This window comes from Equus quagga, chromosome 4, assembly GCF_021613505.1.
Source record: "Equus quagga isolate Etosha38 chromosome 4, UCLA_HA_Equagga_1.0, whole genome shotgun sequence".
Taxonomy (NCBI): Eukaryota; Metazoa; Chordata; class Mammalia; order Perissodactyla; family Equidae; genus Equus; species Equus quagga.
The window spans coordinates 41,349,301-41,493,479 of NC_060270.1; the positions used below are offsets into that span (position 1 = coordinate 41,349,301).

The following is a 144,179-nucleotide window of genomic DNA, read 5'->3' on the forward strand; positions in this document are numbered from 1 at the left end:
TCCTTGGCTTGGAGGTGGCCATCTTCTCCCTGTGTCTTCACATGGTCTTCCCTCTGTACAAGTCTGGTCCTAATCACTCCTTCTTAAAAGACCAGTCATATTGAATTGGGGCCCCCCCAGTGCCTCATTTTAGGTTAGTCACCTCTTTAAAGACCCTGTCTCCAAATGCAGTCATATTCTGAGGTACTGGGGGTTAGGACTTAAATATGTGAATTTTGGAGTGACACAATTCCACCCATAACATACATGTATACATACGGATATAAATATATATCAAGAGAGAGATACACACATATATACATATACACACATGTATGTGAATGTATAGACACACCTATATGTATCTGCACACACATCTATGCATATAAATGATATTTTTTCTGAACCATTTGACAGTAAGTCACTAACATCATATCACATACATCACCTTTACCCCTAAATATCTCTTTCTCCCCTAAATATGTCTGTCTCCTAAAGATAGGGATATTCTCTTGCATAACCACAGTGCATTATGGACTTCTTCCATTCACGCTGATATAATACTGATCCACCTTCCGTACTCCAGTTTTGTCAGTCCATCTACTATCGTGCTTTATAACATCCCCCCTCCTCTTCAGTGCAGTGTCAGGTACTGCACTTAGTTGCATGTGTCTTTATCCTCTTTTTATATGGAAGATTTCCACAGCCTGTCTTTGCCTTTTACGATATTCACATTTTTAATAAATACAGTTCAGCTGTTTTTTTAAATGAAATGTTTACCATTTTTCGTTCTTCTGGTGGTTCCTTGTGACTGGATTGAATTAGACTGGGGTTATGCATTCTTGGTTGGCATACCGCAAAGGTCATGTTCTTCTCAAAGTATATCCATATGTCCCTCGTATATGGTGTTAACTTTCGTGTGTGATGTTAATTTTGATCACCAAGTCAAGTCAGTTGCTTGACTTCTCCACTGTACAATTACTGTTTAGTGTACCTTTATTTTTGTATGCTGCTATTTTCACTTAGCATTATAGAAGACCAGCAGAGACGGCTGGTTTTCCCTCAATATTCGTTCTCCAAAATTTTTGCTGGATACATTTCTTGAAGGTGGGTATGGTCATGTGACTACATCCTGTCCAGTGATGCAGGAACAGAAGTGACATGTGATTTCCAGGCCTATGTTTTAGAGGGAACGAGCATGCCTCCCTTTTCTGTTTCCCTCTCTGCACTGGCTGGAATTTAGTCATGATAGCAAGAGCTAGGTCAGCCATCTTGGACCATGCAGTGGAAGCTACATGTAGAGAATGGCAGTGGTAAGACAGAAGGAGCCTAGGATCCTGAGAATTTCCTGGAGTAGAGCCCCCATACCAGCTGAGACTTTTACCAAGAGGGAGAAATAAACTTCCCACTTGTGATATATTTTGCATTTCTGCAATAACGTCCTTACCTCTATCTTAAATAACATAGGCATTTCCCCTCTTTGCTACATAGTTTTCATAATTATTTTTAATGGCTACGTAATATTCTATCAAGTGATATGCTAATAATTAACAAACGATTCTCCTGTTAAGTACATATTGTTTCTGTTTTTTCATTATTATATATGATGTTATGATCAAGAGTTTAATGTATACAGCTTTTTCATTTTTTGTGGATTGTTTCCTTAAGATAAATTCCTAGATATGTGATTATTAGGTTAAAAATAGAAAAGAGATCATGACTCTAGGGAGGTTCTCCTCAAACGTTCTCCAAAAAAGAACTTCTCTGTGGTTGGATTCTGAGGGGAAATGCTGAGTAACCTATGCTTTTAGATAATTAACTAAATATCAAGCTAAGTAATATGCTTTAGCAATTAATAGATAATATGAAAAACAAATAAAAATGTGATTTAAGGGCCAGCCCGGTGGCACAGCAGTTAAGTTCGCATGTTCTGCTTCCACGGCCTGGCTTTCGCCAGTTCAGATCCCGGGTGTGGACATGGCACCACTTGGCAAGCCATGCTGTGGCAAGCATCCCACATATAAAGTAGAAGAAGATGGGCACAGATGTTAGCACAGGGCCAGGCTTCCTCAGCAAAAAGAGGAGGATTGGGGCAGATCTTAGCTCAGGGCTAATCTTCCTCAAAAAAAAAATGTGATTTAAGGCAAATTACAATTGATACTTTAGAGGATGTTTATTTCCATGTTTTCCAATGTCAAGAGTATTGCCATCTTAATGAAATATACAAAAACTTTCCAAAATGTGGGCATGCACTTGGAGGATATGAGATAATACATCACATCATGACAAAATTATTGCATTTTCAATTCTCCATTTGATTATATGAAAGACTGTCTCCATTTGGTAGTATGTTTTTAACACCACTAATCTCTTTAAATTCTCCCTTTTTAACAAAGAGAGAGCCAGGCCTTAGGCTCTGAGCCTTGGGAAGGCAACGGAATGGAGGTAGAATAAAATACACAGTTATATTTGTGATTACATTTTCATTATGACAAGGGACTAATTTTCTATTTATAGTTATGATGTAACACTTCTTTTTAAAAATTTAAAGAAAATATTAAGAATATATCATATGTGGAGGCAAAAATAGAGACAGTTGAAATCGAGAAGGACTGAAATTTGAGAAACGGTGACATAAGGAAAGAGACTGAGCCCAGGGAACTTACTGCTAACTCCTCGTTATCTCCAGCAAAATGTACTTTCTAGGAAGAACAGTACAGTTAATTTCTATTGTAAGAATTTCTTACTTTTGACTTTTTCCATGATTTGGAAGTGGTTTAACAAACATTGCCCATGGCTGTAGTCTACCCATAATTCCATTACTCTATGAGTCAACAGGCCTGAAGCAGAGGTATTATAGAATATTTAAGAATTTTCTTGAAAAAGGAGGGGATCAGTTTAATCTTTAGCTAACAAAAAGAAGTCTTCATTTACCACCTATTATTTACCAGTGTAGCAGGCACTTTACATAATTTTCCCAGTAATCTTCACAACAGTACTGTCAGATGAAGAGCATAATCTCCATTTTAGAGATATGGCTTAAAGAAGTGAAGGAACTTCTCAATATGAGATAGAAGGGAAGATTAAACACAAAGTTCCTAGAGTAACATCTGGCACATGTAGCAGGTACTAAATAGATGGTAGTCATTATTATTGTCAAAGTGGTTGGCAAGCTCAGAATTTAGCCTGAGGTCTGCTCAATTCAAACCCATACCTTTTTATAACACCTGCTGGGCCCTGTACAACTTCAGAAAAATAAAACAGATAATTTAGAGATAATTCAAAACAGTGTTAAATCCATGTGCAATTCACTCAACAGATCTTTCCTATTATGTCCCAGATGCCGTGAAATGAGCCTACAGTCAATGTACCTTTAGGCAGCTTGGAATCTCACAGGTTGCTACAGTGCTGTTATTCCATCAAACCCAATGCATCATAATTTCCGATTTAATGTCTGTTGTCCGTGCTAAAGAGTAAACTCTTTGGAGGAAACACGTCTACTGTGATGACCACTGTATCCCAGTATGTATCATCACCATCAATATAAAAGCTTAAGTATTTGAATTAGAAAAAGTTTACATGAAAATCAGTATAAACATATATGTTAACTTTATTAACATTTCCCTCCAAGAAACACTTCCAGACTTTAAAAAAAAAAAAAAACTCTCCATTTTATATACATGATCCCAGTTATTTTAAAAAAGAAAAAAAGCCTGCAGGAAATTTCTCAAATTTCTTTATGGGTAGGTGGGATTATCAGTACTTCTTGTAACATTTTCTATGTTGGTTTTTTTTACATTTATAATAGTAGGAGAAAATAAAGTAACATCTACTAATGCCAAAAACAACCTGTAAAGTCCAAAAAAAGTGAACATAAATGTACAAAGATAGAGCATCATTTATTATCACCACTCACAAGACATGGATGCTTCCATTCTCCTTATCCGTCTCCTACAAACTGAATGGTTGGTGTAAGCAGGGGCTTGAAGGACAGCACGCCCTTCTCCCAAATTCTTGGGCAGAATTACAAGGTAATTAGATGGCATACGGAATCCCCAGAACAAAATCTGGGAGTAGCTGGGCGAGGCCGCCCTCTTGAGGGGATGTAAGAAAATGCAACCACCTCAAACAATCTTGGGGCCCGTAAGGCAAAAGGTCACTCAGAAGGTATCCGCTGAATGAGTGGCCTCTGATTTTTAGCTTCGTTTGTTTGTTTAGATGGCAAAAACAGTTTCTCTATTTGGCCTTGAGTTTAGTAAACTGGAGAGCCACTAACCTAAGTCTTAGGAGACCTGGGTTCATTTTTACTTTCATGAAGAACATAAGAACACACTTCTTAAAGCAGTAATGCACTGATGAGCTGGTAGAGGTTTGAGAATAATGAATTTTTGAAGCTGAAGGCCATTTTTGAAGTTGAAGCATAAACGTTTATTTTTGCAAATATTGAATATGTGTTTAAAATCTCTGAGCCTCAATTTCTCATCTGCAAAACAGAGTAATAGTACCTCAGAAGGTCATTTTGAAAAGAATCTGAAAAAACGCAGTTATTTAACACAGTGCTCAGCGACAGTAAATGCTTTCATAAATGAGAGCCATCATTTTAGCTTTTACTCACATTTCATAATCTTTGCACTAATCGTTTTACTCTGTTGAACACCTCCTCCAGTGTTTCCAAAAAAGAACTCTAAGGAATCTTAGAGATTCCATCTAAGAAAAACGCACATGTGTGCGTGTGTCTAAAAAGAACAATATATGGTTAAGACACAAAACTATAAAGTGAGATATGTTCACTGAAAAATTGCTTATTAAGCTGTTAATGTTTTATATAGTTGGTTCAGTATTTGTGTAATTTAAAATCCTGAGTTGCCCGTGGTCAATCCAGATCCAATACAGGTAAGTGTAAAAACTACCATACTCTCTGAGACTTCACATAATTAGACTTCTCTAACTTCATTTGTCAGATAAATAAAACATGAACCCTTCAAAGTTACCCCTTTAGGAGTTCACAAATTCCTATTTTTCAAATTATATTTTAAATCTGTTTAAAAAGAGGACGCTGAAACCTCCAAATAAAAAGGCTTAATCCACCTTTCACGATGTCTGTCAAATCATCATGACGTATACCTCAAACATCTTACAACTGTGTCAACTGTACCTCAATGAAGCTGAAGAAAACCCACCGAAATCACACACACACACAAAGCCTAAATTTGAACTAACATTGAGAAACAGAGCAATGGAAGAGATTTATTCATCACACAGACCAAAACTACAGAATATATTTATTAATTTATTTTCCCCTAAAGAGAATATACTTTGAATTTGGAGAAATAAAAGATTAGTTGTCGGGAGCTGCTTTTGGAGAATGATCGATAAGCGCCTTATCAATGGTCGGATACTGATACCAGGGACCATCACCTCTTGCACGCATTAATTTTCGTACTTCCAGCTCCTTTAACCTGTAACAAATGGAATAGCAATATTGTGATTCCAGCATTTCCAATTATAAGTTTAATGAATTATCTCCATAAAGAATAATGACTAGAGAGTCTTTTGCTTTTATGTAAACTATAATGTCCCTCCACAGATCCATGTGTACACATATATTGGATATACTCCTATAAGCAAAATTTGGTTTTTACTTTTATTATCTTGCTTATGTAGTTAGCCATCAAATATCATTTTTAATCGCTAAAACATCACTTGAACTGATGATCGATTGTCTCCTTCTGTCTCTACCCTTTATCTGGACAGATCACTTTCACCTGAATAGTGGTAACGCCCTTCTGTCTTCCTGCCTTTTAGATGTTAGGACAGTGTTATTTACAGAACACCTACCATTAGGACTATAGTGCTAGGAATTAAAAAATGAACAGGGCTTCTTGGAAGAGCTCACATTCCCTGTCTATACTGCCCATCACCATTAGGACAGAAAACCTGCCGAGAGCAGGAATGACACCTTCCTCACCTGCCACCAGCATCACACGGTGCCTGGTCAACATCACAAAGACAGTCAATATTTGTAAAGAAAAATCAGGATTAAGAAAACCATTCTGCAACTCTACGATCTACTTACTTCTCCTCATCCTTCTTCACAAACTGAAGAATCTTTATTCTATATTTTTCCTTCTTCCACATCCAAGCCTTTGCGCAAACTACCACACATTCCTAAAATAGTCCCTCTCCATCAAACTTTTCATTTTCCATTTTTATAGACTACATATTAACTTGTTCATATGACTGGAGATTTACCACAGTTAAAGAATTCACTTACTAACCTAAACCAGTTCACTACCCCTATCTATGAGAGATTACATACCTTTGTGATTGTGTATCTAACATTATATACTTTTGTGAGTGTGCATTTTTTTTGAGAATTAAATGCCATCCTTTCTCTTTTCTACCCTTTAGAACGTATTTATCTAAAATGCAACTAATTAATGTATTCATCAAAGGGGACTGGTTAAATAAATTAGGGTTCACCCATATAATGGACTACTATGCACTTGTTAAAAAGAATGAGGAAAATCTATGTATAATAACATGGAAGGAGAGGATAAGATACACTGGTAGGTTAAAAAAGCAAGGGATAAAGTGAGTATGTGTAGCATCTTCCTGTTTCATTTAAAAACAGAAAGTGATCATTTGCGACTATGTCTATGCATATAAGTAGAGTGTTAAAACATCTGGATGACCAAAAAGAGTAGTTATCTCTGGGGCAGTCACTTATGAGAGATAATTCCTTTCTATTTTATATCTTTCTTTTATGCTTCAGTTTTCCAAATACCTAAACATACACTTTTTTAAAACTGTAGGGGCTGGCCCCGTGGCCGAGTGGTTAAGTTTGCACACTCCACTTTGGAGGCCCAGGCTTTCATTGGTTCAGATTGTGGGCGCAGACATGGCACCACTTGTCAGGCCGCATTGAGGCGGCGTCCCATATGCCACAACTGGAGGGACCTACAACTAAGATACACAACCATGTATGGGGGGATTTGGGGAGATGAAAGCAGGAAAAAAAAAAAAGAAAAAAAGAAGATCAGCAACAGTTGTTAGCTCAGGTGCCACTCTTTAAAAAAAATAATGAAAACTGTAGGCACTCCCCATTCCATGCTCACACTGGCATCTTTCCTTTGTGGGTAGCAGTCAGGGTTTTGTTAGGGGTTTTACTCTGTTTTGTTTTGAAACTGTTTAGGATCTCTATGTCTAAGGAATTCTGGGATCTGGTCTCTTAATTGGAGCTCAAAAGCATGTGTCCAAAGTTGAAAACAGTCCAAAGTTACTAAGTACGAGCCGTGTCGCTGTCCCAGGCTCTGAAATACTTAGTGATGGCTCTGGATGGTGACTCTACATACATGTCATTACACATCCAGAAAACAAGCCAACCAAACATTCTTTAATCATTTAAATATTGTTCAATATCATAGCAATTTTTATTAAACTACAAAGTTTAAAACAGAATGAACTGTTTTGTGGTAGTCTGGGGCCAAGAGTAAAGGATGGGAATTGATGGGAAGGGACAGGAAAGAGGCTCAGGAGGTGACCGAAATGACCTTGACTGTGCCGGTTACACAGAGAGATAGTTTTGTCAAAAACCCACTGAACTTAATGAGTACATTGACTGTATGTAAACCTCACTCCAAACACCAAAATAAATCTCAGAATCAAATTTAAAAGTAGAAAAAGAAACAGGAGGGAACAATTTAAAAAGGTAATTTTGGACTTAGATATTTACTTCTTTAATTACTATCAGAGACCTATGCACGACACAAAATCTCCGAGGCTAAAGAAAAGGACTGACAAACCTGACAATAATGAAATGAGTAAACACATACAAAGCAACCAAAGTACGGTGCACAGCAAGTGCTCACAAACATACAAGCTACTACTACACATCTGTCATCTGAAACATGAGAACACCTGTGTTAGGAAAAATTCTGCAACACAACAAATGACAAGCTGAGAAAACATATCTGCGACAAAACCAAAAAGGGCTATTTTAATTAATGTACAAATTAGTAGAAAAATGGGCAATTCACAGAAAAAGAAATATAACCAATAGATATATAAAAAAAATTCAACTTTACAAAAAAATACAAAGTTGAAATGAGGTAACATATTTCAACTATCTTATCAGCAAAAATGTTTAAGTTTGATAAATTCCATTACTGGGAAAGCTATGGAGAAATTCTGATGTTTTGGTGACAGAAAAGACAACTGGTACACCTTTTTGGAGAAGAGTTTGGCAATATCTATCTTTTAATTTTTTTTTTAATTTAAAGTCATTCTATTTATTTATTTAAATTTTGTGTGTCTGACTTGGTACAAGTTTTATTGGTTACAAATGGGCAATAGCACACGGTTATTTTTTTTTTTAACTGAAGTAACCTTGGTTTATAACATTATATAAATTGTTCGCAATATCTATCTAAAATGTAAAATATATAACATTTGGCTTATCAGTGCCACTGCTAAGAATTTAGACTCCAGATATGTTGAATAAACAAGCAAAAATATTTGTATGAGGCTATTCACCACAGCACTATGTATAATATCAAAAAACTTGGAAACAACCTAAGTACCAACAACAGGAGACTGATTAAAAAATTAAGCCACATCCATCCAGGGAAATCTATGATGCAGACATTAAAAAGAATGAGTTACATCCTATTATAGAAAGGTCACCAAGATATCTTTAAGTGAAATGAAGACAAGGCGCAGAGCAGCATTTCTAAAAGTACTCCATTTGCGGTAATATATTTTTTAAATGATAGATAAAACATATTTTTTAATGCATAAAATCTTTTCTAGGGACAAATATAAGAAATCCTTAAATAGTGGTCTAAGGATGAGACCTCTAAGGATGAGACTGGGTGTAGGAGGAAGAGAAATTGGGGAGGGAGGAGAAAGGAGAGGGCTGCCTTGCACTTGAAAGACTAGGATGTTTTTAAAAAGAATTCCTTTCAATCTGACAGTTATTATCTCCTAATAGTGTCCTAGTCTCCAGCTCATAATCTCCACTCTACACAGGCTAATTCTCTCCCCATCTTCATCCTTTTACATAGAGCATCCTATAGTGTTGAAATAGTTTATTTTTCTTGTGGTTTGCAACCACAGTAAAGGATTTTCTTCCCTGCCCTCCCCCTCTGTTTTTTTACCGTAAGTCAGCCTTTTCAGCTTCAATCTGAAGGATAGCCAATGTTTTTTCATAATTCTTTTCAGGACTATCAAAGAAAGTTCGGGCAATCCACCTTGATATAGGATGCTACAAGAGAAAATTTGTTTAAAATTAGTTTCTGAACAGTACTTTGCTATTCCAGTTTACTATTCTTTAACATGACCATCTCAGGTAAACCAATAATACTTACAATGTGCCAACTTCTTTATATATATTTTAAATAATTTTAATCCATTAGGTGGATGCTATTTTTGTCCCCGTTTTATAGATGAGCAAATTGCACAGCTACATGATTACTATGTGGCAGCATCTGGACTCAAACCAGGTCTGTGTGAGTTGAAAATCTGTGCTCTTTCCCATTACACTACACTGAGTATCTTTAGTGGCAGATTTAGGAGCCAAACTCAGGGTTTGGTGATCCAAAAATGGAGCTCTTTCTACTGGTTAGCAAAGATAAACTAATTGTATGGCATACCTTAAGATTTAATAATGAAGTATTTCTTTCCTAAAATACAATTCATTTAGATAAGAAAACATGACAGGACACACTCTAATCCAGGTCCTCTCACTACAGCGCTTGTAAAGACAAGGAACAGAATTAACTTTGGGCTTTAGTAGCAGAGACAGTGTGGTAAAATGACTTAACAGTTCAGGCTCTGGAGTCGAGACTGCCCAGTTCAAATACCGGCCCTGCCTCTTGGACAGGTCACTTAACCTCTTTTAAGCCTCAGTTTCCTCATCTCTAAAGTGGGAATAATAATAGTACCTTTTACTGAAATGAGATAATATTTGCAAAACTTATCATAGTGCCTGCTACGCAGTAGGTGCTCAACAAATGATAGCCGCCATCAGTCCTGGTAGAATCTTTCCTATGGCATTGAACTTATGATAAATTCTGACTGTTATTCTGCTAGCTTGGGGACACATCGCAGAATCTTTCCTTAAAAAACCATAAAGCTTAAAGTCATAAAACTATGAAGAAAATTACCAAAAGAAGTTGCTTGTAAAAAGTGAGCACAAAGTGTAACATCTACTTGATATCAAAAATTGAATATAAAACTATATCATAATTGCTAAATTAAGACATTAACCAGTGCATTGACAAGACACTTAACAGAGAGTAACTTTCAATGACCTATACCAACCTTGAAATATTCCCAGTGTTCTGGGATATAGCCTTCTGGAATTTCTGCTAACTCAGCTTCACCTAATAAGAGAAAATAGTGATGTTCAACTTTAGTATCAGGAGTTTCTAAGATTAATCCTTCACTATTTAGGTAAGAAATCAACCTCATGTGGTTTTTAAAGGACCTTTTGTTTGTACCAATGAAGTTATCTAATATTCTAAATTCACTTCAATCTGGTTGAAAATCAATTAATTCATTAGATATCTGTTAGATGTTTTCTTTGTGTAAGGCATTGTCTATAGGCATTATATGCGTTTCCAATTTTATTTTTATGTATCAAGGTATAATAAAGAACATATGAAAAAAAGACATTATTCCTTCTGGCTTTCCCTATACCTACTAGACAAAACATTTTAATATTCAAGCTATGAGAAATATTTTGAGCAGAACTTCCCATGAAAATCTAATGTTTACTGTCAATCCCAATTCTATTCTTTTTTAGAAGATTATAATTCTAAATGTTCCAGGATGGATAAAAAAATTCTTCCATCCCTTAGGCTCTCTTCCACTTCTATCTCTTTCTAGTTTCCTTATTAAGACTCGTCAAGCTGGTTTTGGCAAATGAGGAGGAGGAAAACAAGGCTTTCTGAAGCCTTTGATGTGGCCTCTATAGAGTTGGTGACCAAAAAGGTTTTTGGAGGAAAAAAAGATGTTAAAAAAACCCCACAACATTGCAGATTAAGATTTGGTTATTTTAAAATAAATTCCCATGCTTATGTTTATTTTATTATTTAAAGAACTTTTCCTTATAATATCCATAATTTTTTTTTAATTAATGTGCACAGGTTTTAAAAATTTACCAATTTGGTTGGTGGGGGAGGTACTTACCAATGAATACATTTATCAGAGTTATGCCAATTGCTACTGGAATCCCAGTCAACAAAATGTAAAATCTCTGTTAAGATTAGAAAAAACAAGTTTCATATAACCATTTTCTAACTCTTTCCACACTGTCAAATTGTCCTTATTACATGATTTCCTTACATTTCTTGTAAAATAAACTTGCCAAATTAGAGATGCAGTATCAAATTATTTCTGTGATTTTTCTTTTGCTCTTGTTTTTAGATGCCTATATTTAGCACCAGAAATGAAAGAAAAAAGTAAGGATTAATTGTACAGTACAATACAATATATATTTAAGTGATTCTCCATTTTTTGGTTAAAGCAATGTAATAAAAGTTAGAACTTTGTGTATTAAGAAGAAAAGTATAAAAAGAAATTAGGATGATTTCAACCACTGTATAGAGTTTGAGTAGGTCATGACAAGAAAAGTGGGAGCTCAAGCCAGGGGATGAAGGGGGCAGTAACCCCAAGGGTGGGCAAGAAAAGGTCTAGAGGGCAGCCAGTGCTCAAATGGTGGGTGAGAGCTTTAGGCGCAGCGGCAGACAGTCCAGACAATCTTCCCCCCTCCAAGCCTCTACTTTTCCTCATAGAGCCTTAAGATACAAATACATGGTCAGTACCCTGCTTCAGTCTCTGAAATCAATGTTCCTGAACTACATAGAAATAAAAAAATCACATCCCAAATAATCGAGTTCCTTAAAGAAATCTTTCAATGAGTTCTCTGGTAATTTAAGGAATATTTTAGTAATGCAAATAAGTATCCCCAAATGAATCCGTTTTCCAAGTTTTATAATTTATTTATTTTTTTGCTGGGAACACAGATTATATTTCAAAACTCCATAATCTTGAGAAGAAAGAAATGACTCAATTTTTATCTCCAATACACATGAATCCTTTTGTTGAAGAAGGAGAGGTTCACTAATTTAAAAAGAAATTCGGTAACAAATCAGACCTTACTACACAAACTCAGCATCTTTTCAGAAAAGAAATATGAGTTTACAAAATAAAATCTTTTATAAAAGATGTTTTCTAAATAGGCAAAAAAAAAAAAAATCCTATTGGTATGTAAAGAGTTTAGTTCTACCAAATTTTTAACTCACCATTAAATTCAAAAAACGCCTGTCATAGAATCCAGAAGGTTTGATGATAAACAGTCTTTTCCCATGGCCTCCACTGTGTCGCACAGGAGCTGGAAATATTAAATTACCCTATTATATATAAGGTTCATATGGGTATACTGTTATATTCTGAGATAAAATCAGATTATAAGAAAACATACAGGCATAAATATTTAATATGAATTAAGATAAAAAATGCATGCTTCTCTGAGTTCTAACAGCAGGGCAGATAAGGCATCTTTAAACGGATTGATGTACTGTTCTAAACTGTAGCTCCCGTCATCAATATTCATTGCTAAAGAAATATCTAAGTAATTGTTTGAAGTTGTTTCAGCAGCAGGCAGGAAGGTCAGATACTCTGGGTCGGCTACTTATCTTTGTGTACCTCTATCATAAATATTTGCTAATGCTGCAAAAGAAATTTAATTTAAATTATGCCATTTCATATGAGGCAATATACATTAGGGACTTGCTGCAAAATGGCTGGAAAGATATTTATTCAACATTATCTGCAGCAAGAATTTGAACCTGTTCAAAAGTAAACACTAACACATGTAGGCAAAATCCCCTTGTGAGCCATTTCTGATTGTGAACGTCCTCCTCTTCAAACCCTCCCCCAGACAGTATTTAGCCAAGCTTCGATGGAGACAAACTGAGGCAAAATTTCACTCCTGGATCTTCTTTCTACACGAGTTCCCTCTCTTGGAAGTCTGGAAGGATCGCTACAGGCACTCCAAGCCCTTTCTGCTGGAAGCAGGAAAGGATCTAACAGATACTGATAAACTGAGGGTCACTATGTTCCTGCTGTGTAATGGCATTCAAGGAAATTTTTGCATGTGAGTCACTGCAATTTAAAAAACTACTTTACCATTAAAGGAATTTCAGTCAAAACACACATCAGGAAGATTTGTGTCCTTTATTCAAATCAAGCTTAAATGTCTGGAATGCTCTCCCCTCTCCTGAAATCTGTTCTTGAGGCCCAGATGACATGTTATCTTCCAAGAAACCAACATTCTTCCCAGCCAGATAAGATCTCTCCTACCTTTGAATTGCTGTACAGTAGTCCCCCTTTACCAGCGATTTTACTTTCCGAGGTTTCAGTTACCCAAGGTCAACTGCAGCCCAAAAATATTAAATGGAAAGTTCCAGAAATGAACAATTCACAAGTTTTAAATTGCATGCCATTCTGAGTAGTGGGATGAAATCTTGCATCTTCCCTCTGCGTCCCAGGGTGAATCATCCTTTTGTCCAAAGGATCCACGCTGTATACACTACCCACCCATTAGTCACTTAGTAGCCATCTCAGTTATCAGATCGACTGTCACAGTATCACAGTGCTTGTGTTCAAGTCACCCTTAGTTTACTTAATGATGGCCCCAAAGCGCAAGAGTACTGATGCTGGTAATTCCGATATGCCAAAGAGAAGCAGTAAAGTGCTTCCTTTAAGTGAAAAGGTGCAAGTTCTCGACTTAACAAGGGAAGAAAAAAATCACATGCTGAGGTGGCTAAGATCTATCGTAACTTTTATTAAAATATATGGTTCTATTAAAATAAATATAATTGTATAATATAAAATATAATTGTTCTATTTTATTATTAGTTATTGCTATTAATCTCTCACTGTGCCTAATTTGTAAATTAAACTTTATCATAGGTATGTATGTATAGGAAAAAATATGGTATATATAGGGTTTGGCCGTATCCGTGGTTTCAGGCATCCACTGGGGGTCTTGGAATCCCCTCAGATAAGGGGGAACTACTGTACCCTATTGTTAAACAACAATTACTCATGTCATTAAATGTGCTAGATAACTGTTATTACTAGTAACTGTTCCAAAGCCTCTTTCACAGCACTGAACTGTTTTCACATATTCTGAGCCTTCATGATTTGTTGCTGACATAGTAGGGTCATCTGCTTATAATCTAAAAATATTAGGGGGAACATTAGGTGAACACCAGGTGACTGCCAGGCTTTCTGGAACTCAGATCCTCCTGCCACCAAAATAGGCATCTTTTACCACTCTCTAAAGCCTGGAATTTCTCAATTAGATATTCATTAATTATGTGGAACTAAGGTTTCAATAACCAATTTTTTTAAATGCAAATAACCTCAGGAAAGTTGTTTTTGAAAATTGTGATATTTGTGAGGATCAAATAATGCAGATTGTTTTGCGTCTCCAAGACAACAATCGAAAATTGGTCATTTTCTTTCCCTCATTCTCAGACTATTCCCAGTCAATGGCACCACCAACTCAATTACCCAGGCTAAAAATCTGTCATCTTCCTTGCACCTAAACCCCATTCATCAGCTGTCAAGGCCTCTTGATTCTAAGATTCAAACTTTGCATTTCTGTCCATGTCCTCTTTATCTCACTGGCATAAGTAATCGACATCCCCTATAAGCCATCCAACATTCAGAAGCATCTTCCTAAAACACAACTGATGTCATTCTTCTGCCAAGACACTCTGCTGCCTACAAAATAGTTAAGATACTTTGGCTTTGTATTCAGTCCCTCCCCCCCCGCAATTTGGTCCCAAGTTCCCTCTTTTTAGCCTTCTTTCTCAACACCCACCTATCCCAAGAGCCTCATCTTCAGATGCATCAGAAAACACATCCTTTACTTATCTGCCAATTCCACCTGTTAAAACTATCCCCAGGATCCAGTTAAAATACCCCACCTTCCATGTCTGAATTAACTCCACACTCCTTTGTTTACATAATCATTTTAATAGTCTCCTCAGTTTTTTAAAATCATAATATGCACGTATCAGTCTTCAACATTAAAGTTCCCGGCAGCTGAGGGGAGAACTTAAGCTCATTCTGGAATCACTTGATACTTGACATTTAATAAGTAATTTAATTAAATAGAATACTTTTATCAGCTTATTTTCTGAGAAAGGTTTCAGTGAGGGTGAATGAAAATAACAGGACAGTACTAGATGTTCAAGAAAGGTGTGGCCACAGGGCCCCGTAGAAGACTAATGCGAGGGGCTGTAGATTTTTTCCACTCACTTTTCACGACTACCTTATGAGGTAAATTAAAATTATCATCCTCTTTCTCTCCCTTTTTTTTTCAGTTCTTATGGTAAGAGACAAGTTCATTTCAAAATGACATTTCCAGACAGATGCAAAATTATCCAGAAATACATTTCAGGGTTATAAATACTTATCAATAGGAAAGAGATTAATTTTATTTTATGGCCCTGTCAAGTCAACAGAATATAAGCACACTTGTAATAAACACCCTCTTCTTTAAAGATGAAGAAGTGCAGGTTCTGAGTAATTAAGAGCTTTCCACTTAGCTTCCAAGACGTGATGACCCGAGGTCACACAGCTACTAAACTCTGGAGCCAGGATTTGAACCTGGGCAGTCGAGCTGCAGAGGAAACAAACAAGACAAGGTTCTCCACTCTGCTGGATCTTACATTCTTGGAGGGGCAGACATAAACAATAACAGATTAAAACCTTTCATTCCACAGTGACAGATAAGGCTTCACGCGCAAACTACCCTTGAAAGCAGGTACACAGCTGAAACTCAGTAACCCTCATTATAGCTATTAGATTCTTTCCTACTCCCAGTGGAAAGGGCGTAGATGATCTGTAATGATCCTTCGGGAATTCCAAGAATGGAGAACAGTGTATAAAGAGGATCTGGGGGTGAAATTTTACCTCAGTTTATCTCCAGCTAGGCATGATTAAATACTATCCAGGGGAATATTTGAAGAGGAGGATATTTGTAATCATAAATGGCCTACAAAGGGATTTTATGAAGGAATGTTAGCACATGTAGCTTTGATACAGGTTCAAATGCCTGCTGGAAATTTGTTGACTATCACTGGCCTTTTCCATCATTTTTCCAACAAGTCCCTATTTATAATGCTTCATCATGTGAAGTGACATAATTCAAATTAAATTGGGAGAAGAGAAGAGGAGTAAACAGAACAAGATATTTTTAGGTTGGAGAAGATCTTTCTGGCTTTGTAGTAAATCTTACTTCCTCTCTACCTACTTGTACTGCATAGGGCCAAGAGCTTAAAGTATATCTTTGATCAAGAGGATTAAACAATTACTACCTTTAAAATCCTAGACTACTGCCTAGCACATAAGTCCTCAATAAATGTAAGCTGCCACTATAATAATAATAAGATATTATTATAATTACTATTAGTACAGTAGCGCACTATTTTTGTAACACTTAAGTCACAGTTTCCTCATCTGTAAAATGGGAACAATCACAGTGTTAGCACTTTGCAGAGTCTTTGAAAGAATAAGATAGACTGAATACAAAGCATTTGATGCTTTGCTATTATGATTATTTATTTCCCTAGAATTCAACCTACAGTCTCCAAGGGGCTCCAAATAGCCCTCCCATGACTGCATTATGACTTTCCTAGGATGTTAAGACTTTTCTTTCATGGGTCCTTTCCACTCTAAGAAGATATTTAAAATTATTATTTTATGACTGGGTTGACATAAGACGAACACAATCCAGGCTAGATCCATTATCACATATTTATTAACATTATAGGGTTTTTTTCTGATTTTAAAAGAAATTCAAATTAAAACATTTTCGCGGAGCCCTATAAGTGTCATGTAGGCCACATCAACAAACTGAGGAATAAAAACCACATGATCATCTCAATAGATGCAAAGAAAGCATTTGACAAGATCCAACAGCCATTTATGATAAAAACTCTGAAGAAAATGGGCATAGAAGGGAACTACCTCAACATAATAAAGGCCATATATGACAAACTCACAGCCAACATCATACTCAATGGGCAAAAACTGAGCACCATCCCTCCCCTGAAAACAGGAACGAGACAAGGATGCCCTCTATCACCACTCTTATTTAACATAGTACTGGAGGTCCTGGCCAGAGCAATCAGGCAAGAAAAAGGAATAAAAGGAATCCAAATAGGGAGGGAAGAAGTGAAACTCTCGCTGTTTGCAGACGACATGATCTTATATATAGAAAACCCCAAAGAATCCATTGGAAAACTCTTAGAAGTAATCAACAACTACAGCAAAGTTGCAGGGTATAAAATCAATTTGCATAAATCAGTAGCATTTCTATATTCTAATAACAAACTAACAGAAAAAGAACTCAAGAACACAATACCATTCAAACTCGCAACAAAAAGAATAAAATACCTCGGGGTAAATTTAACTAAGGAAGTGAAGGACCTATATAATGAAAATTACAAGGCCTTTCTGAGAGAATTGGATGACGACATAAGGAGATGGAAAGACATTCCATGTGCATGGATTGGAAGAATAAACATAGTTAAAATGTCCATTCTACCTAAAGCAATCTACAGATTCAACGCCATCCCAATCAGAATCCCAATGACATTCTTTACAGAATTAGAACAAAGAATCCTAAAATTCATATGGGGCAACAAAAGACCCTGAATTGCTAAAGCAATCCTGAGAAAAAAGAACAAAACGGGAGGCATCACAATCCCTGACTTCAAAACATACTACAAAGCTACAGTAATCAAAACAGCATGGTACTGGTACAAAAACAGGTGCACAGATCAATGGAACAGAATTGAAAGTCCAGAAATAAAACCACACATCTATGGACAGCTTATCTTCGACAAAGGAACTGAGAGCATACAGTGGAGAAAAGAAAGTCTTTTCAACAAATGGTGCTGGGAAAACTGGAAAGCCATATGTAAAAGAATGAAAATTAACCATTCTTTTTCACCATTCTCCAAAATAAACTCAAAATGGATCAAAGACCTAAAGGTGAGACCTGAAACCATAAGGCTTCTAGAAGAAAACGTAGGCAGTACACTCTCTGACATCAGTATTAAAAGGACTTTTTCGGACACCATGTCTTCTCAGAGAAGGGAAACAATAGAAAGAATAAACAAATGGGACTTCATCAGACTAAAGAGCTTCTTCAAGGCAAATGAAAACAGGATTGAAACAAAAAAAACAACCCACTAACTGGGAAAAAATATTTGCAAGTCATATATCTGACAAAGGCTTAATATCCTTAATATATAAAGAACTCTCACAACTCAACAACAAAAAATCAAACAACCCGATCAAAAAATGGGCTGGAGACATGAACAGACATTTCTCCAAAGAAGACATACGGATGGCCAATAGGCACATGAAAAGATGCTCATCATCGCTGATCATCAGGGAAATGCAAATCAAAACTACACTAAGATATCACCTTACACCAATTAGAATGACAAAAATATCTAAAACTAATAGTAACAAATGTTGGAGAGGTTGTGGAGAAAAAGGAACCCTCATACACTGCTGGTGGGAATGCAAACTGGTGCAGCCACTATGGAAAACAGTATGGAGAGTCCTCAAAAAATTAAAAACAGAACTACCATACGATCCAGCCATTCCACTAGTGGGTATCTATCCAAAGAGCTTCAAGTCAGCAATTCCAAAAGTCCCATGCACCCCAATGTTTATTGCAGCATTATTTACAATAGCCAAGACGTGGAAGCAACCTAAGTGCCCATCAACAGACGAATGGATAAAGATGTGGTATATAGATACAATGGAATACTACTCAGCTGCAAAACAGAACAAAATCATTCCATTTGCAATAACATGGATGGACCTTGAGGGAATTATGTTAAGTGAATAAGCCAGTTAGAGAAGGATAATCTCTGTATGACTCCACTCATATGAGGAATTTAAAAATGTGGACAAAGAGAACAGATTAGTGGCTACCAGGGGAAAGGTGGGGAGGGGGGTGGGCACAAAGGGTGAAGTGGTGCACCTACAACACGAATGACAAACATTAATGTACAACTGAAATTTCACAAGACTGCAACCTATCATTAACTCAATAAACAAAACAAAAGTGTCATGTAGGCACTGTGCCTACTGGATGAGTTAACCCTGAGCCTCTCCACCTGTCTGCATATTACTTAGCATCAGTGGGCTGCTCAGCAACATGACTTCCCACTTCGCGGGATTAGAACCTAGTGCAGGTGGAACGTACAAGAATCTGGTGCCTGAGAAACATGGGGCTCAGCTCTATGCCCAGCTAACCTCAGCTTCATCCGCAAATTAGCACCAGTTGGGATGAAAGAATGGCAAAGTGTTTCACAAATGCTAATTAATAATTTAAACGCGATCGATTTGATTACTTTAGGAAAACCCTCAATCTCCTCACATAGTCCATGCTCTGTCTCTCTGAAGCCCCAAGCCCGCAATTTCTCCCGGCTCCCTCCGGATCCCATCAAGGTCACCCAGGAAGAGTCCTCCATCTTTCACCCCGCATCCCCAGAGTGCACTTTCTCCCAAAGCCAGCACCCACCGACAGTCTTCGGAAAGCCACGGGTGAGGAAGCCCCCGAATGCATGTCGAGGGCCAAGGCGGCGGCCACACAGAGAGGCCGCAGCGACCGAAGCTCGCTGCAACAAACTCATGGCCGCCATGGCTACTGCGGGCAGGAGAAGAACCGGGGAGAGCAACGGGAGCCGACAGAGCCCATTCACCAACGAGCGCGAAGCCAGAAAGTGGCCATGTTGAGTGGGGGCAAAGCGTAGTCCCTGCATCCGGTGGGCGTGAGATACCGGAAGTGGCGTCATTGTGGTCGGAAGCATGGTTTATTTACTTATACGGAAAGATGGCTGCGGCCAGTTTGACTGGTCTTTGCAGAAAAGTCTCAGGCTTCCTGAAGGCTTCCAGGTCGTTAATAAGTCCTCAGACCCCTGCTAGCACAGGGTAAGTGATGCGAGGAGTGGGTTTGTCCACCTTTCCAACTTTGGATCTTGTTTGGTTGCTGAGATGCTGAGAACGCCTCAGGGATGGAAAGGCCGCCGGGATGGCTGAGCCGGAACCCACCTCTGTGAGGAGTGGGTGACCTTGGAGAAGTCGCCCACCTCCGACATTTGCGTTCCTTCCACAAACATTTTGTTGCCACCTACTGTGGACCGGGCAGTACATGGCGTCTGTAATGCACAGTATTTGTTGAATTAACCCTACAGGTACAGAAGCATCCTGTTTGGCTGAGTGGGTTGGGAAAAACTTCACTGAACAGCTTAGGCGGGAAACTGAAAGCTGTGTCAGATTTAGATGGATAAGAAAGAAGGGGCCTTTGTACTTCCAGAATCTATCACAAAGAGATTGATAAAATGTTGTAAATGTTGAGAAAATAAATGAAAGTAGCCAAGTGAACGGAAAGTCGCACTGCAGGTGTGAGAAAGGAACACGCTACTCAGGGTGTTCATTATTTCTGGAAAGACAGCTTGTCTTCTGGACAGACCGATCATTTTTGACTTTAGGGTATATGGTTTCCTCCCTTTTACTGGGTTTTGTCTATAAGTAGTTGAATTTTATAAATAGTTGGATATGTCAGATTTTTTTTAAGTAAAAATGTATATGCTCTTGAATCCAGCACAGTTACTGAGCATGTCATATGCTCCAATGTTATTGCTTACAGTAACCTCAGAGATGAGCAATATTTTTTTGCATTTTGCAGAAGCCCAGAGGTGTAACTTGATCAAGGTGGCAAACTTGGATCAATTGTCTCTTCCATCTCATCATTTCCTTAAAAAATTAATTTTAGACTTTTATTATTATTATAAAATGAATATCTGCTCACTTGCAGAGACTTTGGAAAGTAGGATAAAGTATTTTGAAGATCAAAGTAAAAATCAACTATAGTTCTACAACTCAGAGATAAACAGATTTTCTCCCATTCTTTTTAACTTTCCATATATACACATACATTTAATTCTAAAATAAAATCGGGATCATATTTACATGTATGCATTTTCATTTTCTACCCTTGGTTCCCCAAATTTTATTTTTAAAGATTTCAAAGCAACAGAAAAGCTGTAAGAGTAGTACCAAGAATAACCATATACTCTTCATCTATATTAACCAATCCTTAGCAATTTGTCACATTTTCTATATCTCTTTATATCTATGCCTTTTTTTTCTGAACTATTTGAGGCATGTCAGAATTATAAACATCAAGACACTTCAGCATATGTCTCCTAAGAATGAGAATACTGTCTTAATAACCGCAGTACTATAGTGATCACACAGAGGAATTTAATATTGATACACTACTATTATTGTGCTACTATCATCTAGCATACAGTCCAAATTCAAATGTCCTCATTGTCCTGGTAATTTCTTCTTTTCTTCCTTAATGTTTTATTCAGGATCCTATCAATAATCATTTATTTATTTCATGAATTGTCATGTTACTTTCATTTTCTTTAACCCAGAACAGTTCCTTTTTCCTCTTTCATGACATTGACATTTTTAATAAGATCAGCCTTTTCAGAATATCACTCCATTTGAATTTGTCTGACTGTTTCCTCATGATTAGATTCAGATAAAAAAAATTTTTTTTCTTTTGCAGGGAAGATTTGCCCTTCTCTAACATCCATTGCCAAATTTTCTCCTTTTTTCTCCCCCTCCAAAACCCCAGTATGTAGTTGTGTATAGTTGTAAGTTTTTGTAGGTCTTCTGTGTGAGCCGTCACCACAGCACAGCTACTGACAGACAAGTGGTCATGTTCCATGCCCGGGAACTGAACCCAGTGTGCTGAAGTGGAGCACGCCTAACTTTAACCACTAGGACAGCCAGGCTGGCTCTAAAGTTTTTTGATAGGAATACAACGTTTATGCTACATTTCACTATTGTGTTTTAAATTATTTCTCCAAGTCATTAAATAGTCTTTAAAAGCATGATTTTTAAATTACTGCATAATAGATTATCATATGGATGCACAGTAATTTTTTTAACCATTCTCCAGTTACGCTTTATGTTATCAACTTTTTGATGTCATATTTAATGCTTTAGTAGATATTTTAAAATCACCTCCTATCCATGATAATTTCTTTAGTTGAAACTTCTAGATGTGGAATTCCTGGGTTAAAGGAGGAGGCATTGGGACCTCTGATACATGTTGCAAAATTAACCTTCAGAATGTTTTTATCTGTTCGTATACCCACTAGCAGTATATGAAGGACCTAAATATGTTACCTTAAAATATAATTATGTCAATATATTACCTCTGAAATTATGTGAATATATTAACCTCTGAAATTATAAGATAGCAACATCTACAATGCAATATCAAAAGTAATTTCTGAAGCATTTTATAAGTTTATTGCTTCTTGTGCAGAAACCCTGAGTAGGTTTTTTAACATTTTAGATGAGGAAATTGTTCCATTTATTGCTTATCAAATCAAGATGTTGTCAAACTTTAATCACTTGTTTACGTCTGTTCAGTTGCAGGTTTTCTCTTAGTCTGTTGCCTAAGAATACACCAAATGTCACATCTTTTCACCAGTGTAGATTACTTCATATCACGTTGTCAAGGAAAGGACTGGAAGAATTTTTTGATGACCCAAAGAATTGGGGGGAAGAAAAAGTAAAATCTGGTGAGATATTTAGGTTGATGGATATTAAATACATTTATTGAACCCTCTATCATTTTGGATTATTTATCCAGTTTGGGAACTATTTAGATGTTTGTTTGTTTGTTTTTAATTTCCCTTGGGAATGTCTATTAGAGAAAATTAAAGGACGATGCAATAGTAGAGTTAATTGTTCCTTGGCAGGTTGGCAAAGGGTTTAGAAGAAGAGTAGCTTGAAATTATTAACTGGAGTGAGGTTTTGGGTCTGTTTTAGATTTCATTTTTTAGAGATAATTGAAAATTAATTTATAGTGATATAAAGTATTTTGACGTTAGACTGTGAAAATACATTCTATGCTAATACTAACATTTTTTGAATGCTATTGCCAGTCACGTTACTATTATTTTCATATGTGTTATCTAATTTAATCCCAATAATCCTAATTATATATCATACTATAATATAAGCTATTACACATTTTATTGATAAGGAAACAACAGGTTTAGAGAGATGATTTGATAAAGGGGTTTAGAGAGGTAATTTGATAATTTGCCAAAGGACACATAGCTAGAATATTATTTCTTGTTATGAATTTATCATTTTAATAGGAGCTGCATGGACCTGTCAGCAGTTAAGGAACAAGAGTAATGAAGATTTACATAAACTTTGGTAAGTATATTGAGTACATTGACATCTGGGTGTTTGAAGCAGTTACAGTATAATAACCATGAGGTATAGACTTTACATCTATCTGATAGAAGAAATTGAGTAAAGTGATTTGTCTTACAGTAGTGTGGATGATACATAAGCTCATTAAAGATTTTATAATATGACAAGTTAAATTACATTAAGGCAAATGTATCAGAGTTCTCGAGTAGTTAGGAGTTCAGAAATTTTGCTGTAGCTGCTACCAGTCAAACCAACACCTTTATACTAACAATTCTGAGCAAACTAATAAAATGAAATGGCAAAGAGTTGATCCATGTAGGCCCTCCTCCTTTTTATTACCTTTCGCATAGTCTGGAATCTTTAGCTTATTTGCTTTGGGAAAGTGTGTTGGAGGGTGCATTTAATTGGCAATTTAGGTAGATTTTTCTGGCAAAGTTCTCCTGAAGAATTAGAGGGGTTGAAAGGATTTAAGACAGGGTTGTATTTTTACATATATATATGTGTGTGTGTGTGTGTGTATTTTATTGAGGTATAATTGACATAACATTATATTAGTGTCAGGCATACAACATAATGATTTCATATTTGTATATATTGCAAAATGATCACCGCAGTAATTCCAGTTAACATCTGTCACCATTCATGGTTACACAATTTTTTTTCCTTGTGATGAGAACTTTCAAGATCCACTCTCCTGGCAACTTTCAAACGTGCAATACAGTATTATTAACTATAGTCACCAGGCTGTACATTACATCCCCATGACGTACTCATTTTATAACTGGAAATTTGTACCTTTTAACCCCCTTTCACCCATTCCCCCCCTCACTGTCTACATTAATTGACTATATTTAGCCCAAAGATATGTTTTGTTTGGACTGTACTGTTTTTACAATTGGGAAATCTCACACAAAAAATAAGGATTTCTGGCTCCTCTTGAATAATCAGACCTGTGATCTGGTCACACTGGATCTGCATTCCTATGTAGTAATAACTGGCTGGTCGGTAGCAGCTGCCGCATCTAGACAGAGCAGTGCACACCACTTCTTACCCATCCTGTTCTTCCTCCAAGCCCACATCACTCTTAATTATCCGTCTAGTCACTGTAGGCATTTAAAGTTTTATCCCCTGATTTAGAGGGTTATTTATCTTTCGTGGTAGATTAAAGAATTATAAACTGCTTATAAAAACCACTAATATAGACTTATTCATGTGATTCAATAAGAAATATACATTTGGTCTTTGTCCGTAGTTCCTTGGCTCACAGCTCCTAAATCCCTTGGAATTTCCTGAGTGATAGGAGTATCTTTTGTCCTAATTAGGCAATTCTTGGTGGCCCCTAGATAGCTTCAGAATAGAGGCTCGTCCAGAAAAACCAATTCGATTCGAGGGTGGAGCTTTCAGCCTCACCACCACCCCCACCTCTAGGGAGGGGAGAGGGGCTGGAGATTGTTCAATCACCAGTGGCCAATGATTAATCAATCATGTCTCTGTAATGAAACCTCCATAAAAGACCTTCAACAACTGGGTTTGGAGAGCTTCCAAGCTGGTGAACCCATGGAGGTGCTGGGAGGGCGGTGCGTGGATGGTGTGGAAGCTCTGCACCCCCTCCCGTGTGCCTTGCCCTTTGCATCTTCCGTCTGGCTATTCCTGAGTTGTATCCTTTGTAATAAACCAGTAATAGTAAGTAAAGCACTTTCCCAAGTTCTGTGAGCCCTTCTATCAAATTGTCAAACCTGAGGAGGGGGTCATAGGAACCTCCAATTTATAGCTGGCCAGTCACATGTGTGGGAGGCCTGGAGCTTGCTATTGCCGTCTGAAGTGGGGGGCAGTCTTGTGGGACTGAACCCTTAAATCTGTGGACTTTGGCACTAACTCCAGGTGCTTAGTGTCAGAGAGTTGGAAATGGGGTGTTGGAAAAAATACGTATTTGGTGTCAGAAGTATTATGTGTAAAACAGCACAGATTCATTATAGATAAATAAGTTGTATTAAAGCACCATTGCAGTGGGTTATTGGTAAAGGGATAGTTAGGGCTGTTGCAGTATTCATCGTGGCTAAAACCAAACACGTTGTCTTCTGCCACTCCTTCCCCCAGAATTGTCTTCTTCCATGGCAGAAAGTACCCCAATCCCTTTGTCTCATTTGCAGTGCCCTCCACATTTCTTTCCTTTCCTTTCTTTCAGCTCTGATTCTCAAACAAATTTATTCACAAAACCTGCCCCTTCTTCAGCTTTTCCACTTCAGTATCTTTAGTTATGTTTGCTTTGGTTTCCGAACCAGCCTAACAATTCCCACCTCTATGAAGCTTTCCGTGATCATCTTGGCTAGAAGAAATGTCTCGTCTCTCCCACGTCATTCTTTGGTACTTGTCTGTACCACTCAGTACACCAGACCACATTACAGTTTCGGAGGCAGCATAGTGGAGTAAAAAGAGGATGGGTTTTACACCCAGGGTATCCAGAATTTGAATCTGGAGTTAGGGGCCGGCCCCATGGCCGAGTGGTTAAGTTCGCGTGCTCCGCTGCAGCGGCCCAGGGTTTCACCAATTTGGATCCTGGGCATGGACATGGCACCGCTCGTCAGGCCACGTTGAGGCGGCATCCCACATGCTGCAACTAGAAGGACCCACAACTAAAAATACACAACTATGTACCGGGGCGCTATGGGGAGATATAGCAGAAAAAAAAAAAAAGGTTGGCAACAGTTGTTAGCTCAGGTGCAAGTCTTAGAAAAAAAAAAAAGAATCTTGAGTTAGGTATGTACTCCAGAATACTTCTCTCAGCTTTACTGTCATTGTTTAGAAAGTGAAAATAGTACCAACCTCAAAGGGTTCTTCAGAGAATAAAATAAAATAGTGTATATAAGATGCTTAGCACATTGCCTGGCATGTCATAGGCACTGAATAAATGTTATTTATCTTCCATCTTCTCTCTCTGCTTGGAATGTAGGCACTGTATTTTATTGCTTTTTGTAACTCTACTGGCACTTAACACAATATGGGCACATGGAACATTTATTGAACAAATGAATAAGAACAGATATAGCTCTGTTTAAAGTATTATCCTTTGTAGTGATATTCTATATATCAAGATTTTTAAAGGACTTTTGAGTACAGATCATTGATTTTGATGTCAAAAATCACAACTTTATTAATATAACCACAGAATAGCATCACGAGCTTCATGTTCTTTGATGTAGGTATGTCCTACTGAAAGAAAGAAACATGCTTCTAACTCTAGAGCAGGAGGCCAAGCGGCAGCGACTGCCCATGCCGAGTCCGGAGCGGTTAGAAAAGGTAAGATGTGTGGGAGGTGGGAGACCATCGTGTGGGACGAAAGCTAAAAGATGCGAGTGTATGGTTCCTATGTTTCTTGTCATGTAGACTTTTTTTTCTATCTCTGCTTGATTTTTAGTAAATTTACTGGCTTGAGCAACCGTTACTATTATCTAATTTTAAAACATTTTCGTCACCCCAACAAGCAGCCTCATGCCCATCTGCGGTCACTCCCCATTCCTACCTGCAGCCCCCAACATATGTGTGGACGTACGTTTTATTTCTCTCAGGTAGAGATACCTAGGAGTGAAATTGCTGGGTCCTCTAGTAAATCTATGTTTAACATTTTAGGAAACAACACAACTGTCTTCTAAAGTAGCTGCACTAGTTTACATTTCTAGTTCCAGTTTAGCCACTTCCTCACCAACTGGGTCAAATTGTTTTTATGGATTATTTTTTATTGTGGTAAAAAACACATAACAAATTTACCATCTTAACCATTTTAAGTGTATAGTTCAGTAATGTGAAGTATATTCACATTGTTGTGAAAAGGTCAACCATTTTTTAAATTAGGTTTCCTTCATCATTAAAGAAAAATCCCTTGGGTTCCTTATTTCCACTCCTAGAGGTAATTAATCATACATGTTTCTTTTTCTTCATCACAGTTTTTCTCTGTGTGTAGAAGTGTGCCTAATTCTTTTTATTTACACAAAGAGTACATCTGTACTCTTCTGAAACTTGCATTTTCCACTTACCTGCTAATCCTGGATGTTTTTCCATATCAGTATATGGAGATCTGCCTTTTTTTTCCATGACTGTACATGTTTAAGATACTTCTTCTACAGAATTTTTATATTTTATTTAGTTAGATTTATCAGATTTTTTCCTAGATTCCTTTTGAGGTCTCCTCTTTATTGATTTTTCTGTGCCGTAGTAAGTAGTCAGAACAGAATTCAGCTTTTTGTGGTAGCTTTAGTCTTGCTGCCTGACCTCAGCTGCTTCAGTTTTCTTTCCTCACACTACTCACAACTGTTACTGCCACACTGCCACTAAGACGGAAGGGCCTAATATCCCTAGAGAGTGAAAGAGTGGAATAAAGTCTCAATTATTTACGCTGATTATGGAGGCCATTCTGGCTTAGTGAAAATTGAGTTATATCACATTATTGGTTTTTTAAACTTTATTTTGACATAACATGAGAACAACAGAAAGGCTATGAGAATAGTACACAGAGATGCTCTTTGCCCAGACGCCCCATGTAAACATTTTACCACATTTGCTTTATCCTTCTCCGCCTCCTCTACATAAACGCATTTTTGCCTCAGCTGTTTGAGAGCAAATTATATATACACAATGTCTCTTTATCCATAAATAGTTTTTGCCAAAAAAATAAGGCTATTTCCTTACATATCCACTGTACAGTTTTCAGAATCAAGAAATTAGCATTGATGCAATACTATTGTCTAATCTACAGATCTTATTCAGATTTCATCAGTTACCCCAACAATGTCCTTTATAGCAAAAGAAAACTCTGGATCATAGATTTTCAGTTGTTAGGTCTCTTTAGTCTCCTTTAACCTGGATACTCAGTCTTTTTTTGTACTTCGTGATGTTGACATTTTTGAAGAGTATACTCCAATTTGGGTTTGTATGATATTTCTCATGGTAATGCTGATGATTGGCAGGAATATCCTAGAAGTGATGCTGTATTCTTCACAGTGCGTCGTATCAGGAGATACGGGATGTTGATTTGTTCTGTTACAGATGTTGTTAGTGTTAATAATTTGGTTAGTGTGGTGTCCATCAGGTTTCTTCACTGTATAGTTACTCATTTTTCTTTGTATTGAGGTCATGTAAATATCCTGTAGCTCCTCAACCTTTCACTCACTAGTTTTAGCATCCATGGATTATTCTTGCCTGAATCAGTTATTACTATGTTTGCTAAGTAGTGATTTTCTAATCTTATCATTCATTCTATGTTTATTAGTTAGCTTTCTTCTGGAAGGAAGGGCTTTCCCTTCTCCCTATTTCATCCTTCCTTCCTTCCTATCAGTGTGGACTCATGGATTCCAATTTTATTCATTGCATTATAATCCTTTAATATCATGATCCCAGATTTGGTCAGTGTGGGTTCCTTCAAGCTGGCCCCTGTGTCCTCATGGTTCTTTGATGAGGCACAGCAAGATTTTCTGGATTCATCTTGTACTTTTCCTGCCCCATCCCTGGAATCAGCCATTTTACAAAGGAACCTTGATTCCTTTTAATGGAAATGGGGAATGGCATGTTTAGAAACTAAGATCTGGATGCTAGGTGTCTTCACAGCTATGTAACATTTGTGAAGTAATATGATTTTATTTTCAGGTATATTTGCTACCTCTGCTATTAAGGAAAGTTATGTTTTAGAGACTCTTTTAAGTGCACTGGCTGTTTATAAATAGCACAGTGTTTATTTGATGAAAAAGCTTTTGCTAGAATGGTGCTGTTATAAGACTTTTAAATTTCAATAATAGATTATCCCCTCTCCCTGCTTTAAAAAGTATATTTCAGAGGTGAATTTCAGCCCAAAAGGTTGTATGTACTGCACTTTCTGAATTAGTGGAATCCCAAATAATAAAAGTTTTCTCCACATAAACTGAAAGTGGCCATAATGTTTTTTAAAATCCTCAAATTTGTACAGTTTGCTCAGTGTTTTGTGACATACTGCTAAGAAAAATTTATCAAGAAAAAATCAAAAGAGAATTACTCTCAATTTAAGGTATAAACTAAAGATTTAGAACTGTGTAAGGACACTCTTGGCTCTGGGAAGGTTACAAACTGGAAAAGAAAGCTCTTTGAGGTTGGCCTGTTTTGAATAAGGTGTATCTAATTGACATTTGTGATTTTCCTTCTCATCCACTGGCGTGAACGTGAGTAAGTGGATGTTGACTCTGTGGACTTGGTAGCCATTTACTTGCTGTCTTTTTGAGCTAACCCTAGATTTCAGGTAGGAGCCTCAGCCCTGACCTTGCTTGGGCAAACTCTCAAATGTAGTCAGTCAACAGCCAGGCTTACTAAGTTCCTAAGGGTTAGAGAGCTTAGCATTTGGCCCTTACCAGTGTGGTCCCTTCATACTCCTCAGTTTGTCTGTCTTCAAAATGGGATTTGTTTTCTTACTCATCGTTTATTTCTCAAGGATTTTGTGGAAATTCATATAGTTGAGAGGAAGTCCTTGTGGATTCAGCTACTCAGTGTGGCATTGAGTGAAGTTGGGGATAGTGGAAGTACTGAATGTGAGCTGAATATGCCGATATGAGGTAGTTTATCTAAACTTGTGGCTTTCACATCTCATTTGGGTCTCACAGCTACCTGGGAGATTATCTTTATAATTGAATCTGCCTGCCTTTCTGTTTTTTTGAGGATTGTTATAAGAAACAAATGTGTATATGCAGTAGTTCATATCTGTTATGATGCTCAAAGATAACACACACACATAACAACCTAAAAATTGCTCTCAGTATTTAGAACTATGAAAAAAACTTAGCTGATCTATCATTACAATCCCAACATATCAGTATTTATTTATAAAAATATATATGTTGCTTTATCAATATATTATTATATACATTATAAAACAATATAAATATTGAGAGAGCAATAATAATTAGAAGTTCTAATAGTATCTTCTTGCATCGTGATGGATCTTTGGAGATTACTCTAGTACCAGGATAGACTGATGTTCCATTCCCTGAAACAGCAACAGCTGCCAAGCAGGTCAAAACGTCTGTGTCTGCATGTTAGGGACACACTGATTAGTTGAAGCCAAAATGTAGGTTTTAGTATTTAAAAGTAGCAAACTGTTATCAATTCTAATAGCTCATTGAGTTTTGAAATGATGTAAGTCAAATTGGGTCACCGAAAGGAGTCTATATAAGTGTATCCAATCAAAACTAGTATGTGGAAATTTGTGCCAAATAGATTTTCATATAAATGAAACTAAGCTTTTTAAAAATTAGAAAAAGTGATATTACAGACACCCCTGTGTGCATACCTGTGCCAAAAAGCTTTTTAGAAAATATTTGACAGAATGGTTCTTTGACTAAAATATTCATGATGGGTTGTCTGTAGCATAGTCTTTATATGTTCCCTCTCTTTGGATTCTCTTGTAGGTGATTGTTGAAATGATACCTTCTGTTCTCTTCTCAGGTGGTAGAGTCCATGGATGCATTAGATAAAGTTGTCCAGGAAAGAGAAGATGCCCTAAGACTTCTTCAGACTGGTCAAGAAAACGCTAGACCTGGTGCTTGGAGAAGAGACATCTTTGGAAGAATCATCTGGTACATAGATTGCATTGTGGCTTTTCTAAGATGAGAGTGGATATCCCATGCCTTATTCCCCTATCCAATATCTTTTAAGAAAACTCTTACCATATGATATTTTAGGTATATTAGAGATGTATCTAATAGAAATAAAGGTCCCCAAATTCCTTTGGAACTCCAGGATACGAATGAAGGTAGCTTTATCTGGTAGGCCAGGCATCCCATGCCCATGATTCTGTTATCTATAGTTCTTATAACAATGATTCTTGATCTTATGTGAATCATATGACCTTTTGAGAATCTGATGAAAGTTATAGATCCTTTCCCCAGAAAAATGTACATGTACACATGTAATTTCAGAGGGTTATAAATCCCATGAAGGTAATTTTAAGACACACACCTATCCTCTCTGCCCATTAAGAACCTGGGACTATTAAAAAAGAAGTTCTTGAGGAATAAGGCCACATGAACTAGTGTCAGTCTACTCCCATTGCCATGAGGATAAGCCCTAGTCCAAATTTTGAAACAGTTTATTTTTATTGTATCTTTCCACCTTTTGTGACATCTTCTCCCCTAGGTCCAGTTCCAAAAGTCCTGTCAGACCTTGGGAAAGGCTCTGGTAATAAACATTCACACTGGGGTACAAACAATGGAGAAGACCCAGTGCAGTCTCTCTTCCGGTGGTTTATTTACGTTTGGGTTCAGCTGCCAAAAGGAAGCGTTGTTAGTAGAACTTTCAGCATCGGTTGACAAAATGGGGAATGCATTTTGGATGGTTGGAGACCTTTCCTGTACCCCTGGAATTACATCACATGATAGCACTTACTCATTTGATAAAGTTCTTTTAATGGAGTTTGTGATAGTGGGCTGCTTGGAGCCAGATTTAGAGGAGTAGTTGTGCTGCCTGTAACTGTGTAATCCACTGGAGAAGAGAGAGAAATTGCCAAAACATATGACTAAAAACTTTGATCTATTTTATTTGCTACTAATTTTTATTTGGATTAATCCAGTTGAGGTCAGTTAGGACAGGGTTGGGATAGGGGAGAGAATCTATGTCAGTTTTAGAATCTGTAAGAATGCTGCTCTCTTCAAGGTTTTGTTGTTTCTTTTTTGCTGAGGAAGATTCACCCTGAGCTAACGTCTGTGCCAGTCTTCCTCTGTTTTGCATGTGGGTCGCTGCCACAGCATGGCTGCTGCTGAGTGGTGTAGGTCCATGCTTGGGAGCTGAACCCAGGCTGCTGAAGTGGAGTGTACCAAACTTAACCACTAGGCTGCTGGGCCGGCCCCTAAGATAGCCTTTTAAATGCAGAGCTCCTTCTTAAAAATGTTACATCTGCATTTTTTTTTTTCCTGTCAAAAAAAACATGTGGCAGTACTGTCAGAGATTACTTTTTGGATGTTGACTGTTGAGGATAGTAGTAGCTTACCACCCTGATGAACCGAGGGAAATACAGTACTGTTATCTGTTCTGCCTAAGGCAGCAGTCCATGCCTCTCGTGGCCCTGTCTGTCTAATTGTATACTAAAAGCCAAAATTACAAATAGATTGAAAGTTGAGCTTCTAATATTACAAATTAAATCTGAATTTTTAGAAAAGATTGGTTAAATGGCCTGAAATTAATCCTCCTGTTGCTTTTTTGAGATATTTTCAAATAAATATTATAGTATGCATTCACAATTTTCCTTTTTCCTACTCAACATTATGATTTTTTAGGTTTGGTTATGTTGAGGTATAGACATCTGTATCAGTTGGTGCAATTTATTTACATTTTAAAAATAAATCATACATATAAATATCAAATTACGTATATATCAAATTATATATGTATATGTGTACATATATAAAATTAGTACACACACATATATGTATCTAGTAAAAGTACAAAATATATCTGGTAATGATAAACTTTTGTGGTTAGGAGCTGTTGTGGAAGTAGAGAACTTAAGCTGTGTCTTAAACTTATATATGTATTTTTTAAAAGAGTGATCTGAAGCAAATATTGCAAAATATTAATGTCTGCAATTTTGCAGTGGGTTCATGAGTGTCTTATATTACCTATACATTTCTCTCAGTTTAGAGTATTTTATAATTTAAAACGATAAAAATTTTAAAATCTTTAAAAAGCCAATTACATCTCATTTTGTTGAAAACATATTTAGTCCAAAGAAGGCTAACACTCTTAAAAAGTGAGAATGTTTTAATGTTTTCTATAAGGCGATACCTTTTTGCTTTCTTGGCAGGCACAAGTTCAAGCAGTGGCCTATACCTTGGTACCTAAATAAAAGATACAATAGGAAACGATTCTTTGCAATGCCCTATGTGGAACGTTTTACCAGGTGAGCATGAGTACCCTTAAGAATGAAACATCTTTACATCAGATAACATGTGTTAAGCTTTTACATATGTAATACATGTTCATTGTGGAAAAAAATAGAAAAATCAGGTAAAAAAGAAGAAATTAAAGTCTTATATAATCTCACCATCCAGAAATAGCTACTGTTAACATTCTAGTGTATATCCTTTCAAAAATTTTATTGCCTTTATATTCATGAATCTGTGTGTAAGTAGATGGTTAAATCCTTCTGTAATGTCGAAAGGAAGGTCCAGATACTTCAGTTGCTCAGGATGTGAGCTCGTGTCATTGCAAGGTTGATGACGTGAAAAGGGGCTAGGCTTAGGAGAGGAGCCTCTTGCACTGTATCTGAGTTCATGTCATCCTGCATAATGGTGATTTTCAAATGTTTTCCATGGAAATTTTCTTTCTGCATTAACTTTATTATTCAGTAGGGAGAACATAGGACTTAAGTGGTCCCAGGAACTAGCAAATAATTATAAAAATGAAATAAGATTTTTAAAAAATCTATTTGAAAACACTAGCTCCACATCCAAAAGCAGATAGAAGCCAAAGGAGAGTTTAATCCCCAAAGTTGCAATTGGAAGGGAAAAGAATTGCAAGTTTGTGGTTTCTGAGGCAAGGGTGCTGCTCAGCTCCTGTGGCTGTGGCTGCAGAAAGAAACAGGGTGCGGAAACTGCAGGGTTACTGGCTAGAAGGTGCTAGAGATCAGAATTCAAGGCCGGAAAGCAGCTGGAAACTAGCAGCACAAGAACCACAACTTTTAACAACTGCCTTGATAATACCATCAGCAAGAGGTCTTTAAAGACTATTTTTCTCCCCCTAAAGCTTGTTTCAAAACCAGAAAAACAAAAACACTTTTAAAACACAATTTAAACAGTAATGGAATACATCTTTAAACTGAGCTTTACGATGTCTAAGTATACTTTAGAATCAGTTTAAATTTTTCATCTTGCCCACCAAAGCAAATACCTCTCCTGATTTCCAGTTTTATCTATTGTGATGCTGTGATTTATAGTAAGAAATATACGTTTAGTCTTCGTCCCCATTTCTGGCATAGAACCCCTAAAACCCTTGGTATTTCCTACGTGGTGAAAGCAAAAAGAAAAAAAAGTCTTTTGTTACATTAATGATGTGACTTTTGGAAAGCCCTTAGGGGTGGTTCTGGTTCCCTGGGAACCATCCTTGAATAAATGGTTGAAGCTTTCAGTCCCACCCCCTGACTTCTGGGGAGGGGAAAGGGGCTGGAGATTGAATCAGTTGCCAGTGGCCAATGATTTAATCAATCATCCTATGTAACGAGGCCTCCATAAAAACCCAAGGACCAAGTTCACAGAGCTTCCGGGTTGGTGACCACGTCGAGATTTTGGGAGAGTGGCGGGCCTTGAGAGGGCATGGAAGCTTCACACCCTTTGCCCATACCTTGCCCTATGCAGCTCTTCTGTCTGGCTGTCCCTGAGTTACATTCTTTTATAAACAACCATAGTCTAGTGAGTAAATGGGTTTCCTGAGTTCTGTGAGCCGCTCTAGCAAATTAGTCGAATCCAGGGAGTGGGTAGTGGGAACCTCGGATTTCTCTCCAGTCAGCCAGAAGTACAGGTAACAACCTGGGCTTTCGACTGGTGTCTGAATTCCAAGGAGGGCGTTGTGGGAACCTCCAGTCTAGTGGGTGGATCAGAAGCACAGGTGACTACCTCTGATGCTGTCTCTGGGTAGATAGTGTCAGAGTTGAATTCTCAGACACCCTGCTGGTGCTGGTGTGGGAACTGCTCCCCATCAGTGGAACTGGGTCCAGCGCCCCTTTATCTGTAGTATATCCATTCTACACGGGCACTAAATGTCAGTCAGCTTTTCCATCACCGGTGCTCCAGGTTCAGTCAGTCCTTGCAGAATGTCTCCAGGATCTGTCGTTTCTGCTCCGTCTCTGGCCTAGTGCAGGTCCTCTTCATCAAGTCGAGTTAGTGAACATCTTCCTCACTCCACTCCATTCAAATATTGCGTCCTGGCTGATTTCCCTCAGATCTTTTTATCACATCACCGTTGTTAAAAACATACAGTAGCTTCTTGTCTACGGAATAAAATCCAGACTCCTTCCCCGCCAGCGTTCTCAGTTTAGTCTTAGCTACTTACCCTTCATCAGTCAGATCTTTCTCCTTGTTTCCTAAACTTAACTTGCTCATTTCCCCGTTCCTGTTTCGTCAGCTTTGAAATCTCTCCACATATTCATTTTAAGGCCCAGTTCAGACGTTAAGGAATTGAAGAAATCTAACTGCACTCACTGGCTGTTTTTTCGCTCTCTCCAAGCCTACTGCGCCATTTGATCCTTTTGTCCCTTAGTCATGTAAGGTGAAGCTATAAATAACATGACTTTTAAAATAACGCATGAGAATTTATGAATCCAGTGTCACTTTTACAGGCCTTATACATATTCCAATTATTCAATTTTTTAAACTTCCTTTTTAAGCCTTACCTTCAGAGCGTGCAACATAATCTTCTGAATATTCCTTAGAATAGCAAACCTTTATAAGGGTTTTTATAAATGATGAATAGAGTGGGTAATGATTTCACATTTTAGTCTTCATACTTAATTTACAAAGTAGCTTATATCATATTTTTTACACACATATTTTTGTCTTCACCCAAATGTAACTCTTATCTGAAATTCCTGTGACCTCTCCCTAGCACTAGTGTATTAGTTACTCAGTACAAGTCTCTTAATTGTATTGTATTTTACATAAACTTTTTCCTATTGATCAGTAAAATATCAGCTTAAGTACAGTAGAAGCTTGGCATCCATGAGTTTATCATTTGCAGCTCTGATGATTCCTGAGTGACCCTGAGGTCCGCATAATTTAGCTGAGGTATAAAAGCCTGTCCTGGGTGCTGACGGGCAGCAGCAGACTCCCTCAGAGTGGCGAGTCTGACTAGCACCTAAGTTCATCTCTTAGCACGGCTTTATTCTCTCTGTTGTAGGGAAATGATGTGCTAGACTGAGTGCTATCTGAAATTCAAATTAGAGAACTCCCAAAAGTCTTAGGCTATATCTCAGGATGTAAAATATCTAATGTATTCATTTTGAATAAGGCAGAAAGGCCAGTCTGTTACAGGCTCACAAGCTCTCTTGATTCTTTCCAGTCAGGAGTTAGGAAGAAGCGGTGTAGGGCACAGATGCTCTGATTTCACGTTATCTTTGACTTGTGGAGGTTTAGTGATTACTCAAGGTTGATAATATACATGACACACCTAATATGAAGACTGGCGTGATTGGGGCCTTTATGGAATTGATTTGGACATATTCTGATAGTATCGAGTAACAGAATAGTTTTGTAAAATTGCTGTTGTGCTTTTATTATTCTAGACTGAGACTTGAGAAACAAGCCCGCATTGAAGCAAGGAAGAAAAGTTTAGAGAAAAAGAAAGAAAAATTTCTTCAAGAAAAGTTTCCACATCTTTCTAAAGCCCAGAAGTCAAGTCTTGTCTAAGATATCTGAACTCTCACCATTTTGTTTTTCTTGGATAAGTCTATATACAAAAGTAAATACATATTAAGTGGTTTATAAAGAAATTGTGTTTTTAGTCAAATGATTATCAACTGTTTCAAATGTTAAATATGGCATGCGAATTCTAGAAGTGCTCATGCTTCAGCCAGTTTTTTTTATAAAGTTCAGATTAAATTCCCATTTTATAAATTGTGACATCTAATTAGACTTTAATATTACCTGTGTCTTAGAATGGGAAAGAGATGTCAACTGTTGTAGCAAAGACCATAAGACAGCTTTTGAAATTCAGGTAACATTTTGACTACTATTGTTAATAGGATATCAAGGGGGTTTGGATACTACTATTAATAAACAGTAAGTATTTTCACTCAAAATAATGATAAATACATTTAGTATTTAAAGTAGCAAGTCACAACACACAACAATCCAAAGAAGTATTTTTGGAACGGCTAGTAATTTTTATTTAATTTTGTAAGCCTAAGGTAAAAAGCATAGGCAATAAGTTTTACTAGTCAATAAAAAGCAATTCTACCAATCCATTGGTAATTAATATACTAAAGAGAGTTGGAAAGCATTTTACTGAAAGCAAAATATTTAGAGAAAATAGACATTTATACAAAATTATAAAATGCTTGTAATAAGTGCATTTCAAGGAAAGCACAAACTTATTTTAATTTATAGAGCCAGTTAAAGCCTTAAAAAATTTAAGTGGAAATTGAAATATGCAAAAATGTATAAACATTCTACAAAAGATGGTCATTCTTTTCCTGAGTTTACTAAAGCTATGAAACGTAAGGTGACACAGGAAGGTAGAGGTTTGGGAACTCTTTTCAAGGACATTTCCTTTCTACACACTGCTTCCCTCCTTCTTCGTATTCTTGTTTGGAAATCCACATCTGTTGAAAGGTGCCCTGCAAAATGGAAAGAAAAATTATCTAATTGTGCTTTTTTATTAGAAAATAATTTTTTTTTAATGTCTTTATTTTTACAACTCCTAATCTTTGAAGAACTCTTAAAGCCCTCCCTCAATAGTACTCCCATTACTCCCTTCTTATTTCTGCCCTTCTCCAAAACACTCAAAGACACTACTGATCTTCCTGGACTTACGATGTGGTTACGCCCCAATAAACTCGTCTAAGTTGAAAATACGGTAAGTCAAAAATGCATTTAATACACCTAACCTACTGAACATCAAAGCTTAGCCCAGCCTACCTTAAACATGCTCGGGACACTTACATTAGCCTACAGTTGGGCAAAATCATTTAACACCAAGCCTATTTTATAATAAAGTGTTGAATATCTCATGCAATTTATTGAATACTGTACGGAAAGTGAGAAAGAGAATGGCTGGAAGTTTATCGATTGAAACACCGTTGTGATTGAGCGGGTGGCTGGGAGCTGCCACAGCCTCGGCCCAGCATCACAAGAGAGTATCACAGCATACTGCAAGCCCAGGAAAAGATCGAAACTCAAATTACAGTTTCTACTGAATGCATATTGCTCTCTCACCATCGTAAAGTGGAAAAATCATTATGTCTAATCATCTTAAGTTGGGGACCATCTGTATTTAGTCTTGCCTAAGGTTAGAAAGAATATTAAATCTTTCTATACCCATTACACTGTCATAAGGATTTGGAAACCGGCTGTGAAAGGAAGACAGAGGGTTTAGCTAGGATGGCTTGGTGCCAGCCTTAAGGCAACAATAGAAATTGTTGGAAGGTTTGATCCTGGTATACAGGTTAAGAGATGTTATACCACCTTATAAATGGTAACATTTAGAACTCAAAAGTGCTTATTATTAGAACTAGGGTAAAGTTTTACAAGTACACACATGACAATACACAAGCACTATACCAAATAAACACAGAAGGTGAAAGGAGGAAGTGACCAAGGGGAGAAGGAGCGTGGGCTACAGTAATAAGACATGGAGGCAGGAGAATCCCTTCCCTACGAATAACTCTACTCAAGTGGACTCACACGGGGTATCCAGTTTTGATCTAAGATCTATTAAAAGACTGGAAATAGAACATAGACAAGAAATATATAAATGGACAGTTACAAACATTTATTAGCTTAAAAATGTTTAGCTAAGTACTTTGATATTTACTTTAGCTGCTCTGAGGTGAAGGGGAAATTCTCTGAGTCTAGGATGAAGATAAGTATAAGGACTTTTTCTCCTGATTCAAGGCAGGCACCAGTCTAAGCAACATGCAAAACCCAGTACCATGACTTCACCTTTTGCCCCAAGAACCAATCCCTGATTTCCTCTGCCTCACCAACAGGCCAGGGAGCACCAGAACCGGAGAAGGAATGATGTAATTTTAAAGGTGCTGCAGATAAGTCCTAACCAGTGCCTATGAGAGTATCATTAGAAGAAGCATGAATAAATAACAAATTTCCACCTCTGTTTGAGAGAGGAAATTGAAATTAGGCTGACAAAAATATCCACTCAGAAGGCAATGGAGTATTTTGTTACATGAGAACATGTAAAACTTCTTAGGTCCTCTACTCACCTGATAGCTATAACATGCAAAGATAAATGATGCACTGGAATTATTTTTAGTCTTTTTACTAAATTTAGTATTTTCAGTGGTACATTTAAGTTAAATCATTCAATAAGAATCTTTACTTTGCAAAGTAGTTTATCTACTAACCAAAGAAGCTAGAATGGAGCCACCAATCCATGAACTAAACCTCCGTTCCACTGTTGTATTATTTGCAATCAATTTCAACCGCATACTCTAAAATAGAGAAGAATAAGCATTAGTACAAATAAAACAGGTGACAACTTAGGAAATTCAGTTCTGATGACTTCTTAATGACTCTGGTTCAAACACTGATTATACATGATTATTTTGCACTAGCTAGGCTAATAGGCATAGTTTGAACTACTGTATAGATTTTTTTAAATCCATTGATTAGGGCTTTTAATGTGTAATATTTAATAAGAAAGTAAATTATGCAAACCTCAGGAAACTGCATACTTAAAGAATATGGCATTCACAATTTATACCCTAGAACAGCAAATGTGCTTACTATAAATCAGGTACCATGCTAAGTGCTTCATATATTATTTCATTTCTCCCAACACCAAGTTAACATCATCTCAATCCACTGTCCTTTCTACAGTCCTCCTCAACTTTCTTTTGTTTTTTAATTTTTTTTTTTTTAAGATTTTATTTTTTTCCTTTTTCTCCCCAAAGCCCCCCAGTACATAGTTGTATATTCTTCGTTGTGGGTCCTTCTAGTTGTGGCACGTGGGACGCTGCCTCAGTGTGGTTTGATGAGCAGTGCCGTGTCCGCGCCCAGGATTCGAACCAACGAAACAATGGGCCGCCTGCAGCGGAGCGAGCAAACTTAACCACTCGGCCACAGGGCCAGCCCCTCAACTTTCTAACTTCTGGTTTTTCGGTGAGGAAGATTAGCCCTTAGCTAACATCTGCCACCAATCCTCCTGTTCTTGCTGAGGAAGACTGGCCCTGAACTAACACCTGTGCCCACCTTCCCAGCAAACCCCAGGCCACCAAAGCAGAGTGCACAAACTTAACCACTATGCCACCGGGCCAGCCCCTCTAACTACTCTTTTAGGCCTTCATGCTGTCCTAACCCCTCCTATCTTAGTTCCCCCTCTCCTTCCTTCAACCCCTCCCCCACTTCCAAATCAAAACACAGACGTTGGATCTCAGGTGCTTCTTATTCATACTGCTATCCTTCCAAATGAGGGCTTCTGTTTTGAACTCACACTCTCTCGATAAACATGGTTTTATGGCTCAGTACTATCCCTGTCTCACTTCCTGTTTTGGGAGATTTCTCCCCCTACTTAGGAATTTGCTTCTGGGGATAGTTCTCAAACTGCTGATACTTTCCAATTCTATACATGAACAAACGGTTTGCGTCTTTTCACAGTAAAATAAATGTGTGTGTGGCAGGGTGGAGTATGTGGTATGGGTGGGAGAGGTGCTGGGAGAGATGAACATGGGTTTCTGTAGGTGAGTTAACTGGTTGATACCTATTATGATGGAATTTTTTTCCTGTTATTTCACTGATTTTTAATTGCCTCCTAAAGGACAAGGATAGTACCCAACTGGTCTTGACCAGACCTTGGACAGCCCATGTCTATATTCATTATTCCAAGACTTCGTATGAAATCCAATGATTAGTACTATAATTAAGGTATATTCCAGATCAGACTCTATTCCCAAGCATGTAGTAAAAATAAGGCAGATGTCAATCTTGTGCCTATATCAATATTTAAATAGTAATTATAAAAACATGGCATATAGAAAACATCCCTTTATATGAGAAACCAAAAGACCATGAACTATACAAATTCTATAGATACTGTTAGGACCTATGTAACCCCTACTAAGTTTTTAAAATGTCATATTTATACAGAATACTTTACAAAAACTACTTGATAGGAGTTTTAAAATCTAAAGATTATGACTGCTACTCTGTTATTAATTCACCATGTAAATTACCTTCTCCCCAAGTGAGGTTCTTCTATTCTTTTAATAGTTATCACAATGCATCCAGTGATCTTTTTAAAACAAACACAGGAGCTCTTCAGTCCTGTGCCAAATTTTATCCTGTAAGTTTGCTATTAATAAGCCACATGACCTAGTACCTATCTCTGTGGGTTGAACTGTGTCCCCCAAAAAGATACGGTGAAGTTCTAATCCCTCGTACCTGTGAATGTGACCTAATTTAGAAATAGGGTCTTTGTAGAGATAATTAGGATGAGCTCATGCTGGAGTAGGGTAGGCCCTTAATCCAGTATGACTGGAATTCTTATAAGGAAACAGACCCACAAGAGGAGAGAATACCGTATGACAACAGAGAGAGAGACTAAAGTGCTGCAGTTACAATCCAAGAAACGCCAAGGACTGCTGGCAAACCAGCAGATGCTAGAAGGAAGGAAGGATTCTCTTCTACAGGCTTCAGAGAGAGCATGGCCCTGCTGACACGTTGATTTCAGACTTCTGGCTTCCAGAACAGAGTGACAGTAAATTTCTGTGGTTTTAAGCCACCCAGTTAGTGGTACTTGGTTACCCTGGGAAACTAATGCACCATCTGTATTTCCAGCCATTTCTCTCTCTCCACTGCACAGACTATAAGCCAACTACTTTGAAATACTGGAATATGGCACCTTCCCTTCGTATTTTACACATGGTATTCCCTCTACCTAGATGTAAATTACCAACCAGACGAACTCCTATTGATTCAAACAGCTTCTTCATGAAGCTTCCCTCTGACACTCCTAGGAGTTAAGTGCTTGCTCCTCAGTGTTCCCTTGAGTGCCTGGTTCATGACATACTGAAGCACTTAGCACATTTCAGTTTTCACTTTTTGCATGTCTATTCATCCTAGCAGACTGAGCCCTTCGTGGGCAGGGACTGTGTTTTATATCCCTAGTGCCTAGCAGACTATAGGTACTTAAGTATGGAACCAATGAATAAAATGAGATTCAAATAATACAAGAGTAATTAACATGTCACATAGGAAAAATTGACCAATAAGGGATATCAACTTGATTTAAGTAATACTGTACTAGCCACACACAAAATATCAATCTACTGAAAAACGAACTTTATCTATAACATTACACCAGCAGTGAGGACACAAACGAGTGAAGACTACTACTAACGAACAAACAAAACTTACTGGGGGAGTCTTCTGAGAGAGCTCTCTGTTCAGCCTGTCAGTAAAGCTCTGTATTAGCGTGTTTCCTCCTGCCACTATAACACTGCCATAGAGACCCTAGAAGAAAAAACAAAAATAAATTAGTTCCAAATGTTTCCAACAGTTTTAAACACAACTACAAAAAAACCATGTCCTCCACTACAATTTCCCTTTCTTTTTATATTTTTTTACTTCTATATAGACGTAGTAGCTTGATCCAGTGGTTCTCAATCCTGGCTGCACATTCAACTCATTTAGGAGCTTTTAAAACACCAATGCCAGGGGAGAGGTAAATAAAAATCTCTGGAGATGGGGTCCAGGCAAAGCTTTTGTTAGTTTATTTAAAACTCTTCAGGTGATTCTAATGTGCATTAAAATTTAAGAATCTTAAACCAATTATTCTAAAACCCAATCATAATTTTTTGGCAGTTGGCTGCCAATATTTAATTAGAGATACATTTTATAATGACTTCATCTTACAATGCTCACCTAAAAGCTCTATAATGTTATAATCCAATGTTACTGCAATTAAAAAAGTAAAAAAAACCAAAAGGTTAAATAAAACCAAAAAAAAAGAATGCTCACATAGAAGTTATGGTATTTAAAACTAGACAATGAGATTACTTAATGGTTGTGATGGACAATGCACACTCTGACAATGCTCCTGGCCAAAATAACTGCAACCTTTCTCTGCTGCAGGGTGTGCATCAGAACCATATGGGGAGCTTTTTCAAAATCCACATGCTGAGGCCTCCACAATTAAAAATAAATTCATAATTATAAGGAGTATATTTACCTCTAATTTGCACGTATACATCAGAAAGTTAAACATCAGCCTGCTTCTTTAGTGGCTAAGTTCATATTTTAAAAAATTTATTTGAAATGTCCAAGTCAGCTAAATTTTGAAAGAGAAAATGGAATACAGAAGCATCTCCTCTGCAATCAACACTACTTAAAAAGAAAAATCTCACTAAAAATAAAAAGTTATCACTCTCTTACAGTAAATGTATTTCAATTCAATTGTCTTCCCCCAAAAGTGCCTTTAAGTTTGCACTAAAAAATTCCATAATTATAGTTCTATCGTCCTAGAAGCAGCACATGCCCGGTAGGTAATAGCTGAAATAAAGAACATTTTTCACAGCCACCCAAAAGTCTTTTTTGAATTACATGGCTTTTTATACACTCTTAGCTATCAGCACTATGCTCTAAGAAATGAATCAACTCAAAGAAAGTTGAAGCAGTATGTTGGCTACAAACTGAACCCAGGGTGTAAATAAGATATAATCAATCTAATAATTAGTATGGTATATAACATGGAGTTAGTATTTAAAACTTGGCAAAGCATAAAAAAATATGAAGGTAAGGAGAGTGATGTCAGCATCATGGCAGAGTGAGCTCTCCCCTTAGACTTGCCCCCCTAAGATACAATGGAAAGGACATTCATATACCAACAGAGGACATTCACACAATGCAAAAGGCGTCTGAGAGATCCATGCAGCCATGTCTGAAGGTGGAGGTGCCAGACCCCCTGAGGAAGTGGAAGAAGATAAGGGGATCTTCCCTCCCTCCCCAACGACAGCAACTCTGGGCACAGGACTGTGCACAGCTTTGAGAGGAGAGGGTGGTGGGGTGGCCCTCCAAGGGAACACTTTCACGCTCCAAGTTCCCTCACAGCCCGTGGGAAAGCCCCACACAGAGGTGACTAAGCTACTGCGGAGGTGTCCTCATCAAGCTAGGACCCCAGGAAAGCTCATAGCGAGGGCAGAGCAAGAACGGCCCCAGGATTGCACAGGCAAAAGAAAGCGCCCCTCTCCTCGCCCAGCACTCCAGCTCAGCCAGTCACCCAGAGTCCCACACAGACAGAAATGCAACAGCTGTGAGCAAGTGAGCCGTTGATCATGGTGGGCTCAGAATACATAGTTCTTGACCCCACTCAATGGCAGCAGGTGGAAGCTGTGACCAGATACTATCACTATGCAGAGGTACAAATTCACGCCGTCAAATAGTATGAAAAACTATATTAAACCTCCAGACCAGAAGGAAAATGACAAGCATCCAGAAATCAATTGAACGGAGAGAAATTTATAATCTAAATGACAGAGAATTCAAAATAGTTATCATTAAACAACCCAACGAGTTACACGAAAATACAGACAGACAGTTCAATGAAATCAGGAACTTCTTCACAAGAGATTGAAACTATAAGGAAAAACCAATCATAAACGTTGGAGATGAAAAATACAATGGACAAGATAAAGGAAACTCTGGACTCCCTGAATAACAGAGCTGATATTATGGAGGAGCGAATCAGCAGTCTGGAGGACAGATATACAGAAATGCTTCAGACTAAAAAGAAATCAAGAAGTTCTCCGAGAAATATCTGACTCAATTAGGAAATACAACATAAGGATTATAGGTAATCCAGAGGGAGAAGAGAAGGAGAATAGAGCAGAAAGCTTCTTCAAAGAAATAATAGCCAAGAACTTCCCAAACCTGGGGAAGCAGGCAGAAATACAATTGAAAAAAGCCAACAGATATCCTAATTATAGCAATGTAAAAACCTTCTCCAAGGCACAGAGTAGTAAAGCTGGCAAAAGATAATGACAAAAAATATTAAGGGCAGCAAGGCAGAAGAAAATAACTTGCAAAGGAACCCCTATCAGGCTTTCAGTGGATTTCTCAGCAGAAACCTTACAGGCTAGGAGAGAGTGGAATGATATATTCAAAATTCTGAAAGAAAAACTTTCAGCCAAGAATACTCTAACTAGCAAAAGTATCCTTCAGATATGACGGAGAAATAAAAACTTTCCCAGAAAGAAAAGCTAAGGGAGTTCATCGCCACAAGACCCCCCCATACAAGAAATGGTCAAGAAGGCCCTTATACCTGAAAAAAAAAGGGGGGTTACAAAGCCTTGATCAAGGAGATATGCAGGCAGACAAAATCAGAAAATTGCAGCTCTCTATCAGAACAGGTTAGCAAACACTTAATTATAACATTAAACATAAAGGGTAGGAAAACACCAAAAATAAATATAATCTCATCATTTTAACCACAAACTTACAACACAAGATGGCATAAGTTGTGACAATAATAGCTCAGAAGGGGAGGAGGAGAGGGATGGAATAAGCATAGTCTAAAGAAATAAGAGGCTATCAGAAACTGGACTATCTCATCTATGAGATTTTTTAAACAAATCTCATGGCAACCACTAAACAAATAATCAGAACAGAGACACAAATGATTAAAAAAGGACAAAACTAAGAAAACCATCCTAGAAAACTACCAAACTGAATTAGTAGTCCAAAATACACAGGATGAGAAAGAAAGCAAATGCTGAAGAACTGGAAAATAAGTGATAAAATGGCAGCATTAAGCCCTCACATATAAATAATTACTCTAAATGTAAACGGACTGAATATTCCAATAAAAAGACATAGAGTGGCGGGATGGATTACAAAAGAAGACCTAACAATATGCTGCCTCCAGGAAACACATCCCACCTCCAAAGACAAACACAGGCTCAGAGCGAATGGATGGAAGAGGACACTCCAAGCTAATGGCAAACAAAAGAAAAGTGTTGCCGTACTTATATCAGACAAAGCAGACTTCAAGATAAAACAGGCAATGAGAGACAAAGAGAGGCAGTATATAATGATCAAAGGGACACCCCACTGAGAAGACGTAACACTTATAAACACCTATGCACCCAACACACGAGCACCAAAGTACATAAAGAAACTATTAACAAACCTAAAATGAGGCATTATCAACAATACAACAATAGGAGGAGACCTTAACACGCCACTTACATCAACGGATAGATCATCCAGACAGAAAGTCAACAAGGAAATAGTAGATTTAAATGAAATAGTAGACCAGATGGACTTAATAGATACACATAGAACACTCCATTCCAAAACAGCAGAATACATGTTCTTCTCAAGTGCACATGGAACATTTTTAAAGACAGACCATATATTGGGAAACAAGGCAAACCTCAAGAAATTTAAGAAGACTGAAATCATATCAAGCATCTTTTCCAACCATAATGCTATGAAACTAGAAATGAACTACAAGAAAAAACCTGGGAAAGTGACAAAGATGTGGAGACAAAACAACATGCTACTGAACACCAAAGGATCATTGAAGAAATTAAAGAGAAATCAAAAAATACCTGGAGACAAATGAAAATGGAAATACATCATGCCAACTCACAGGGGATACAGCAAAAGTGGTCCTAAGAGGGAAATTCATAGCAATACAGGCCCACATTAACAAACAAGAAAAATCTCAAATAAGCAATCTTACACTACACCTAACAGAATTAGAAAAAGAAGATCAAACAAAGCCCAAAGTCAGCAAGAAGGAGGGAAATAAGAAAAATTAGAGCAGAAATAAATGAAACAAAAAAAAAACAGTAGAAAGGAGCAATGAAAAAAGAGCTAGTTCTTTGAGAAGATAAACAAAATTGACAAACCCTTAGCCAGACTAAGAAAAAAAGAGATAAGGCTCAAATAAATAAAATTAGAAACGAAACAGGAGAAATTACAACAGACACCACAGAAATACAAAGGATTATGAGAGAAGACTACGAAAAACCATATGCCAACAAATTGGACAATCTAGAATAGATAAATTCACTGACTCATAAAACTTCCCAAAACTGAATCAAAAAGAAATAGAGAATCTGAATAGACCAACCACAAGTAAAGAGATTGAAACAGTAATCAAAAACCTCCCAAAAAGGAAAAGTCCAGGACCAGACAGCTTCTCTGGAGAATTCTACCAAACATTCAAAGAAGACTTAATACGTATCCTTCTCAAACTATTCCAAAAAATTGAGGAAGCTGAAACACTTCCTAACACACTCTATGAGGGCAACATCACTCTGCTACCAAAGCCAGACAAAGACAATACAAAGAACGAAAATTATAGGCCAATATCGGTGAACATAGATGCAAAAATCCTCAACAAAATATTGGCAAACCGAATATAGCAATGTATTATTACATTAATTTATAATTAACTTATTAAAGATCATACATCATGACCAAGTGGGATTTATACCAGGGACACAGGGATGGTTCAACATCTGCAAATCAATCAACGTGATACACCATATTAACAAAATGAGAAACAAAAACCACATGATCATCTCAATAGACAATGAGAAAGCATTTGACAAGATCCAACATCCATTTATGATAAAAACGCTCAATAAAATGGATATAGAAGGAAAGCACCTCAACATAATAAAGGCCATACATGACAAACCCACAGCCAACAACATTCTCAATGGGGAAAAACTGAAAGCCATCCCTCTGAGAACAGGAACAAGACAAAGGTATCCACTCCGACCATTCTTATTCAACACAGTACTGGTTGTTTTGGCCAGAGCAATTAAGAAAAAGAAATAAAAGGAATCCAAATAGGCAATGAAGGAGTGAAACCCTCGCTGTTTGCAGACAACATGATTTTATATATAGAAAACCCTAAAGAATCCATCAGAAAGCTCTTAGAAATAGTCAACAACTACAGAAAAGGTGCAGGGTACAAAATCAACTTATACAAATGAGTTGCACTTCTATCCACTAATAACAAACAGAAAGACAACTCAAGAATAAAATCCCATTTAGAACTGCAACAAAAAGAATAAAATATCTAGGAAAAATTTAACCAAGGAGGGGAAAGACCTATACAATGAAAACTATAAGACATTACTGAAAGAAATCGATGATGACATAAAGAAATTGAAAGATATTCCATGCACATGGATTGGAAGAATACACACAGTTAAAATGTCCATACTACCTAAAGCAATCTACAGATTCAATGCAATCTAATCAGAATCTCAAGGACATTCTTCACAGAAATCAAACAAAAAATCCTAAAATTCATATGGGGCAACAAAAGACCCTGAATAGCTAAAGCAATCATGAGAAAAAAGAACAAAGCTGGAGGCATCACAATCCCTGACTTCAAAACATTCTACAAAGCTATAGTAATCAAAACAGCATGGTACAAAAAACGCACACACATCAATGGAACAGAATTGAACGCCCAGAAATAAAATCACACATCCTCAGACCGCTAATCTTTAAGAAAGGAGCCAAGAACATATAATGAAGAAAGGAAAGTCTCTTCAATAAATGGTTTTGGGAAAACTGGTCACACGCAAAAGAACGAAACTAGACCATTATTTTATTCCACACACAAAAATTAACTCAAAATGGATCAAAGACTTGAAGGTAAGATCTGAAACCATAAAACTCCTAGAAGAAAATATAGGCAGTATACTCTTTGACATGGGTCTTACAAGGATCTTTTCAAACACCACTCCTACTCAGACAAGGGAAATAAAAGAAAAAATAAACAAGTGGGACTTTATCAGACTAAAGAGCTTCTACAAGGCATAGGAAACCAGGATCAAATTGAAAAGACGAACTGCCAACTGGGAGAAAATATTTGCAAATAATATATCCAACAAGGGGTTAATCTCCATAACATATAAAGAAGTCACACAACTGAACAACAAAAAAACAAACAACCCAATCGAAAAATGGGCTGAGGATATGAACAGACATTTTCCCAAAAAAGATATACAGGTGGCCAATAGGCACATGAAAAGATGTTCAACATCACTAATCATTAAGGAAATGCAAATGAAAATCAGACTAAGATATCACGTTACACCTGTTAGAATTGGTATAATCACCAAGACAAAAAAACAACAAATGTTGGAGAAGTTGTGGAGAAAAGGGAACCCTCATACATTGCCGGTGGGAAGGCAAACTGCGGCAGCTACTATAGAAAACAGTATGGAGATTTCCAAAAAAATTAAAAATAGGGGCTGGCCTGGTGGCTTCATGGTTAAGTTCACAGACTCCGCTTTGGTGGCCTGGGGTTCACTGGTTTGGATCCTGGGTATGGACCTGCACACCACTCATCAAGCCATGCTGTGACAGCATCCCACATAGAAAGTAGAGGAAGACTGGCACAGATGTTAGCTCAGCAAGAGTCTTCCTCAAGCAAAAAGGGAAGATTGGCAACAGATGTTAGCTCAGGGCCAATCTTCCTCACCAAAAAAAAAAAAAAAAAAAAAAGTTAAAAATAGAAATACCATATGACCCAGCTACCCTACTACTGGGTATTTATCCAAAGAACTTGAAATCAACAATTCAAAGAGATTTATGCACCCCTATGTTCACTGCAGCATTATTCACAATAGCCAAGATGTGGAAGCAACCCAAGTGCCCGTGGACTGATGACTGGATAAAGATGTGGTGTAGATATACATATATATACACACACAATCAAATACTACTCAGTCATAAAAAGAAAGACAAAATCGACCCATTCACAACAACATGGATGGACCCTGAGGGTATTATGTTAAGTGAAAGAAGCCAGACAGAGACAGACAAACAGCATACGATTTCGCTCATACGTGGAAGATAAACACACAAAGAGAGCAGTTTAGTGGCTACCAGGGGAAGGGGACTGGGAGGTGGGGACAAGGGGTAAAGGGGCATATTTACATGGTGACTGACAATAATGTACAACTGAAACTTCACAATGTTATAAACTATTATGACCTCAATGAAAAATTAAAAAAATAAAAACCACAGAGAAAAACAGTATGAACGTAAGAAGATCATCTAAACTAAATCCATGTAAAAGTTACATGATTTAAACTACATCTTTCTGAAAAATAAAAGAAGTAAAGCTGCACTACATGCTGGAAACATCACCAATTATACATATTTTTGTTTGTTACATTTTAAGAAATCTCTAGAATAGCACTGTCCAAAAGCACCCTCTGCGATGATGGAAACATTCTATCACTGTTATACAGTAGCTAGTAGCTACACATATAATGTGGCCAGTGCAACTGAAGAACTGAATTTAAAATTTTTATTCATTTTAATTTAAATTGCCACCCGTGACCAACAGTACACACTGGACACCATAGCTCCTGAGTTCCACATTTTTCCTTTTCTAGTACTTCATCTTTTTACATATTCTGTTATAAAACGGACTCCAAAGTCAATGGCCAAAGTTGCCAACTTAAAGAATGATTTGGGGGCATTTCACTGCCCTAAAAGATACCTTTATAACATCAACAGGAGACTGGCACTTACTGGTCTGATATCAATATCACACATTCCGACACTCGTGGTGACAACATGACTGACCCCCAGCATCGTATTTCCTGACAATCCCTACAACAACATAGAAACAAGTGGTCACACAGAAGAACTGCAAGCAATAAAGCACCTCCAAAAACATTTATTTGGTCTTATTTAGGTTTTATAATTACACAAGATCTTTACATACACAGGAAAAGCCAAACTAATCATGAAATGAGCTTTCATACCTTTACATTGGAAGGGTCGAATAATCCTTCAGGAATCTTTAGCCGTTCTGCCCCAAAGTCACAGTTGTAGCCATTGGGGAATTCATAATGAACAGTTGGCATCTGGGCGGCTACTCTGAAAACGTGTTAAACAACATTAAACAAGAGACAAAAACAATTCTCTTCAAACTTATAAACTACTAAGGAATCATCAATTTGTAAGAAAGCAGAGTGAGAATATCTTATTTCCTTTTAAAATCTTATTCAGTATTTCTTAACATAACTTTTTACCTTTAGACCAGTTAAGCATATTCTATGATTTTTTTTTAACAAATCAATCTTCCCCCATTTATGAAGTACACACGGTTTTTTAAAAGATTCGTATAAAGGTTTTAACGAGCTATTAAACTGTAAGTCTTGGAGACAAAATAAGAGAACATACTGTTCATCATAAGTTGAATCAGATACTTGAAGTACTGAAGCTTGAAAATCCTGGATAACACACTAGAGACAAAAAAATTTAAGAAACACAGTTAGAGATTTGTCTTTGCAATCTATACTTTGGTAACATTACCCTTAAAATACTTTTCTTAATGAAACGGGACCACGTTCCCGGATGGCTAAGTCATTTCAAGGGTATAAATCTACCCTGTAAGGACTCTGAGTATCAAGGAACCCAATTCTAAACATGTATATTACAAGCTAAATTTTTTTTTTTAAAAAAGACTGGCACCTGAGCTAACGTCTGTTGCCAATCTTCTTCTTCTTTTTTTCTTTCTTCTTCTCCCCAAAGCCCCCCAGTACACAGCTGTATATTTTAGTTGTGGGTCCTTCTAGTTGTGGCATGTGGGACACCACCTCAGCATGGCCTAACGAGTGGTGCCATGTCCGCGCCCAGAATCTGAAACGATGAAACCCTGGGCCGCCAAAGCGGAGCGCGTGAACCTAACCCCTCGGCCATGGGGCCGGCCCCAGAAGCTAAATTTTATAACATTTAAATTACAACAGTTATGGAACAACAATGAACTAAAAACAATTGGGATGTCCTGTATCAAAGTCCTGCATGACAAAACCGGTTTCAGAACACTGTTTTGTCCTTCAGCATAAGCTTAGGCTGAGAAGCAAGATTTCATTATCTGAATCTATACACACATCCATATACACTGCATCTCCTGTAACTTTTAATGACTGCACATAGTATAAAACAGTTTAAAAACCTGCTGTGAAATACATATGACCTCTGGGCTGCTAAGGAAAAATCTTGTCTAATATCTAGGCAAAATTATCAATCATCTTCACAATTCTTCTTTGTACCAAACACCCACAAAAAATCTTTACCTTTAGGTGCAAAAAAATGTCAGTTAGGATATATCCCGGCCATAGTGAATTACGGCTTTTATATCCTTTTACCGTTGGAAATGAATGCATATCTGTGGCGTCAGAAGTTGCTTTACTAACTGCTCCCCCTGTCAGTAAGTCATAGCTCAGAGATGGATTTTTAGGAAAGAGATCCTCTTGTTGGCTCCTTGCTATGAACAATAACATTTTTTATATGGCTGACTGATGTTAGGGAAGAGAACATAACTGAGTCATACTAGCAGAACTCTAAAGACTAAAACCATTTTCTTAGCCAAAAAACATACAGAATAGCATAAAGCTTGTTTTTACCCCCAAACCAAAGTTCTTTCCAGGTCTTACCATAGTAACGCAAATGAGTATCTAGTAGTTTGTTAAGATACTTGTTTGGCAAGTATAAAAAGCACCCTTCCCCCCAAAAACAAAAAACTTTGTTTGTAAAATATCATTAAAAATGTAAAGTTTGAAAATACAAAGTGCTCATAATCTATTCAAAGACTTATGACATATAACACTTTCATCAAGAGAGTGAGGGTTACTCACGTTACACATGTAATTGTGCCAGGACCTTGTAACCTGTGGCAACTTCTCTTTTCTTTTCCAGTTTGCTGGAGATCCTTCACGGACAGCTTCCTGAGTACCAAGAACATGAGCTAGGTTAACAGAGTTCACGGCATGAGGGTGGGGAGTTGGAAATAAATTCCAAAAAGAAAACTTAATCATCACTTACTTTTGATGCAATCATATATGGAGGAATCAGTTCTATATTCATTTCTTGGAAGAGTTCTCTGCACTGCATAGTAATAAAGTCTCCAGCAAGAGGGGATTTCACAATGCCTATGAAACAGATTAAACAAGGCTAAGAGAGCATTGAATCCAAACTCTTTGGGACAAATTTCCCCTGTGTATTTAGAGATGAGTAATTTTTTTCAAGGAGAATTAAGTGAACTATCCCTCAAAGTATGAATGAAGCCATGCATCAGTTTTAAATATAATTACACACTAAAGATTAAAAAAACACCCTTAAAAAAGACATTATTTGGAAACTGACATGCTTTGACAGTCTAAATCATTGCTTTATTTCATTATGTGTGTCCCCATGACAGCTAACATCTTCTCAGCGCACCCAGGTTAAATACATTTACCTTGCTGAAGGACATAGCCATCGTGAACTGGAATCGCAGTGGTGTGAGTGGCTCCACTGTCCAAAATAAGCCCAGTAGAACGACCATTAGCAAATCTAGTTTCAAGTATTAAGGAAAAGAAAGTTTCAAGGCTCCTAAAATAACATTTATTGTAAAGGGAAGGTTTTATTTAGGCTTTTTTAAACAAGTGCATTATGGCTTAAAGTATGTTAAGTAATGTAGAAATCAAAATTGGTATCAGATAATAACTCTGCCTAAAAACAAATGACAACAGGCAGGACTTCCAGAAGGGCGACATGAGGAACTCAGGGAAACCTTTATCCTGGAGAGACATCTGATAAGCCGGTCAAAATTAGCACAATCACTCAAAGTCTCCGGAGATAGGTCAAGGGGCTTACAACAAACTGAGAAGCATTTAACACAATCCACGGAAGCTTGGTAAGAACAGCTGGAGGCTGTGGCATTTGAGCTAGGAATGAAAACCATTCTCACATCAGATTAAAGAAGAACCATTTCATCAGCTTGGCAGCTGACTGGCAGTTCCCATCTCCCTCAACTCAATGGGAAGAGCTATTCCAGGTATATTCAACAGCCAGTGAATACTGGCAGATCTCACTTTCCACAGTTCTGTACTGCAGAAGGCCTGTATCACGTGAACATCATAAACTCACATTGACGAGTAGAGCCATTCACTGGGTCATCAAATACTTGCTGAGCATCTGTAATGTGCCTAGTGACGAGTCTTAATAAAGGAGCGAAGAGGAAAGGCAGGTCTGGCACTAGCATTCCCTAAGTACAGAAGACACAGAAAGGTGAACCAGAATTGTGTCAGCCCTGAAGGATAGCCCATCAAGTGAAGCAGAGATCAGTAGAGCTGTACAAAGAACAGCTCAGGACGCCCTGGGGGATGTAAAGGAGAGACCACCTAGGCAACCTCTGGGCAACCCAGGTGTAAGCGGGCGAGGGGGACACGGGAGAGTAGGAACATGTGGAAAGTCAGGGAAGTGCAAGCAGAGCCTGAAAGAAGAATGAAGGAAAGAATGCGGACGGTGATTCTGGTTTAAAGCAGACTGGCAATTAACAAAGATTATGAGAGCTCGAGTGTGAAGAACAGGCAAGGCAAGAGGAAGGGCTGCAGCAATCCCGCAAACAGCTTGCACCTAATGCAGCGGCAGTGGACAGAGAGGCCTTGATGACTGACTCAAGGATTAAAGAGAACGATTTCTGTTCTGGGCAACTGGGAGTAAGATGATACGCAGAAGAAGGAATAAACTCCTTCTCATAGAAGGAAGAGAAGATAAATTCAGTTTTGGACATGAGTTTAAAGTGCTTAAAGAGACAACTAATAGAAAAAGTTCTAGTAGGCAGATGGACGTGGGCCTGGAGCTCACAAGAAAGATGTGGGATACAGATACAGATTTGGACTTTGTCAGTGTATAACTGGTATCTGAAGCCAGGGAAATGTTAACCCAGAAAGAGAGATGTCAAGAGAGATGAAGTGCTAAGGGCAGGAAACCAAGGAATGGGTAGGGATGCTCAGAGGGAAGAAGACTGAGAAGAAATGGCCAGAAAGACAGGTTAGGGATCTACTGCTGCTACTACTGGTACTCTACTGACCTCCAGTCAACTGTACACATCAACATTAATTTTACCTCTATTAGCACAAAGTGATACCAGACTAAAAAGTGGCATAAAGGTATGTGAAACCTCCTATAGATAGCAATGATAAAACCTTGACAAATCATTTAAAATGACCATTTTAAGATACTAGAAAGTGTTCAAAAGGAGTCAAAATTCACTCTCGTAAAACTGCAACTAGAAGGGGTAAGAAGCACAAGTTCATAGCTTCCGTGCCGGAAAGTGCTCCCCAGCTCCACAGCGATCGCTGAGGAAAGCAGTGGTCGAAAACTGCAACTTCCCGACCTTGAGTGAACAAAGGAAGGAGTTCAGGGCTGGACAGTTAAGTTGGAAGAAACCCTGGAAGTAAGAGAACCACAGCAGAGGTGAAACTCAAATCTAAGTATAAAATCTACTCAGATCTCTGGCTAACCTCTAAACTGTTCAAGTGCAGGACTTCAAGGGGCCCAACATGAGTGCAGAGAGAACAGAGAGTAATCCACTCATGAAAAACAGAGCTGCACCAGTGAGTTCTGTAATTTTGCTGCCTTCCTAACTGAATGCATTCTCCAACAGAATACAGCTCGGACAGCAGACAGCTGAAGCGTTCCTTACTAGCTTGAGGCGCAGAGCCTGAGGCTGGCAGATAGGAGAACCCAGCTGTCAAGTAAGTCAGATAAAACAATGCTACTCTTCCAATATTTTTGTCTTGGAAAATATAGCTACCTTTTGTTAGTAGTTTTAACATTAACGGGTCTGTTTTTGTTATCTCTAAAGGAACTAACAAGTAAATGTTAAAAGAATTCTTCGCTTTAATTTCACAAACAATAATATTGATAGATATAACCCACATAAACAAAAGCTCTTTGGAGTCCTCAGTAATTTTCACAAGTGTAAAGGAGTCCTGAGGCCATAATGTTTGAGAAGTCAAAACAAATTTTAGAGGAATACTAAGACGTCATTTTGCTTTCACTGTCATTCTCTCACGAGTGTACAGGGGAGTTTTCCAGAGGCCATGTCATGTGTGATACACAATAGCCTGAATGCAAAAGCCAGACACAAGAATCCAATTTCTGCTATGAAGTCCGACATTAAAGAGATTTGAAAAAATGGAAAACGATGCCACTCTTCTATTAATTTTTTGGTTTTGGAAAACACAGCTACTTTTCATTAAAATATTTTATTTATATTAACATATAATTGATTTATTATTAATTTACTTAAAATAATAATAAGCAAATATAATTTTTAACCTTGCTTTAATTTCTTTTTACTTTTTAAAAATTGGCACCTGAGCTAACAACTGTTGCCAATCACCTTTTTTGTTTTTCTGCTTTTTCTTCCAAAATCCCCCCAGTACACAGTTGCATTTTTTTTTTATTTTTAGTTGTGGGTCCTTCTAGTTGTGGCATGTGGGACACCTCCTCAGCATGGCCTGATGAGTGGTGCCATGTCCGCGCCCAGGATCCAAACCACTGAAACCCAGGGCCATGGAACCAGAGCGTGCAAACTTAACCACTCGGCTACGGGGCCGGCCCCTGTTTTAATTTCTAATGTGGTAAATACTGCCAGATATAATCCACATAAATAAAAGCTCTGGGTATAGAAACCTTGAGAGCTGCTGGGCTAGAACAACATAAAAGTCAGCAAAATTCAGAAATGTGGGAAATTCTACAAGACAAACAATCTACTTCCCTTAACAAATAAATTACAAGAGAAAAAAAGGTGGGGGGAGTTGAATATACAGATCAAAAGAGACACATCAAACAAATACAACATATGACCCTTGTTGTTTGGGTGGTAATTCAAATATGCTAAATTGTTTACAAAAAAGAAGAAATTGTGGGTACATCTTTTTTTTGGAGAGACACACGCTAAAGTTTCTATGGATAAAACTATATAACGTCTGGGATTTGCTTCAAAATTATGGTGGGAATGGGACGTTATAACTAATACACCTGAGCTATGTGTTGAAAATTGCTGAACCGGGGTGACAGACACAAGGAGGTTCAATGTAATATTCTACCTTCTTCTGTGTTAGAAATTTTCTATAACAGAAAGTTATAAAATAAAACAATGCCCAATTCTGTTTACACACTCCTTGTTAGGAAGCAGCCAACCAGACCTAGGTTCAAATCCAGGACTGCCATTTTCAAATTGTGGACTTGGACCAGTTTGCTTACGTTGACTCCGTTTCTTGACAGGGTTATGATGAAAATTAAATGCGAATGCACACACTAAGCCTGTTAGTACTTTCCATCCTCTATGCAAAAACCTGCAATGGTTCTCTACAGTCTAAAGTTTAAATTTTTAAAATCTAACATGCGAGGCCTCTATAGTCTGACCTAAACCTATTTTCACAACTCCTTCTGAAGTCGAACATAAATCTTCACCTATAAACTAAGTCACTGAAATGCACACTTACACTTTCCACCTCCACACTCTTGCTGCAGTGCTCTCTAAGACACAGCACTATAGATGGTGTCAGCTTACAGTTACCCCAGTGATTCTCATAGATATATATACTTAAATATTACAGCAATCCAGGGAGCTACACACGATAAATGAGGAAAAAGTGAAGCTCAGGTTTTAAGTACCTAAGTCAAGATCACACAGTTGGTAAGCGCTGCAACTTCAACTCTAAATATAGGGCTCCTTCCCCCACATGATACAACTAAACTCTACTTTCTTTATAAAGTTTGTCAGGCTACCACATCTCCCTGCTCAACTACCACAACTGCGAAACAAGAAGTTCAGATTAATCGTGTACTTCTACGTGACTTTTACCAATGTTATTCTGAAGTACTATTCAAATGTTATTTAGCTTTTAACAAGATTATATTACAAATTCTTTGAGATCAGGACACAATATTTCCTTGTCTGCCCCCTAATATGCTTGCACTAAATATGCGGTCATTAAATCTTAAATGAATTTATAGCCAATTTCCACTTTTCTATGGTATTGGAGGAGAAGACAGAGATGGCAACCTCTGAACTGGCTTAAACACTGCCTTCTATTTACATTCCCCCTGTAAAAACAAAATTTTTAAAAACCCTGTTAAAAGCAGGATTTGAGTGTTTCTTTCCTATTTCCCTCTCACATCTTCTGGTATCTCAGTCCCAGTAAGAAATACTAAAAGACAGATAGCTAAAAAGCAAGAGATAAAAAGCCCCAAACTTCTGAACAAGCAAGAATTGGCTGCTGTCTTCCTACTCGGGGCGTCACCTTTAGTAGCACCACATTTACTGCTGAGGAAAAGCTGAGTGTCACTTTCAAGGATACGCGGTCAAGACTGCAGTTTTGCAAAGGAAGAACGCAGGGATGTTGTAGTGCTCAAACATTAACTCCGTCAGTTTCTCTCTCTTTGCTCTCGTATTCCACTAGAGAAGAGGGCAAAAGAAATGCAAGTTATGTATCGGTTAAAAACTAAAATGTTGATTACCTCAAGATTCATACAGCACTATACTAACAAAAATGTAAAACATAAAAAACAGCATAAAATACCATGGAAGACAATCTTCATAATATTTATTTCTATTTATTTGTAAATAAATTTAACAAATAAGTTAAATATAAAAATTTATTACTTAAGTAAAACTGCTGCTATAAATTCTAGAAATTACAGACTTTTCAAAGTATAGGGAAATCAAGATTCTTATAAACATAAAGTATTATTAAATCTTAACAGTGAATCCAGTAATCAAAATCCTAAATATGAATGTTAAACCACCAAATTCTCCCACTTACAGTTGGTACTTATAAAAGAAACTAGAGGTTAGAAACAACAAAGAAATATTGATAATTGATAATCTTTATGGTAGCCTCCCAGATCCTTCTGACTCTGTACCCAGCGTACTTCAGAGGAGAATCTGGTGTAGTAATTTCTAGCCCTAGTTAAACATTTGACTTCTCCCCTGGAGACTGAGTATAAAAGCAGATATACATTGCCCTTGGAGCATAAGGGACAATTCACAAACCAAAGTGGGAAGCAGCCCAAGAAAATCAAATGTTAAATAAACCCCTGGAAAAAATAAATAAATAACCACTAGAACCCATTAGGGTGCTTTGTTATTGTTCTTTGAATATTTTAATTATTGAAATAACAAAAGTTATAACAGTATTTAAAAATTAATCCCTGTTTCCCTAATTTTCAAAATTCAAAACACGAATTTCTATGCCTCTTTAAAGAAAAAGAAAACATTCTTCAAATGAGTTTAAAACCTAGAGAAACTTCGAAAAAGCGTCTTTGTCTCACCGGTGCTTCTGACATGAGAACAGGATGCAGGCTGGCTTCTGACTTGACATGCATTTTGTAGGTATGATCCAAAATAGCCTGGAAACTATCCCAGTCTTCAACTAGAATATAAGATCAGCACCTTGAAAACAATGCTCAGTTGAAGATGAACACAGCATCTTTTGAGAGACTGTTTCCATGATCTAGCATTAATACTTTAATATACAGAACCTACTTATTTTACAGATCTTCTTCATAACGGAGTATTTATGTAGACGTCATCTATGTCTTCTAGATATAGAACATCCTTGTGGTTCCTCCAGCCCCAACATTATCACAAGCCCTACACCTGTCCCAAATGTAACCAATGTATCTATAGACCTAAAATACCAAATAAATATTATTCAGTAAGTACTTATTAGAGGCCCAATAAGCAAAAGAATGGTAAGGGGAAATAGAAAAGAATTGTATGATCTAGACCGAACATTCAAAAAGCTTACAATCTACCTAAAAAAAGGAGGTTAAAAGACACACAAAAAAATGCAGAGACTATTTCTTCAATTTGGCTTCCACCTAAACATTCCACTGAAACCGCTCACCAAAGTTAATGACCTTCCACTGTAACCGCTCACCAAAGTTAATGACCTTCTAACAGGCAAGTCCAGTGGATACTCACATTTGTAATCTCATTGACCTCTCTAAATTATCTGACACTACTGACTACTCAAGAGTCTACAAACTTTTTCTGCCACAGTCCAAAGGAGAAATGTCATTACTTGTACAACACACTTCCACAGGCCTATCAGGATTTTTGTTTTGGTCAATGGACTTCTTTGGTAGTTTTAATGTCTCTCTCTCCCCTTTCTAGTTTAAATCTCAATGTCACAGCTGTGAACAATGAGAATCACTGGACTTCTACCCTTCCAGAACTACTACTTCTCTTAGCCTTCTCCTGAATTTTCTCCTACAACCTAACTGTTCCTTCTCATTCTCCTTCATGGGTACCTCTTCTGTTTTGGTTGAACACAGAACAAGGTTTCACAAGGAACCCATCCTCAACCCTCTTCTCATATTCCAAATTCTTTCTGGGTAACATAATGCAACTCCGTGTCTTAAAATCTTTCTCACCCACTGTCTGGATCAGCACCTATGTAAAACACTTTAGACCCAATAACAAACTCATTTACTTGCTGTGCAGAAAAGAGTTATCATAGTAGGGCCGAGAAAGGCCTGCTTGCAAGGCTGACACTTGGCTGCCATCTGGGAACTTGACTGGTAAACAGTTGCCTACATTGATACAAAACTCTCCCTAAAGGTTAAGAGCAGCTCACTTTGCCTAAATTGTTTGTACAGACTCCCGTCTCTCCTTCTGGGAGTCGGGGATTTTGGTACATGCACAGGGTACCCACTCAGAGACTGGGGGTATTGAGTCTCTAATGAGTTCTGCTAGTAGAGGACACATGTGTTGTTACAACTTGTTGCTGGAGGAATTAAGCACGTCCTGCCTGACTCCACTGTGAGCAGCCTCTTGGAAGTTCGCACTGGTTTCCTCTGGACTTCACTCCATGCTCCTTCTTTTCCTCTGTCGATTTTGCTTTGTATCCTTCCAGCACAATAAATCTTAGCCAGGAGTACAATTATCTGCTGAGTCCTAGTGAATAACCAAACCTGAGAGTGATCTTGGCTATTACCAATACACTTGCCTTTCAAGACCGTAAAACTTGCTCCTTTCCCTTCTGTTCCTAACTCCATGCATGGTACCCTCTAGTCAGTCACCCCAATCTAAAATCTAGGAAACTTTCTCAACTCTTTTCTTTCCACCCCTTCAATCACTTAGTCCCACTAGTCTCCTGGATATCTCTGAGAGCCACCTCAGGATCTCTGCAATCAGTGCTAAATTTTAACCCTCTTCATTTCTCTTCCGGACTCTCAGCTTCCTGTCACTACTATCTCCCTCCAATCTGGGCTACATATTGCTGTTAGGATCATCTTTCCAGCTGGCAAACATAAGCATTTCCCATCTCTGTTTAAATCCCTTTGGGGTTACCTTTCAGCTGCCAGCTTAATATACCCCTGGCATGGTTTATAAGCTCTTTTTTTTGCTGAGGAAGATTCGCCCTGAGGTAACATCTGTTGCCAATCTTCCTCTTTTTGTATGTGAGCTGCCGCCACAGAATGGCCACTGACAGACGAGTGGTGTAGGTCTATACCTGAGAATGAACCCAGGCCAGTGAAGCAGAGTGTGCCAAACTTAACCACTAGGCCACCGGGGCTGGCCCTACAAGCCCTTTTAAATGATTGCTCTCTGCCTACCTGTCCTGCAACTGGCCCTCCTTCACCCAGTGTGACAGCCATGACACAACTGATGACATTTCTAAACATATAAGTTTCTTCCACAACTCCATCTCTTCACACATGCTGGTTGCTCTGTTCACCCAGCCTTGTTAGTCAGGCTAATTATTATTTATTGATCAAGATTCAGTACAAAAGTTACCTCTTTTGTGAAGACCACCACTGACCCCCAATGACAGAGTTAAATACTTCTCCTCTCTAATCCCACTGCTTATGAAACATAACTATATTATAGCACTTATCCCACGTATTTGTATATATACATCTATCTCCCCTACCTATGAGTTTCTTGAGGAAAAGGAACATGTTTTACGCATCTTTCTATTCTCAGTGCCTGGAACAGCAGTTTGCTGAATAAAAACAAACAAAAACAGCTGATGTTCAACTTATAAGAAACCATTGCTTTATATCTAAAATTTACCATGCACACTCTATATTTATAATCAAATCCATAGGAAAAAACATCATACCCATTCCATTTTTTAGTGGTGAAATGGCCTCAGTATTCTCCCTTGGAACACGCAGAGCATTGGTATCTATGTAATAGGTGGGACCACCTTGTTTGCCTTTATCACCATCTATTTCCATCAATGTGCTTCCATCATCTCTTTCTACCACCATACCAATAGCTGTTGGGAAATCCACCTGTAAGAGTCAAAACCATGGGATACAAGTTTTTATCAAGGAGTCCTCTTTTTCCAGCTCATGTCTTTTATTATATTTGAGTCAGAATTTCTGCATGAATTTAATTCTATGCGAATGGCCCTTACCTATCCAATTAACTCTTAACATTCCACTTACCTTGGGACAGTCCTCACCAGCATAACCAGCTCTCACAGTATAGGATCCAATGTCAAAAACAAGGGCTCCAACTTCATCTGAAAAGATGAAAGGATAATTAACACTAACAACTTACAAGTATCACATGAAAATTAAAGAGTACTTACTGTGCTTAAAATGAGAACATATGTGAAAGCTCTTATAAAAATTAAAACAAGCATTACACTCATATTATTACTAGTTTGAATCTAATTTTAAATACACCTTAAAGATTCATTTAATTAAAATATAAAAGTCCTACATTGTATGTCAGTAGAGGTTCAATCAGGAAAGAGATAGTACACTAAAATTGGGTAGTGTGACGAGAGTTTACCTATTAACTGGACTATTTACAAAGATATAAGCACAATATAGGAAAACCAGAAAGGACCTTAGTACTAATAACAACAGAGATCTGTTGCCACCCTTAGAACTGAAGACACACAGAGAGGGAACTATTACGAAAACCCAGAGAGCTGTGTTGGGAGGGCTACCTGACAGGAGCTGTGAGCTTTAGTTGAGGGATGCAATCCATTACATTGGCAAAAATTACTAAGTCTGAGAAGACCAAGTGTTGTCAAAGATGTAGGGAAAGAGGAGCTCTTACACATTTGCTAGTAAAAGCTGTAAACTGGTACAACCACTATGAGCAACTGAATCATATCTACCAAAGTTGAAAATGTGCATACATAGAAATTACACTTATATCTTCTCTAGAGAAACTCTCTCACATATCATAAGGAGATACGTACGAGAATGTTCACTAGATATGTAACTTTGGGTGATTTACCCACCTTTCTGTCTCAGTTTCCTCACATGTAAAATATGCATAATAATGGTTCCTATCTCACAGGATGCTATAACGATTAAATGCATTAAATGCTTTAATCTACGTAAGCACTTAGAATAGTACCTGGCACATAATAAGCACAATAAATAGTAGCTGCCATTATAATTATCATCATCACACTGTCTGCCACAGGAAAAGGTAGAAGTAATCTAATGGTCTCTCAGTAGGGAAAGTTATAAACTACAGTTTATTCATATAGTGAAATATTATACAGTAGTTAAAATGAATGGTCTAGACCTACATGTATCAACACAGATAAATCTCAGGAGAATGATTACTTTCAAAAGTTGTTCATAAAAAAAAATTTACACACACACTTAGTAAAAATATAAAAATATGCATGATGGGGCTGGCCCAGTGGCACAGCGGTTAAGTGCACACATTCTGCTTCGGCGGCCCGGGGTTCGCTGGTTCAGATCCCGGGTACAGACATGGCCCCACTTGGCACGCCATGCTGTACTAGCCATCCCACATATAAAGTAGAGGAAGATGGGCATGATGTTAGCTCAGGGCCAGTCTTCCTCAGCAAAAAGAGGAGGATTGGCAGCAGTTAGCTCAGGGTGAATCATCCTCAAAAAAAAAAGGAAAATGCGTGAGGTCAGGGAATGTTACATACCAACTTCAGCCTCAATTCAGTTGTCACTCTCAGGAGGGAAAGAGGAGGACTTTATATCAGTAAGTTTTATTTCTTAAAATATCTGAGGCAAATATGGGAAAATACTGCATCTATTTAATCTCAGTAGCGAGTACAGAAGTATCACATACAAACTTACACATTTTTTATTTCTTAGCATGTTCAAAGTATTTCAAAAATTAAGAAAATAAACTTTAAAATAAAGAAAAATCAATTATTACACAACAAATATTCATAGTTGAGTGATGGTGTCTTTACAGAATAACGATCTCATTTTTACTTAAAAAAGATGAAGAGCTACCTATTTTTAGCTCTAATTTGAAAGGTAGTTTCTACATTTCTTACATTTCCCTAGTTATTAACCTTTCTCTATACAATTCTCTGGTCCACATCATTTTTGTTTGAAAGCCAGCATCCTTAAAAGCAGAACCCAGCATTTGTTTTCACCATAGCATGTAATGGTGGGCTGGTGGGTAAGATTCGGCACTCTCACCACCTGGGGTCCTTTCCCAGTCAGGGAACCACACCACCCATCTGCTGGTTATCAGTGTGGTGGCTGCGTGTTGCTGTGATGCTGGAAGCAATGCCATCGGTATTTCAAATGCCAGCAGGGTCGCCCATGGTGGAGAGGTTTGAGCAGAGCTTTCAGACTAAGACAGACTAGGAAGAACAATCTAGCCATCCACTTTCAAAAAAAACTGGCCATGGGGCAGTCCCGGTGGCACAGCAGTTAAGTGCACCCGTTCTGCTTCAGCAGCCCAGGGTTTGCCGGTTTGGATCCTGGATGTGGACATGGCACTGCTTGGCAAGCCATGCTGTGGTAGGCGTCCCACATATAAAGCAGAGGAAGATTGACATGGATGTTAGCTCAGGGCCAGTCTTCCTCAGCAAAAAGAGGAGGATTGGTGGCAGATGTTAGCTCAGGGCTAATCTTCCTCAAAAAATAAAAAACTGGCCATGAAAACCGGAGCATTGTCTGATACAGCAACGGAAGGTGAGAGGACGGTGGAAAAAGACCAGGCAGGGTTCCACTCTACCATACACAGGGTCGCTAGGAGTGAGAATCACCTTGACTGTACTAACAAAAACAGCACGTAACTCAAATACAAATAGGAAGTAAAGAACACCAAGGAACATAAATTAGAGAACTTTAACACTCTGATTAATCAGAATGCTGGGTAAAAATAGCCTAACTAAATGAATTAATTGCCTGGTTAACCAAAATTTTCAACTCCTGTTCTCAAGGATCATTTTTTGCCCTGCAACAGGGCTCTTAACCTTTTCCGTGTCACGGACCCCTTTGACAATGTCCTAGGATGAAGTGTTTCCTCAGAAATTCATATGTTAACGTCTGAGCCCCTAGTACCTTAGAATGGGACTGTATTTGGACATAAGGTCTTTAAAGATGTGATTAAATTAAAATGAGGTCACTGGGGTGGGCCCTATGACTGGTGTCCTTACAGGAAGAGGAAATTTGGACACAAATATGTACAGAAGGAAGACTATGTGAAGACACAGGGAGAAGACTATCATTACAAGCCCAGGAGAAAGGCCTCCAGAGAAATAACCCTGCCAGCACCCTGATCTCAGACTTCCAGCCTGCACAATTATAAGAAAATTAATTCCTGCTGTTGAAGCCACCCAGTCTGTGGTACTCTGATATGGGAGCCCTAGCAAACTAATACAGACAGCTTAGGAAATTTATGAATCCCTTCTCAGAATGTTTTAAAATAGATTACAGGGGCCAGCCCAGTGGTGCAGCAGTTAAGTTCACACGTTCTGCTTTGCCGGCCCCGGGTTCACGGTTCAGATGCCAGGCACGGACCCACGCACTCACTGCTTGTCAACCCACGCTGTGGCAGGCATCCCACATATAAAGTAGAGGAAGGTGGGACACAGATATTAACTTAGGGCCAATCTTCCTTAGCAAGAAGAGGACTGGTGGCAGAGTTAGCTCAGGGCTAATCATGCTCAAAAAAAAAAAAAAGATTATAAAAGAAACTAATTATAATATAGTTCTATCCGTGGACTCCTTGGGGAGGCCAATGACCCCATGTTAGGAGCCCCTCCCCTTCCTTAAGTAATCTGCTCCCCTCCTACAGCCTCAGCTTCTACCTAAATACTAATAACTCCAATCTCAAATCTCCCTCTTACGCCCTCACCTTCATCTAGAGCCATAGCTTGAAGTTCTTACTGCACATCAATTCCACCTGATGTCCACTGGGTACCTGAAATCAACATATGCGAAGCACTGTCTTCTTTTCCCCATCCGGTCTAACCTAATCTCAGCAGTGCTTATTTCAGTTAGTGGCCCGTCATCAGAGGCAAAAACCTGAGACTTGCGAGCACCTTCATATTTCATACCGCTCATCAAGTTCTGCCAAATATTTCTGCTAAATATCTCTCAAGTCCCTTCCTCTTAAACATCACTGCCACTGCCTTGACTCAAGCTCTCATGTCAACAGGGAACCACTCCAATTCCATACAGGTACAGTGCTTCCACCTCTTCCTCTCAATCCACCTTTCAAACTGCTGCACTGTGATTTTTCAAAATTGTAACTCTGAACATTTTGGTACGTAAATCCTTCAGTGAAAAGAAGGGAGAACCATTTGGTGGTTTCTCATCATCCATAAGATAAAATTCAAATCATTCTACCCAGTTGAGATTCAGGGCCTAGCATAATCTGACAGGAGTCTCACTTCCACCTGTACACCCTCGCATTACTCAGCAGTATGCTGTCGCCTAAAAACACCATGTACTCTCACTCAGCTAACCCGTGCATGCGCTGTCCCTCTCCACTCCTCTCCCACCATCGCCATGACCTCTCCTGTACAGTCCCTCAACTCCCCAACACCGAGTTCATAACTTTCTTGTCTGTGCTACCTTTGTACCTTCTATATAGTCATTACTGAACTTACTTCATTGAATGAGTTACCCCTTCTCATCAACAGAAAATGATATAAACTAGAAGGTGCACCACTATCTCACGCATCACTAGAAAAATACATGCTGCCAATTAAATTCTACCATGCCACCAAAATGAAGCATTATTCCAACTTCAGCTCTTTAAATGTGGGAAAAAAATGTACAACTAAAAATAAATGAAACATGGTGTCTATTTACTTGACTGACTCACCTACAAGACTGCAAACTTGAAGGCAGAGGCTATAGCTGGCACAGAATCATCACTCAGAATTGTTTTTGTGGAACAAAAATCTAGCAAATCAGTTATTTTCCTGTCTTATGGTAAACTAGACATAGCAGAATTTTAATTTGAGTAAGGGGGCCAGCCCAGTGGCACAGTGGTGAAGTTCACATGTTCCTCTTTGGCGGCCCGGGCTTTGCTGGTTCAGATCCTGGGTGTGGACCTACGCCCCGCTTGTCAAGCCATGCTGTGGCGGGCATCCCACATTTAAAGTAGAGGAAGATGGGCACGGATGTTAGCTCAGGGCCAGTCTTCCTCAGCAAAAAGAGGAGGGTTGGCAACAGATGTTAGCTCAGGGCTAATCTTCCTCAAAAAAAAAATTTTTCAGTAAGACTCTCGATTCTTAGAATTTTGCATCTGCTCATTATCCTTTTTTCAAGGACAGGAGGTAAGTCTATTTCCCATAACTTGTTTTGTTAAAAAACCAAGCACCAATGAACCCAAAGGAGAATTGCAAAGGAAGATAAAAGGCTTAATATCACAACCACAGAGGTCTGGATCTTTAAAAACTAGGATGCAACTTCTAAGGGGTAAAAATCCTCAAAGATTGGATCCTTTTCTACTAAAAATGCTGTTTTCACTTTTTTGAGGATTTTGATATTTTCCCCCAGAGTAAATGGCTTCCAAGTTTAGGGGTGATGTGATTTTTCTGGGAAAACACAAAGAAATGGTAGCAATTTTCTAACCTGGTCTTAAAACATTCCAATATGACACTGAAGGCTAATGACTTTGGGAGGAGATGGAAAGGCTGTTGTATTTTTTTGTTTGGACGAGGGTGCCCCAACTCATGGAGAAGATGATTCTGAGAAATTCTTAAGGTTAGGGATTTGGGAGGGGGATGCAGGAGTGATGAAACCAACAATATCAAAGTTGGATTGGTAGTATACCTGTTTATTTTTACCATGCAAAGGAGTTTGAAGTAAAAAAATACCATGAAAGATCACCACAGGAGCACTGAGTAGGCACAGAAACCAGTTAGAAAGTATGGAAATCTGGATGAATTATGCATCAGACCTAAAGCTAAAGATCAGTGTCAGAGCTAGTCGGAAATAATTATCGGAACAAGACAGCCATAAATTTTAAAATCAAAACTACAAAGATCTTTTTAATAAGTAAGTTAAAAATACAGTTTACTAAATTAATTACACAAAATTCAGGTGGGAGGCTTGGTTGCCTTTCACAGTAAACCCTCAGGGAAATGTGACCCACTTAAATACTGGCCACGCAGTGGAAGCTCAAACACAAAATCATACACTTACCTTTGTGAGTTTTAAATACTTTATACGTGAAATAGGCTTTAAGATATATTCCTCTACATAAGCAAATGAGAAACAGGATGTTTATTCTGAATACCTAAATCATACACGAATATGCTGTGGTTATATACTTGAAACATGACTTATGGGGAAAAAAAAAATTTTAATGGGAAAAGGTTTTACTGAAATGCCTTTTAATCATCCCAGCGATTCTTATTCCCCATTTACTAGAAAGTTAGATAACTTTGGGCTGGTTACTTAATCTTTTCTATAACTCACTTTCTTCTTCAATAATATGGGGATAGTACCATCTCTGTGGTTGTTATGGATTGAGTCAATGTACCTATTAAAGGCAACGCATGAAAAACCTCTGGAACAGTTCTTGGTGTACAGCATGCAATCAATAAATGTTAGCTGCTGGCATTATTCACACCCATTTCCACCTTAGCCATGTTAAACAAGGCCTTGTAAGGAAATACTCAATAGACAGCCTCTACGTCCTTGGATCTGGGAATCTGAAGGTCACAAGAGAGTCAACAGCCTGCATGAGGCACAGGGACACAGATCCAGTTTCTGTGAGGATTTCATCTTCAGATGGGGAAGAGGTAAACCATGAAGACCCAGTAAGCTTTCTCCAAAGTACAAGTGGGAAACTAGTGGCTCACATTTGAGAAATCAAAACCAAGAACATTAAGGGGGAAGGAGAAGGCGAGCGTCAGCATATCACCTCAGAAGAGACTCAAGCTACACTCCAAAAACTACTGAGAACTTTGAAAACTTTATTTTTATCTCCTACCTATAAAATGTCATCCTCTTCGAAACAGTGTCCTTACTAGACACAGTAACAAAAGCAACATTTTGGATTTGTCTCCTTGTTCTCTAAGTCATCAAACAAAACACAAAACACGAATCACATACATCGGTGCTTCATCTAAGCATCTTGCAAAACTGGAGGCTCTGATTCAACAGATTTAGAGGGGGGCTTGAGAGTCTGCATTTCTGAAAAGCTCGCAGGTGATGCTGACACTGCTGATTCGTGGACCAAGATTTATCTCATTTAGCCTTCACAACCACGCGATTGGCTAGGAACTATCATTCCGCCAACGAGGAGCCTGAAGTTGGGAAAAGTTAAGTAACTTCCCCAAGGCCAAAGCGCTAAATAAATGGTGAGGCTGGTATTACAACCAGGTCTGGGTAACTCCCAGGCCCGTGGTAATCTGTCGATTACACCACAGCCTATCCAAGGAAAGCATCCTTAAATGACATGCGTTCCTAAATTAATCCCGAACAGAACCGCCCCCCCCCGTAACTCTGGAGAACCCACAGTCAACAAACAGGCAGGAGTTCCTGAGAGGTGCGAGGCGGCGGGAGCGCCAGGCGCGGACGGAGAGGAGGCTGCGTCCGGGGTGGCCGCCACTCCTCCAATCAGTTCCACTTCTCGCGCTCGCTTTACCGTCTACGGGCCGCTGCGGAAACCCTCCGTCCGCGCTTGCAAACTGCTGGGACCTCCCAACTTTAAACACGCGCGCGCGCACACGCCGGCTCAGCCGGGTGATGGAGACACTGGGAGAGCCGCGACCCAGGAGCCGGTCACTCCAGCCCGAGCTCGGCGAACTGGCTCCTGGATGGAGCCGCCCGCCCAGCCCCGAGGCCGGCGCGCAGCCCCCAAAACCCTGCTCCTCCGGGGGGTCCGAGGCTGGACGGGGCCGCAGGGGGCGGCGACTCCGGGCGCCCGAGGCGCTCGCCGAGCCGGGTGGGCTCCGGGGGCGGGCGGAGCGCGGGGCGGGGATGGGGCGGGGAGGCCGGGGTCCCGAGAGGGGGAGACCGGAAGGGGCCGCCGGGGAGGGGAGGGCTGGGGGCGGCGGTTACAAACCCTACACGCTCAAAAGGCGCGCTCTCTCGTCCGGCCGCACACTCACCTCCCCCGTACACCCCGCCGCTCATGGCTGCTCTCGGCGCACTCCTACGCTAAAGGCTACCGGGCGAAGCGACTGCAACGGCCGCGACAGCGGGTCCAGAGAAACGCTAGCCCCCGACCCCCTTAACTTCCACCGCCACCCCCCTCCGGCAACAAAGCAGCGTCCACACGCCCCGGAGCGCAGTCACACTTGCTGTCTCCGCTTATCAGCCAATCATGAGAGGCTCGGCCACACTTCAGCCAATCAGGACGAGGCTATGCTTCATCCCTGCCGCGGCATAGCCAGTTTAACCAATCGAAGGCAGTCATGGGGGCGGGGAGAGGGGAAAGCGACGGAAGGAGGGAACGAGTTGGGTTGCGGAACTGGAGGGGGCGGAGCTTCCCTAGTGGGCGGGAGGGTGGGGCGGAGGGAGGGGGAAAGGGAGGAGGCAGGCTTGGGGGAAAGCGTCGGGGGGCGGGTCCAAGGGTGCGGCTGGGCGCCCAGAAGCGGTGGGAATCGGGTAGAGGAAGGTGAACCTCTCCAAAATTGAGAGAACCTCCGTCCACACAGTGATGCCTGGTTTTGGATTGCGGTGAATGCAGAATTTGGGGGGGTTTTTTTTCAGAAAAAGTGTTTTCAACTTTTATGTTGAAAAAATAAAATGTGCTCCACTTTGGGCTATGGGGAATGAGTAAATCAAACTGATTGGATCCTGTAATTTTTAAAATGGCTGTTAATAATTAAAAGAAGAAAAAGGTATACTACCTCAACTAAATTTAGGTAGCACTTATTTTTAAAACTGTCATCAATTTCTTTTATCCTGTGAGACAGATATAAAGCAATGTAATCAATCCTCATCCAAGCGAGTACCTAATCCTAAATACATCTCCAGTCTTTCTGCTGCTCTTAGCCCTGTTTCTCCCAGCCTGGTCCACATCATCGCTGTCTGTCCCCTAGAGTACTGCAACTGACTTGTCGCTTTGCCTCTTGGCCAGCTGCAGGCAGCTTGATCTATAAAAACGCCCAAATCTGGTCATGTCACTCCAAGTCAAACCCTTAAGATCAGTTGCGCATCCTTGTAGTTGATAGCAGTTCCTAAATGGTTTGTCTAGAGGCTGGACATACTGTATATGTTCCTCTTAATCTTAGGGACAGTTCAATAAAGCCCCCTCAGTCTCAGTGCCAGCAGCGGGGCAGAGAATGATAATAGGGTGGGCAACAAGGCTAGTGAGAAAACCCCATTCATTTAACAATATAATCTCAGTATATCTGATCATTCAGGAAACCCCCATAAACCCAAAGAGATAATGCAGAGGTCAACAGACTATGGCCCCAGGGCCAAATCCAACCACCTTCTGTTTTTCTATGGCCTGTGAGCTAAGCATGGTTATTCTATTTTTAACTGGTTTTAAAGAATTTTTTTTAAAGATTAGCCCTGAGCTAACATCTGCCACCAATCCTCCTGTTTTTGTGGAGGAAGATTGGCCCTGAGCTAATATCTGTATCCATCTTCTTCTGTTTTATATATGTGGGATGCCTGCCATAGCATGGCTTGGTAAGTGGTGCATAGGTCCTCGCCTGGGATCTGAACAGGCGAACCTCAGCCACTAAAGCAGAACATGTGAACTTAACCGCTGTGCCACCAGGTGGGCCCCTTCAAGAATATTTTTAAGGATAATATTTTGTAACATGTGAAAATTATATGAAGTGCACATTTCAGTGACTAAGTTTTATTGGAACACAGCCAAGCTTATTAATTTATGGCTGCTGTTGCTCTGTAAGCACAGAGTTGAGTAGTTATGACAGAGACCATGTGGCACGCAAAGCTGCAGAACACACTTACTGTTGGTCCCCTTACAGAAAGCGTTTACCTACCCTGAGATGATGCATGTAACACATCTAGCACAGTGCACTGAGTATTCTATGCTAACTGTTGCCCTCGTAATTATAGCTTTCACTGTAGATATGTATCAAAACCCCAAAATATTTCTATTTCCACTCTGTGGAAATATGTTATGTTGTGTTTAATAAAGCTGATGAGTTATAAAATATGTTATACTTTGGCAATAATTAAATTTTGGAGAGATGCTATTTGTGTTTATAATACACAGTAATCCATTTAAATCAATTTGCCATTTAAATGCATAGTAATTCATATGTACTAACTTAAATATATTTTATGTATTTTTAAAATTTTTTTACTTTTTGAGGAAGATTAGCCCTGAGCTAACATCTGCTGCCAATCCTCAATCCTCTTTTTGCTGAGGAAGACTGGCCCTGAGCTAGCATCCGTGCCGATCTTCCTCTACTTTATATGTGGAACGCCTACCACAGCATGGCTTGACAAGCAGTGCCATGTCCGCACCCAGGATCCTAACCGGCGAACCCTGGGCCAGCGAATCGGAATGTGCACACTTAACTGATGCACCACCAGGCCAGCCCAAATTTGATGTATTAATATCTCCCATCAATACTATCTCCAATATCTCCCATGCATGTAGAAATAAGACATATTTGGATTGAAAAAGAGTAAAATATTTGTCCCACTAGTTCAGAGTTCATCAGAAAACAAAACAGTTCAACAGGGTTAATGAGGACCACACCCCCAGCCTTCAAGAAGGCCTGAGATGCTTTGACCATCTCCTACCACAGAGACCACACTGGAGTGCAGGGAATCTTCGGTCTGACAGCACAAAGAAGACAGCTTGAGAAGAATACTGGAAAGTCATTCTTAGATGTTTTTGCCTAAAGTAAGGGTTTTGCTTCATTTGATCATTTGGAAATATGTTAGAAACAGATCATTCATTCATTTGTAATTTCAGGTCAGCTTGTTCTCTTGATGTGTCATTAAACACATTGCTTTATTTATTAATAAACCATTGAAATCAACTTCAAATGAAATGAATTTCAGAGCCCGTCTGATATGTCAGGATTAATCACATGTTAGTGCAGATAAAAGAGCACACTTAAGCCTTTCATAAATGTCAATCAGCAAAAAAAATGTAATAGGGCACTGGGGTCATTGACCCTAAAGTATTGACTTGCTGGAGGAAGAGACTGTTGAGAAAGGAAACCTATTCAGCATTCTACGAGAACAATGTGGGGGATTGCGCATCCTCAGTGATGTTTCCTTTGAGGTAGGACTTATATTGTGGCAGCTTGTTTTCTTCCATTCTTCATATTTAGGAAAACTGGTAGAAAATACATTAAAAGAAAAATACGAATCTGCTTTACAAAATATAAAATATCTGAGCGTTGGTGGGGTTTCTTTGCATTAATATTCCTTCTCTGTAACCTAACATGTTTTCTCCAAACTCTTGTCTCGTTTTTAGCTCATTAACATAAAGCCTACATTAATGCTACTGATAGCTAGTCAGATTTTAAAAAAACAACCCAAGGTTATTGCCTATGCGCCAATTCTCAAGGGCGTAGCATACCAAAACAATCAATGCTTGCCATTTTCCTGCCTGAGCCAGTGTATTCCGTATGTCAACCTAAAAATAAGGTATTGAAGTAACATGTATGTAAACTTATCTAGTCCACAGCAGATGCTTAGTGATTGATTCAGAATCCAGATCTATAAAAAATAGGCGCCCTTTCTGAAATCCTTTGTAATCTTCAAGCATCAAGAATTTCCTCTGTAAACCCAGTGCAACGCTTAGTTTTGCCTCACAGGGTCGCTGGTCTTCCATTCTTGTAACGCTGCACCAGCATGCATATAAGGCTGCACGCTCCATTTTTCACCAGCTCTGTCAGCACTCAGATCGTGGAATTCCATCAGTCATTACAAACTGTTATTGATCTTGTCCTCTGTCTCAGCCTTTGTCAAGTTCAGAGTTGAAAAAACATTGCAATTGTTATTAATTCAAGCTAGGAAACAAATTCAGAGGATTATCATCTGTTAAGAAGAATGATACAAAAATTTGTGTACCTTTAGAATTATTTTATTTCAGGTTGCAAAATATATGACATTAGTAATTATGAACATCAAATTTCAATGTAAACATTTTTGTATGGTTATGTGTATGTATAAAGAGTCATAAGTACCGTCCTCTGTTTACTGAAATTCCAAAAATAGTAACACTCATGCAAGCACTACTGAGATAAAGGATCAATATCTGGAGACTGGAGGTTTTCACCAATAGAAATATGATCACTCAGATTCATACATCTGTTTGCCATTAGAATAGTAAAAGATCTGGTAACCATTTCAAATAATATGACCTAGATATACAAAGAGGCAAATGAAATCATATTTGGTCTTAGCTCGTACTTTTATAACACGCTAGTAAGTTTGTTATAGTATTAATGAAGTAATCCTGAAAGGACAAAAAAGGAAATAAAAGGAGATGAAATCCTAGATGCTCTGTGGATTTTATGTCTTTACTGTTGTTTCACTTTAAAAATCTCCACTCATTTGATACATGTCTTGTGAGAAATCATAACACGAGTGAAAAAGGTCGACATGTAATTGATTGGTGCTGTACAGTGGCAGCACGCCACCTTGAGTCGCTTTGGGGTAAGTCATGGGCTTCCCACTGACCTAGGTTGGTGCCAAAACCATGGGTGGGGCTGTTACACAGCCCAAGGAGCAACACTGAGCTGAGTCCAAGGTTCTTCACTGTATTGCTTTTTTAGAACTCTTGAAACCGTTTTGGAAAAGGAAGAATTTCATCTGCCGTATGATAATAATGACTAAAAATTGCTGATCTTTTAATATGTGCTATCATAGGAAATGTGCTTCATATAAAATATTTTCCATGTATTACACACCACATCCCCCTGAGGGTTTTACCTAAGGGGCCCAGAGATTCAGCAAGGTCTCCAACATCACACAGTTGTGGACAGAGTCAGGATTTGAAATCAGGGCTGTCAGACCCTACCTAGCATGCTCTTGCTGCTTCCTAAGATACCGTTTCCTTTCCACTTCCTCTACTCTTCTAGTACTTTAAAAATAATAATTTTAATTTTTATTGTGTATATACATATGTATTTTAAATCAAAAGATACAGAAAGATATACACAAATAAGTCTCCCTCCTACCAGTGTCCCCAGCTGACCAGTTCTCTTCGGGAATGTTCTATGCATCTACAAGTAATTATGTAGATGTGTCCCCCTCCTCAATTGTTTTGAAATACACAGTAACTCGCACTATGCTAGTGAGTTTTAAAAAGTATTCTCTTTGGGGGGGCCAGCCCAGTGGCGTAACGGTGAAGTTCACGTACTTCTCTACAGCTGCCAAGAGTTCCCAAGTTCGGATCCCAGGTACAGACCTCCATGTGACTCATCGAGCCATGTTGTGGCGGCATCCCATATACAAAGTAGAGGAAGATGGGCACAGATGTTAGCTCAGGGACCATCTTCCTCACAAAAGAAAATGTATTTTCTTTGGGGCTGGCCCTGTGGCTGAGTGGTTAAGTTTGTGAGCTCCACTTGTGCGGCCTGGGGTTTGCCGGTTAGGATCCTGGGCGTGGACCCACACACAGCTCATCAAGCCATGCTGTGGTTGCATCTCACGTAGAAGAACTAGAATGACCTGCAACTAGGATATGCAACTATGTACTGGGGCTTTGGGGGGATAAAAAAAAGAAGATTGGCAACAGATGTTAGCTCAGGGCCCATCTTCCTCACCAAAAAAGCATACTTTAAAAAAAATACATTCTCTTTAGAAATTAATTTTAAGATGTCTACTTTTGACCATTTTTATTTTAAAATTTGAGTAGTCTATAGACACAGCTAGAAACTGAACCAACGCAAAAGAATGAAAAGCAAGTCCCTCCCCCCAAACCTCGAAATTCCTCAGTTCCTCCCCCCAAATATCAGCCACTACTACCAATTTCTTTTGTAACCTTCCAGAGATAGTCTTTTCAAATAAAAACAGATATTTGTATCCCTTCCGCCTACTATATTTTTTGTTTGTTTTCTTACGTAAGTGGTAGCATACTGAACACACTGTTTTGCACCTGGGTTTTTTCACTTGACCATAAGCTCTTGGAGAGCCTTCCATGTCAGTAAGTATAGTTCTATCTAATTCGTTTTTAACATCAGACAGAATTCCATTATATGTATATACCATAATTCATTTCACTAGTTCTCTATACATGGACATTTAAGTTGTTTCTAGTCTTTTGCTAGTACAAAGAATGCTGTAACGACTATTCTTTTCTGTGTGTATATGTGAGAGAGTTTTTATGCAGCATGAATTCCCAGAAGTGGAATTGCTGGGTCACGAGGTATGCACATTTATTTCAATGGTCATTGGCAAATTACACAGAGGTTGTACAACTTACATTCCCCCACTAATATGTTAGAGAGTACACTTTTTCCTCCAAACCTCACCAGCACAGAAATTTATCAAACTTCTGTCAAGATGGAGTTTTTATATAAGATGTTTCATTTGTTCATGAGTTGTTTAGATAGAGTCCCTGATTTTACTGACTGCACCATTAATGGTGCACCAGATCCAGGAGGACATTTTGGGAGCTCTAGACTGGCTAACAAAAGCAAGCTGAACCTTTGATCAGCTAATTTGTTGAACACCTACTCTAGGCCAGGCACTGGAAATACAAGGAGAAATAAGCCATAGTTCCACTCAAGGACTATAATAGGTCCCACATTATGTGAAAATGGCTGCTAACACATTCCAGTTGCTAATTGGAGAATGGATCTCAAACGCTCACTTAGTCTTAGGCATCCACCAAAACTTGAGAAGATGTGGGTGGTGGTTGTGCAATCCTTCCTTTTAAAGTCTTTTATCGGGGCTGGCCCCGTGGCCGAGTGGTTAAGTTCGCGTGCTCCACTGCAGGCAGCCCAGTGTTTCGTTGGTTTGAATCCTGGGCATGGACATGGCACTGCTCATCAAACCACGCTGAGGCAGCATCCCACATGCCACAACTAGAAGGACCTACAACGAAGAACATACAACTGTGTACCGGGGGGCTTTGGGGAGAAAAAGGAAAAAGAATTTAAAAACATCTTTAAAAAAAAAACAAAGTCTTTTATCTCCACTGTGCCATATGAATAAAACAGTTGCAAACAAAAGGGAAAGTGCCTACCATACCCAATAGGTGATACTCACATTGCATTTGCAGTATGCGCTATATCTCTATCCAGGGAGCAGGTTATAGGGTTTGTTTTGTTTTGCTGGTAAGTGGGAAGAAGGTGTTTCTTTTGTCTTATTTTTTTGGGGAGGGCAGAGAGGGGACATCAAAGTTCTTTAGAAAAAAATATGAGAAACAGATGAATTAACAATTACGAAACCATCAGTCTTTACAGATGATTCAAATAATTGCCATCTTCCAGCTCTACCTAAAGTGACTATAAGAAAGCCTATATTTAAACTTACCATTGTGTTTGTTGATTTCTGATAAAGATGTCAAAAAGTGTTCATAATCCCAATGGAAAAACCCAATCATTGAAGAATTTGAGCATTAAGTTAGGTCATAATTAGTTTGCTGCATGTAATCAATCCTATGAGGTATGATTCTTGAGTCTAGCCTCTCTTTCTTACCTCTCCCATAACCTCATATAGCTTATATAGAATTATAGTATGCTACTACTGACAAGCTTTGATAAACTCACACAGGGATTAAAAAGCTTCTGATTTTACTTCTTGTACCATCTGCAGTGCACCAAATTCAGGAGTACGTTTTTGGGGCTCTAGACTCTGAATGACAAAAGCAAGCAGAATAATTTACGAGCTGAACCTTTGATCACTTCATATCGTTATGTCAGCTGTTAGAAGCATCAAAGTCATTCCCACTGTGCCAACTGGCCTATAGTAAGAAACACAGAGATAGCAATGCTCCGGGAACCTTTTTGGTGTCTATCCTCTGGGACATGTGAACACAGAGATTCTGAAGCATTCAACACATATCTCTTCTGAAAGTTTCCTGAGTAACAGTTGACAGTAACATTTGTGATTACAATTACTAGTTTTTCCCAAGAAGCCTTATTTAAAAAACTTTACATAAAATTGCTCTACTTCATCTCATCGTTATGATCATAATCACAAGTATTAACTAATATTTATTGAACTATTTTTATTGCAACCTCCTGACCCTGAGGAACAACAGGAATAAGGCAAAGAAAACCAGAAAAATACATATACTTTGACAAGCATATAGCACAGATAAGGATTAAAAGCGAACACAGAGAAATGAAAATGGTTGTACATGACTAGTAGAGTTATGTGTGCATTTTGAAATGTTTTGTTTTGTGTCATAAATTTGTTTTGTTTTAAACATTATCGCTTTATAAAAAATGTAAAAGTTTACAGTAGGAAAATAATTTTACAATCCTAAATTGGGGTTTTAATCTCAGGTTAACATTTCAGTACATTGTGGTACATAATACATTTCCTTTGCTTGTACTATCTCTTTATCTAAATAAAGATATAGATAGAATCTATACAGATATAGATATAATTTTATATATAATTATAATATTTTAATATATAATTAATATAGTTACAAGTAATTTTATTTATATATGTAACAATATATTATGTAAGCACATATTCTGTCCTGAAACATGCATTTTTCACTTAGTATAATTTGGATAGGTTTCCACAATATTCTATGTAGATTTATCTAATTTTTAAAAAAATGATTGTTTAGAACAAGAGTCAGCAAACTATGACTTATGGGCCAGCCACTTTTTTTTTTAAATAAAGTTTTATTGGAACATCCTATGCTTTTTTGTTTCCATATTGTCTATGGATGTTTTTGTGCTACAACTGCTGAAGTGAGTAGTTGCAAAAGAGACTTTATGGCCCACAAACCTAAAATATTTATTATCAGGAATTTTATGAAACAGAAAGCCTTTATTCATTTATTTATTTATTCATTCATTCATTTATTCATTTATTTTATTTATTTATTTTTTAGATTGGCACCTGAGCTAACATCTGTTGCCAATCTCTTTTTCTTCTTCTTCTTCTCCCCAAAGCCCCCCAGTACATGGTTGTATATATTCTAGTTGTAGGTCCTTCTGGTTGTGTTATGTGGGTCACCACCACAGCATGGCTTGATGAGTGGTGCCGTGTCCGTGCCCAGGATCCAAACTGGTGAAACCCTGGGCTGCTGACGGGGAGCGTGCTAACTTAACTACTCGGCAACAGGGCAGCCCCAAGAAAGCCCTGTTAGACAATTTAAGCAATTGTCTATTGACTGACATTTTAAGTATTTCTAATTTCCTGCTGTTATAAATATTCATATAGATTAGGCAATAGTTTTATCTTGCCTTATAAATATATTGGATGCCTATGTCTTTGCATATTTGTGAATATTTATTGATGTATAGAAGTTTAAAAATTTTTCACCTTGACATTGATATTAATACTTCAATCTCTTCCTTTATGATTTTTGCCTTTAGTATCACGCATAAAAAAGGTGGATGGTTCACTTTTGTTAAAAACCCAACCCAGAGCTACCAGGAACTGGGGGGTTTTTCATTTTGTTTTGTTTTTTCCCCAGAAAATCTGAAATTCAGCTGTCTGCTGAATTCTCCAATACTTGGCTGGGCCTGCTCATTCTTTTTCCATTTCCATTCTTTTTCCATTCCCGTTCTTTTTCCATCAGGAAAACCGCTCAAAGCCAAAGCAGGAAGGGGATCCTGCTGCCCAGGTCTCAGCCACCCTGCTCTGATTCTGCTCCAGCTGCTGGCAACTGAGTTGATCTTCCCAGGCTCTGGCTGAACTCTTTTATCTTTCTGCTAACTCCAAATTCAGACTGGCACACTGAAGCGTGCTGACCTGGATCCTGCCTGGCCTGGCTCACCCTGCTCAGCCTTCCCATGAGCCTGCCTGTGCCCCTGGCTAGTCAGGCACAGCTGAAGTCTCAGGGTGCCAACTTCACTGGGCTTCCTGGACGCCATACTTGGCTCGTGCCTTCCACACTAGTCTCACACCCTTGGCTGCAACCTTTTAACTCTTAGCTTGCTTTCTTTGTTGTATGGTCACCAGCCCTGAAAGGCCAACAGAACCATTGCCAATTCAATCCCTCTTCAAAGTTCTCAGGGTGTGGAGTTTGTATGCATGTGTGTTTGTTACTCAAGAAAAAAAAATCCGTTAAGTAAGAAAAATCCAATTAGCCCTCTGAAAATAATGCTTCACACGTACTTCCAAATGCCGGAATTAAATCACAGCGTCCTTCAAACACCATCCAAGAAGAGATTTTCAGGGGCAGGGGAGAGAGGAGAGGAGGATGTGTCTACAGTAATGAAATTAGCTTTTACAATTAGCTATTTTTAATGAAAATAAATGATTCGGAAGAACTAGAGGATGATACTACCGCATAATAATTTATAGGACAATGTGGAATTTTCAAGAAACTTAAAAAAAATACTCTTTCTTGAAGTTTATGAGGATTTATTGTCACAAGTTGTTTTCTTGTTTTCCTGAGAATTCATTTTCTCCTAAACAGTACAGAATACCTTACAAAAAATAAATACATGGAGTAATTATTTTTAAAATGCAGGATTTCTTTTATCCTCTCTCTCTTTTGTCATTTATAACTCTCATTCTCTGAATCTTTCCAGAAAGAATTTCCAATTTTCTTTGAAGCCTGACAAACATAACTTCAAAACACCCTGGAATCTGTGTATAAGCATAGGGCCATTGCATTTTTTCCTGAGAGAATTTGGCTATTCTATTAAATTTTAAAGATGAGAGATAGAAAATGACAATCTCTTGTTATTTTACCTCCAAACTCCACCTTTCGTTTTCTTGCCTTTTCCTGACATCCAGTCAGACCCTGGATTCCCCCTAATCATCCCCAAAGATGGTGTATTAGTTTTCTATTGCCGCTGTAACGAAGTATCACAAAATTAATAGTTGAAAACAAGACAGATTTATTCTCTTGCACTTCTGAAGGTCAGGAGTCTAAAATTGGGTCTTAGGGGGAATAAATCAAGATGTCCACAGGGCTTCTGGAAGCTCAAAGGGAGAATCCATTCCTTGTCCTTCTCAGCTTCTGCAGGCTGCCTGCATTCCTTGGCTCATGGTTCCACATCACTCTGTCCTCTGCTTCTGTCAACATATCATCTCTAACTCTAACCCTCCTGCCTCTGTTTTATAAAAACCCTTGTGGTTATGTTGTGTCCACCCAGATAATCCAGGATAATCTCCCAAACTCAAGGTCCTAACCTTAATCACATCTGCAAAGTCCCTTTTGCCATGGAAGGTAACACATTCGCAGGTTCCAGAATTAGGACATGGACATCTTTTGGGAGACCATCATTCTGTCTACCACAAATGGAGTCCTAATCCGGTCATATACTTGATCTACTTTACAATTTTGCTTGATTAACACACTAACAGAAAAATACCATTAATATTTTCTGCCTTTAAAACTCAAGAATAAAGGCAATAGCTATGCCCATGACAAGAGACAAAAGAGGATATTAGGGCAAATGTAAGTTTGTAATGTTCTATTTCTGTAGTTACATAACCACACGACCTCTCTACTAGTTCTCCTCTCTCATTCCTTGGCTCCATTCATTCTTATATCTCCCATGCCTGGCCTTTAACTAGGATCTCCTTTGGGGCATTAGGAACTTCCTGTTCTAGGGTCAACAATATCCCCTATATCCTTGAACACAGTTTGACTTAAATACAGTTCACGCCTCACTATGATTAAAATCTGGTTTTCCTCCAACACTACTGTCACCTGCAGTGGAGGCCACTTCTCATCGTCTTTCCCTGCTGCTCACAAGGTAAGGAGGCATTGGTATATTTTGTTTCGTTGCTACTTCCCTACTTTTCCTCCAGTATTCCTCTCAACACCACATCTGTTTGGAAGGAAGCCCAAGCCATTCACTTACACTTCCCTTCCCCCTCCTTTCCTATCATAATCTGTGGAACTTCAGGATCCTCACCACTTTCCTTGATCATTTCAGGATCTCAGTCCTTCTCTCTACCTATGCACTGCCATTCACCTCACAGCCGCATGTGAACTTTCCAAGTCTGACCTCACAGTTCGTATCAGGACCAACATAATTCCATGACCTTCGTGCGCTTTCTCTCTGACAGCTGGATCCACTTAGCCGTCCTTCACTGATTCAGTCCTGACCTCCCTGATCAAAGGGCTTTGAAAAGCTCTTCATCACCATTCAGGAAGCTCGACATCGAATAGACCTTCTTGGAGTTGAACTCCTACCTTATTTTCCAGTTCTAGAACCTGGGCTTTGACTTGATATCAAGAATTTATGAAGAAATGTTCTCTTGTGTTTAAGTCCCTATGACAATGTCCTGTCCCCATAGGCCACCGTGGGTCCTGACCTCTCCCCTACAAAACTTCAGTCAAAGCTTGGGCTTTATCTGTGGCCAACTTTTCTGGTACCTAAAACCTGCCTCTGCATTGTCTCAACTCTCTGAATATAACCTGTGTCTAAATTCCAGCAGCCACGTTCACCTGAAGCCGACCGTTCACTTGGACTCTGAATTTTATTGGTTCACATGTTTCCTGACTACTATGTTCTGCCTGCTTGACTGGACATTCTTCCAATACCAACAGCTGGGTCTTTATCCCTGGCACCTGCTCACCCAAGTAGACTGGTCCAGCTTCACTTCAGTCTACCCAACCAAGCTGCAATGAGCTTTTCTGTGACTAGCTGTGAAATGAGATATGATTATACCCCGCTAGCTTTCCATCACTCTCTCACTCCTGTCAAACTGGATTTTTCTTCTCCGTTTGTTCTCCAGTCCCTTAGCATCTACCTTGCCCCACAGGCTCTCTACTTCTTTCTTGTCACTTGCTTCCCTCACTGCTCTAGGATATTCCAACAATTTTAGATTCTCTCTTGTCCTGGTTTCTCTGTTATAGTCTCTCTGCCAGTATTCCAAACTTGGTTAGTCCCTGGGGTAACCATTAGGACCATTTACAAAACTTCCAGTTCTCTTCTCTCCAGGTACCTGGTAGGGTCTCACTTCTCCACCCCCTCTGCTTTGGCCAACGAAATGTGAATAGTAATCATGAAGTCTCATTTCCAAGCAAAAGCTTTAAGACATTATCCTTTGCTATGTTCTCTTTTCTTTTGCCTCCATAACCAAGAACACCCTCTGAGTGAGGAAAGTGGCCCCAACTAACTTACAATGAGCATGTAGCAACAGAAGAAATAAATCTTTGTTGTTTTAAGACTTTAAGATGAGGGGGTTGTTTGTTTTTATAGCATAACCTAACCTATCCTGAGTGATCCTACCATCTATTTTCTTCACTCTTGCTCTCAGTCTAAAGTGGACCTGGTTGTTTTTTGCCTAAACAACATTCCTTTGAAAAACCACCTCTTCCCCACTTTTGGTCCACGTGATTCACAGCTTCAGGGGTGAGTGTATGACCCAGACCCAGGCATTCCAACTATCCCATCCTCTGGCCCCAGTAATTGATTAGTCCAGCAGTGGACACATTACCTAAGCTGGGCCAATTGTAATCTACACCAGGGTTTGTCTGGAAAAATTGGGAAAGAAGTGCCCTTTCTGTGTGGGCTTGCTAAAGCAGGTAGACTGTATTCCTGGAGCTGCCAGCTGCTGTCAGAAAGCAGAGTCAAACAATGGAGAGAAACATATTTTTCATGACATTGTTTGAGGCCCTGGATTTAGCCATGCCTTAAATCATTATGCTCTTTAGATTTTCCTGTTATGTAAGGCAATAAATTTCCTTCTTTCTTTAATCTAGTCTGAACTGGGATTTCTGTCACTTGCAAGTGAAAAAAGTGCTGACTAAAACAGCTGCGAAACATTAACAGAAACATCAGGAAACTATCGAATTTTTCCTTATACTTTTACGCTGTAGAATATCAACTGCATTCTCATGAGATCGGCAGTCCTTTGTTCAGCTTTATTTACTTCCTGTTATATTCCCCATAGTGCCTTTTCCAAACATTTTCTATTCTCCCTAATTCCTTTCCCACTGTTTAGGATGCGCTGGGCTTTCGGTTCCCTGAAATTAAATTCATCTGTCTTGGGCTTCCACTGCTTTAACTCCATTCCTATGTATTTTCATCTATCCATCTCTTTCCAAAGTTAACCACATCCCTGTTCCTCTGTCTGTGGCTTTTGTGTCCTGGTTTTCTTCTGGATCTCTGCCCACTCCTGTGTTTCCACTTCCTTCTACCGCAGCCTGGGAACAGCAATCCACAGTTTCTGCCTTTCTTTTCTGCCAGTGCAGATTCCTGGATATCTCCTCCATTCCTTTGGCTTTATCTGTCACCCTTAGGCAAATAGCTCTCAAATCTATATATTCCAGTTTTGGCCTGCTAGCCTTTTGCATTCACATGTCCCAATTAGAAATGTACCTCAAACTCAACATGTCCAAAAGTGAAATTATTCTGCTCTTCCAAAATTTAAACTCTGAGTTATTTTGGGCAATCTCAGTTACTTTCTTTAGTACTCTTGGGTCCAACTATGTCCTGTCAATTTCACCCTACAATGCCTCTCCAAATTATATCCTCCTTACTACAAACACAGCTACTAGTTCTGGCTTTTATTACCTGCTTCAGAGATTCATGAAATCATTGTCTCAGTTACCCTTGAATGATCAGGCTCCAGAAGGCCAAAAACAAAATGAAGTGAAAAAGACACAAATTGAAGTGAGTTTCAGGTTGCCACCTTTTGTCCAGGCACATACATCAGCTCAGGATGCTCAGTTGACTGCCAGAGATCCGTCATTCACAAGTTGAGGCTCAATATTTCCTATCCCCAATGATATCCTCGGTATACTTTGAAATAGTACATCTTATGCTCAACAACCATTGCTGCAAAATTCTTTTGTAGTCCTCATGGCCCCACTGAAATTTCAAACATGCTATTGCGAAAGGTTTCCAGAACTCATGCAAGATCACTGTTTTGTTAAAGAGTGTTCCCTCAGCCTTGTCCCAGACTCTTTGACCTTCTTGTTCTACTCCTATCCTGAACAGGCTTTTGTATCAGGGCCTAACAATACACAACATTGTACAAGCCTCAAATATAGATGTATAAATCTGTAATAATCAGCCCCAACAGCAGTAATCTACCTGGCCACCTGCCTCTCCCTTTCTCTTAGCTCGTTATCTTCAGACGATGGTTCCACTTCCTTTCCTGAAGCCCAGGATGGATTGCATTACCCGTCTTTAAAAGTTCAGTTGCTCAAACTAACTACAGAATCCAACCCATATTCCTTTGCCTGGTGCCTTAGTCCATTTGGGCTGCTGTAAGAAAACACCGTAAAAGTGGGTGGCTTATAAACAACAGAAATGTGTTTCTCATAGTTCTGGAAGCTGGGAAATCAAGATCAAGGTGTCGGCAGGGTTGGTTCTTCTGAGGCCTCTCTCCTTGCCTTGTAGATGGCCATCTTGGTCTTCCCTCTGTGCATGCATGCCTGTGTCCAAATTTCCTCAATCACATTGAGTTAGGGCCTACCTTAAAGAGCTCATTTTAGCTTAATCACTTCTTTAATGAACTCGTCAATATGCTGGTTTTTGAAAGGCAGATTTGACTTACACATGCAGAGATAGGGGAGGCTGTAAGGACGCAATATTACGAGCCAAGCCCAGAGGCAAGGAAACCTGAGGGAACGACAAATGGTCAGTTGGGATGGCTAGAGAATCAGGTGTGGGAAATGAGGATGGATAGGTGGTGTCATGGGCTGAATTGGGTGCCCCCTCCCAAATTTAGACATTGAAGTCTTAATCCCCAGGACCTCAGAATGTAACTGTATTCAGAGATGAGTTCCTTAAAGAGGTAATTAAGTTAAAATGAGGTCTTTAAAATGAGACTTAATTCTAATCCTAAGTATCTTTTACAAAGTCTTTGCAACCACTGAATTAGCCAATAGGGAACCATCACTCCTAAAGGAAACAGCAGATTAGGTTCCTGTAAGCCTCTGGTCACAACATTTTTGTCAACCAATCAATGCATAACCTTCTTTTATGTGTCCTTCTATTTAAAGACATCTTATTTAATATATGTTATTGATTCATTAACATTGAGCTAACAGCCAACAGCACTATAACTCATGCTGAACAAAGCTTATCTAATGTATTTTCTCCATAAGACATGTCAAGCCTTGCTTGTGCTAGACAGAACTTCAGCACTACGCTTGGGTTCATTTTAAAGAGCAAAATCACCAAGAAAAAGCAGAAAAATGCAAAAACATGGCACTAAGTAGACCACGGAAAGGTTATTTGTTTACAGTATGAGCTGAAACGAGAAGGCAAAGCCTCACCTTGATTGAACTCAACTAGGAAAGTGTGTGTCGGGGACTCACATTTTTCATCGCACTGCATGTGTTCACGAATGACTACAAAGTGCTGAGAGTGTTGATTTTGGGATTAGAAATAAATTCTAGCGAGGGGAGATGAATTTGCAAATGTGGAATCTGTAAATAATGAGGATCAACTGTACGATAAATCCCATTTTATGGATAAGGAAACTAAGACTCAAAGCAAGTTAAGCTCTTCTACAAGGTTATAGCTTGTGAAATTGGCACAGTCAGGATTCAAACTCTACTTCGTAGAAGAAGATTCTTTTCACCTATCCTGAGTCAAGACAGGACAAGAAGAGTTGAGAAAATCAGCCAAGCACCATAATATGAAGGCTGCAAACAGCAAACAGCCTTGTAAAAACTTGCCAATTACATGAAGCATGCTTTCTGGGAATGGCACCAAGATATTAGTGAATAGCAGTTTCACACTTTAAACAAAGAGGATTGTTGTTAGAAGTATATACTAGTATATGTATCTGATGGCCCCAGAGCCCAAGTGACCAAAATCCAGAGCCTTTGTTTCTGCAGAGTTTATGTTGTCATCTTCTCAATACAATTCTGTTAAAAAAAAAAAAGAAGTACATTCACACCAGGCATTACGTAGTATACAAAAGCATAAACAGGGCAATTCAAGGACCTAGTTGTCAAGACTGTAAGGGGGCCTTCATGCACCAAAAGCATAATGTAACTATATCACAATAAGCCATTTTTTATAAAAAAGCATTTATGCATCTAAAAACATCTATTGAGCTACCACTGTGTACTGGATGTTAAGTTAGGTACTCAACATCAGTGGTGAATATGAAATAGTTCCTGCCTTGGCCCTATTCACAATATAATACCTGAGACAGATATAAAGGAATCGTGTGTGCCTGTACATTGCTTGGCGGCTCCTCTCCGTTTTCCTCTGCCTCCCATACCTAATGCACGTGTAGATTTGCACAGCTGCGGAGAGCCTCCAAGGAGAACTCGAACCTCCTCCCTTAGGGTTGAGATGTGTACAGTCTATCCGCTGATCTGGGGATGACAGAAGCCAAGTTATACAGCAATTTCAAGACACCTGAGGCGCAAAGGAGTGGGGAATGATAAGAGAGGGCAGCAAGAAGCTCTGGGAGTCCCAGGGAAATGGAGGCTTGGGGTACTTTAGGACTTTAGGAAGGCTCTATCTTTTCTTTTTTTGTGTGGAGGTTTGTTTTCATTCCTTCCCATTATTATTGTTTCTTTTTTTTTTTTTTTTTTTTTTTTTTTAAAGATTTTATTTTTTCCTTTTTCTCCCCAAAGCCCCCCGGTAAATAGTTGTGTATTCTTCGTTGTGGGTTCTTCTAGTTGTGGCATGTGGGACGCTGCCTCAGCGTGGTCTGATGAGCAGTGCCATGTCCGCGCCCAGGATTCGAACCAACGAAACACTGGGCCGCCTGCAGCGGAGCGCGCGAACTTAACCACTCGGCCACGGGGCCAGCCCCTATTGTTTCTTTTTTTTTATTGAGGTCATATTGGTTTATAACATTACGTAATTTCAAGTGTACATTATTATATGTCAGTTTCTGTATAGACTGCATCGTGCTCACCACCAATAGTCTAGTTTTTATCCATCAGCATACATATGTGCCCCTTTACTCCTTTTGCCCCCCCCCCCCATCCCCCCCCCCCTCTGGTAACCACTAATCTCTTCTCTTTATCCATGTGTTTGTTTATCTTCCATATATAGGTGAAAGCACATGGTGTTTATCTGTCTTTGTCTGGCTGATTTTGCTTAACATCATACCCTCCAGGTCCATCCATGTTGATGCAAATGGGATGATTTTGTCTTTTGTATAGCTGAGTAGTATTCCATTGTGTGTATATATATATATATATATATATATATATATATATATATACCACATCTTCTTTATCCAGCCATCAGTTGATGGGTACTTGGGTTGCTTCCATGTCTTGGCTATTGTGAATAGTGCTGCAATGAACAGCAGGGTAAATAGATTTCTTTGTATTGTTGATCTCATGTTCTTTGGATAAATACCCAGTAGTGGGATAGCTGGATCGTACGGTACTTCTATTTTCAATTTTTTGAGAAATTGAGGCAGGTTCTTTCTTGAACCTGTCTTCACTGAGCCACCACCCAGACCCCACACGTTCTTGGTTTTATGCCTGTCTCACTGATCTCCCCTTTGTGGAACTCATCTCCCCTTTCCAGCTTCCACTTTGGAGTGTCCCAGCAGTGCATCCTCAAATCTCTTTTCTTTTCTATCTCCCTCCCTAAATGATCTCATCCAATCTCAGGGTTTTAAATTCAGTCAGGGCCCCAACAGGAACCAGATGGCACACTCAAATTAAGGTGATGAAAGCAGGGTTCACTGATGGGACTGTTTATAAAGGTGTAAGGATAGCAGTGCCCTGAGGCTAGCAAGGAGAGGAGCTGCTACCACCCATGGGCCTCAAGGGATGAAGGGAGGGAGCGATTACTGCATCTGGAGAGAAACAGCTGTGTGGAGACCTGCTTGACAGGAGGCCTGCCTGACAGGAGCTGTGACTTTTCATGGAGGGACTCAGGCAACTGAGTGGGAACTGCAGGGAGGGGGCTGGAGGAATAAGCCATCCCTCTTACTCTCCTCTCTTCTGATCAGCTGCTAGGCTGCCTGAATCCAGCTGGAAACCAGAAAGTTGGTGTCCATTGACTTAATTCATACATGTTAGTCTGTATGGAGGCAGAGAGCAGGGTAGAGAGGCAAGGAGAGAGAATCTGGAAGGCCTACGAATATATCCAGCCCACTATCATATGGTGAAGACTTTTAAATTTGTATAGCTCCCACCCTAAACTTTTGAGTTGAATCACAATGGTCCACTTGGCCATCTCCACCTGGATTTTCACTAGATTGTCCCATGCCCCAGCCTGGTCCCTACATATCCTATTACTTCCCCCTTTTTCCTCCCAATTTTGCTACGATTCACCTGGCTGGTTAGGCCTGAACCTAGTTTTCATCCCTGAATCATTTATTTCTCTTATATTCAACCCATGTGCAAGTTATGTCAGCTCCACTTTTAACAAGTATCCAGAATCTGAATACTTCTCATCACCTCCACTGCGTCTGCCCTAGTCCATACCCACAGCATCTCTTATATGACTGCAATAGACTAACTGGTTTCCCCATCTCTACTCTTTTCTTTCTTCTTCTTCTCCCCAATAAATAGTTGCATATTCTAGTTGCAGGTCCCTCTAGTTGTGTTATGTGGGACGCCACCTCAGCATGGCTTGGTGAGCAGTGCTAGGTCCACGCCCAGGATCTGAACTGGCGGAACCCTGGGCCACCAAAATTTAACCACTCAGCCACGGGGCCAGCTCCTCCCCACCTCTAGTCTTGCTCCTGCTACAGTCTATTCTACTTTAGGCCCCACTACGTCTACACAGCAGCCAGAGTGATCCTTCCCCAGGCACTTTCTAACCTCTTACCCTGTTTAAATTTTCTTCTCAGCAACTATGTCCACTCAAATGCTTGTTATATGTATATTCATTTATTTGTGCATTGTCATTTTCTTCGTTAAAGTGTAGGCTTCATGAAGGCAGAGATCTTCTTGTCTAGTGAATTGTTCCCTCAGTTGAGTAAAGTATTTCTTGAATGAAAAAATGAATAATATCTCTATGAAAGATACTGTAGAGAGAATGAGAAGACAAGCCACAGAGTAGGGGGAAATGTTTGCAAAAGATGTATCTGATAAAGGACTGTTATCCAAAACATATAAAGAACCTTTAGAATTCAACAATTAAAAAAACAAACAACTCGATTAAAAGATGGGCAAAAGTCCTGAATAGATGCCTCACCAAAGAAGATATACAGACATTCTTCCTGTTCTCCAACATGGCACAGGATCAGGGTGAAAAGGAGAATCCCATGTGGGAACTTCGCATCTGCAAGCTCTGCCTCAACATCTATTGGGTGGAGAGTGGAGACAGACTGACCTGGGCAGCAAAGGTGCTGGAGTAGCTCACAGGCCAGACCCCTGTGTTTTCCAAAGCTAGATACACCATCAAATCATTTGGCATTAGGAAAAATGAAAAGATTGCCATCTACTGCACAGTCTGTGGGGCCAAAGCAGAAGAAATCCTGGAGAAAAGTCCAAAGTCGTGGGAGTATGAGTCAAGAAAAAATAACTTCTCAGATACTGGAAACTTTGGTTTGGGGATCCAAGAACACATCAATCTGGGGATCAAATATGACCCAATCATTGGTACCTAGAGCCTGGACTTCTACGTGGCGCTGAGTAAGCCATGTTTCACCATCATGGACAAGAAGTTCAGGACAGGTTGCATTGGGGCCAAACACAGAAATAACAAAGAGGAGGTCATGCCCTGGTCCCAGCAGAAGTATGGTGAGGTCATCCTTCCTGGCAAATAAATTCCTGCTTCTATCCAAAAGGCTTCTATCCAAAAGTTTTCAGCGAAAAAAAAAAAAAAGAAGAAGATATACAGACGGCAAATAAGCATATAAAAAGGTACTCAACATCATAGGTCATTAGGGAATTGGAAATTAAAACAAGAAGATATCACTATACACCCATTAGAATGGCCAAAATTTAAAACACTGACAACACCAAGTGCTGACAGGGACGGGAAGCAACAGTAACTCATTCATTGTTGGTGGGAATGCAAAATGGTACAGCCGTTTCAGGAGACAGGTGGTGGTTTCCAAGAAAACTAAACATACTTTTACCATATGATTCAGCAATCACACTCCTTAGTATTCACCCAAATGAGATGAAATTTATGTCCACACAAAACTTGCACACAGATGTTTATAGCAGCTTTATTCATAATTGCCAAAATTTGGAAGCAACCAAGATGTCCCTCCTTAGGTGAATAGATAAATAAACTGTGGCAATCAAGACAATGGGATATTATCCAGCACTAAAAAGGAAACGAGCTATCAAGCAATGAAAAGATATAGAGGAACCTTAAATGCACATTTTTAAGTGAAAGAAGCCAATCTGAAAAGGCAACATACTGTATAACTCCAACTATATGACTTTCTGGAAAAGGCAAAAGCATAGAGATAATAAAAGGATCAGTGGTTGTCAGGGGAGAGGGGAGATGGAGAGATGAATAGGCAGAGCACAGAGGATTTTGGGGGCCATGAAACTATTCTGTATGATATTCTAATGGTGGATATATGCCATTGTACATTATTGACATCCATAGAATCTAAAACACCAAGAGTGGGCCCTAATGTAAACTACAAACTTGAGGTGATAACGTAGGTGCATTGATTTGTAACAAATTTACCACTCTAGTTTGTGATGTTGATAGCGGGGGAGATGTGCGTTTGTGTGGGGCAGGGAGTATATGAGAACTCTCTGTACTTTCTGCTCAATCTTGCTTTGAACCTAAAACTGCTCTAAAAATAGAGTTTATTTTTTTTTAAAAAAAGAAGAAGAATATGTGTGGAGACCCTGGGGGTAAAAAGGATCATAAATCTAGAAAAACTGTCCCACTAAACTCTGGAAGGAATCAGGACTCTGAAAAATCTTGGTTTGGTAGTCTTATCAGAACGCAATACATAGCGGGGAGGGGGAAGATGGGACACACTGCTTTTGCAGCTCCAAATAGAAAACTCATAGAAAGATCTCTGATTAGCTTCGCTTGGGTTACAAGCCTACTTCATGACTTACTCAAGGGAATGGGCTACTAAGAAAGGCTCAGCCAGATTCATTTGCCACGGACTGGGCTGATCTTTAGCCAGTGGACGCTAGCAAGGCCATCGCCAAGGCTGCCTGATACATCCATATATTTTGTTATATAACCACTGCTGAAGTCCCCAAGCACCTCTCTGCTGCCCACTAGCTTGGCCCTTCACCATGTCCGCTGGACCTCCCCTTCCCATCCGGCTACTAAAATAGGGGCCCACAACCCAGCCTGGTTGCTATGGCTGACTTGCAATTTGATCAGTTGGGACACACTGTAACAGCTGTTAAATATTATTATTTTTTTTTTTGAGGAAGATTAGCCCGGAGCTAACTACTGCCAATCCTCCTCTTTTTGCTGAGGAAGACTGACCCTGAGCTAACATCCGTGCCCATCTTCCTCTACTTTATATGTGGGACGCCTACCACAGCATGGCTTTTGCCGAGCAGTGCCATGTCCTTACCCAGGATCGGAACCGCAAACCCCGGGGCCACCAAGAAGCGGAATGTGCAAACGTAACTTCTGCGTCACCGGGCCGGCCCAAGTTGTTAAATATTTTGACCAAGACCAGCTTCAGGAGTGGAACCTGTGCAATTGAAAAGGCCCTGTGCTTAGAAGGGCCCAGCATCTAGTTTAATGCTTGGGTGTCACCATCTTGAAATTCTTAATAAATTTTGAACAAGGGCCTTGCATTTTTATTTTGCACTGGACCTCAAAAATTATGCAGCCTGTTCTGATTTTGCCTTTCATCCCTGGAGACAGGGTACTGTTATTACATGGTTGAAGTCGAGGAAAAGCTGTAACAGAAGAAAAGTAAACGCTGGACACATTAATATTACGTGTCACTGAACATGTGCACTTACAGGTTTTTTCTTTTTTTTATTGAGGTAACATTGGTTTATAACATTGTATAAATTTCGGGTGTGCATGATTATATTTCGATTTCTGTGTAGACTACATCATGTTCACCACCCAAAGGCTAGTTGCGATCCATGATCCTTTACCCTTTCGCCCTCTTCCCTCCCCACTTCCCCTCTGGTAACCACCAATCTAATCTCTGTATCTCTGTGTTTGTTGTTGTTGTCTTTAGCTTCTATTTACAAGTGAGATCATATGGTATTTGACTTTCTCCTTCTGACTTATTTCACCTAGCATAAAACCCTCAAGGTCCATCCGTGTTGTCACAAATGGAAAGATCTCACCTTTTTTTACAGCTGAGTGGTATGCCACATCTTCTTTATCCATTCATCCATTGGTGGGCACCTAGGTTACTTCCAAGTCTTGGCTATTGTGAATAATGCCACAAGGATCATAGGGGTGCATATATCTTTACGCATCTGCGTTTTCATGTTCTTTGGATAAATACCCAGCAGTGGAATAGCTGGATCATATGGTAGTTTTATTCTTAATTTTTTGAGGAATCTCCATACTGTTTTCCATAGTTGCTGCACCAGTTTGTACTCCCACCTGCAGCGTATGAGAGTTCCCTTTTCTCCACATCCTCTCCAACACTTAATATTTCTTGTCTTGTTAATTATAGCCACTCTGACAGCAGTGAGGTCATATCTCATTGTAGTTTTGATTTGCGTTTCCATTATAGTTAATGATGTTGAACATCTTTTCATGTGCCTGTTGGCCATCTGTATATCTTCTTTGGAGAAATATCTGTTCAGATCTTTTGCCCATTTTTTTAATTGGGTTTTTTTGTTGTTGTCATTGAGATGTATGAGTTCTTTATATATTTTAGATATTAACCACTTATCAGATATATGGTTTGCAAATATCTTCTCCCAGTTGGTGGGTTGTCTTTTCGTTTTGTTGATGGTTTCCTTTGCTGTGCAGAAGCTTTTTAGTTCTATGTAGTCCCATTTGTTTATGTTTTCTTTTGTTTTCCCTGCCTGGTGAGACATGGTATTCAAAAATATGCTGCTAAGACCAATGTCAAAGAGCATACTGTCTATGTTTTCTTCTAGAAGTTTTATGGCTTCAGGTCTTACATTCAAGTCTTTAATCCATTTTGAGTTAATTTTCATGTACTGTGTAAGATAATGGTCTACTTTCATTCTTGTGCATGTGGCTGTCCGGTTTTTCCCAACAACATTTATGGAAGAGCCTTTCCTTTCTCTATTACACCTTTTTGGCTCCCTTGTTGAAGATTAGCTGTCCAGAGATGTGTGGGTTTATTTCTGGGCTCTCAATTCTGTTCCATTGAACTGTGTGTCTGTCTTTGAGCCAGTACCACGCTGTTTTGATTACTAGAGTTTGTGCACTTGTAATTTGAAGAATGAACGAAGTCCTTAGGACAGTTCAAGGGAGGAGGCTCTTAGGAGTAATAAGTCTTAATCCAAGGCTCTTAAAAATACTTTCAGGGGCCCACCTGGTGGCATAGTGGTTAAGTTTGCGCGCTCCTCTTTGGTGGCCCAGGTTTCGCAGGTTCGGATCTGGGGCACGGACATATACACCACTCATCAAGTCATGCCATGGCAGCGTGCCACATACAAAATGGAGGAAGACTGGCACAGATGTTAGCTCAGGGCCAATCGTCCTCAAGCAGAAAGAGGAAGATTGGCAGTAGATGTTAGCTCAGAACCAATCTTCCTCACCAAAAAAAAGTTCAGAAATCAGAAGAATGGTTGCCTCTGGAGAGTGGGTGTGGTGGGGATTCAATGGAAAGAGATGCATGGGAAGTGTCTGGAGTAATAATAATGTTTAATACCTTGATAGGAATTTGTATGCATTTTTCAAAGCTCAGCAAATGTACATTTAAGATTTGTGCATTTCATTGTTTGTAAATATTATATTAAAAGAAAACCTATAAACAAATATTGAACTCTAGTTAATGATATGCATGCTGAAATATTTAGAGGGGATATACTCATGTCTGCAATTATAATGTTTGAAATGCATCAAAAATTAGATAGATTAAGGATAAGGGGATGGATGTATGAACAGATGGACAGACAGACAGACAGACAGGTATGTGATAAGGCCAGTAGAGTAAAGTGGTAAAGGAAGACTCTGGGTATTGAGTATATGAGTGTTTGGTGTAAAATTCTTTCGACTTCCTATGTCTGAACTTCTTCATAATAAAATGTTGGGAAAAAATACTTCCAGAAGAAAAGAGCAGCTTCCATTTGTTTCTGAGGTTTGCTAGTGCTGAATGTTTTAATGGACTTGGCAATTACTGTGAGATGCAACACCTAAGCTAATAGCTGAATTCTATTTTCTTAAATTAAAAACTCAAAGATGTTCTTTTCAGATCTCCTAGTCCTTAAAATGTTTATGAAGAATGTTTGTAAAATGGAAGATTGCCTGTGCTCCTCTTAAAGGCACTGAGTGCCTGCATGAGCCTAAGAATTCTAAGTCTACAGAATGATCTATAATGCATGGAGTGTGTGTTCTCAGTGGTGTTTTTCCTCTTTTCTTGACGTCAGTTGCCATTTGTAAGGGTTGCCAAGGTAATGACCAGACACATCTAAAGACAAGCCTGCAAGAAAGGACAGCAGACTTATTTTTTCCCTTTTAGCATCAACTATGTTTAAAATTCATAACACATTCAGTTTGATGAAATCTACTTCACAGAGAGCCAAACTTCACAGTACAGAGAACTCTCCCCTCTCCCCCATCTTTGCAGCTCTGCTTTTAATGACTGGATTTGTTCAAAAACTGCGTATAGACTTTTATATATGCTACAGTATTTTTCTGAGAAAAAAAATGTGAGGAAGCGCTGGTTGTATTTCATGAAATCGTTTTGGCTATGTCAATAGAAAGACCTAGTTTACCTCAAAGGCAGACATAGGAAAAATTGGGATCTGTTCAAAAAGGGAATATTTTGTGGTCCTTGAAAAGGATGTGTTTTTAAAAAATTAATTAAGAAATAGTACTTGGGGTTATCAATCAACATGGTTAATCGATATGTTTCCAATGAACAGATAGTCACATCACACTTACTCTAGGTTTTATATCAATAAAAGGGTAATTTTTACGACTTTACACATTAAAAAATATGTTTTTATTTTGTGGCAGCAATAAATAAACCTTCATGGGTTGAGGAGGAACCCCATGACAGTGAAGCCAAATTTCATTCTGTTTTGAAATGAACTCAACCTAATATTAGAAAATTAAGGTCTGGCATGCAGGACAATATTCTATTTTTCTTGGCCTTTTTTATTTTAAAATAAGTTCTTACTATTGTCTACTCTTAAGTACGTATGTTTTGGCATTATTGATATTCACTTATTTACTTTTCAAATGAAATTCAAAACATTAAACAAAAGTTGTTTTCTAAGGAAATCCTTTGCAAGGTGCAGAAATCTTTTTGTTTGAACAAACATTTAAAAATATTTTCTATGAACTACAGGGACGTTTTGTTCTTGAGCATACTTGCCCTCTAGGGTGCCAACTAGAGGATCAGAAATATATCCTCAAACACCCTTAGTCCCCCAACACCTTAGATTCTCTTCATAACCCACTGTGAATTTGATGATCGAATATATTTACCTTTTTTGAGACAATTTCTATTTGCAGCGTGAACCTCTTCTTGGATGAAAGATTCCATAAACTGAGCATCAACTATGTAAGATTGTAGTGTCCCTCTTTTTATGCCTCTTAAAACTATAAAATTCAAGCTTCAAATCATGTGCCCTTTTAGTATGGAATTTGATGGAAAATTCCATGTCCACTCACCCAGTCCACTCCTTTCCTCACTCAGTGAGACTGGATCATGTCGCTATCTTGAGTCTCTACCATAGGCCAGGATTCAGATCCCAAACCCCTGGAGGTCTTTCCCTCTTCTATGGCTATTTTGGAATTTGGAATTTCTACTTTGAAGCTTCCTCAGCTCCATTGTGTCTTCCTTGACAGTAACCTGCATTTCATGTGAGTGTGCAAACAGATTTTAGTTTGATCCTTAAAACAAATGAATGGATTAATGCATACTGAATGCTAACATCTTGATGGCATGGAGAAATTGCTGTTGTGGGAAATGAGCGGAGAAGAGAAAAGTATAATTCAAAATACCCCCCACTGGGTTGTGTTAGCTTTCTCAAATTTTCTGAACCTCTGTTTTATTAAATTTTAAGGGTAGGAGACATCTATTAACAAATCCCTATGGGTGGGCCGGCCCCAGGGCTGAGTGGTTAAGTTCGCACTCTGCTTTGTCGGCCCAGGGTTTTGTCGGTTCGGATCCCGGGCGCAGACATGGCATCAGGCCATGCTGAGGCAGCGTCCCACATAGCACAGCCAGAAGGACCTGCAACTAGAATATACAACTATGTACTGGGGGGCTTAGGGGAGAAGAAGAAGAAGAAAAAAGAAGATTGGCAACAGATGTTAGCTCAAGTGCCAATCTTTAACAACAAAAAGTCAAAAAAAAATCCCTACGGGCAACTTTATGACAGTTAATCAGTCCTTGAGTTTCAATCGAGCCACTGCTGTGGTGCCTGGCCCCGTACTGGGATATTACGGTATTTGTGACTTTCCCAAGTGCCGAGCTTCAGAAACCGCGTAAAGAAAAGCAGTATAACGCTCTGATGCAGGGACAATCCTTCCCTCCCTTCTTCCTATTCCTCGCAGATTCTCTGGCTTTGGGTTCTTTCTTCTGGCTCTCCTTGCAGTGACTTTCCGTCTGGCTTCACCAACACCAACTCTGCACGTCCACAGCTCACCTCACTCGCACCTGCCTGGTGTGCTTAATTCTGGCAGACTGCTACCCCCAAGAGAGCCTCTTCCCACTGGCCTCAGCCTTGGATACCCTCCCTGGCTCACCTTCCTCCTCCGTTCTTAGCCTTCTCACCAAAGGAAAGGACTAGACATAGTAACTTTTTCCAGATAGACTTAAAAGGTACAGGGGGAGTCACTGAGCAGAGCTCATAGAGCCTTAATACCGAGAGGCAACAGAGTTAAGAGCTGTGTGACCTTGAGAAAATTACTTAATTCTGATCTGTTTTCTCTTTGGTAAAATAGAGATGACAATGTTCACTTCACTGGGTTATTGGAGGGATTAAATAAGATAATGTACAGAAAGAACCTTACACATGGCAGACTTAAAAAGATGGTGGCTCTAATTACTTTGAGATTATTTCTGAATTATTGTGTGTAATATTTGTACGGAAGTTGGAGCCCACATTTAAAAACAGTAACAACAACAACAATAACAGCAAAACAACAACAAAGAAGTAAATCAGTTTGGCCCTAAAGTGAAAATGAAGAAATGGCCCTTAGCCACTCTGTTTATTTAAGCTTCCAATTTTTAAGCATACTCATTCAACCAACATGTGGTAAATGCTTTCTATTTGCCAGGTGTTATGCTGAGTAGATGTTCCTCTGCTCCAGGGTCTTGCAATCTAGTTGAGAAGACAAATGTGTAAACACGTGACAGATATTGAAAAGGTCATATTGCTGTGAGAAGCCCTTGACTCTACCTGGAAAGTTCTGGAAAGGCCAAACCCCTGTTCTCAGTTCCCCGTAGAAGCAGCAGGGCGAAGAGGAAAGCTTTTACCCTGGTAAGCCAGCCAGAGTTGAAAACTGGTGGCCTATGGGCCATATCAGGACTGCAAACTTTTGATTGGTCTTTACAGGGTTTTAAAAATCAAGAATATCTTACCTAAAAGTCCAGAATTATGGATTTTCCTGAAAATTTATAAGATCTGGCAATTCTAGAGTATAATCAACTGGATTTGGACTAGCTGCTTTCAGTTTGTTTTATCACCAAACCTCTTGATGCACCTGTTTGACCTACCAACTCTCTGTAGGCATTTGAGATTTGAGCCTTTCAACCAGACACACTTGGGGCCAAATCCTGCTTTTACCACTGACCAATTGTATTGCCTTCAGCAGTTGACCCTCAGTTACCTGTCTGTTAAGGGGAATCCATGATATCACCTTTGCCTTTTTTTAGAAAGTGGATTCTAGAAGAGTGTGGATTGGATCAGCACCTTTCAAAATGTGGTCAACAAACAACTTTTCTCAGTATCATCTACATCACTGCTTCTCAGAATTTACTGTGCATATGAGTCACTCGTGTATTCTGTAAACTGTGCTCTTTCAAAGTCGGAGCTGTGTCATCTAACACAACCCAATACAGTAGTCACTAGTCATGTGCGACTATTTAAATTAATTAAAATTCAGTTAGTCACACTTGTCATATTTCAAGTGCTCAATAGACAAATGCGGCCTGTGGCTACCTTACTGGATGGTGCAATTGTAGAACATTTCCATCATCATGGAAAGTTCTATCAGATAGTGTTGTAGATGGCATTGTCTAATATGTCCACCTGAGATCACCCGATTATCTAGGGGATATAATTTTATTTGATCTACTGTGTTTTATTGATTAGGCTTCCAAGTCTTTAAAAGTAGATGTTAATGTCTAGAAGATTGTTAAATTGAAAAATATTTTTGTCCTGTAGAGATAGAAATGATTTATGTCCAGTAAGAAGTGGGAGTGAGACAGGAACAAGCCTAACAAGACAGAGTCATCTGCAAGGCCCCTGACCTAACAAGGTAAGGCCCCTATCCAATCAGCAAGCTAGAAGAACAAGATAGAGGCCACCAAGATCCACATTCCGCAGCCTCTGGACTTTCTTGGGTTTATGCATGCACCCTAGCACCCAGGAGTCCACTGTAGGTGACCTTAGCCCCATTAGCACAGTAAACATCACATGCAGGGGTAGAGAGCTAGCATGCTAATGATACATGAGTCACATGTAGTGGCACGCTACACAACAGCACCGGTACAGGCACAACCCCACCTCTACATACCATGACAAGGCACTCCTCCCCAGGCTTTGCCTAACAAAAGCCCCACAGTCACACTCCCTAAGGAGCCAGTCACCTGCCCCTTTCTTGTCTGCATCAGCTCCCTTGTGCCTCTCCTGTGCACAAGCTAATAAACTCTTACTTTTCTACTTGTTTGTTGTCTCTCTTGATTTCTATCCTGGGGGACAATAAGAACACAATGTGCTGGTAATAGGAGCAGTCTGCCACAATTAAGCAACGATGAAAAGAACAATAGGGGGCTGGCCCTGTGGCTGAGTGGTTAAGTTCGCACACTCCGCTGCAGGCGGCCCAGCGTTTCGTTGGTTTGAATCCTGGGCACGGACATGGCACTGCTCATCAAACCACACTGAGGCAGTGTCCCACATGCCACAACTAGAAGGACCCACAATGAAACACATACAACTATGTACTGGGGGGCTTTGGGAGAAAAAGGAAAGAAATAAAATCTTTAAAAAAAAAAAGAACAATAAAGGCATTAGTCACTTTTCTATTCTCTATCTTACTTTGCAGTCTTATCCATGTTCTTTTCTTCCATTGGTGAAACACACATGATACCAGCTCAACACAAGTTTGACATAAGGGAAGCCATATTGTAGAAAAGAAGCCATATTGTAACTTTGAATGACCTCTGATTTATTAACCCAGACATGCTTCATAGATTTTATGGCCCCTCCCAGCTGCTATAAGTTGATAACTTTGTTCTTTTGAGTTCCTTAGGAATGCGATGACCCCCAGGCAGAGAATCTATGCTGATAGCCATCATCAACGACAACTGAAAGATCAGGGTATAGGGCGTTGCTCCAGTCTCTGATGCATATCCAGTAAAACAAAAGACTATCAGGAACTGAGATTAGATGTCTGCCAGATGGAGGCCCCATTGGGATTAGGTCTATTTTTCAGGGACTGTTAAAATTTGGGCTGTCTATACTTCTTATCCTTCTGGTCGGATACTTGATTATAAAATGTGCCTTTAGATGTTGTTCCAAAACTCCTTAGCAAGGTACAAAATTTCTAATAATGCAAAATGTCAACCTGAAGCTGGGAACAAGAGAATATTTCCAAATGAGTGCTAAACAATTTCATTCCTCTAGCCCAGATCTACGCCCTGATTCAGCAGAAAGTAGCTGGATGGTTCGTTGCCCCAAATCCCTCAAGAATGAGGAATGACCAAAGAATAGGGGGGATTGAAACCAGCAAACATTTAGCCATTGATGATTAAGTAGCTAGGAACCAAAGGTTTTTTCCTTTTTGCAATTACTGATTACAGCTTTTAGCGGTTTAACCCACTCACTGTTAATTGTGCTGTTTAAGCAATATGCTGTCTGACTTCTACTAGATTCCTAGAGATAACATCTCCCTGGAGCCTGGGTCACCATGGTAATGGGTGGGTGAGCTGTTCTTCAGGAATTAGAACCCCTTGTCCACTTCAGGCCAGTTCAGACCACCAACTCATCAACTGGGCCTGTGCAGATGTCTGATAAGCGACCTTTTGACGTCAAGAGGCTAAAAATTCCACTCTCAGATCGTGCTAATGCCACCATTTTGTGGACATGTGTCCTATGAAGAGGCATGGAGTCTGACTACACTTGCGCAGCTCATCAATTATCTCACTTCTCCTCACCTCCAATCATCTTTCTCCACGTTTCAGGCCACCTTGCCCCCCTACCTCATAAATATCCCTGAGTCCCTATTTTTGGAGAAGCAGATTTGAGACTCGTTCTCTTGCTTCCTCATATGGCTGCCTTGCGATTAAAAAGGATACAGCAGGAACTGACCTAATTTACCTAGATATTTGTCCATATTTTTAACATCGTAATAGGAAGTATCACCATTTGACAATGTGTTGAGGACAATTTGTTTATTTTGAGATGCAACTCAAAATTTAAATAGAACGTAAGTTCTGTGATGAAACTAAGTGCTACGTGGGATGTTGTGAGTATTTGGCTTCAAACTGAATTTGAGTTTTCTTTGCCTGTCGCCACCCCAGTATCACTGAAGCTAAAACATTACATGCCAATTTGCAGATATCTGACCAAACATTGCTCACAAGATTCTAATGTCTAAGCCAAAAATAGAGTTTCTGGGCCCATAAATCTGAGGATTACCCCTTGAACCCTCAAGGGCCACTCTATACAGTGCTGTTTGAGTGTCTGCTGATTTCTCTCCTAGACATGTCTATTTTATTCTCTCTCTAACTCAACACCGCCTTTATTATCTTTATTGCAAAAGTCTGCACTGTGCTTCTGTGCCAAGGCCCTGTCAAGTTATACTCTAAATTGAGTTTTCTAAGTCTGGCTGCATAAACTTTGAAAAACAGAGAACTAAATCTCCCTCTCTCTTCTCCTTCTTGAGTAGTTCCTTAAATGATAAATAAATGGCAGTGTTACACACGTAGAAGATCCTCAATAAACAGTTCTGAGCTATAGGAACATTATTTTTGGCGCCATTCCCAGAATGAAACAACAACAACAATTTGATTTTATATATGAACTGGACAAAAGGACGTTAAGAATGCACTAGGAGGCTTAAGGGAAAAGGGAGGAAAATTCTGTGAGCAATTCTCCAACCCAGAGGATAAGAATGTTGTGAGGGGCTGGCCCTGTGGCAGCCCAGGGTTTCCCGGTTCAGATCCTGGGTGCAGACATGGCAACACTCATCAGGCCACGTTGAAGTGGCATCCCACATGCCACAACTAGAAGGACCTGCGGCTAAGATATACAACTATGTGTGTGGGGGGGGGGGGGGGGGGGGGGGGGGGGGGGGGGCGGGGATTTGGGGAGATAAAGCAGAAAAAAAAAAAGAATGTTGTGAGTATGTGCATTGTTCTGGAAAAAGGGTCTTTAGCAATTAAATAGTTAAACCTAGATTGAATGCAGGCAGCAGCTGGAGGGGGTGTTTACACAGCAAGGCAGGAAGTATGGAGTCAATGACTTCTGCTGGCAGGAAGGAGCAGGGGAGGGGGGAGGGAGAGGAGAGCACGGTGCCTGGAGGGGAGCATTCTTAGTTGTTCTCATCCTGGAAGATTTTCTCGCACAATTTGAAGCCAGTTATTGGCCAGAAAACTCCTCCTATTGCTGCAGAAAGGATGAAAAGGTGCTGAGCGCAGATAGAGTGAAGCCAAAGTTAGGAGATACAGGCCTTGTGCCCAGAATGTGTTTGGAACTTCCAGCATTTGAATGAAGCTACATAAAAGTAGGAATTGAGATGCTCAGACATCTAGAAATATAGTTGATAAAGACTTCTTAAATAATAATCAAAACAGCTAACATTTATTTAGCAATTTTTACATGCCAAGAGTTGCATTAGATGTTTTATGTTCATTATCCCATTTAATTCTCAAGAACCCTAAGAGGAAAGTCCCTGTTTTAGAAATTAGTCCTCAGTTTTTTTTTTTTTTCTGGTTTTTCACTATCTTTTTTTCTTTTTTTTTTCTGAGGTGATTGGCCCTGAGCTAACATCTATTGCCAACATTCCCCCCTTGTTTTTCTCCCCAAAGCCCCAGTACATAGTTGTATATCCTAGTTGTAGGTCATTCTAGTTCCTCTACGTGGAATGCCACCACAGCATGGCTTAAGAAGCAGTGTGAAGGCCCGCACCCAGGATCTGCACTTCTCCCTGGGCCGCTGCAGTGGAGCTCCGGATCTTTGCCGCTCAGCCATGGGGCCGGCCCCCTATTCCTTGTTTTACAAATGAGTGAACTGAGACTTTGCAGGTTAAATAGTTTGCCCAAAGTATAAATTTAAATAGTTTGTCTCCATTGTAGCACAAATTTGTAAAAGTTAGAAACATGATCTTTGTACAAATACATAATCCCCAAGATTTACTTAGGTCGTTTATGAGGGAAGCAGCTGGTTCAAAGGGGAGGATAGGAGACTGTGTGTGTGTGTGGGTGGGTGTGTGTGTGTGTTATGGCACCAGGTTCATTTTTGCCTGCCACCTGGAAAGCCAAACACCAAAGTGAAGAAGATAAAACCTGGGACAAGTTGGTTAACCTCCCTGTGCCTGGTTTCCTCATCTGTGAAATGGGGATCGTAATAGTAACTATCTGACAGGGTTATTGTGAGGATTAAATGGATCAATGCATGGAGAGCACTTAGAATAGTCTGCTACTTTGTTAGCAGTTATGTTAGTTTTCTTATTATTTGTATTATTAAGCCATTGTACCTGAAATCACTCAGGGTGCTAAGATTGTGGCTTCTGAATATTTGCATAGAAGTTGGCATACTGTAAATATGAATGGGTATTCAGTACCAGGCTGTCATACTAAATAACTATAAAACACAGCAATGGAGTCAGTCTCACTTGTTTAAATGGAGAAGCAAAGCATGAAGGGGATAAGAACAATTCTATCATTTTAAGACGTGCCCATTCTAGGGGCCGGCCCCATGGTCAAGTGGTTGAGTTCACGCACTCTGCTTCTGCGGCCCAGGGTTTCGCCAGTTGGGATCCTGGGCGCGGACATGGCGCCACTCATCAGGCCATGCTGAGGCAGCATCCCACATACCACAACTAGAAGGACCCACAACTAAAATATATAACTATGTGCTGGGGGGATTTGGGGAGAAAACGTAGGAAAAAAAGAAAAAGAAGATTGGCAACAGGTGTTAGCTCAGGCGTCAATCTTTAAAAAAAAAAAACGATGTGACCGTTCTAAAGTCTATTCTTTGGTAAGAACCAAGAAATGTTCTAAACCAAATGCTAAACTCTGTGTATTAGTCGGCTAAGTCTGCCTCCACAGGATACCACAGGCTAGGTGACTTAAAAACAGAAATTTCAGTTTTTTCACAGTTTTGGAGGGTGGAAGTCCAAGATCAAGGTGCCAGCAAGGTTGGTCTCTGGTGAGACCTCTCTCCTTGGCTTGCAGACGGCCACCTCCTTGCTGTGTCCTTACCTGGCCTTTTCCCTGTGCACGCACACTCCTGGTGTCTCTTCCTCCTCTTAAAAGGACACCAGTCCTATTGGATTAGGGCCCCACCCTTACAACCTCATTTAACCTTACTTTTATAAAGATCCTATCTCCAAATACAGTCACATTGGGGGTTAGGGCTTCACCATATGAATTTGGGGGTGGGAGGTACATAATTCAGTCCATAAGACTGTCTCACTCCTTTGCCTTAAAACTTTGAAGTTTTCCCCACTGGCTTGAGAGAAGGTCCGCCCGGGTCATGATGACCAGAGGTTACTTCCCACCACACTTCCCTGTAGGGTCCTTCTATGTCTTAAGCAAAATTCATCATATGTTATTTTGCTTGAGGTATGTCCTTCTTTGGCAGTACTCATTCTGTCCCCTGCTCCTAGAATGCCTTTCCCCATCTCTGTATGTCCACATCGTATCTACAGCTTCCTCCAGGAAGCCTGATCCAATCCTCCCTGGTGGAAATCCTCTCTTCTCAGCTGAGCTCCCAAAGCACAGTGTCTCCCTTTCAGAACTTTTCATTTTCTCCGTTTTATATTGGTCCATGCCTCAGCTCCTTTATGAGTTTCTTGGGTGCCAACTAGTTCTGATTCATCGACCATAATCTTTCCCCAGTACAGAGCCTTATTCCACATAAATGTTCCAAAAAATGTGTTGAGTGAGATGTTGATGCATGCCAATGACAACCAGGATGGGTGGACAGAGTATGAGGAATCAGGAAGGACAAACATCAACCTTTAAACGGTGGTTATCCACAGAGGAGTGAGATTTCAGAGATCTTTCATTTTATATTTTCTGTATTCCAGAATCGTTTGATTTTTTTTTTTTTTTTTGGAGGAAGATTAGCCCTGAGCTAACATCCACCACCAATCCTCCTCTTTTTTCTGAGGAAGACTGACCCTGAGCTAACATCCCTGACCATCTTCCTCTACTTTATACGTGGGATGCCTGCCACAGCATGGCTTGCCAAGCAGTGCCATGTCCACACCCAGGATCTGAACCAGTGAACACGGCGCAGCTGAAGTGGAATGTACAAACTTAACTGCTGCGCCACTGGGCTGGCTCCTGAATTTGTTTTATTTTGTTTTGTTTTTGATTTTTTTTATGGAAGATTAGCCCTGAGCTAACACGTGCTGCCAATGTTTCTCTTTTTGCTGAGGAAGACTGGCCCTGAGCTAACATGCATGGCCATCTTCCTCTGTTTTATATGTGGGACGCCTGCCACAGCATGGCTTGCCAAGTGGTGCATAGGTCCACACTGGGGATCTGAATTGGTGAACCCCAGGTTGCCGAATCGGAACGTGTGAACTTAACAGCACCACCAGGCCAACCCCTGAATTTTTTTATATAAATGCATTACTCGTTTAATAAGAAAAAATATTGAAAAACTTTTGTCTTTTTTTTTTTGAGGAAGATTAGCCCTGAGCTAACTACTGCCAATCCTCCTCTTTTTTACTGAGGAAGACTGGCTCTGAGCTAACATCCACGCCCATCTTCCTCTACTTTATATGTGGGATGCCTACCACAGCGGCTTTTGCCAAGCAGTGCCATGTCCACACCCGGGATCCGAACCGGCGAACCCTGGGCCACTGAGAAGCAGAACGTGCAAACTTAACCACTGCACCACTGGGCTGGCCCCTGAAAAATTTTTAAAAGAGGTAGGTGGGAGGAGATGATCGACGTCAGGAAGCATGGCTATTAGACCTAGAACGCATTGTCCATGTGGCCAAGATAGTGAAGGATGGGGGCTTCAAAGGCACCTGACAGAGGGATGCACCAGGCAGAAGCACCCATTCTAAAAAATAATTTACAAAGTTTGCAGAATTATTTGATCATTTAAAATATGTTCATGTATAACTAACAAAAATGAAAACTCCAAAAAAAAAAAAATGCTGTACATGGTAAATGCCTCATAGTAACTTTCTGTGGTATTGAAAAAATTTTAAGGGGCTGGCCCCATGGCCGAGTGGTTAGGTTCTCGTGCTCCGCTGCAGGTGGCCCAGTGTTTCATTGGTGGCACTGCTCATCAAACCACGCTGAGGCAGCATCCCACATGCCACAACTAGAAGGACCCACAACGAAGGATATACAACTACGTACCGGGGGGCTTTGGGGAGAAAAAGGAAAAAAATAAAATCTTTAAAAAAAAAAATTTTAAGTATATGTCATGCCATCCATTCTGAAATACAGTTTTTACCACATATTGAACCTGCAACTTATCATTTCTCGTTTTCCTCTTCTGGTCTTTACCACCACATGGAAAGCTATCCCAGAGTTCCAGAGAAAAAATAGACATTGTTTTTGAAATTAAAAAGCGTAAAGCCAGGGGTCCTACCCAGTGGCGCAGTGCTTAAGTGCGTATGTTCCTCTTCGGGGGCCCAGGGTTCGCCAGTTCGGATCCCGGGTGTGGACCTACGCACTGCTTGTCAAGCCATGGTGTAGCAGGCGTCCCACATTTAAAGTAGAGGAAGTTGGGCACAGATGTTAGCTCAGATACAGTCTTCCTCAGCAAAAAGAGGAGGACTGGTGGCAGATGTTAGCTCAGGGCTAATCTTCCTCAAAAAAAAAAAAAAAATACAGCATAAAGTCTTTTGGTGGTAACTGGGAGAAAATAGATTTTTAGGAGAGTAAACGATAACACAGTTGGGGAAAAAAAGGTAAAATCTATTTCAGAACGTGTCTTCAGGTTCTCATGCTTACCTTTAGGATTATCTACACAAAGCTGAATTAACACACATGCGTGCGCACATACACACCTTACTTAGAAACCTTACAGATATTTATGCTCATTACACTTAACAACGCATACGTGTAGAACCTGAAACTGCAGCTGGTTACTTTTATTCTGCTTTGAACACAAAGTAGAAATGAATCCAGAGAGAAAACATGAAGCGTGCTTTCTCAGAGGCCAGTCCTGCCATAGAACACAGTGAATGTTGTCCTCTGGGAGGGAGGCAAGCCATTTAAATTCAGAGAACAGATTCTCTACACTGGCAAGCTATTTTTAGCCCAAGCTGTAGCTTAATTTGGAGCCAACCGGTTGAGGTCTTGCCTTTTTCTTGGATTGATTTTTTTTTTTTAGTGGCATTAGATATCTATATATATGGAAAAGGATTTCTCCAAAACTAGCATTTTAAATGTTCTTGAAGAATATATGTTCTAAAAGTAGTTGAAAAAGATGTTCCTGTTAGGGCTTTGAAAGTTTTTGTTTATCTATAGACTGTTGTTGTTTTAAAATTCACTGCGTATGGCCCGAAAGAAAAGAAAGATGCTCTTAACTGGTTTATTCAACTACAGTTCTGGGGTGTATGCCAACCTGCACAGCTACCTGATAGAATAGCAACACTGCCTTGATGCCAGGTGCCTGGCCTGCGAGGCCGGACCAAAATAAAGATGTGGGAGTTTCTTGGCTTCCAGAAGACTGTGCCGCTCGTGCTTGGAACCATCTCCTTGGGCTTAAAGGGTAGCCAGACATTTATTCTATCAGCCATGATGACTTGGCTGCTGCTAGGATGCCTGCTCCTTGCTGTCTATCAGGATAGTCTAAATTAAAATTCTAATTAATTAAAATAAAATAAAAAATTACTTTCCTCAGTCACATTTCACTAGCCACATTTCAAGTGCTCAGTAGCCACATGGGGCTAGTGGGCCACCATATTGGACAGTATAGAGCCTTTCCCTCATGACAGAAAATTCTATTGGACAGCACTGGTCTACACCAATGACAAAACAACATTAGGCGGTTTTGTGAAAAGCACTAGAGAGGGAGTCAAGAGACCCAGAATTTGGTCTTATTCCAGCCTCTATTTTTGTTTTTTGACAAACAGATATATAGTGTTTATTACATACCAAGTTCTATTTTAAGCACTTTATAAATATTTAATCCTCATAATATGCCTATGAGCTGGTACAATTATCCCTATTTTCCAGATGAGATGACTGAGGTACAGACATTAATTAACTTACTGAGCCAGTAAGCGGCTGAGCCCAGATATGACCCCAGCATTCTGCCTTCAGAGTCTATGGTCTTAACCCCTTCTTAATGCTGCCTTTCTGAAAATCCATGTGATTTAAGAAAATTGTTTTGCCTCACTCATCAAAGGAGGAAAGTGGGCTGAATGCCATCTAAGGTCCTTTCCACTGCCAATGGTCTAGGATTCATTCACTCACGCAATTGTTATTGAATGCCTACTCTGGGTAGAGAGTATCTTAGATGCTGGATATACACGGATGAACAAAGTAGATGTGGCTCTTGCCCTCATAGTGAGAGAAGCAGACATTAATCAAGCACGTAAATACGAGGACAATTGCCACGGGGAGCAGTGTGACAAAGGATTGGCTTTCAGTACTGAAAGTGTTTAATGAGATTTGCCCCAGTCAGAGAAGCCAGACATGGCTCTTTGGAGCAGCCAGAACTTGACCACTGTAGCCAACACTTAGAGGAGGGGAGATGGAGGAGACTCCACTGTCCTGCCTGCCGCCACCCAATGAGGGTCAGCTGTGCCCATGTGCCCCCAAGGTGGTGTGTTCACCATGGGTCTCTGTGGGTGGGGGGCGGGAGTGAGAGGGTGAGGTTGGAGGCCGTGGGTGAGTGGGAACACAGAGAAACAAAATATGCCCTCCCTCAGGGCACTCTGCTCCCTAGCTTGCCCAGATTCATGTCTCCTGGGCAACCAGCGCATGTGCCTACGTCAGAGTTAAAAATGGAACGCAGGCTAACATCTGTAATAGGGGCCAAAAATAATTTGGGTTTCGGCCTGTACACATCTTACACGTAGGGGATAGTTGAGCACGTGCCTATGTCAGTACTGTCAGTGTGTGACAAGGCAAAAGTGTGCAAAAACACAGCTAGTGAATTGAGGCAAGAAACTTCATGTCAGAGATTTGCTTCAGGGCTTCCGACTACAGAGGCTTTGCTCCAGAAAGAGCACTGATTCTCAACTCTGTAAGTGGGGAGTTTTGTTAAAGAGAAAAAACATTAAAAAGAAAGAAAAGAGCCAATAGGAACCCTGTTCTGAAGAAGCTTCTTTCCCTTCTCTCACTTTTCTGCTGTGGCTTTTCCCCAAGGCCTCAGTTTCTTTCTCTTTAGCAAACTCATTCTATTTCACGGCTTTAACCAGCTCATCAGTAGATGGTGCAAATGCAGACAGGAGGCCAACACGGGGAGATCCTACTCTGGCCTTGAACCTGGATACTAGGAAGAAAGATTGCCTTCTGAGAGTTAACAACCAAACCAGGGCGGTGGCTCAGAAGAGTGATTGATCATACAGAGCTGACTTAAAACTGGGGTTGCAGACTCAGCAGCACCTACAGGGGCAGGACAGGTGGCAGAAAGGAGTGAACCGGGCTGGGCCGGGTCCATGGTGAACTGGAGATTGTGTGCTACTTCCACTGCTCCAGTGAATTGTCGCCCAATTCCTTTTTTTCTATTTCTTCTTTTCTTTTTTTTTAAGAGAAGTCAGAAATTTGTATTTTCATATGTAACGTGGGCAACTAATATACATTAAGTGGCACAACAACGCCTCTGCAGAACAGACGTGGTCTTTTGCTTCTAAGACTTGCTAGTCTCATCACATCTAAAGAAGGAGGCTGCCTATGGGGAGAGGAGTGGCCAGAAGAAAGCATAAAGAATGGAGGGTGAACAGAGGCGAACAGAGGGCCCAGATCTGTAGTACTGTGGTACCGAGTGTGAAGAGCAGAAGAATCCACTCCACACGGCAGGTACGTGTTGAGTCACCTGTGGGATGTATGCCTCAGATGATCATGGCTTGGTAACATCAGCCACTAGGATTATCCAGCTAACTATTCACTCTGGCTTGGGGCTCACCATGCTACTTCTGCCTATTATTTGGTTTCCCAAGATCTGTCCACAGATAGAGAATTCAAATATGAATATCCAGCTTATTTGTTAGTTTCACTTCACCTTCTAAAATAACAAATGAGCATTCTGATTTTACAAATTCATCTCTTTTGGTTAAATCAAGTGTGTCCCTCAGGACCTCACCTCCTAAGACACTCTTGATAATTAACTTTCTGTGTGATGATATATAGAATGAAATACTATTCAGCCATAAAAAGGAATAAAACTGTGCCATTCACAACAACGTGGATGGACCTTGAGGGTATTATGTTAAGTGAAATAAGCCAGATAGAGAAAGACAATCTCTGTATGACTCCACTCATACGTGGAAGTTAAACATGTAGACAAAGAGAACAGATTAATGGCTACCAGGGGAAAGGGGAGGTGGGGGGTGGGCACAAAGGGTGAAGTTGTGCACCTGCAACATGACTGACAAACAACAATGTACAACTGAAATTTCACAAGGTTGTAAACTATCATAATCTCAATAAAAAGTTTAAAAAAATTTCTATGTGATGATCCTATATATATATCAGGTCTTAGATCTGCAATCACTAGTTCCTCCAAGGAAACTTAGCTTCTTGAGTGGGAAATGGTATTTAAAGGCCACAATCTGTGCTGTCATTACATCTAGGCCTCTTCAGTGGTCAGAGCTAGGAAATACATATTTCTAGAAATTAAAAAAAATTTACAGGCTCAGGCTGATATTTCCAATTCAAATTTAACATTACAGGGGATATATATATATATATATATATACTACTGTGGAAAATCTTGATTCCTAAAAACAATAACATAGTTATTTGCTTTATTCTGCAATATAAAAAATAGTTTCAAAATAATACTAATATTACCATTAACAATGAAACTATTTAAGGCATAAAGTTGATGATTTCTTTGCAGCTCTCTTTGTCTCTAGAATATATTCCACTGAGGATATATAGTCAAAATCCTGTGTTAATAACTTGGAGTGATTATTTTCTCTGCGTAGGTTTATCACCAACTTGATACAGAGTTAAAAACAATGAAACATTCATTTCAATTTTTTTAAGTTTTAGGAACTGCTTTTTCTTTTGGATATGCAAAATACTAACAAGATGCCAAATCTAAAATGATATAATAAAGTACACTCTGAGAAGAATTACTTCCATCTGCTTTTTTATTAGTTTTGGCTTATCTTTTTAGTATTTCTTTTGCAAATATAAGCAGATAGGTATCTTTTTTAACCCTATCCTCTTCTTACATGATACTAGAGGAGGGGTAATCATGGGAGCTTCACCCTGCCCTGGATGCTGCCACTCCAGTGAGGGGTCAGCTGTGCCCACATGTCCCCCATGGTGGTGTTTGCCATTGGCCTGTGTGGATGAGAGCATTGTGGTTATATAAGAAAATGTCCAGATTTGTCTTTCCCACTTGGATACTGCCAGTTAAAATTCATTATGCATAAAGCCAAAGCATCGGTCTCCTCCTCAAACTAACTGCCTCCAAACTTCCCTACGTCTGTGCTCAGTGCCTCAGTTCTCTCAATCAACATCAAAACTTGGTCAACTTGGACTTCTCCCTTCTGTTTGGTCTTCATGATCTAACAATCACCAAGACATTTGACATCCACATTTTTGAGCATCGACTATATGCCAACCGTGTGATGAATAAGACATATTTGGTGATCCCAAGGAGCTTCCATTGCAGTGGGGAAAACACAGAATAAATAAACGACCCCAGTATGGTCTAAACTGCTGTAATCGAAGTAGGCAGGAAATGGTTTAGGAGAACAAAGGGAGCATAGAAAACTCTAACTAAAGAGGGCTTCACAGAGGAGGTGACGCCTGAGTTGAGTTTTGGAGGAAAGTGGGAGTAGAATTTAATCATGAGAAGAAGAGGATGAGGATGGGAGAAAGAGCATTCCAGGCACAGAGAGCTCTGAGGTAGACAAGAGCAGGATGTGTTCCAAGAACTACAGATTTTTCAGTATGCTTGGTGTGTCACAGTCTTGGCAGCAGAAGAAAGATAATTAGAGACCTGATGGTGAAGAATTTAATCTACTTACCATGTTACAGATTTTGGTTTTTTACCTGAAATCCCTGGAAAGACCTCAAAGGATTTAAAACTGTAGTGATGTAATCAGAACTGCATTTTAAAAAGATCACCCTGGAGGTTGATCTGAGAATGAGAAGGGAATAAAAGAGGAAAAGTCTGGAAGCAACACTTGGGCAATAATTTAGGGGAGAAATGCTGAGTGCCTGAGGCCTGCCACGGAGGGCAGTGGCAGAAAGGATGGTGGGAAGGAAACTGACTTGAGGGATGTGAAGGAGACAGAACCAATAAGACTTGGCTAGTGGATGGTGACTCTAGGGTAGTCTCAGACTTCTGGTTTGGCCAACTAAATGGGTGGTGGCACCATTCATTTAGAATGGGAGCACAAGGGGAGAAGCAACAGGTTGGAGGATGGGGACAACGATGAGGGTATCCAAGTGGAATAACACTATGAAAAAATATTCATCCAACAAATACCTATTGAGCATCTACTCTGTGAAAAGCACAATATTTTCTAGAAAGTGAGCAACAGATCACAAAACAAGGATGAAGATGTGCAGGAGTTTATTTACAATAGAGAGAGGATTAGAGAGGGAAGAGAGCAGAGGGATGAGTATTAATGGGATTGAGTGTATGGAGCTTGCATCTGAGAAGCTTGAAGAAAGTAACTGAGCTCAAGGATGCAAGTAGGGTTGGCCCTGTGGCCGAGGGGTTAAGTTCACGCCCTCTGCTTTGGTGGCCCAAGGTTTTGCCGGTTCAGATCCTGGGTGCGGACCTAGCATTGCTCATCAGGCCATGATGAGGTGGCGTCCCACAAAGCACAACTAGAATGACCGACAACTGAAATATACAACCATGTACTGGGGGCTTTGGGGAGAAGAAGGAAAAATAAAAAAAAATAATAAATTTTTTTAATTTAAAAAAAAGGATCCAAGCAGTACGTTGACCTAAAATTGCTTCAGTGGAAATGAATGCTGCAGCCCCAGAGAGTTTCAGAGGCTGGTGAACTAAGTGCCTATCAATTCTTCTTTTACAAAGTTTTCATATCTTCCTTTTCATTCTCATTGCTGTCACCACAGCTCAGCTACTTCTTTCCTGTTCCTTTAATTTGTGATTTCTCCTCCTTTTTGTTTGTCTTTTTTATTCTAAAATATTTTTCCTTCTTTACAATATGCAAGCAAAAAGAAGAAACCTTAAACACACTCACAATCCTATCACTTATTAAATACTGTTAACGTTTTAGAGTAATTTTCCATTTTTTTCCTAATTGATGGGCGAAGGAAAGGTAGCATATACTTTTTTTATTTACAAAAAGAGAATTATATTATATATTTTGATTTTTAACATGCTTTTTAAAACTTAGTATGATATGGATCTCTCCCTCTACCCTTAAAGATTCCTCTGTAAGATAATTTTTAATGATCTCAAAGCTCTATATTATATTCTATTAAGTTGTTTCCAATTTTTAGTGTTAAGAACACCTCTGACCATTTCAACCTTATGCTATCTTTCCCTTATCCAAATTCATAACATTTATTGTCGGTTCCACTTATTTTACCTCTTATCACAAACTACTTTATAATATTTTTTATATTGTTATTTAACTTTGTATAAGCTTGTATTTCGGTTTTACCATACGCTCTTCACTTTGGGATCTGGGCCGAAGGAGCAGCCTCTATCTAGGATGGGCCATTCTTGGGGCAGGGGGAAAAGAATGATGGCAGAATCATTCGATGACTCCAAGCTTTTACTTGAAAGTGTTTTACCTCACTCCCACTCATATTTTATTCGTCAAAGCAAGTAACATGGTCAAGCCTAATGTCAGGAGGTGGGGAAGTATAATCCTCTCACATGGAGCGATAGTGAATCATTGGAAATGATAATAAAATCCACCTCAGTTCTAAATTCCTGTGGATACATGGTTTTTGCTTATTCTTTATCCATCATCTTTATGAACTAGTTGGATTTTGTGGGACGAAATTATTAAACAGCTTAATTTTTCTTACTGTCTTTCAGATATGCCTGAATGGCATTCCCTTCCCCAACTATGGAAATGACCTGGGGCAGATCTGAAAGCTTTTCTTAAGACTTTGAGGTATTTTCACACAGTCTTGTCTTCACGACTTAAAAAGTTTAATTTGATCAAAATAAAAACTTTAATCCCTCATTGAATGTAAGCTCTTTCTGTCTTCCAGAACTCTTAATCAGGCCTAGGTTGGACACTTGGAGTGAGAGGGTCCGCTTTTCTCGACTTGTTCTGCCTCTCCCTCTAATCATTCTGCTTGACTGGTGCCACGCTGGTGTAGGCCCTCTGTCTAACAGACGCAGAGTTGCTGGTTCTTTCTCTCATGGAACGTTGTTGCGGGTTTGAAGACTTACCCACTGCTCTGTTCCCAGATGTGGGCAAGAATCCTCCGGCTTCCCCCACAACTGTTCCCATAGCTCCTGCTTCTGGCTTTACACCCCAGGACCACTCCTTCTCTTAGGGCCATCTTGTCGGACAGGTAGACATCTAGAATAAGGATGCCTTAAGGCAACTCGTGCTGGCCACCTACTGCAATGTCCTCTCTGGTTCTCTGGAAATACTCATATTTTGGCTCCACCAAATTCTGAAAGTTCTGGCTCCTCCCCCCATAGCTTTCACTCCTCACTCTGTCTTCAGGGGCACCTCTAGTCAACCCTTGTCTTTAGACTTTTCCAGGTGCAGGTCAATCTCCAGGTCCTCCAGACACCTGAGGATACGTGGCAAGTTCTGTGACATGTTCTCTTACAGCTCCTTATCTCACTTCAGGTGGCGGTGGGATGGGAAGATTTCATTGCATAGCCCTCCGATAACCGTTTCCAAAAGTGATTCTCACCACCGACAGTCCTCAGCTCATCTACAGACTGGAGGTGGGAGATGGGCTTAGAGTCATAAAGTAAGTTTTATAAGCTCTTAGCAGGTCCTAAAAACTAGATGAGCACCACCTTTTGTTTACTACTTTGGGGCAGTGGCCAAAACTAAGGCAAAAGAATATCGTTTAATATATATTTAGAATAAATGTTTTCTACTTGTGACATAATTCACACTTAAACTGGTTAACATTAGGTCTGAGTGAGAGATGGAAGGAGATGATATCTAGTTACTTTTACAAAACTGTACCTCTTTCTTATATCTAAGATAGCTGCATAAGAGAATTTCACCATTATAAAAATAAAAAGGGCACAGACTTGTAAAACAGCAAAGACTAGAATTATGATTAATCTGAAGGAAAGTAGTTAGGAAAACTTACCTGTCCCATCTACCCCTGGAAACTGTGATCAATTATAAAAATAGGTACACTGTGAAAGGTCTAGGAGTTCAGAACTCAGAGCCATTTCCCAGCTGAGTTCAACTTAGCTTTATCTGTCATTAATCTTACAAGCAAAAGAAAGCAACCCAGAGACCCTTGAGTAATATTTCAAATCTTGGCTGCTACCAAATGAAAAACAGATTGAACAGTTTGGCTTGTGATTCATTCCACAATTTAAAGCCACTGCCCTTTAATTTAATCTTTTAAATGCAACTATAGTAGATTTGTATCCTTGTATTTGGATAATAAACCCACCCACTAGGAAGGCTGAAGGCTGTGTCTGGGGCTGCTTGCTGGCACTAGATAACACAGGATGCTATGACATTATGCTCCCAACTGCGTTAATTATAAGGGTCTTAGAATAGAAACATAGAAGAGAAAATCAAAGATGTTCTTAGTTCACCGCAAGTAAACAAATGGCAGGCCACGTAGGGCAGAGGCTCTCTTTGTTGGAGGTAAAACCACTGAGATAATGACCAGCTATTGAAGCCCAGGATACTTTAACAGACTGTGTAGTTGATAATAGAAACTTTTCCCCAACATCTTATTATGAAAATTTTCAAACATACCAAAATGTTGATAAAATTGTAAGTAACCAGCTAGATTCTATAATCAACATTTTGCTATACTAGCTTTATTAGATATCTACCTATCTATTCATCTTTCAATCCATCTTATTTTTTTATGCACTTCAAAATAAGTTGCAGACACCAGTACACTTCACCTCTAAACACTTCAGCATGCCTGTTATTGACTAGAGTTCAATATTTGTCCTTGGAGTTTTTTTGTGTGTATGGTAAAATTTACATATAGTGAAATGCACGAGTCTTTTTCACAACTTTTAACAAATGCACACACCTGGAACACTGAGTTTTAATCTCCAACTAAAATAACTATATGTTACTTTCAGGGTGCATATTTCATCTCATCAGAAGATTTTACTGAAGTTCGGTTTTTTTTCCAAAAGCTTGAATTTCAAAGAGCACCAGAAGGATAAACTACAGGTTACCACCACTTACTCAATTATTTCCTCCACTCATTAAACAAATACACCAGCAATAGTAGACTAGAAAATATGATAAGAATGATGCTGTTCACAATGGTATCCAAAATATAAAAATAGCTCAGAATAAGTTTACAAGAGAAACGTGTGACATAAATAAAGGAAACTATAAACCTAATGAAAGATAGAAGAAGGTTTTAATAATACAAAAAACTAGACACCATATTCTTGAGTGGCAAGATTAAACAGTATAACGATGTCAGTTCTCCCAAGTTAGTTTATAAGCTTAAGACCATTGCAATAGAAATATCAATGAGACTTTCTCTCTATAATATAACAAAATGATTATGAAATTTATGACAGAAAATTCTAAAATAGAAGAATAAGAGGGGACTTAGCCCTACTAAATAAATCCATGTGCAGTAGTAACAGCAGAAGATGATGGTGCCTGGAGTAAAGAGGTAATAATGGAAGTGGTGGGAAGCAGTCAGATTCCAGACATTTTAAAGGTAGAGAAAACAGAGTTTGATGACGAATTGGATATGCAGCGTGAGAAAAAGAAAGAACTCAAGGGTGACGTCAAGATTTTTACCTGTTATTTACCTGAGATGTGGAAGAAGTGATAAAATATCAGGAGGGAAAAGGAGGGAATCGGGAGTTCGATTTTAAGTTCTCAATGTTAAGTTTTAGATGCCCATTACATACCCAAGAGGAAATATAAAGTAGGCAATTGGACCTTTGGGTCTGGAGTTCAGAGGAGTGAAGTGGCCCTTGTCCAGGCTGGAGTTATAAATACAGGATAAAACCACCTAAAGGAGTAACAGTAAAGAGAGAGAAGAGAGCTGAGGATCAAGAGCTTGGGAGACAGAGAGGTGATGCCCAGATGCCCCTCCACAGAAAGACTTGCTCCATAGAGCAAGTAGGGAGGGTGGTCAGCAGGCAGTCTCCAGCCCTTAGCTCCTTCAGAAGCTTCTTCAGCTGAGACAGCCTCCTCACCCCAGCTCCTTTCCCAGGCAGCCTAAGTCCAGTGACCGAGCAAGGCTGAGGTATAAAACTCAGCCGTTTTGTCCAATTACAGGACAACTCTGACCAGTAATATTGTTTAAGGCACCCCCTGGGTAGATCACAGCTTTGTTGGGCCTGCATTGCAGTTTGACTTCTCTCTCTGCCCATTCCTGCTTTCTCCTTCTTCCTTTCATTGGTATTAATCCCTAAGCTATATCTTATACACTAAATTGTCTCAATGTCTGCTTCCAGAATACTAAACCTATAACAGAAAAACAAGGAGAAACCAGCCAAAGAGACAAAGAGAGGCCTTTGAAGCAGGAGAATAACCAAAACAGAAAGCATGGCTTAGAAGCCAAGTGAAGTTCAAATGATTATTCCCTGAAGCCTACTGTATCAGAGCTGTCTGGGTGCCCCTCAATATCTGTTCTCATCTTCTTCCTCAGTTTGGAACTCCCAGATTTCAGATGGGCACCTGGCTGTCCAAAATAAAGACAAAATTCCACAATTTCCCTTAAAGCTAGGTATGGGGATGTGACTAAGTTCTGGCCAATGATATTTCAGTGGCTGCTTCAGGCAGTCTTCCTTTGAAAAAGCAAAAAAAGGGGGCTGGCTGGGTGGTGCAGTGGTTAAGTTCATGCACTCTGCTGAGGTGGCACAGGGTTCACTGGTTAGGATCTTGGGTGCAGATCTATACCCTGATCATCAAGCCATGCTGTGGCAGCATCTCACATACAAAAAAAGAGGAAGATTGGCACAGATGTTAGGTCAGGGCCAATCTTCCTCACCAAAAAAACCCAAAAAACAAAAAACCAAAAAACAGCTGGGCAAAATCTTTGCCCTTTCCTGCCTCTTCCTTTCTGCTCTTTGGAACATGTCTGGGATGGCTAAAACTCTGTCTTAGGCAGAGATGGCAAAGACCGTACCATAGGGGTGGTGAAGCAGAAAGCTGCAGTCAGTGTGGGATCCAGATGATGGGAGAACCTCTGTGCCAGCTCTGGAGTGCTTCCATTCGGCCTTTTATAAGAGCAAAAAATAATGATTTTTTTAGTCTCTGTCACTCGTAGGCCAACCTAATCCTGAATAATATATCTACCCTAATCCTTCTCCAGCCCCCTCGAGACTGACCACTGCCTTTTTCTGGCCCTTCTGCTCTTTGGGATGCCTCTATCACAGCACTTTCCATGTGAATTGCCAAGATTTAGGTGTCTTAGTAAGGGTTCTGAGTTTGTTGAAATCTGTGAATGGATTTCAATCTGTTCATTTGGATCTTTATTCTTTTATGTATTATTGTAATTTTAAAATTTTTTATCCCTTCCAACTAGATTGCATACACTTTGAACACTTTTCTTATTTATCTTTGTAAAATTTCCGTTTTGTTCTTCTTTATATTTTCTATTTCTTTGCTGAGAATTTCTCTCTTTCTATTCGTTTCAAGAGCATTTACCTTTACTTCTTAGAATATTTTTATAATAGCTGCTTCAAATACTTTGTCACGTAGTTCTAATATATGTGTTATTTTCGTGTTGGCATCCACTGATTGTCTTTTCCCACGTGAGTTGAGACTTTACTGGTTCTTTCAATGCTGAGTAATTTTTAATTGTGTCCTGGACATTTTGAATATTACAGGGCTCTGAGTCTTATTGAAATCCTATGGAGAATGTTGATATTTTTGTTTTAGGAGGTAATTGACCTGGTTGGGTTCACCACACTTGTAGGTTTGGGGCTGTCTTCAGTTCAGGCTAGGGGATATTGGAGGGATAAAAATTAGAAAGTCACTGCCAGTTCAGTGATACTTCAAATTCTGATCTCTAATCCGTCTGCTACTATTGACTTCTCAGAGTCCTAAAATAGCTGTTCCACGCATTCTGTCTAGATTTATAGTCGCATTCAGTGGGTGAAACAGTGAATTCTGCTTACTCTATCTTACCCAGAACAGAACCTTACCAAGTCATTTTTTAAATGTATGTCCTCAAGGTACATAGAGTTTAAATAGAAGAAATGACCATACAAAGAATGGTTCTGAGTTTCTAGTAAAGTTTTTAAGATGTATCCTGATCCATGATAGGGTTTAAACAGCTTTGTGCAAAGCAGTTGGGAAATGTGGAAAAAGCATAAACTTTGAAATTAGGCAGTCCTAGAGTTGAATCTACATTTCACGAAATGGAAAATGGATTAATATGATGCTCACTCAGAGGATTAAATCATATCATGTATGTAAATTCTCCAGCATACACAAGACAGAAAATAAATATTAATTCCGCTTCCTTTTAGAGTTTAGCAGGAAAAGATTGCCTAAAGAAACAGTATGCTTCTTTTGGTCATATGGTAAGAATTATGTAACTTATATTTTTCTTTATGCTTTGGCTGACAGGAGGCTCGGAGCTAAGTGTAATGAGCAATCAGTATGTTATTTGTGGAATTGGTATATTTGTCCCTGTAGAATAACACGGCATTTTATTTTCCATTTCTTATTGCAATAGCCAAATTGTATAATATGACTTTTATGGTAAAATATTTTAAGCTTTTTGGATGTAGATAGAACATAGCTATAAAAAAGCTAGTGTATACTCTGCCTTTTAATTTATACGGTATTACTAAATGTTTTATGTTCCTTAATTGAAAACTTGCAGTTACTGCCTTATAAAATAAATCACTTCGAGTTAAAATAGAGATAGTTATTTCAGAGTCATGAACACTTGGTCACAGAGCAGTCACATCTAATAGCTGAAATTCATATTTTGCAATAGAGCTAGCAGTTTAGACCTCAAAATTGGCATTGCTCCTATATATGACTCATTTTTTAAAACATTTAATATAAGATGCTAACACGTGAGGAATATTTTTCTTACAAAATAAGATGATGTGATAAGATGTGGTTGTATCATCTTCCTTCCTTCAAATATTACTAGCATATTCATCACAGTTAACAGTATGCCTTTCTTTGTTAAACACTGTAGGAATTGGTTTATAGTCTAAAGACATTCACAGTAAGCACATGTTGCATTAAATGACTCATTTAAAATAGATTTGGTTAGATTTCTAAATAATGAAGTGTCTTATGCTTCTGATGAAAGCCTTCTGTTTTTCTTTCAGACTTTCCTTAGAAGGAGCCATTTTTAAATAGAAGTATTTTCTAACTACAGGCCCAATTTTTCCAGCTAGATTTATGCCAATAAGTTTTTAAAAGAGTTGTATGATTATGTTATGAGGCCAAATATTTAAACGGTTTTTGGGTTTTTTTAATTTTCGGGCACAAGCTCACCTTTCACAGGCCAACACAACTTCCTCATTATTGACTGAGAGCTGTTTCTGAAGCTTTAGAGTTTCCCTAGTAATTCATTTCATGGCAGTGCAGCAGTGTGCTTTTGCACCCAGATTTCCGAATTTGAGACAAAACTTGTCTTTTTAAAATGGGTTGGCCAGTTTCAGCCTGCTCAGATCTGCTTTAGGCTTAAATGTGCTTGTAGTTTGCCGCATCGAGTGAAACAGGATCAAAACCTGTTGTATGTCATGGGGAATTCCTCTTGAAAGTCAGTTGGAATGCTATGATGATTCATTGATTTATTGTAGGAGATGTCAAGGATATCCTTGTTTTCTCTTTATCTTTTCTTATTCTACAAATACTCTTCAACTTTAGGTAAATATTGATGACTGTAGCTTGGAATTGGAAAAGCTAGATTAAGAGCTCAAATTAATATCACAATTTTAAGATGGAGAGCAATGCAGGGAAATGTTCATATAATAGGGGATTTATTAAGTAAGTAAACACATGATCATTTTAAACCGTTTCATGAAAGAATGGCTTGAAGAATGTTCACAATTAGTGGAAACAAGGCAGTTATGGAACGCTCATCCCAATCCAGTCTCACCATCCGCCCCCTTGGCCCACCAGTCACACTGGGTTTGCAGTTTCCTGAGCCTGACATACTGTCTTCCAGGCGAACCTTCTCACAAGCTATTCCTTCTTTCCCCTTAGTTTCTTCAAGTTTCAGTTTAAAGATTTTATTTTTTCCTTTTTCTCCCCAAAGCCCCCCGGTACATAGTTGTATATTCTTCGTTGTGGGTCCTTCTAGTTGTGGCATGTGGGGTGCTGCCTCAGCGTGGCTTGATGAGCAGTGCCATGTCCGCGCCCAGGATTCAAACCAACAAAATACTGGGCCGCCTGCAGCCCAGTGAGGGAACTCAACCACTCGGCCCCGGGGCCAGCCCAAGTTTCAGTTTAAATGTTACTTCCTGATCCCTGGGGCTAGGTTGAACCTTGTTTGCCTTATGCACTTCTAGATGCCCGCTGAAATAACAGTGGGAGGTCAGCAAGCTAGGCGGTTATGAATTTCATTTTAGAGATGAAAGATACAGATAAGGAAACGGACGCACAGAGTGGGTAGGTGATTTCTTGAGATCACACAGCCAGTGAGTGACAGAACTTGATGAAACGTCTTCTGATGCTACTATAGTCTTTTAATTTAGCTAAAAGCTCTTATCCTGAACAATACTTCCTAAATAAGGTCCTCTAAACTTCCCAAAGCAAATAAGTCTAAGGGGATCATAACAGTTTGATCACTACTTTATATTTGGCTTAGGAGCAAAATACAATATCATAACCATATAACTGAAACGTTTTCCAAAGAGTAGCAATAGCAGAAAGGGAGGGATTTAAGAGTCAGTGGATAACAGCTTAAATATGTATTTAAAGTGATGATGTTTAAAGCACAGGAGACTGAGTTTTGTATGTTGGAAGACAGTGTGATTCTGGAGTTAGAAGGGGGAAAAAGGCACTCCACATAGCACTGGTCAAAAGATTACGAGAGGGTCTGGCCTGGTGGCACAGCGGTTAAGTTCGCATGTTCCGCTTCTTGGTGGCCCAGGGTTCCTGGTTCGGGTCCCGGGTGCGGACATGGCACCACTTGGCAAAAGCCATGCTGCGGTAGGTGTCCCACATATAAAGTAGAGGACGATGGGCACGGATGTTAGCTCAGGGCCAGTCTTCCTCAGCAAAAAGAGGAGGATTGGCAGTAGTTAGCTCAGGTAATCTTACTCAAAAAAAAAAAAAAAGGTTAGGAGGGAGAAGTATATCCAGCTGTAGGTTTTACAACTTAAGGAAAGAGCAGAGAACTTTAACGGAGTCAAGGCATTTTACAGAGCTAATTAAATATTACTAGAAATATTATCTGAAATTTGAAAATAGGCAGAAGAGATACGAGGTTTTCTTGCCGTATGGTGCTGGGCTTCCTTTCTATTTACGGGCCTATTTTATGACTCTGCACGGGCAGAGATTAACCTGTAGATACAGTTGAATCTCATTATTCCCAGTGGTGATGCTCTATAAAGTTGCCATGAACACTGAATTCACAGATATTGCCCATTGCTTCTATGGGAAATATAGGGTTAGGCTCCTGAGAGCCTCTGGTCACAACATTTTCATGAACTGATCAATACATGACCTTGTTTTATGTATGTTTCTGTTTAAAACCACCATATATAGGGGCCAGGCGGTGGCGCAGCAGTTAAGTGTGCACGTTCTGCTTTGGCGGCCTGGGGTTCGCCAGTTTGGATCCTGGGTGCGGACATGGCACCGCTTGGCAAGCCATGCTGTGGTAGGCGTCCCACATATAAAGTAGAGGAAGATGGGCATGGATGTTAGCTCAGGGCCAGTCTTCCTCAGCAAGAAGAAGAGGATTGGCAGCAGATGTTAGCTCACGGCTAGTCTTCCTCAAAGAAAATTTTTAAAAACCCGAAAAACAAAAAACACCATATATATGTAGTTAATTCATTAACATTAAACTCGAGGCCAACAGCACTATGACTCATGCCTGAACGACACTTATCCAAGGCACACGTGAGGCACATCACGGCTTTCTCGCCCAGGAACACTAGACAGCACTTCAGATCTACGCTTGACGGTCATTTTAAACAGTGAAATCACGAACAAAAAAAGCACAAAAATTCAAAACACATGGCAAGAAATAGACTGCAAGAAGTACACTTGTTTATAATGGGAGAGCTGAGACAAGGAGGCAGAGTGTCACCTGTTTGACCTCAGCTGGGACCGTGCACATCAGGCAAATTTTTCACTGCTCTGTGCGTTTCCTCAAATGACTACTAAAGCATGGCGAGTATTGGTTTTGGGATTACAAGTAAATTTTAATGAGTAGGCGAATTAGCAGATATGGAATCTGCAAATAATGAGGATTGACTTTATTTCACCAGTAGAGATGCGAATAATTTCTATCCAATGGAACAAAACCTCATAGGTTATGGTGCGTGGCCCTGCTAGAGGGTTAGCCAACTACATGTAAGACAGAAATCAGTCAGGTTGCCTATATAAATCTCTTTCTCAATTGCTGTTTATAATATCTTACTGGTTCCGTCATTCATTAACAGGTTGAATAAAATCTTTGATGTGTTTGTTTTTTGTTTGTCTGAGAGTCATGTTTTTTCTACAATTTGAAAATTATACTTCACAAATTTTCAGAGACTAAGATACTGAGAAAATATGCCCATAACTACTATATGAGGAGATCAAACTAGAAAAGTTCTAAGGTCCTTTCTTTCAGGTCTAAATTCTGCAATTTTAAAAGACTAAACAGCTTTGAGAAAGAATGGGTGAGGGATAATTCAAAATTATTTAAACTATATTGATTATAATAAAATTTGTTAAATATTTTTACTTTAGTTAACATTTTCTAACCCTAATCTTTACTAGGACACTATCAGAAAAGAAAAAATTCTCTTAAAGTCAAAATGGTGGGAAACCACCTAAATAATCTACAGAGAGTAGCAAAGATGATCTAAACCATTATCTGGTCAAATGTAACAATTTTTCCATTCTTAATAACACAGGTTATATATAGTATCAGGAGAAACAATTGTCTATTTGTCACAGGTTTTCTGCCATTTGTGATTTCAGTAATGGTTTCATCCTATAAACCTACTATATAGTCCCCCACTAAATTAATGAAGGAAAATGAAATTACACTGATTGTTTCTTTTTCTTAGCTTTAATTGTCAGACAGTTTAGAGTGAAATTGAAGCTCAGTTACAACTCTCTGGTTTTTTAAGACCTGTGCCTTTTTGAGCCTTTTCCTCTTCCTAATCTTATTTATAATTTATACTCTTTAACTTACAAACTAATATAAATTTATTTATAATATAGCATATATTAATTAATTACAAATTTACTACTATTTATTCATAATTTTCTCAATCCTGACTTTTTAACTCCTATTTCTACTTTTCTCTTTTATTTTACTTGTCTTTTGTTGTCAGCCATAGAATTCTGGAATTGGAAGGGAAAAAATATCCTTCTCCTTTGTGGAAGGAGGCAGAGTATACACAGGAAAAGAGACAAATAAAGGAAAACGTTAAATTGTCCTTTGGATAGAAAGAGAAGGAGCCATTGTTTTCCTGCAGGCAGAACCATACCTATGGCTTCTTATACACATGGGCATCATGGTTTTATTATCATGAACCAGGGGTAGCCTAAATAGATACCTGGCCCACTAGCTGTTTACTGCTAAAAGAAGGGCTTCAGGCCAAGGACTTCCTATACTTGACCTGACAAAGGATGGAAATCATGAAAGGGCTCATTATCTTTCAGGGGGAGGAAGGCAAGATACTTTATTTCTCAGAACTAACTTCACACCCTGAGGCCAGAAAAGTCATACCAAAAAATTGAGTTTTCCACCTGTCAGACGTTCCCCACACCACCTCCCTTGCTTCAAAAAAGAGGGTCATGAAAAGACTTAATGCCAAAATTATTCAGAAATATAAATTATTTTAATTTTGAATTGCACAATTGAAGATTAGCTGCTATGTGCTGACAGGCAGTAGAAGGGTTTCTATCCTTGAAAACAGTGGGAATACCCAGTGTCTTAGGAGGGACAGGAACCGTAGCCTCAATGCCTTAGGTTCTGAGTGGGAGTGGGGGATTATAAGGAGACAGAATGGAAGGAGAATTCTGTCTCTAAAAGTAAATATTTTCACATTTCACAAGTAGGATGCACTAATTTTTAGAAAATTTCAAAAAATTTAGAGGGGCTGGCCCCATGGCCGAGTGGTTAGGTTCATGCGCTCCGCTGCAGGCAGCCCAGTGTTTCGTTGGTTCGAATCCTGGGCGCGGACATGGCACTGCTCAGCAAACCACGCTGAGGCGGCGTCCCACATGCCACAACTAGAAGGACCCACAACGAAGAATATACAACTATGTACCGGGGGGGCTTTGGGGAGAAAAAGGGAAAAAAAATAAAGTCTTTAAAAAAAACAAAATTTAGAAAAGTTCATAAAAGAAAGTAGTAATCACTTGCCACGCTATCACTTGAGAGATAACCTATACTAACACTTCAGTCTTTTCTTCTAGTCTTGCAACCTTTGTTCATGTATGCATATATTTCTGCTCTGAGGATCTATGGCATTACAAAAAGATCACTTAAAGAGGGGACCATAATTTTACAGTACTGTAGATGAGAAACAAATGTTTTATTGAAACAATCTTTAAAAGAAGCAAATTATGAAAATAAATTCATTTTCTCTCATATTGAATGAAATTTAGGTTGTAGCTGAAACTATGCACAAAGTCTTAGTGAATCACGTGTTGAATCAAGTGTTGACTTTGTTTTGGAGCAATTGATTGAACAAAATACATTTGATCCTTGTAGCATGATTAAAAAGATAGTTCAATTTCTTAATTAAATCATTCTTTTAAAAATTGCCTATCATGATATGATTCTCATCTACTTTCTTTCCTTTAATTGACAAGTTTAATCTTCTTAAACTTTGTCAGATCCTCATCATCACTGACATTTGACAAATTAGGGGGAGGAAGGTAAGAATCTTTATTTCTCAGGACTAATTTTACTGCTATGGACCTCATGGAATTCCGGCGTCCTTAACAAGATTTACAACTTCAGTTTTCAATCAGTTTGCATTGCATTCCCATTATTTTAGCAGATGTTTACTATATCCAAAAGTCAGGTAGGGATGACTGACCAAGTTGTAGATACCACAGGCAAGGAAAGACCAGTGTTAAATATATGAAGTTTGAGCAGTCACTGATGAGTGAATATTTCCATGTAATAATAATTTTTTTTTTTTGAGGAAGATTAGCTCTGAGCTAACTACTGCCAATCCTCCTCTTTTCACTGAGGAAGACTGGCCCTGAGCTAACATCCATACTTATCTTCCTCTACTTTATATGTGGGACACCTACCACAGCATGGCTTTTGCCAAGCAGTGCCATGTCTGCACCAGGGATCCGAACCGGCGAACCCCAGGCTGCTGAGAAGCAGAACGTGCGTACTTAACCGCTGCGCCACCGGGCCAGCCCCCAAGTTTTGCTACTTTACACAATATCTTATCTTATCTGTTTGGACTTGGATAATAAACACAAACCCCCCTCTGTACCTGATGACAGTATCAAGCAGTGGGTGGGGTTGTGCATACTATGAAATAAGAGCTGTGCCAGAGACAAGTTGTTTCCCAGGCTCCTCCTAGAGGAAGCCAGGACCTTGGGAATGACAGAGGCTGGTTTACGATGAAGAGAAGGAAAAATAAAGACAGTGAGAGTTAAAGAGAAACAGCATATGAAAAGGCGTTCAGAGCTATGCACCTTAAAATTGTTACTGCTGTTATTACAGGGGGTCGGAACACCTGGGTTCAGCTTCCAGATGTATCTAATACCTTTAAGCAAGTCACTTCCACTGGGGGCACTTGTTCTGCCTTTGTAAAATGAAAGATTGGGCTGCACGATCCTCAGTATTTCCTGTTTCTAAAATTCTGTAATTCTATGACCTGAGAATTTGCAATATTTCTAAGGGATGGTGGCACACTTAAGAACATCTGAAAACTATAATAATCCTGACGTTTGCTATTTAAGAAGAGTTTGTAGCTATTTTTTCCTAATATGTGCTATTATACATTTTGCACTTAAATGTTCCTTCTACTTTTAATTGAACTAATTAATTAACTCATAGGATGCCTTTATGTGGATTAGGAAAATGCTCCTCCATTAGCTTGGCAAAATGACAGGGATTATTTTTTTTTCAATTTAGGCACTCCTTCCATTGGATGGACAAAGCCAAATTATCCCTGGCCTGGCCTGAAAAGTGGTGGACCGATGATCAATAATCTCATTTGATTTTCTCCCAAATAATTCTTCAACTTCTACATTCAGTGAGCATGAAAATGTTAAGATGTCTGAATGGTTATGGGAGACAAAGACAAACATAGACATGAAATTTGGTTAATTGGGCACTGGAGACGTGTGTTAAAAATAAGTGAACACAAGAGATTGTATAGAATCACTTGTGAGAGGCTAAAATTGAAGTGTACCTTTTGTCTTGTAAATCAATATTATCATAGTGCATATGCAATTTTATACTGGTTTTCAATGTTTTTTGATTCCTAGAAACATACAATCTATCAAGACTGAATCATGATGAAATAGAAAATCTCAACAGGTTGATTACTAGTAAGGAGATTGAATCAGTAATATAAATTTCCCAACCAACTGAAAGTCTAGGACCAGATGGCTTCATGGTGAATTTTATCAAACATTTAGAGAAGAATTAATACCAATCCTTCTCAAACTCTTAAAAAAAAAAAAAAGATTTCTTGAATAATGTAAGTAAAGTGGTTGGGAATCTCAAAGGATGTGAATGACTATAATGTCTACAACAGGGATGACAGCCACTACTTCTTGAATGCCTACAATGGGCCAGACAGATAAAGAAATAGGGGAAGAGGAAGTTGCCCAGGGCCACACAGCTCATACATAGCAGAGCCACGACTTAAATCCAGGCAATGATACCCCAGAATGCCACACTCAACCATTGACTCCTGCCTCCTCTGTGTTGCGGTACTTTTACCACTAGCAAGAGAAGTCGTCAGGTTTCGTCTTTTTGTTTCGCTTTGTTTTGTTTTGTTTTAATCTCACCATTAAGCAGATGTCATTTAATAGAGTATTATTTTTTTCAATCCTCAATGTTTTATACTGAAGCCTCAACATATTCAAAACGACAGGGACGTTTATATCAATCAAGAATATATTTTCCACTGTCTTTTTCTTCACCCCTCGTGTCAATTAAGCTGAGCAGAGTAATTGCCAGTAGTACCCGGTGATTCCATACAAAAGGAGAAGCACAGTGCAAACGCACTCTTGAACCGAAACTACAACTAAGCAGTTACGTTTACACATCCATACAGCAGGGGAAATTATACAATATAACAGGCTGAGATTTCTTTTCAAACATCTATGACTCAGGGTTAACCATGGGAAGTTAGGAAAAAAGTTATTTCCCTGTTTTCAAAATAGAGAAACCGGAGGGACTGGACTGGACTTGAGAACTGACGACACTAGTGCTCAACACTAATATCAAACTATGAGAATAAAGAAATGAAATCCATCAGACAATTCATGTTAAAAAGTTGCTTCAAGAGGAAACTGAGTGAAAGGCCCAACGGACTTCTGTATTATCTTTGCAACTTCCTATGAATCTATAATTATTCCAAAATAAAAAGTTTTTTATTAAGTTCCTCCAGTATAGGAAATGAACTTTTAACCTTGGGAAGAATTACTGTTATATTCTTGAATTTAGCAGAAGAATGAAAGAAAGGATGTCTGTAGTCAGACCTTTGTCATTTTCAAAGAGGATACTTGTCCATGGACAGTCCCTCCTTCCAAATCAGTGGAAGCAAGTAGAAAAAAGTGATATCCACATTGTTCCATCAAAAATACACTTCCTTTTCCAACTCAAGACTTGAAATCAGAAGTAGTAATCAAGAAGTACTAGCTATGCATTTTGTTCCTACGTAAATTTTTTTCCTAATGATAGAACTAATACTGTGTTCATTATAAAAAATTTGGTAAATATTGAAAACCATGAATAAATTAATTAAAATCTCCCACAATTTAAAACTGAGCGATAAATACTGTTGATATTTTGATCTATTTCTTTTCATTTTTTTCTCTGTGTAAATATTTTTATATAATTTGAATCATATTCCATTTTTATTTGATGAGTTTAGCTTTTCATCTAGCATATTGCGAGCTTTTCCCAAATCAAAAATAAAATTTTATTGGCTGCGTATTATTCCATTATGTGGCTACATCATAATCTAGTTAATCATTCCATTATTGTGTTGAATATCTAAGCTATTTATAATTTTTCACTAATAAAAGTAATGGCACATACAAAATTTTCATTCATTAATCTTCGTGTGCATCTTTGATTATGTATTTTAGATAAATTCTTAGAAGTAGTATCACTGGGTTAGAGTTTTAGTGTTCTTAACACAAATAGCCAAATTGTCCTATAGAAAGGGTACACCAGCAAATATCCACACGAATTTGAAATTATGCCAACAACGGTCTGTCCACTTGACTTCGTCTAACCCACAGCTGTTTTATATGAGACTAATACTAATTCACCCCAAAGTTCAGCTAGAGGTGACCAGAAAAGAGTTTCTAATTACGGGCTGCCATTCCGTGGCTTGAGTATAGTGAAGGTGGAAACGTTGCTATCACTTTCAGAACCTTCTTGCAACCATACTAACATTAGCATGTTTTTGCATTTTTCAAACCCATATTAGTCCAAATCGTTACAGGACACTAAAGAACACCAAATGACTAAGCCTGAGGTGGAAAAAGAGAGGACAAAGTGACTTCCTAGTGTTAAGGATCTTGGAATCCTCCTCGAAAGGACTTTATTCATCAGTGCATCTCAAAGTTTAAAGTACTTAGGAATTACCTGGGATTTTTTTTTTTAATTGAGGTATAATTGACATACAGCATTACATTGGTTTGAAATGTACAATACAATGATTTGATATTTGTGTATATTGCGAAATGATCACCAGAATAAGTCAAGTCAAAATCTGTCACTATACATAGTTACAGGATTTTTTTCTTGTGATGAGACATTTTAAGACCTATTCTTACATTACATCCCCATGACTTATTTATTTTATAACTGGAAGGTTGTACTTTTTGACTCCCTTCACCCATTTTGCCCACCCCCTACCCTGCCTCTGGCCACCACCAATCTGTTCTCTGTATCTATCAGCTTCATTTTTTGGTTTTTTTGACTCCACATATAAGTAAGATAATACAGTATTTGTCTTTCTCTGTCTGACTTATTTCACTACGCATAAGCATTCTTGAGGTCTTCCATGTTGTCAAAAATGGCCAGATTTCATTCTTTTTTATGGCTGAATAATATTCCATTGTGTGTGTGTGTGTACATATATATATATATATACATACAGACCACCTCATCTATATCCATTCATCTGTCAAGGGACACTTAAGTTGTTTCCATTTCTTGGCTATTGCAAATAATGCTTCAATGAAGGTGGGAGTGCATATCTTTTCGAGTCAGTGTTTTTGTTTTCTTCAGATAAATACCCAGAAGTGGAATTGCTGGGTCATATGGTAGTTCTATTTCTGATTTTTTGAGGAACCTCCATACTGTTTTCCATAGCAGCTGCACCAATTTACCTTCCCACCAATGGTGCACAAGGGTTCCCTTTTCTCCACATCCTTGCCAACGCTTCTTATTGCTTGTCTTTTTGATAACAGACATGCCAACAGGTATGAGGTGATATCTCCTTGTAGTTTTGATTTGCATTTCCCTCATGACTAGAGAGGTTGAGCATCTTTTCATGTACCTGTTGGCCATCTGTGTGTCTTCTTTGGAAAAATGTTCATTCAGATCTTCTGCCCACTTTTTAATTGGATTGTTTGTTTTTTTGCTATTGAGTTGTATGATTTCCCCATACATTTTGGATACTAACATCTGATCAGATATATGATTTGCAAATATCTTCTTCCACTCAGTAGGTTGCCTTTTCATTTTATTCATGGTTTCCTGGGAATCTTTTTAAAGTATAGATTCGATTCTGTGGGTCGAGGGGCAGGGGCTGATTCTGCATTTGTAACAAGCTCCACGGCCCACTCTTTGGGTAGCAAAGTTATTTGACCATTAAGAAAGATAACAGTTTAGGTACCAATTACTTAACAGGCTCATGATAAACACTTGACAAATGTCTAGAGTTTTTATTTTCACTCTAATTACTAATGTGCACATTAATTCTTCTCCTCTCCTGCAGAAGCAATGACAAATTTATTTCAGGAAATTGTCCTTGAAAAATGCGATAAATTTCTTTTGTGTTAGGAGACAAAATAGCTAATCTCCCAACATATGCAGTGTGGCACTTTTTCTTTTCAATGTCCTTTCTGAAAGACATAGAGAGGAGGAACGGATTCAGAGAGAAGTAAGTTTGACTTCTTTTTGATTCCCAGGGGCTTCACTGCTTTGAGTGACTACAGATACTGTTCCCTGACTCAGTGAATGTACAGACCACTGATAAAACTTCTTCAAGAAATTCTAAAAATCTATTCTTCTGGTCTTTCTTTTTTCAGCTAAACATCTTTAACTCATTATCTTTTTTCAAACCTTCTTAGACTGTCAATACAAGCTTTCTATTTCTTTTCATTCATTAGCGTTTGTTTACTCCCTTCCATCTTTATCATTTTGGGGGGTATTTACAAATGGGTTGATGAGATAGAATCTTCTTTCTACTTACAGAGATCTTGTGATACCTCAAAGCATGAGAGAGAGGGGAAGTGAATCAGCGACTTTGCTATAGATTCAAAAAAAAAGAGCTCAGAAAGGTAGGTTACCTGTCCAAAGTCACACAGCTCACAAGTGACAGAGGTACTATATGAACTTAGATTTTTCCAACCTCACAGTTCATGTTCTTTCAAGCATGTGATGCTTACTCTTAAATCTGGGGAATAGAACAAGCACACAGATTATTATACTTTGAGCCAAAGTGGGTAGTAGTGACGTAAGTGCATAAGAGTAGTATAAACAAGTGCTACAAAGATCAGAAACAAGGAGAGATGTGTTCAGCTGGGAGGATCAGAAGTGGCTTTGTGGATGGGTCTCTGGATGAGGCACCCTGGTTCGTGAGAATAACACAAGAAAAATGGGAAATCCCAGGACCTCTTCTCAGAAGTAGGAAGAGCCAAGTTTCGATGGAAAATACCATAGAGATAAAGTTGGAAAGGACAGGTTAGGGCTAGATAATGGAAGGCTACACCTGCCAGGTGAGGCAGGAGCATATAGTTGAGTAAACAACTAGAAATCGTTGTAGATTCTTATCCAAGAAGTTACTTAAGCAAGAGCTGAACTTTAGAAAAATGAATTTGACAGTATCATGTCAGAGGGGTTGGGGAAGGGAAAGTCAGAAAGCTCTATTTGGTGCCATGAGAGATACAAAGATAGTTCAGACTTGGTTTATATCTTTAAGACTCTTATTACACAATCACTGTTCACACAACTACAAAAATAACTTCAATAAAAGGCAAAATTTAATAAATGTCATTGAAACGTACAAAATACCACAGTAATTGTAGGTTGATCTGGAAAGTTGTTATGTTTTCAGTTGGTCTAGGATAGGTTTATTAGGCAATCGTCAATGTGGAAAAAAAAAACTAGGTTTGATTTCATGGAAAAGAATTAAATTGGGGACAATTAAACATCCTTGAAATTTATATTTCAGCTCATATGTGGGCCCAAACAATTAGTACACCACCCCCAAACCTAAGCAATTCCTTCCAAATACTAATACTTGAAAGTCATTTTTAAAAATTACATATTATTTAGGTATGCAAAAAGGCAAAGTTAAGAGTTTGGATTTTTAAATAAAAGAAAAAAGAACAAATCTACAGTAAGTTTTATTTTTAGAGCTGCTGCTTTATCAACTAAACCAAGATGAAACAGTTACTCATTAGATGACAAAGTTTTCTTTTCTCCTTAAATTCATTTCTAAGTTAATGCAAATCTGACTCACTGTCACTGAAGAGGAACCTTCTTGCAGAGATTTGTCTTACTGCCTCAGGGTCAATCCCCACAGAAAATATACATATCTTTGAGCAACGCTAATAATGTAAATGTTCATTAATTGAATTCTGGGTTTGATTGTAACCCAATCAGATTTTTAAAAAATCGATAAATTGGACTAGAATTTTCTTTGAAAAAATGAGATTTTAAAAATGAGGCCACCTACTTGTTACTCAAGAAGATGCAAATTCCACAACACTGACTCATTTGCAATGAGAAAGTCCATGAAATTCTCAGAAAGTAAGATGGAGCAGTACAAATATCTGTAATGAGTAATGATACCACATTGCAGAAAAAGTGGGATTAATGTCATTCTGATTCAAAGCTTTTAAACTAGGAAATCCATCTGACAGAAGGGATAAGAGCTCAAATTCATTTCAGTTAAAGCAAAACAGGAAGAGCAGTAAGTAGCTAATCCTGATAAGGGAAGGGCCAAAAAGGAGTAGCCAAGAAGTTGCTGTTGCCAGGTTGAAAGAATTTGTGAAGTCTCGGGATTTGGGAAAGAGCTGGGGAAAGCAGGATGAGGGTGGAGTGGTTAAATTCTCCACAGGCCTGATTTTTATTTACATGATACAACTGAAGAGATAGAAACACTTCTGAGGCATTCATTAACTGGAGGTTTTGCCCTGGGTTATTTAGAAGGAAATACAACATTCAAAATGAAACCTAAGTGAAAGCAGTTGTGTTACTGCTGCAGGGTAGGCTCCTAAGAGCGGGGACAGGAACCCACCCGGGCTTCAAGTCGGAAAGTTCTGGCTCCGTATGTCAGCCCCAGCATTTATTAAATGTTTGATTCCATATAGGAGAGTCTGAGGGTCTAGTGTCTTGCTGCAGGAGTGGCATGTTTCAAAGCTACATTTGCATAATATTTGCATAATCTTTTGCTTAGGTTGTATAATTTCTGGGGTAGCAGGGAGGGCTGGTGGAGATGGGGTTAGGGAGGGGTAAAAGGATGGGGGCCTGAACCTCTCATGCCCACCCCCTGGCACTGCCTCAGGTCCTTAGGCAAGATTCTACTCTCTCTGAGCCTAAATCTCCTCCTTGGCACAATGGGAATAATAACATCCCTTTATAAGACTGTTACAGATAGTAAATGAGGTAAATAACGTCAAGTGCTGGCTCCTAAACACTCAATAAATGCATATAAGCCTACAAGATATTGAAGGGAAAATACAGAATCAGGATAACTGTTTCAAAGAAGATTGTTTCTATTAGGTAAAATTTAACTCTGCCTTACTCCTATAGCATTTGAGACATTTATTTTCAGATATTTAGTCCTCATTGTTGATTTTTTTCCCCTAAAGGCACTATAAAGAAGGGAAAAGCAGTTCTTGTTTAAACTATTGTTACCCTGCTAATAGTCTGATTCAAATCCCAGGGGCTGGGCTTTCCCACAGAGCACTTACAAACAGGTGACGATATCACACCCATTAGCGCAGTCAGCACTCACTCTGAGAACGGAAGCTAGCTTCTGCCCAGTTGTTTTCTCCCATCCATGGTCCCTGAGGAGACAGAATTGCTGCAGAAGCCCTTATGAGCTACTGTCATTTGGACGGCAAAGTGTTCGAGCAGACCCCTGCCTCTCCCTACATCACATTAAGAACTAAAATGACAACGAAAGGGAAAGAAGGCTGTGAAGGTAGCTCAGTGCTCAGATATTACCTCAGAATGAAGGAAAAGTGTCAAAACTGCTCCAAGCCTTAGAACTTGTGTCCTTCTTCCACCCCACCTTGACCACCTCGCCAGCCAGAAGACTCCACTCCCAGAAGCATTAATGTTGAATCAAGCATTTCGTTAGCCTGGTTCTATTCTTTCCTAAATAGCTGTGAAGATACCTTTCTGTCCGAGAACTCATTAAATGCTTAGAAAGGAATGAAGCTCCAGCGATGTCTTCTTAGAGCTCTGCATTCATTCATTCATTCATTCAACAGTGATGTCTCCCTACTATGTGCAGGTGCTGTGCTGAGACTATGGATATAATAAAACAGGAGTCTCCCAGGAGCAAGATTTTGGCATGAAATAGTCATGCAATTGTAAACCTTTAGATCATACAAAATAATATATTCTGCTCTAGACACTGTAATTATGGGCATAATTATACAACAGGGAAGCTGTGTAGAATGCAACTTGAATACATTATACACTTGACCCGAACTGAATTTGGTATCATGAACAATTTCAATTGACTTTCTTAGAATTTATATGGGCTTTTGCAAACATAATTTGGATATCCTGGTCCACTTAGAGAAGATGGCTAAGGAAGTCCGAACTCATAACTCCTTTTTCTCTTAAATATTCCTTGGAGCAAACAGAGACTTTCAAAATCATCTCCTTAATCTTAGAGGTTTGTTTTAAAGAACAAGTTCATTAATGTTTATTCTTACTGATACTGAGATGGGGTTTCTTCCACCAAATAAAAATATTTAGAGTAATAGTTGATCTGATTTACACATCTCCTTTTCATCTTTTCTTAACCTCGTCAGGAGAGTCTGAAGTCCAGGCTAGGTGGCTTGGTTTCAGACCAAAGTAATTGTTTCCATCAGGAAATTATTAATGTAATTAAATTATTCTTTCTCAGCTTTCATTGCTGAAGGGAAGTGACATATTGTTGACAGCTATCAGAACTCTTCATGCTTTATTGGAAAGTCATTTGAAAAATTACCATATCATTAAAAACCCAAATCTCAAAAATGTTTCAAAAATCTCTGAGAGAAATGCTAAGACAGGCATAAGATAATATCATTACTATATAATCACTCTTTGCCTTCTAGTGTTCAGGCACTGTTTAAAGGGGGAGTGGGTTTGGGGAAGGCAACGTCCCCCGAGGAGAATGCAGTGTTCATGAACAGAGTCTAGTCCCCTACCTTAGCTCCCCTCCCCTCTCCAAGGGGAAGGAGTCCAATAGAGTCATTTGGAAACTTGTTGGTCTCCATAAGCACAGGAGACTCCTTCCCCAGCTGGATACCTGCCCAGTCCTGGTTTTGCTGACCTGCCCAGGAGGGTGCTGTAAGAATCGGGGAAGAGTGTCTGGGATAGATTGCATGGTATCACATGCTGGTATTCCAGGCACAGTGGGTCAAGGACAGTTCCCTGAAGTTCTCGGTTCTTGAGAGATACAGAAGGAAAGAGAGAGCCAGTTTTGGAAAGAGCACCAACAAAGACGAAATGGCAAGTAACTTACTCTCAAAGAGCAAAAGGACTAGGTGGAGTGAAGAATAAAGTAGTAAAAGATGGACCTAGAAAGGTAGGTTGGAGCCAGATTATGTAAGGCCTGCATGCCAGGGCAAGGCAGTAAATAACTGGAAACCATTGTAGGTTCTTTGAGCCAAAAAGGGATCTGATCAGTGCTTTGATTCAAGAAAATTAATTTGACAGAAATACACGGAATGGATCAGAGCAGAGAATGGCAGGAGATAACATGCATGTAAGATGCTGAAGAAGATGCAAAAATAAACCGCCATTATAAGATACCACTACACACCTATTTGAATGACTAAAATTAAAAAAAAATATTGACAATATCAAGTGCTGGAAAGGACCCAGAGCAACTGGAACTCCCATACATTGTTGCTGAGAGTGAAAACCAGACCAGCCACTCTGGAAAATGATTTGGAAGTTTCTCATAAGGGTAAATATACACTAACTGTATAACCCAACAATCCTACTCATGGTTATCTACCTTAGAGAAATGAAAATATATGTTAACATAAAAACCTGTACATGAGTGTTTATAGAAACTCTATTCATAATTGCCCCAAACTGGAAAACATCCCAAATGTCCTTACATGGGTGAATGGATAAACAACCTGTGCTACCTCTGTACCATGGAATACTACTCAGCAATAAGAAGGAACAAGGCATTATGCTGAGTGATAGCAGCCAGTCTCAAAAGGTTTCATATAGTATGATTCCATTTATATAATATTCTCGAGAAGACAAAACTATAGAGATAGAGGACAGATCAGTGATTGTTAGGGGTTGGGGAGGGAGGTGAGGCAAGAATAAAAATAATCATAAAGGGATAGCATAAGGAATTTTTCTGGGGTGATAAAACTGTTCTGCATCCTGATTGTAGTGGTGGTCATGTGAATCTGTACGTGTTTAAAATCATAGAAGTATACACCAAACAAAAACGTCAATTCCACAATACGATAATTTTAAAAATTTAAATAAGAAAGCAAAGCCAAAAAAACAAACTAGCAAGGAAAGCAAGATAGTTTCCATTGTTTGAAATATCTATCTGACACAGCCTACTACCATAAATAAACAAAGTCAATGCTAAACGGGAGCAAAGAATGGGAAAACAGAATCTTAGACTGTTAGACTCAGATTAATCTAGGATTGGCAAATATGCTCGTGGCAGATTGTATTTCCAAAAATGGCTGCAACAATATGTGTCAGCCTACATGCTCTTCTAGAAACTTCCTACTCCTCCATCAAGAGACCCATGTCCCGATCACTTTAACGTGTGACTGCCTAGATCAAGAGAGTACGGTGGAAGCTACAGTATGTGCTTCCTGAGGCTAAGTCATAAAAATGCTATGCACTTCCTCCTTGTTCCCTTGGAACATTTGCTCTTGGAACCCAGCCCATTAGCGTGAGGAATTCTAAGCAGCCCATGGAAAGGCCAACGTGAAGAGGAATGGAAGTCTCTGTCCACAGCCCTGGCGATCTGCTAACCAACAGCCAGCACCAACTTGCCAGCCATATGAACTAGCCATCTTGAAAGCAGAGTCAAACCAGCCGACACTGCCTAGAGCAGAGCAGAGTGTGTCAGCCAGGTCCTGCCTACGTTGGCTATTCATAAGCAAAATAAATGATTGCTGTTGTTCTATTCCACTAAGTTTTGGAGTGGCTTGTTACATAGCAATGAACAGCTCACATAATATTTTTACTCCCTTTCCAACACCAACAGATCAGAGTGCCTTCCTGGTGTGTGGTATTTAGAAGAAGAATTCTTGGGATGGGATGAAGCTTACAGGGAAAGAGTTCATGACTGATTAGTGAAATTATACATTGGGCATCGTAATGAGTGAGGGCATCAGTGCTATTTGCCAATCCTGTTAGTATCCAGCACTCTCAATTTATACAGTCATCCCTCCCTTTCCACAGTAGATTGGTTTCAGGACCCCCAGAACACCAAAATCAGTGGACGCTCAAGTTCTTTATATAAAATGGCACAGTATTTGTATATAATCTACGCACATCCTCTAGTATACTTTAAATCATCTCTAGATTACTTACAATACCTAATACAATACAAATGTTATATAAATAGTTTTTATATTCTACTGTTTACGAAATAATGACAAGAAAAAAATCTATACATGTTCAGTACAGACGCAAGCATCTTAAGCCTTTCGATTGGCAGTCGGTTGAATCCACAGATGCGGAAGCATGGATACGGACAGCTGACTGGATTTTGAATAAGACAGAATGCAGGTGGGTTGTGACCTGCTCAAGATCACACAAATATTTAGTACCAGAGCCAAACCTCTAAATCAGGTCTTCTGAAGTGCAGTTTAGTATTCTTTCTACTTTGCCTGTCCCTTCTCAATAACAGATTCCAGAGATCTAAACCATAGGATGTAGAGCAGCAAATATATGCCTGGGTGTTTCTTCTTCCCCCTCCATGCCTGTGACAGACATTATGAGTCATGTATAGCGCTCTCCTAAGGTGACTGATGAGCATGTAGACGATAGACCCAAAATGCCATCAGAGAACCTAAGTAGAACATGCAAGAGCTATACCTGATTTGTATCAGGAGTGTCAGAAGAATACAGCAAAGACTGGCTCAAAATACAGGCTGTAAAAGGATTTGATACGGAAATACAGTGTGCCTAAGCAGGAGGAAAGGCTTTAGACATGCCTGCCTGGGATCAAGGACATCTGAACCAACACATCAACTTACTTCCTCCAGAATCTACTAAGGAATCGCTTCCCACATCCTTGAGGAACTCTGCTGCTGATCCTACTAGACAATTTCCATTTAATATTTTTAAACTTATTTTGTTGTAGTTGGAAAAAACCCTGTTACTTTAGTTCTATAAAGTATATTGTGTATAAATAATTTGGCCTCGTCCTGAATACAACAGAACTGGAATGCATACAACACACACAACAGGGCAGTACTGGAACATTGTACACTTTGATGGTTCTGCTCTTCATAATGCACTTGGCATTGCCTGAGAGCAAAGTAGGCTCAGAAAAGAAAAGACGATTTCCAGGGTGTGATTTAAAAGCAGAGGTTACAAACCTATAGCATTGTGGATTTTAGGGTAGCTTGCTAAGAAGTGCTTCATTCATTCCTTTGTTCACTGAGTACCTAGTACGTGCAAGGTATTCTGTTGAAGACTAGAAGAATAGAAAATGAAACAGGCAGGGATTTTGTCTTCAGGCTTCTCTGGCAGGGACCCCACCATCCTCTTTTAACAGAATAGGGATGAGAACACGGGCCTAATGAGTTAGAAATCCAAATGCTGGCCAGTGGCACCCAAACACAAGAACATTGGGTTTAATCACTAGAAGCTGGATACATCACTACAGTTGTCTACACAAATCAGTAGGCTTCAAAAATATTAATAACACGTCCCTTTTTCTACCTATCTCTTTCTCTTTCTCTTTCTTTTTCTTTCTACATGGATTACATTATCATTTGAAAAATTACTAATTGCTGGATCACTTAGATGCATTCCTGTGCTCTCAGGAAGTTATTCCTGGTAATGAAATTCTTTTCATCAGCTTCACTTTCAGATTTGCAATACAGGCTTGTCCTTTAACAAGTAAGTGTTCTTTTCAGAAAAATATGCAGCAGATGTGGCAAAACAGAAATATAATCTTCTTGGAATTGGACTGGTTTGGATAACAATTAAACTTTCCTTTTTTGTACTTGGGCTTTATTCTTCTAGTAATTTCTCTGTCTACATCAAATTTTCAGGAAGGTAGAAGTCATCATTTTGTGTAATTTATTCTCAAATCTTCAAACAAAGGTCAGTAAACTTCTGACTTCTTTTCAGATTTTTGTGCTTAAGAGCTGTTGATCTATATTTCCCCTGATCTTTTCTGGAATAGAATATCTCAGTACTTTCCACTGGGTTTTCCTAAAAACCAGCAACTTGTTTTTCAACTAATAATCTTAACCCAACCACCCTTCAAAGGCCTATAATGTCTGTTAAGCACCGGCGCACAAGAACAAGACAGAAAAGAATCTAAAGAAAGGGGACTTTCGAGTCAATCCAATCCAGGTTCCATGTAAGGCTCTGCCCTTCCCTGTGTGACTCGACATAAATGACTTAGTCTCACTGAGCCTGTTTCCTTATCTGTAAAATGGGGATAAAATGTACATTGAAATGTCATTAGAATTAAGTGCAATATGAGAGCAGAGAGCCTGGCACATAACAGGAGTTCCTTAAACAATAATTTCCCTTTGCCTCCTCCTGAAAATGACAGTGATAAAGCTCAGGATTTAATCATTCAAACCTATAAACAGTTACAAATGCAAACCCCTCAGGTCCCAATCAACTTTTCTGACACTTTGATATGTAGAAGATTTGGCATTTCTCCTCTTTCTTCTTATTGGTAAAAAGCACCCCACATTAGGGAAAATGAAAATTCGGGGGAAAAAAACCACCTATAATTTCATCATCCTAAGACCACGATTGTTTCTATTTTTGTCATGGTCTGGCTTTTATACCAAACAGTCACATATTCTCCACAGTCGCAATCAAGATGTGCTTATCATGGCATCATCTCTTTTAAGGTACTAAGAAATTTATTCCAGGGGACAGTGGGAATCAGCTGAAGAAGGCATGGAAGGCTGCGGAGGTGTTCAAGTTCTCTTAAGATATTGTTCAAACCTTTCTCCAGCACAGAAACTCCACAAAGAACTCCCTTGCAGTTTTCGTTACCCAGGGCTGTTTCTTTAAATTGTTTGACGTCAGAGAAGGAATGCTATAGCAACAGTCTGTCAAACTGGAATTAACGCAGAAGAAAGATGGGGGTGGGGAGAGGAAAACTGCTCCCGGGCGGGCCTGACTTCAGAGGAAGCAAACTGGGTAGATGCATTCATTTTATGACATTTTAAACATAAAATACCCAGAGAAATGTGAAAAAAGTCAGTTGAGAGGCGTATGATGTTTAACTCATGCAGAGACGAGCGACTTGACGGGGTTATCTGGAAGGCCTGGTTTCCTCCGTGACAATAGTAACAATAACTTCCAAGTATTGATCATTTATTTGGAGGCAGGCTCTGTGCAAACATTATCTCATTTAATATTTTAGCACCTTTAGGAGGCAGGTATCACGATCTCTATTTTGCCGAAGACGAAATTGAGACGGTCCACGGCCACGCAACTAGCGATGGTAGAGCTGGGATTAGGGTGCAATTTTGTATGACTCTGGGCTTCAGTTTACTTTCTTACATTTAGGATTCCAGAATGTTACACCTAAACGGGACCTTGGGGTCTTCTAACTCAGCCCCCGCTCCTGCCCACGAGCACCCTGAGGCCTGTGCGGGGCCAGGAGGGAGACTGGCCACATCACTTGGGCGCTACTCAGAAGGGTGCTGCGGCGTCCAGGCGCCACACTAACCAGAAAACGAAACTGTCCGGGAATTCATGTTTTTCTTCTCCTTCTAGCAGGAAATGAGAGAGAAAATAGGAAGCAGAAGCGGCGCGCTGGTCCCCGCCGCCTTCGCCCCGCGCCCGGGCCGCGCGCGCTCCGGGGGCTGCGCGCGCCCGTGGCGCGTCCCCGCCGGGCCCGCGCGCCTCGTGCCTCGCGCCTCGCGCCTCGAGCCACGTCCCCGCCCCGGCTTCGGCGCGCCGCGAGTTGGCTGCCGGGCGTCGCGGGCTGGGTGTGGCCGGCGGCTCTCGGCGGCGCTGGGCTCGGCGGTGCGCTGCGCTGTGCACGCCGGCTGCGAGCGCGAGGGGCTGCGGGGCGCCCGGCGGACCCAGGCAGCGCGCGGGCGACGCGGGCCCGAGCTCCCTCCAGGTAGGCGCCGATCGCGCGGGCTGCGGCTCGTCGGGGCGCCCCGCAGGAGATCCGGGCTTCCCGCAGGGGGCGTGAGGACCCGCGGGGCCGCCCTGGCGGAACCTGGCCCGGCTGGCGGCGCGGGGCCGGCTGGGTCCCTCCTGACTCGGGGACGGCGGACTCCGGGCGGCGGATCCTGCCCAGGAGGGACGGGGCGGGTGCGCCTCGGTCGCGCTCTGCTCCCGCGCGGGGACCGCCGCTCGGCTGCCGCCTCCGGCACTTCCTGGGCCGCTCGGATCGCTGGCTCTGGGAAGCGAGGGGGCGGTCCGTGTCCCTGGCCTCCGGACCCCCAGGTTCCTTCCACGCCCCGAGGCCCCTCTAGGGGTCTCGGAGCGCCAGCTTCTGTTTACCCCGAAAGTAGCGGTTATTCGGGACTGCCCAGAGGGTTATTGGGTGGAGAGCGCTGGGAAAGCGCATAAAAGTTCTCCTCTAAGTGCTCAAAATGAGTCTTTTGGTTTCGTGTTCAATTTATTTTGGAAATGATATGATGCCCAGCATTTTGGGGGGGGGGGGGGGGGCGATTAATGGATTTTGAATTTTTGTGAGTTCAGTACATGATAACATGTTTTCCTTCTCTCTCCACATTCTTCTGCTTCAAAACACAAGTGATTGCCTTGTACTTTGATGTTTATCGCTATTCGGTAAAGGAGGAATGAATTTCCCAAAGTTTAAAAACAGACTGTCATTTGTTTATAGAAGCAGTGTTTTCTTATTTTGCATCTTTCTCTTCCCTTTTCTTCTGCTCCTTCCCTTTCTCTTTTAGTAAAAGATGTGGATGCATCTTTCTCCCTCTCGGCCACTGGCAAAATAGCTCGTGTGGATTAGCACCCTACCGGGAGGTTTTTTTTAAAACGTTTCAGAATTTGTTGATTAGGAGGCCTTATTATCAGTCCATCTTAGTGTTGCAAACTGAGATTGTGACCTTTAAGGACATCTTCTAGAACAGGGATAGAGCACACACTGCTTATTTAAGATGAAAGGGAAGTCATTTCTAGCTGGCGAGGAAAACGGCGGTCTGTATTGGTAAAATTGTGTGCTTTGAGTCTCTTTGTCGTTGAACATTTGAAGACTCTTCAGTGAGGGGCTTTTGGGTTATTACTGATCCTAGGCTTTGAAAGTTTATTGTATATTTCAGTGTTTGGTTAAGGATCGTTTTAAGATTTTCCATGTTGCATTTTGTTTGTAGAAGAATTTGAAACTGAAATAGAAACTTTTAAAATACTGTTTTATTG

The 144,179-nt window shown here is 39.5% G+C and overlaps 4 protein-coding genes and 1 pseudogene across 5 annotated transcripts in view; 3 read left to right on the forward strand and 2 right to left on the reverse strand.

Moving 5' to 3' along the window:
* Nucleotides 1–5,256: 5,256 nt before the first annotated feature.
* NDUFB5 (NADH:ubiquinone oxidoreductase subunit B5) lies at nucleotides 5,257–19,806 on the reverse strand. Its single transcript, XM_046659696.1, has 6 exons — nucleotides 19,610–19,806; nucleotides 12,288–12,376; nucleotides 11,173–11,239; nucleotides 10,303–10,364; nucleotides 9,138–9,244; nucleotides 5,257–5,438 (listed from the first exon to the last, which is right to left on the reverse strand). Exons 1-6 carry the CDS (start codon nucleotides 19,728–19,730, stop codon nucleotides 5,318–5,320), a joined length of 567 nt encoding a protein of 188 aa, XP_046515652.1. The 5' UTR covers nucleotides 19,731–19,806; the 3' UTR covers nucleotides 5,257–5,317.
* Nucleotides 19,807–19,894: 88 nt separating this feature from the next.
* MRPL47 (mitochondrial ribosomal protein L47) lies at nucleotides 19,895–37,679 on the forward strand. Its single transcript, XM_046659625.1, has 7 exons — nucleotides 19,895–20,019; nucleotides 22,546–22,697; nucleotides 23,283–23,343; nucleotides 26,544–26,640; nucleotides 30,802–30,932; nucleotides 33,155–33,250; nucleotides 36,626–37,679. Exons 1-7 carry the CDS (start codon nucleotides 19,922–19,924, stop codon nucleotides 36,747–36,749), a joined length of 759 nt encoding a protein of 252 aa, XP_046515581.1. The 5' UTR covers nucleotides 19,895–19,921; the 3' UTR covers nucleotides 36,750–37,679.
* ACTL6A (actin like 6A) lies at nucleotides 37,203–70,349 on the reverse strand. The gene is made up of 14 exons (XM_046659624.1): nucleotides 70,196–70,349; nucleotides 62,313–62,389; nucleotides 61,982–62,156; nucleotides 59,181–59,281; nucleotides 58,208–58,305; nucleotides 53,308–53,402; nucleotides 52,893–52,999; nucleotides 52,706–52,795; nucleotides 51,249–51,310; nucleotides 50,828–50,942; nucleotides 50,592–50,672; nucleotides 42,432–42,527; nucleotides 39,422–39,508; nucleotides 37,203–37,678 (listed from the first exon to the last, which is right to left on the reverse strand). The coding sequence occupies exons 1-14, from the start codon at nucleotides 70,218–70,220 to the stop codon at nucleotides 37,598–37,600; spliced, it is 1,290 nt and encodes a 429-aa protein (XP_046515580.1). The 5' UTR covers nucleotides 70,221–70,349; the 3' UTR covers nucleotides 37,203–37,597.
* A 19,917-nt stretch (nucleotides 70,350–90,266) lies between these two features.
* LOC124237835 (60S ribosomal protein L11-like) lies at nucleotides 90,267–90,803 on the forward strand (annotated as a pseudogene).
* Nucleotides 90,804–142,754: 51,951 nt separating this feature from the next.
* GNB4 (G protein subunit beta 4) overlaps nucleotides 142,755–144,179 on the forward strand; it is a 67,270-nt gene continuing 65,845 nt past the window's right edge. Inside the window, exon 1 of one of the 2 annotated variants that reach the window (XM_046658852.1) lies at nucleotides 142,755–142,908. The gene's annotated coding sequence lies outside the window, so the exon portion shown is untranslated. The remainder of the gene's footprint in view (nucleotides 142,909–144,179) is intronic. The other variant, XM_046658853.1, reaches the window with a different exon arrangement.

Excerpts from the sequence above, each read along its gene's own strand:
- NDUFB5 (XM_046659696.1), bottom strand. The coding sequence starts at position 19,730 with ATGGCGGCCATGAGTTTGTTGCAGCGAGCTTCGGTCGCTGCGGCCTCT. Across the intron at positions 9,245-10,302 it reads AACACTGGGAATATTTCAAG|CATCCTATATCAAGGTGGAT; the intron begins GTTGGTATAGGT and ends TTTCTCTTGTAG. Across the intron at positions 5,439-9,137 it reads GCTGAAAAGGCTGACTTACG|GTTAAAGGAGCTGGAAGTAC; the intron begins GTAAAAAAACAG and ends CATTTGTTACAG.
- MRPL47 (XM_046659625.1), top strand. The coding sequence starts at position 19,922 with ATGGCTGCGGCCAGTTTGACTGGTCTTTGCAGAAAAGTCTCAGGCTTC. Across the intron at positions 20,020-22,545 it reads CAGACCCCTGCTAGCACAGG|TTGCAGGTTTTCTCTTAGTC; the intron begins GTAAGTGATGCG and ends ACGTCTGTTCAG. Across the intron at positions 22,698-23,282 it reads GGAAGAAAAAGTAAAATCTG|GAGCTGCATGGACCTGTCAG; the intron begins GTGAGATATTTA and ends TCATTTTAATAG.
- ACTL6A (XM_046659624.1), bottom strand. The coding sequence starts at position 70,220 with ATGAGCGGCGGGGTGTACGGGGGAG. Across the intron at positions 59,282-61,981 it reads ACCACTAAAAAATGGAATGG|TTGAAGACTGGGATAGTTTC; the intron begins GTATGATGTTTT and ends CTTATATTCTAG. Across the intron at positions 58,306-59,180 it reads TTCTCATGTCAGAAGCACCG|TGGAATACGAGAGCAAAGAG; the intron begins GTGAGACAAAGA and ends CCTCTTCTCTAG.